The 144,179-nt window shown below is 43.7% G+C and overlaps 2 protein-coding genes, 1 long non-coding RNA gene and 2 other non-coding genes across 8 annotated transcripts; 3 read left to right on the top strand and 2 right to left on the bottom strand.

Moving 5' to 3' along the window:
* The first annotated feature begins 32,729 nt into the window (after window positions 1–32,729).
* Window positions 32,730–113,033, top strand: MARCHF6 (membrane associated ring-CH-type finger 6). Of its 4 annotated transcripts, none has more exons than NM_001205812.3 (26): window positions 32,730–32,759; window positions 59,097–59,193; window positions 59,982–60,055; window positions 61,837–61,980; window positions 66,509–66,581; window positions 70,468–70,636; window positions 72,108–72,297; window positions 73,775–73,836; window positions 74,469–74,501; window positions 78,305–78,356; window positions 80,083–80,141; window positions 81,380–81,460; window positions 81,909–81,977; window positions 82,062–82,136; window positions 83,102–83,236; window positions 85,060–85,179; window positions 86,141–86,241; window positions 88,720–88,857; window positions 89,769–89,973; window positions 91,848–91,917; window positions 95,032–95,213; window positions 98,328–98,462; window positions 103,570–103,659; window positions 105,500–105,632; window positions 106,561–106,696; window positions 109,366–113,033. In NM_001205812.3, exons 1-26 carry the CDS (start codon window positions 32,741–32,743, stop codon window positions 109,454–109,456), a joined length of 2,733 nt encoding a protein of 910 aa, NP_001192741.1. In that variant the 5' UTR covers window positions 32,730–32,740; the 3' UTR covers window positions 109,457–113,033. The 4 variants fall into 4 exon arrangements, with proteins under 4 accessions (NP_001192741.1, XP_059734753.1, XP_024837126.1 ...); XM_024981358.2 differs by lacking the exon at window positions 32,730–32,759 and adding an exon at window positions 33,093–33,330; XM_024981357.2 differs by lacking the exon at window positions 32,730–32,759 and adding an exon at window positions 33,093–33,390.
* MIR6530 (microRNA mir-6530) lies at window positions 32,739–32,814 on the top strand. Its single transcript, NR_107803.1, has one exon. It is a non-coding gene; the product is annotated as a microRNA mir-6530 (primary transcript).
* Window positions 49,873–49,944, bottom strand: TRNAC-ACA (transfer RNA cysteine (anticodon ACA)). Its single transcript has one exon. It is a non-coding gene; the product is annotated as a tRNA-Cys (tRNA).
* Window positions 111,443–118,023, bottom strand: LOC112443013 (uncharacterized). The gene is made up of 2 exons (XR_003031284.2): window positions 117,934–118,023; window positions 111,443–117,596 (listed from the first exon to the last, which is right to left on the bottom strand). It is a non-coding gene; the product is annotated as an uncharacterized lncRNA (long non-coding RNA).
* A 91-nt stretch (window positions 118,024–118,114) lies between these two features.
* On the top strand, window positions 118,115–137,294 carry ROPN1L (rhophilin associated tail protein 1 like). The gene is given in 6 exon segments (NM_001075717.2): window positions 118,115–118,465; window positions 118,778–118,951; window positions 125,169–125,292; window positions 126,471–126,632; window positions 134,554–134,729; window positions 137,114–137,294. Coding segments are annotated over 5 exon segments (657 nt in total). The 5' UTR covers window positions 118,115–118,465; window positions 118,778–118,820; the 3' UTR covers window positions 137,178–137,294.
* The last annotated feature ends 6,885 nt before the right edge of the window (window positions 137,295–144,179 follow it).

Below are 144,179 nucleotides of genomic sequence, written 5' to 3'. Positions count from 1 at the left end.
AGCCACCAGGGAAGCCCATAGTAAGTCATAGTAGTTATTTAGTAAACTATTATATATTTATTTAATAAAAGTGAATGCTAAAGAAATGTTTATTAACCCCCCAAATTACTAGAATAAACACTTCAAATAAAACTATCATAAACTACAGTTTCACATTTCTGCAGATAAAGTTGTTTTGAAATAAATAGCATTACAGTTAATGAATCTAAGTTAAGAAACATTTACAGCAGCTCAACTCATAATTGCCCCAAGCTGGTAACAACACAAATACCTTTCAACGAGTGAACAGATAAACAAACAATGGTACTTTTTTGCTTGGGAATACTACTCATTAAAAAAGAACATATTATTTACACATCTTGCAAAGGGTTCCTTCCCAGGCCCAGTGTGTGTGTTCATGTCTGTGTGTGGATGCCTCCCCAATTCAACGAGCAATTCTTGGGTGCCCGTAGAGTGTCCAAGAATTCAACTCAGTCTACCTGGAGATCAAAGCAGATTCCATAGGTAAAGGGCTGTCCCACCAGACCACTCTCCACCTCAGACTTCAGTGGAAACCTGTGCTTCTGATCAACGGGCTACAAACTGGAGGTTCCAACGACCTTTCTAATTCAGGATGCCAACTCCAAGTCCAGGTTGTACCCTGTACCTCTGAACAGCTGACTATAAATCACCCCTTCCTTGGGTTCCATTAATTTTCTAGAGCAGCTCACAGGACTCAGCGAAACCCAGTTACTCACAAGATTACTGGCATATTAGGAATCAACAGTCAGAAGAAGAGATACATAGGGCAAGGCATGGGGACAGGCAATGAACTTCCAAGCTCCAGGCTCTCTCCAACCCCCACATGTCCACCAACCCCAACCCTCTGAATCCTGTCCTTTCAGATTTATATAGACGCTTCATTCCATATGAATGGGTGAAAGAAGCTGGTCTCAAAAAGTTACACAGGACATGATCCCATGCTATGCATTCTGGAAAGGCAAGACCATAGGAAGAGAGAACAAGTCAGTAGCTGCCAGAGGCTGGGGCCTGGGAGAGGGTTTGACAACAGAACGGCACCCAAAGGGATTTTCTGGGGTGCTGGAAATGTTTTCTATCCTGATTGTGGTGGATACACAGGTCTATACATATGATACAATGCATGCAACTGTGTACCAAATGTGCATTTTACAGTATGTATATTTAAAATAATTTAAAATGTATAAGGAGACAAATATAAAAATATGGCAAATATAAAAAATATAGCAGTAATTCCTTACCTGGATATTTTTCTCTAAGTATTTGTTGCCCAGTATTCTGGTGAACAAGGGAATAAATCCTGTTAACAAAGTCCTTAATTTCAAGAGAATCCCATGAAAGGCGTATAATCATCATGTGTTTCTTTTTCAGTGAAAGACCAAAGAGGTCCTTCCTGAAATCCTTAAACTATAACTTGTTTAATAAGTAACCTGTACCTGTCCTTGCTGACATAGCTGTACCTGTCCTTGCTGACATAGCTCGCTTTTATTGTTCTTATAAACTGTGCTTCCCCTAAGCTCCATGTCGCTTAGACATTATATCACAGGATTGCTTTAACACTCCCTTTGGATGAGAACTCTGACCTATGGTGTCGCTATGGTAATGGGTGCTTAAGTTGTTTTTCAGGAATTGGACAGCTCTCCAAACTTGAATCAGTTAAGACTGGTTGGGACCACTAACTCTTCAATTGAGCCTTTGAGTCAAAAGCATGGACTTTTAAGGTCAGAGAGCCAAGAACTCCACCCTTAGGTCAGGCTAACACTGACGTTTCCTGAACATGCATCCCATAAAGAAGTACATTCTAACTCACACACACATGTACAGTTACACCTGCGTAGAACACCAATTGCGTCACCTTTGTCTTGCCTCCAGTCATCACTCCCCACACCTCAGGCCAGCCTCCTTTTTCCTATAAAATCTCCAGCCCTTCGCCTTTGTGGGGAGCAGATTCAAGACTTGTTCTCCCCGCTCCTTGCTTGATTGCCTCGTGAACAAACCCTTTCTCTGCTGCAAACCCCTGCATCTCAGCAGCCATGTTGTGCATCTATCTGGCCAATGAACCAGGTATTGGGAGATGCATTTTAATTTAAATTCCTGCAAGTGAGAAAGGTCACAGTGTCAGGTTGAAGGTGCGGTATCTACCAGCGTGGTGTCAGTGTGGAAAGAGGGCAGAAAGGGACAGCCCAGTTCTGCTCATTCAAAGTCAGGTGCCAGGAGGGCAGGTTCCAAATCCTTCGAGTTGGAAGCCAGCAAAACACTGACCAGGCCATCATGGAATCCATTTATCAATTTCCTTTTCTTTCTCCCTGACTATTCCCTGGTGGCTAAGATGGTAAGAGACTCTACCTGCAATGCAGAAGACCCAGATTTGATCCCTGGGTTGGGAAGAGCCCTTGAAGAAGGAAATGGCAAACTACTCCAATAGTCTTGCCTGGGAAATCCCATGGATGGAGGAGCCTGGCAGGCTACAGTCTGTAGGATCTCAAAGAGTCGGACATGACTGAGCAACTAACACTTTCACTTTCACTACACAATTGATAGCTATTGGTCTGAATAATAAATCTTAATTTTTAAAAATGGATAAATATCATTATATTTTGGCATTCAAACCAGAAGGCACAGACCTTCTTGAATGACTATGCTTGCTAGCTTTCTGTCTTTCTTTCAAAGGTGAAAACGTTCCTTTACCTTACAGGAAAGCAGGGAAATGTTTTTAGGATTGAGGTCTATTTTTCTAGAAAAGCACTGCATTCTGACACCATTTAGGGTCCTAGTTGTATTTGCTATCTCTTGGGTGTAACAAACATCCCTAAAATTTAATGGCTTAAAGCAACAAGGTATTGTTTGTCAAGTTTCTGCCTGCCTCCCTGGGGTCAGACTGCCGGTAGAGATGCTGAGGCTGGAGTCAAAGGTGGCCTCAGATCCCAGGACCTTGTTTGGGCTGCAGGATAGGCTTCTCCCTCCACATGGTCTCTGGCTGTACCACCACACTGAACACAAAATTTACAACACCTCTGAAGGCCTAGCTCCAACATTGCACAAAGTCACTTCTGCTGTATTCTACTGGCCAGAGTAAACCAGGACATCAGAGTCAGAGTCAGAGCCAAAGGGGTGGAGAAAGAGGTCTCCTCTCTTGATTTAGGGAAGAGCAGCAACATCATACCACAAAGGAGGGAGGCCTCAGGACCCCGTTTGTGGGCCCACAAGCATCACAGTGCACCACGCTGTTGCGAGTAACGTTTAAAGCTCATGTAAACATGAATTAAATTAGCTCTCAGCTCTGAAACTGTAACCTGGGTGAAATCAGACTAAAGATCTATTTTGGATCAGAAGCTTGCATTCAGTCCAGCTTTGATGCAGTTAATCCTTATTTAAAACTATCAGAAACCTCTCATAGAACAGCCAGAGAAATCTGACCCTGCAATTTTTATGGAGCGTTTAACCATCAACTGAGAGAAAAGTAATGCGAATCCACCAGCTATTTTTAAATGTACTATTATTATCTAATTGTATGTCAACTCCCTTAGGTTTCCTGATGTCTAAACATTTCACAATGTTGTAGAATAATGATGAGATCCCATTCCCAAGAGGATGCGCGCAAAGCTGAACATAAAAGTGAACTGGGACTGTGATGCTGCTAGGTCCCTGGAGCTGAAGGTACAGAGAAGGCTAGGATAATCTTTGTGTCCACCACTCAGATTTGGCACCTCATCACTGTGGGCTGCCAAATCTTGTCACACGCTGGCACTAAGGAGGAACGCTTGGGTGACGACCAGGGCTATACCGACATCTGACCACCTCTACAGTCTGGGCTTCCCAGGTGGCGCTAGTGGTAAAGAATCTGCTGGCGAATGCAGGAGACGTAAGAGATGCAGGTTCGATCCCTGGGTCGGGAAGATCCCCGGGAGAGGGGAATGTCAACCCACTCCAGTATTCTTGCCTGGAGAATCCCATGGATAGAGGAGACTGGCAGGCTACAGTCCATGGGGTTGCAAAGAATCAGACATGACTGAAGCGACCTAGCACGAATTAGTGCTTTGGAATTAGTTTGGGCTAATTCCAAAAATTCCCTGGGAAGAAAGTACCATGCAAAAACATCGAAGTTGGGAACTGTCCCCACACCTGCCCCGTTACTCACCCTCACCAAGTTCATCATGCTCCCCTCCTCCACTGCAAAGCCTTTGCACTAGCAGTCCTCTCTGACCTTGAAGTTGACCCCCAAGGGTAGGTAATGCAGCATACCTCGAACCTTAGCAAGAGCTTTGGCATCCTGGGAAGTGCTTTGCCTTGCTCCTCTGTTGCCTCCAGCCCAGATTTTCTGCCTTCATCCATCCTTAGGGAATGTTTTTTTTCTCTGATCCCTTGAGTCAGGGGTCCTTTCTGCAGCCCCCGACCTGTGCCTGAACCTTAGTGCTGGAGAAGAAATACAGCACCCTGGGAACAGGTGCTGCAGAGATACTGCGCAGCTGGACTTCTGAGTGCTTGCAGATGAACAGGGGAGCAGAGAGGAGAGGCGCAGAAACAGACGAACGCGGAAAGAAGGAAGAAAATGCGTGCTTCTGGAGACAAGTATTTTCTTTTCACATTTCTGCTGATCCAAAGATGACCCTTAAATAGTTGTCCTGTAGGAGCCTAGAAGGGTTTTGCAAATGTGGGGATGGGCATGGGTTGGGGTATTGTATGTGCCACAGAAGGGGGTGCCCCATGTTATAGGCACTCCCATCCCCTCAACACAGATGGATAGTGAAGACTTTGTCCCAAACCAGAAGAATCTGAGTTTTCATCCAAAGCTGTTTTCTTATTGTAGCTCAATTGGAAGACATAAACGTGTGCACGTGCGCTCAGTCGTGTCCGACTCCACGCACCCCGTGGACTGTAGCCCACCAGGCTCCTTTGAAGTGGAATTTTCTAGGCAAGAATACTGGAGTGGGTTGCCATCTCCTCCTCCAGGGATCCTCCCAAATCAAGGATTGAACCCGCATCTCTTGTGTCTCCTGCACTGGCAGACAGGTTCTTTGCCACTAGCACCACCTGGACTGTATGTGTCCTGGGCACTGCCAGTGTTCAGCCATTCTCTCTCCCTGGGAAATAAACGACTAAACCTTTATGACTTCAGGTGTCTCTCCGTCCCCCCAAGCTGTGTCGGTCCCCATCTGCCTCCTCATCCCTTTCCCCACCCTCCCTCTCAGGTCTTTGCCCCTGTGTTTTCCTGCCCTCTCTCCTGATGGCAACCCCCGCTGCCCTCTTCTCCTACCAAGGCTGGGGTCCAGGTCATGGGCTGACCACCCTGTCCAGCTCCAAGTCCTGGGGTGGCTCCCAGGACCTGAAGATTCAAGTTCAGACTCCCTAGTGTGGCATCCAAGTCAGGTCTCAGTCTGCCCTCTGGGACTGTCTCCCTGTCCCCACCCCCTGGCCCGTCTCCCCCACTCCAGTCCTCCTCTTCTCACAGCCAAGTGCATCAAGCGCTCTCCCACGGCTGGGCTTTCACCCATGCTGAGCCCCCATCCTGCTCCAAAGTCTCCTGGAGGTGGAGGCAAATATTATTTCAGCTTTCAGCTTGCTTTCCCCATGCCCTCACCAGAACCCCCCTCTCCAACCAGCTACTACCGAGCATTCCTGTGGATTTCTGCCCTCTGTGTGTAAAAGGGTGACAGCTGAAAGTTGGAGTGTCTGCCTCCCTCCAACACTGGGGCAAGGATGCCCACACTGGACAGGGTCCTCCCTGACCTGGGTCTTATTCCTCTCAGTATAGTGAGCTATTCCTCCTGTAGGTCCCTGTAGAGTAGGCTTTCTGTACAGGAGGCTCTCTGTCAACACCTGGGCGGTCATTTATTCTGTGCTGTTGCAGGTCTATTCATCTGCTTTTTGACCTTGCCCCACCTCCGTCTTCCCCAGATATCTAGAATTAGGTCTTTGATGGTTACTTGAAATGTCAGAGTTACCATGGAGCCCAGCAGTTCCACTCCCGGGAATATAGCCAGGAGAACTGAAAACACATGTCCATATGTAAATGTTTATAACAGCATCATTCACAATATCCGAAAAGTGGAAACTATCCAAATGTGTATCAACTAATGAATGGAGAAAAATAAAAGGTTCTGTATCCATACAGTGGAATATTCTGTGTGTGTTAGGCGTTCAGTCATGTCCGACTCTTTGCAGCCCCATGCACTGTAGCCCACCAGGCTTCTCTGTCCATGGGCTTCTCCAGGCAAGAATACTGGAGTGGGTTGCCATTCCCTTCTGAAGGGGATCTTCCCAACCAGGGATCGAACGCTGGTCTCCCGCATTGTAGGGACATTCTTTACCTTCTGAGTCACCAGGAAAGATTATTTGCTGATAGGAAGGAGGTGCTGTTCCATGCTACACCATCGATGGACCTTGATAGCATTGTGCTCAGGGACAAAAGGCAGCCACGAAAGATCACGTGTTTTATGATCTCCTTTAAGGAAAAGGTCAGGAGAAGGGGGTGACAGAGGGTGAGACGGTTGGATGGCATCAATGACTCAATGGACATGAGTTCGAGCAAACTCCGGGAGATGCTGAAGGACAGGGAAACCTGGCGTGCAGCAGTCCACGGGGTCGCAGAGAGTCAGACACGACTGAGAGACTGAACAACAAGTCAAATCTATAGACATAGAAAGTAGCCTAGAGGTTGCCAGGGGCTGCGGGGAAAGGAGGAATGGGAAGCCACTGCTAATGGGTATCGATTTCTTTTCATGGGAAGGAAAATCCTATAAAATTGATGGTGATGGTGAGGGCACAACTCTGTGAAGGTATAAACCACTGAAGCGGACACGGGCGGATGAATGGCATGGTTATGTGAGTTATGTCTCAGGAAAGAGGTTAAACATAATTGAGCACTGAAAATGGGTATTCTGGTCCTTGGAGGGATGTACATGGTCTAACAGTTCTAAGTGCAAGAAAATCGCCTCAGAAACAGCCTCCTGCTGTTGGTCACCTTTTCTGCAAGGCTCCCTTTTCCCTTTTCTCTCTTCCCCGACATGGGTTGGGGTGGGGTGGGGTTGGGGGAGGCAGAGGGTGGGTGAGGAACCTCTAGCCGCCTCCCCTGGGGGGCAGGATGCCCGGTACAGGGGAGCCCTCCCCCACGCCGAGCCCCAAGTGCTGCGGTCGCGGGCAAGGGGGACAGCGACACTAACGACGGCGTTTGACCCCAGGCGCAATCCCAGCCGTCCCGGGAGACCCCCGGAACCAGCCGTAACCGGACCCCAAGTCCAGAAGGAGCTTCTCGAGGGCGCAGGTGGCGGCGGCAACCCCTGGATCGGGTCCCTGCGGGGTGGCTGCCGATCTCCGGCTGCGGGAGAAAGGAGACCCGCGGGCGCCGTGGGGCCGAGGAGGGTGGTGTCCGCGGGTGGGTGCGATGCCCCCCACGAGGGCCGCCCGGGAGTGGGGTAGGGCCTCAGGGAAAGGGGCGCAGAGTCAGCGGAACCCTCCCGACTCTTCCAGCCGGACCGGGTCAAATCAAAGGGGCGGCTGGAGGGCGGGAGGTTCACGGAAAGACAATGTTTGTTTGAGGGAGAAAAGCAAACAGCAGCGTCCGGAGCACTACGGATTGGGGGTCGCGGAGAAAGCAGCAGCGAGGCGGACTGGAGCTAGAGTGGGGGGCTGCTGGGGACCCCGGGATCATGTGGGACCCCAGCCGGGCCGGGTGGGCCCAGGAGAGCCAGCCGAGGGGTTGCGTAGGGAGACAGCAGTGTAGACAACTGTAGACGCCTTGTGCACGGAGTGCACCGGTACAGGTTAAACTCCATCACTGTGCGCTGGCAGCCCAGTCACTCAGATAGAAACCCAGTCCCAGGCGCCCCACAGGGTCCTGAGTTTGCCTCTAAAATGCTCGCCAGCCATGAATCTGACACAGGAGAAGAGGGAGCCACTGGTGAGCTGGGGGTTGAAAGGAGAGCCTCTCCAGGTCTGAGGTCATTCAGCCTGGCGGTGACCCTGGGGCTTCGCCTCTGAGGCCGGCTCGGGCCCCTTGTCACAAGTTGTCACAAGTTGCCGTCTCTGCTGCCCTCCAAGTGCCTGGATGCTTTAGGAGATGGTGGCAGATTCATCAAGACTTGAGGGAGGAGCAAGCGGGCAGCTGTCTCTTTGGTCTTTCTTTCTTATAATTTTTTTATCACCACAACAATTTGTGCTAATTATTTATTAATAACAATACATAAAATACACGGAATAGAACAATAGGCCTCCAAAGATGCCCATCGACAACCTGTACATTTGCTAAAGGCCCCGCCAACCCTACCCCACCCCCAACCCCTTCGGCAAACCAAAAAATGAAGAGCCTTTGCAGATGTGATTGAGTTAAGGATCTTGAGATGGGTGGTTACCCTGTACCATCCAGGGGGAGACAGAACAATCGCTGTGGTGCTGAGCAGGGGGAGGCAGGAGAGTCAGAGTCAGAGGAAATGAGAGGACAGAGCAGACGCCAGAGTGATGGAGTGATGCTGTTGCCAGCTCAGAGGATGGGGGACAGAGATGGGGGACAGAGCCATTTGCAAATGGCTGCTGCTGCTGCTAAGACGCTTCAGTCGTGTCTGACTCTGTGTGACCCCATAGACAGAGCCCACCGGGCTCCTCTGTCCTTGGGATTCTCCAGGCAAGAATACTGGAGCGGGTTGCTATTTCCTTCTTCAAGGCATGCGTGCATGCTAAGTCGCTTTAGTTGTGTCCAACTCTGTGCTGCCCTATGGACAGCAGCCCACCAGGCTCCTCCGTCCACAGGATCCTCTAGGCAAGAATACTGGAGTGGGTTGCCGTTTCCTTCTCCAGAAAATGGCTTCTAGAAGGTGGAAAAGACAAGGAAAGATTCTCCCCTAGAGCTTACAAAGGAAACCTAGGCCTGTAGAAATCCTTGACTGCAGGCCAGGAAACCCATTCATATTTCTGATCTCCACGACTAGAAGATCACAAATGTGTGTCATTTTAAGCCACTAAGTTTGTGGCAATTTGTTACAGCAGCAACGGGACATAAATATAGGAATGTTTTGTTTTGTTTCGTCACTCACTAAGTTGTGTCCGACTCTTTGTGACCCCATGGACAGTTGGCTGACAGGTTCCTCTGTCCATGGGATTTTCCAAGCAAGAGTACTGGAGTGGGTTGCCATGTCCTTCTCCAGGGGATCTTCCCGACCCAGGAGTAGAACCCACGTCTCCTGCATTGGCAGGTGGATTCTTTTCCACTGAGCCACCTGGGAAGCCTGAAAACATGAATACATATACCTTAAAAATGAAGAAAATCAGGGACTTTCCTGGCAGTCCAGCGGTTAAGACCTCGCAATTCCAGTGCAGGGGGGCATGGGTTCAGTCCTGATCAGGGAAGTGAGATCCCACATGTCCTGTGGCCAAAGAGAAAAAGAGAATCAGTCATCTATAGTCCACCTCCTAGAACGAACTCATGATTTTTAATATCTGTAGCTCAGCAGTCAACTGAGGACCAGAACTGTGAGAAGTCATCTATAAAAGCTAAGTGTCATATAGCTAATGCTGGCATCTCCCATTGTACCCACTAAGAGGGACTCGATGCTTCAGTTCAATTCAGTTCAGTTGCTCAGTACCTAGTGCCCAAATCTGGTGGTTCCGAATACTGTGCTCCATTAAAAGGAATCAGAACTCCATAGCAAAATGGCGGGTTTCAAGGTTCAGGCAGAAAAGATACAAGACGTGCCCCCCAAGTATTATTCCTCCAGACAGTGAGGAAGTGCCAAAGAATCTGAGGAACTATTAGAAGGATAAATGCTTGGACAGCTCCCATTGGAAAATCTGAGAGAATGGTATTATTAAATTATAACTATTCTTCCTTGATTCTATTATAAGCATAACCCAAAGTAAGAATCCACAAGTGCATACGGATATAATTATGTAAATAAAAATAAATATATAGGGAAAAGGGAACGTGCTTCCTTATGGTAGAATGTTGACTAATGAAGGGATAATAGGATTAGACAATGCTATTTGGAGCTACCATAGTAACAATCCTGTCAGGAAGAATCATTAATGTATGCTACAGCGGGAGGTGAAAATTTAATGAGAAACAGGATTTGTAGATGGTCTCAAGTTCTTTCCCCACAGGATACTACAAAAGGGAAAACTATAACTTGCCAGTGGAGAAACCTGGCCACCATCTTAACCGAGTGATCAAAGTTAACGTGACCAGTGACGAGACAAACTGGCAACAGGTGGCTCTGATACGATTGCAACACAAGGACACAGCATGCCCGCGACACATAACCTGAGCTTCATCATGAGGAAACACCAAACAAATCACAGTGAGAGACATTTCACAAAGCAACTGGCCTGCACCCTCCAAAAGTGTCTACACCGTGAACAACAAAGAAAGACGACGTTGTTCCTTATTCAAGGGGACTAAAGAGGCCTGACAGCTGAATGCAAGATGAATTCTGGATTGAATCCCGGACCAGGAAAAAACAGTTTTTCCTCCCTTCTTTATAAAGGACATTAGTCATGCCACAGCATGGATGAACCTTGAGGATATTATGCTTAATGAAATAATCCAGCCAAAAAATGACAAATATTGTGTGATTCCACTTTTATGAAGTATTTACTTAGAAGAGTCAGATTCATAGAGGCAGCATAGACAGTGGTTACCAGGGGCGGCGGGAGGGTGTGTGTGTGGAGGTGGGGGCAGGATGGGGAGTCATGGTTCAGTCAGTAGAGAGTTTCAGTTCAGGATGATGAGCAAATACTAGAAATGGTTGGTGTTGTTCTTTCGTGTCTGATTCTTTGTGACCCCATGGACTACAGCACGCCAGGCTTCCCTGTCCATCAGTTCAGTTCAGTTCAGTTCAGTCACTCAGTCGTGTCCGACTCTTTGCAACCCCATGAATTGCAGCACGCCAAGCCTCCCTGTCCATCACCAACTCCCCCAAACTCAGGTCCATAAGAGACTTTTCCAATGAGTCAACTCTTTGCATAAGGTGGCCAAAGTACTGGAGTTTCAGCTTTAGCATCATTCCTTCCAAAGAAATCCCAGGGCTGATCTCCTTCAGAATGGACTGGTTGGATCTCCTTGCAGTCCAAGGGACTCTCAAGAGTCTTCTCCAACACCACAGTTCAAAAGCATCAATTCTTCGGTGCTCAGCTTTCTTCACAGTCCAACTCTCACATCCATACAAGACTACTGCAAAAACCGTAGCCTTGACTAGACGAACCTTTGTTGGCAAAGTCATGTCTCTGCTTTTCAATATGCTATCTAGGTTGGTCATAACTTTCCTTCCCAGGAATAAGCGTCTTTTAATTTCATGGCTGCAGTCACAATCTGCAGTGACTTTGGAGCCCCCCAAAATAAAGTCTGACACTGTTTCCACTGTTTCCCCATCTATTTCCCATGAAGTGATGGGACCAGATGCCATGATCTTGGTTTCCTGAATGTTGAGCTTTAAGCCAACTTTTTCACTCTCCACTTTCACCTTCATCAAGAGGCTTTTGAGTTCCTCTTCACTTTCTGCCATAAGGGTGGTGTCATCTGCATATCTGAGGTTATTGATATTTCTCCTGGCAATCTTGATTCTAGCTTGTGCTTCTTCCAGCCCAGCGTTTCTCATGATGTACTCTGCATAGAAGTACAGCCTTGATGTACTCCTTTTCCTATTTGGAACCAGTCTGTTGTTCCATGTCCAGGTCTAACTGTTGCTTCCTGACCTGCATATAGGTTTCTCAAGAGGCAGATCAGGTGGTCTGGTATTCCCATCTCTTTCAGAATTTCCCACAGTTTATTGTGATCCACACAGTCAAAGGCTTTGGCATAGTCAATAAAGCAGAAATAGATGTTTTTCTGGAACTCTCTTGCTTTTTCCATGATCCAGCAGATGTTGGCAATTTGATCTCTGGTTCCTCTGCCTTTTCTAAAACCAGCTTGAACATCTGGAAGCTCACGGTTCACGTATTGCTGAAGCCTGGCTTGGAGAATTTTAAGCATTACTTTACTAGTGTGTCAGATGAGTGCAATTGTGCGGTAGTTTGAACATTCTTTGGGATTCACATCCATCGAGTTGTTGATGCCAACCATCTCGCCCTCTGTCGCCCCCTTCTCCTCCTGCCTTCAATCTTTCCCAACATCAGAGTCTTTTCCAATGAGTCAGCTCTTCAGATCAAGTGGTCAAAGTACTGGACATCTGAGAAGTATCTAATACTGCAGTGTGTCACTACCGGACACGGTGAGAAGACGGCAGCCTGTGAAACAGAAAGCAGGTTCACCAGCTCCTTGGTCAGTGGCTTCCAGCTTCTGCATCTGTGAGGAACAGGTTTCTGTTTCTAGCCACCCAGCCGGCCTGTGGTATTTTTATTTTTATTGTAGCATTCCACATGGACTAAGACAGTGGTGATGGTTGCATAACATAAGAAATGTACTTAATGCCACAAATTGTACACTTAAAAATGGCTAAAATGGTAAAATATAATATATTTTACCATAATAAAAATAATTTTTTAAAATGGCAACTTAGTAAAAGGATATTCTTAATGGCAAAATGTGTATAAGGTCTGTAGATTATACAACAATGGTGTACCATTGTTAATTTTTTCTTTTTGATAAGTGTTCTGTGCTTATGTAGAAAGTGTCCTTTAAAAAAAAAGGAAACATATAGTGAAGTACTTAGGGGTAAAGAAGCAACATGTCTACAATCTACTTTCAAATGGTTTATATTATACATATTAAAAAAGTATATATTTAATGTATACACTTATATACAAATTATCCATGTCTGTATAGAAAGACTGGCAAAGCCAGCATTAACATTTGGGGAACGTGGGTGTAATGTATATGAGAATTTGTACAATTACCCAGACTTTTCTGTAATGTCTAAAATTATTTCAAAATAAGTTGTTTTTTTTAAATTAGAAGAGGGAAATAATTGGAAAGAAATGAAACACCGTCTGGGGAAAACACTTCTAATGTCTGTGGTTGAGATGCAGTGAACTGTCTGGGCCCCCCTGGCCCTGAGATGCCCTAACTCTCAGGCCCAGAAGTGATTGGTGGGGAAAAAATAAGGCAGATGGAGAAAGACAAATACTTATATGTGGAATCTTAAAAACAAACAAACAAGCAAAATAAAACCCAGCTCACAGATACAGAAATCAGATTAGCAGTAACCAGAGGGGAAGTGGGTTGGGAGTGAGCGAAATGGGTTCAACTGTACAGTGACTGATGGTAACTATTATAATGGTGATCACCTTGTAGTGTATAGGGCTTCCCTTGCGGCTCAGCTAGTAAAGAATCTGCGTGCAGTGCGGGAGACCTGGGTTCCATCCCTGGGTGGGAAAGATCCCCTGGAGAAGGGAAAGGCTATCCACTCCAGTGTTCTGACCTGGAGAATTCCATGGACTGTATAGTCCACGGGGACGCAAAGAGTCGGACTCGACTGAGCGATTTTCACTTCACTGTAGAGTATAAAAATTATAAAACGTCGAATTGCAATGCTGTACACCTGAAATATATAGTAATAATAATAGACAGGCAGAACAAATGGATGGTGATGGAAATCCCACCCATATGGGGGGCAGTGGGCATTGATTGGGAAGGCAGGAGTGAATTCTGGGCGGTCCTGGAAATGTTCTGTGTCTTGATCTGGGTGCCCAAGTTACAAGTTTCCAAGACGTTGTAATTAAGCTCTGCGCACTTTTTACCCTGTTGCGTGTATGCTCCATTTGAAAAGGTTTAGACCGCCCCCATCCCCACCTCGACCTGCGCGCTGAGATTGCGTCCACGTAAACAAGGCATTCGCTCAGACTCGATGGAGATTCGATTTACATTGTTTGTTATTTCGTTGCTAAGCAACACAGTCTAAACGGCACAACCAAGCGACGCCTACTTTGATAGCCAACCTAGGGGATGTTGCTAAGCCAAGGATCCTAGAGTGCTCAGCACGAACAATCCCCACCCCCAGCCCCTTTGTGCTCTGTGGTAGGGGGCTGGGAAGAGGTGAGGACCCCGGGGTGGACCAGCTCGGTCGCCCCGGCGGAAGTGGGCTGGCTGCAGCGAGCCGCCATCCCGCCTGCCTGCCGCATCTATCGCTATGGCAACTGCTCGCTGGGTTCTGGGGCTAAAATGAGGCTCCGTGGGTGTCAGTCCGTGATTGGTGGTCTCACCTGCCTGCGGAATCGTGTGGCCTCAGGAGGGAACTGATGAGTCACTGCAGGAAAATTAGACTGGATCACTCATGCAGAAACGGGACAGATTTGAGACTGGGGGGACCCAGGCCTCAGAGAATGTGGTGAAGGTTATCTGAAGGGCAGGGGTTGTCAGGGCATCAACAGAAGGAGGTGAGGCCCAGCTAAAACCGAAAAGAGGTGGACATAAGCAAAGATCACCCAAACGAGAAAAACAAACGCTGCTTATTCAGAGCTTGCTGATGGAGCAGTCAGCCACACTCCTGTGTTTGGCAGAGGCTCAAAGACTCGGGGAGGAGTGGCCGAGCGCTAAAAAAGAAAATGGGAAGCCTGCAGGTGTGCCCTGATCCGAGGCGGTTGTCATGGGGAAGCTGGAGGCTGCCTAAGGGGATGGGGGTGGGGGGTGTCATCCTGTGTGATTGGCCAGGATTGCGTATTTGGCGTTCTCTGATTGGTCCTGCACTGGAAACAGGGCCAAAAATTAGGGATGCTGACCGTTCTGGGTTGCTTGCTGCAGAGGTTGTGGTTTGGCTTCCCCGGGTTGTTTGCAGCAGCTTGTGGTCAGAGTTCTATTGTCATACGCGGCCTGGCTGTTGTCACTTTGAATATTCAGGGTTTCAATGAATACCTAGATGGGAGATAGTCAGGAGAGGAGTCCTTGCAGTCCTGTTAAGGAGGGAGTGAGGTACTGTGCAGTGTAGGGGTGGGGGGGCACCTCTGAGGCCCACCCCAGTAAACACCCATCTGAACTCAGAGATACAGGGTGTAGGGCACCTCTGATGGGGACTCACAGAGTCTCTTGTGAGTCAGGAACTCACAGGTTGTTACTGACACAGGGTTCTAAACGCCATGTGAGGCCACTTCACTGAGTAACTCACTGAACCTGAGTGTTCCCTTCAGACTGTGGAGAACTGAATGAGTTAATGTGGGTCAAGTTCACTGGACTGTGCCTGGCACTTGGCAAGTGATTGGTCAATGCTAAATTTTTTTAAAATATTATGTTAGAGTTTCTGAATAATTGGTGAAAAAATGAAATTAAGTGTACCATTAGGATTCATGTCAGTAGAAGGGTCTAACATCTAACCGCAGACTAGGGTGAAGAAAGGTGGTGATGAGTGGATTGAAGGGGCCAGCAACGGAAACACATCATTCGTGGGCACCAGGAGGATATATGTTTGGTTCAGCCTAGACTGCATGCCTTCCCCAGGGGCAGAGGAGAAAGTGGGGCATAGGCCAGTGGGGAGCCTGGCAAGTCCCCTAAAACTCTGAGTTTAGAGTGAAGAAGGAGCCATTCTCTGAAAGAGAGGCAGATCTTGTTGCTAGGAGAAGGGGGGATGAAGAGCTTTACACACACAGATAACACATCTGTGTGGTCATATGCTTAAAGTCTGTGCAAAAAGAAGACTTCAACCTAAGAAATCTAGAAATTTAGAACCTAAGAAATGTAGAAATTCTAGTTAGACCCCGGAGTTACATCTAAGCAGTCAGAATACTAATCATGACATGGGTTTTCAGAGTGAGGTTGTAAAAAGTTTTTTTTCCCAGTAATGCTAGATGTGTGTGTGTGTGTGTGTGTGCACACTAAGTCGCTCAACTGTGTCCTACTCTTTGCAACCCCACAGACTGTAGTCCACCAGGCTCCTCTGTCCATGGAATTTTCCAGGCAGGAGTCCTGGAGTGGGTTGCCATTCCCTTCTCCAGGGCGTCTTCCCGATTAAGGGATTGAACCCTGGTCTCCTGCTTTGCAGGCAGATTCTTTACTGTCTGAGCCACCAGGGATGCCCTTAAAACTAGGTAGTCATACTAATTCAGTGATAACCTTTGAGCACAGGAATCAGGTCTTAGACATACCAGACGGGCTTATCTTCTGGGTTTAAAAACATATTTCACAAAATAAATGATCAGTAAATGTTTAATGATAATGAACATTTGTAAGGGGAGGCCTTGCAAATAGCTGTGAAAAGAAGAGAAGCAAAAAGCAAAGGAGAAAAGGAAAGATATAAACATCTGAATGCAGAGTTCCAAAGAATAGCAAGAAGAGATAAGAAAGCCTTCTTCAGCAATCAATGCAAAGAAATAGAGGAAAACAACAGAATGGGAAAGACTAGAAATCTCTTCAAGAAAATTAGAGATACCAAGGGAATACTTCATGCAAAGATGGGCTCGATAAAGGACAGAAATGGTATGGACCTAACAGAAGCAGAAGATATTAAGAAGAGATGGCAAGAATACACAGAAGAACTGTACAAAAAAGATCTTCATGACCCAGATAATCACGATGGTGTGATCACTGACCTAGAGCCAGACATCCTGGAATGTGAAGTCAAGTGGGCCTTAGAAAGCATCACTACGAACAAAGCTAGTGGAGGTGATGGAATTCCAGTTGAGCTATTCCAAATCCTCAAAGATGATGCTGTGAAAGTGCTGCACTCAATACGCCAGCAAATTTGGAGAACTCAGCAGTGGCCACAGGACTGGAAAAGTCAGTTTTCATTCCAATCCCAAAGAAAGGCAATGCCAAAGAATGCTCAAACTACCACACAATTGCACTCATCTCACATGCTAGTAAAGTAATGCTCAAAATTCTCCAAGCCAGGCTTCAGCAATACGTGAACCGTGAACTTCCTGATGTTCAAGCTGGTTTTAGAAAAGGCAGAGGAACCAGAGATCAAATTGCCAACATCCGCTGGATCATGGAAAATGCAAGAGGGTTCCAGAAAAACATCTATTTCTGTTTTATTGGCTATGCCAAAGCCTTTGACTGTGTGGATCACAATAAACTATGGAAAATTCTGAAAGAGATGGGAATACCAGACCACCTGATCTGCCTCTTGAGAAACCTATATGCAGGTCAGGAAGCAACAGTTAGAACTGGACATGGAACAACAGACTGGTTCCAAATAGGAAAAGGAGTACGTCAAGGCTGTATATTGTCACCCTGCTTATATAACTTATATGCAGAGTACATCATGAGAAACGCTGGGCTGGAAGAAACACAAGCTGGAATCAAGATTGCCAGGAGAAATATCAATAACCTCAGATATGCAGATGACACCATCCTTATGGCAGAAAGTGAAGAGGAACTAAAAAGCCTCTTGATGAAAGTGAAAGTGGAGAGTGAAAAAGTTGGCTTAAAGCTCAACATTCAGAAAACCAAGATCATGGCATCTGGTCCCATCACTTCATGGGAAATAGATGGGGAAACAGTGTCAGACTTTATTTTTGGGGGCTCCAAAATCACTGCAGATGGTGACTGCAGCCATGAAATTAAAAGACGCTTACTCCTTGGAAGGAAAGTTATGACCAACCTAGATAGCATTTTCAAAAGCAGAGATATTACTTTGCCAACAAAAGTTCGTCTAGTGAAGGCTATGGTTCTTCCTGTGGTCACGTATGGATGTGAGAGTTGGACTGTGAAGAGGGCTGAGTGCCGAAGAATTGATGCTTTTGAACTGTGGTGTTGGAGAAGACTCTTGAGAGTCCCTTGGACTGCAAGGAGATCCAACCAGTCCATTCTGAAGATCAGCCCTGGGATTTCTTTGGAAGGAATGATGCTAAAGCTGAAACTCCAGTACTTTGGCCACCTCATGTGAAGAGTTGACTCATTGGAAAAGACCCTGATGCTGGGAGGGATTGGGGGCAGGAGGAGAAGGGGACGACAGAGGATGAGATGGCTGGATGGCATCACTGACTCAATGGACATGAGTCTGGGTGAACTCCGGGAGATGGTTATGGACAGGGAGGCCTGGCGTGCTGCGATTCATGGGGTCGCAAAGAGTCGGACACGACTGAGTGACTGAACTGAACTGAACTGAATGATAATGAAGGCATACAAGAGGACAACAGGAGATTCAGCTTAAGAGCATAATGGTGTCCATAAATACAGGAGTGAGGGGTGCCAGGTAACCCCTGAAGTTTCCTTTGGGCTCCACACTACCTAAGGTAAAAATTTCTGGGAAGAACTCGCTTTAGGGCAACTACACAATTTCAGATTAGAACCCAAAGTATCAGAGAAAAATGCATATTTCAACAGACTCATCGATTAAAGAGACCACCGTCCGTTGGGGCCGCGGGAGCTGCCTCTGGAGGCTGCATGTAACCACACGTGGCAGAGGGTTGACCCTGGAGGTTTGGTTGCAGCCCCTGGAGCCAGTGAGTCAACACTGAGGTTCAGATGGGTGATGAGGCATGCATGTTAGTTTCCTGTGACCGCTGTAGCAAATTGTGGCAAACTGGGTGTCTTAAGACAATGGAAATTCATCTCTCACAGGTCTGGGGTTGAGAAGTCTGAGATTAAGGTGTTGGGAGGGCAACGTTTCTTACAGAAGCCCTGAGGAGCGTTCATTCCTTGTTTCCTTCAACTTCTAGTGGTTGCTGGTGTTCTTTGACCTGTGGCTGCACCACGCCAATCTCTGCTTTCATCTTCACGTGGCCCTCTTCTCTGTGTGTCTCAGATCTCCCTCTGCCTCATTCTAATAAGGACACCTGCCAGTGGATTCATGGTCCACCCGGATAATCTAGCTCAGATGGCAAAGAATCTTCCTACATTGCAGGAGACCTGAGTTCGATCCCTGGATTAGGAAGATCCTCTGGAGAAAGTAATGGCTACCCACTCCAGTTTTCTTGTCTGGAGAATCCCATGGACAGAAGAGCCTGGTGGTCTGTAGTCCATGAGGTTGCAAAAAGTTGGACATGAGTGAGTGACTAACACTTTCACTAACACTTGGATAATCCAAGATGATCTCATCCCCAAATCCTTAATTACCTCTGCAAAGACTTTTTCTAAATAAGGTGACACTTACAGGTTCCAAGGATGTGTTTTCGAGGGCTACCCTTTAGCCCATGACACTCATCTTCCCAAGGCGAGAACATTAAGACGTTCAGAGTTCACTCCTGAAAATGCTTGTTGCATGCCATGGAGCTCCTGGAATGTTCTAGAGCTGAACCGATGAGCTCAAATGGAATAGCCCATCATCCATTCACCCTTGGAGATGGCATTCGTTGCCAGCCTGTGGTAATCTGACATAGCTGGGATATCCAACAGGGTTTCATGAAATTCCTGGGCTAAAGGATCCTCTGGATATGGAAGTTTTTATGGCCAACATAGATGATTTTCTACTCTCAAGGGTGGACTTCTTGGTCCATTTATCCTTGGGGGTCCTTGGGGCTTGTATGGCTCAGCATTTTGCAGACTGCATGCCCAGGCACTCCAGCTGTGTGAGATAGCCTCTGAGAAAAGAGTTCAGTGATCAAGAATGTGTGAACAACACTGGTGACTGTATCCCCGCTCTGTGGATCCTCAATACATTTAAATAGATTAAAGGCACTCAGAAATCCTATGGTGGAGAAGCCCAGTATTTGCCCCTCAGAAATCATACTTGGCTTTGGAAGGGAGACCTGTTGAAGAGGAAATGTACCCTCAGATGTTTGCACTGTGTCTTCTGTGTTGGCAGAATGAGGGAATGTCAGATTCCACCTCCTTCCTGGCTTTATTTGCAGTCTCGGAACTTGTGCCAACTGCTGACTGTAGTGGACTCTGGTCTCTGTTAGCCACCAGCTTGCCTGCTGACACTCTGCTTTATCCCAGGGTTCAGCCGTGTTTGCCCAGGACTTACTGACTTGTTTGAAGTTACAGCAGAGAGTACAGAATCCTTTGTTGTGCACATCCTCTGTGGTCCTCCTCACATTTTGCTCTTTTACAATCATCGAGGGGCATGTGGGTGAGCTTTTGTGGCCATGGTACCAAATAGAGCATCTCCTTTAGCTGCTTCATTGAGTAAGAAGGTCAGATGTGGTAACTCAATTTAAATTTGTGGGACTTACACTCAACTTCTCTTTTTCTACCATGGGTCTCTTCAGAAGGAACTTTCAAGGCCCAGTTACATCGCATGGACAGTCAGGATGCTGTCCCTTGGGAAGACCTGTAGGAGTCAACAGTGATTTGCCTTTCTTTTTCTGTCTCTCCTTCCTTCCTTTCCCTTTCTTTCTTTCTCTCTCTCTTCTTTTCCTTTTTTCACTCTTTCTTTGCAAGGATTAGGAGATGGACACAAACAGAACAAGGTTGTCTTTCATTGGGAAAATTACAGGAGAAGTTTTTAATAAAGAGCTTAAGAGATTTTGTAAAAATACACTTGTCATTGTGAATATCAAGAAAGTTTTTAATGGTAGCATGTGCTTTCAAATGAAAGAATAATTTAAAAATTTGGTTGTCCTAGTCGTGAAAAAAGATATAAGTGAAGGACTGTAGCTTTCATGTTTTACTCCACAGATTTTGTTTTTACTTAAAAAAATATGTTTTGGGGGCTTCCCTGGTGGATCAGTGGTAAAGAATTTGCCTGCCAAAATGCAGGAGACATGGGTTCGATCCCTGGTCCATTAAGATCCCACATGTCACAGAGTAACTAAGCCCGTGTGCCACAACTCTCGAGCCTGTGGTCTAGAGCCTCTGCTCTGCAACAAGAGAAGCCACTGCAAAGAGAAACCCATGCTGCTACTGCTGCTAAGTCACTTCAGTCATGTCCTAACCCCATAGACGGTAGCCCACCAGGCTCCACCATCCCTGGGATTCTCCAGGCAAGAATACTGGAGTGGGGAACCCATACATCAAGCTAAAGAGTACCCCTTGATAGCCACAAGTAGAGACAAGCTTGCACAGCAAGGAAGACCCAGTACAGCCTAAATAATAATAATAATAATATGTTTTTTGTTGTGCCACAGGCATGTGGGATCTTAGCTCCATGACTGGGGATCAAACCCAAGCCCCCTGTATTGGAAGCACAGAGTCCTAACCACTGCCAGGAGGGAAGTCCCTACTCTATTGATTATTAATGAATGGTGAGACTCAGTAACTATTACTTCAACCAACGGATCAACTCAGTAACAGTAATCATGGTCCAACCTGACATTCTGACTTCCTGATGTGCTGCTGCTACTGTGATGTGCTACCATATGAAAAACACATCATCTATGAAATATTCTTCTTGACGGTGAAAGTCGCTCAGTTGTGGCTGACTCTTTGCAACCCAATGGACAATACAGTCCATGGAATGCTCCAGACCAGAATACTAGGGTGGGTAGCCTTTCCCTTCTCCAGTGGATCTTCCCAACCCAGGGATCGAACTCAGGTCTCCCACATTGCAAGCAGATCCTTTACCAGCTGAGCCACAAGGGAAGCCCAAGAATACAGGAGTGGATAGCCTATCCCTTCTCCAGTGGATCTTCCTGACCCAGGAATTAAAACAGGGTCTCCTGCATTGCAGGCGGATTCTTAACTTGAGTTGCCTCAAGTCTCTAGGCTATCTTCCAGTTTATAGGAAATACAGAGGCTGACGGAACAGTTAAATTAAACCAGGACAAATCAATCAGACAAATCTAGAATGAAGAATATTGTATAAAACAAGTGTCCTGTGATTTTCCAACAGGCATTGTCATCGGAAAATGAAAAGTACAAGGACCATTTTAGATTAAGGGAGACTACATAGGCTTAAATCAGCAGCAATGCATGAAGGTCAGTTGGATACTTGTTCGAAAAAATCAAAACAAAACTAGAAAAGACACTCTTGGGACAATTATAGAGACTTTAGGTTCTAGATATGATGGCTTTAAAGGACATTAACTGTAGGAGATACTTGCTAAAGTGCTTAGGCAGAAAGCTGTTCACACACATTTTTTCAAATGACACAGAAAAACACAATGATTAGAATACATGGCTCCAACTTCCCTGGTGGTCCAGTGGTTAAGAATCCACCTGCCAATGCAGGGAACATGGGTTCAGTCCCTGGTCCAGGACGATTCCATGTGCCGTGGGGCAACTAAGCCCACTAGCCACAAGTACCAAGCCTGTGTAACCTAGAGCCTGTGCTCTGCAAGAAGAGAAACCACCGCAATAAGAAGCCCACGCATTGCAACTGGAGAGTAGCCCTGGCTCGCCGTAGCGAGAGAAAGCCCACAGGCAGTCATGAAGACCCAGGGCAGCCAAAAATAAACAAACAAATAAAAAATTATTTTAAAAAATCCATATGACTAAATGTTAATAATTGTTTAACATTTAACATTAAAATAATTGTTTAATTCAATGTAAATAATTGAATTTAGGCTGAGAGCATATAGGTGTTTGTTGCGTTATTCCTTCAACTTTTCTGTACGTTTGGTTGGTGGTTTAGTCACTAAGTTGTTTCTGACTCTTACGACCGCATGGACTGTAGCCTGCCAGGCTCCTCTGACCATGGGATTCTCCAGATAAGAATACTGGAGTGGGTTGCCATTTCCTTCTCCAAGGTCTGTACGTTTGAAAATGTTCATAATAAAATGTGCAGGAAAAAACCTGGTCTTGAGGGCCTTCATCTCAGTAACACTTTGGCCTAAATTGCAAGTAATTTTTATGTGACTGTTGTATCTGAATGCGTTAGGGATAAGAAACACTTGGTACTCTGTTTTGATGATTTGATTCAATGTACCTCCTTGTTGAGACTGTTTGAAGCACTGAAATTGAATTCATTATTACTGAGAACAGATATAAAAGTACAGACACACAAACCTAATACATTGTTGTTGCTCAGTTGATATTTCAGCTGCCATATAATTGAATCTCTTGCTAAGAAAGGCATTCATACACATGTTGCTATTTCGGCAACAAAAAAGTATCTCCTGGAAAATTATGCTTTGCTTATTAAGCTAATATTTATTGACTTACTGCTACATGCCACGCCTGTGTTGGCCTAAGGGAAACATCAATAAATGAAAGATGGGTGGTTGGGGGTTGGGGGTGGGTGAAGGCACTGCTGTTGAAGATCCAAGGCCACAGACTTCCAAATGCACAAGGACAGAGGTAGCCTCATTTATGCTAAGTTCAGAATTCTCTAAAGATTTTGCTTGTGCATACCTTAAAAAATTATTAACTTCATTTCTTGATAAATAAAGTTTCTCATTGTATGTTTAAATGGTAGCAAAGATATAATTCTGGAGTAAAATTCCTATTTTTAAATTGTTCCATCACTTTAAGAAACGATCCAAGTAAGTATGATTTCTTTATAGTCTTTTAAAAATTATTAATTGGAGGATATTTACTTTACAGTGTTGTATTGGTTTCTGCCGTATATCAAGATGAATCAGCCATAGGTATACATATGTCCCCTCCCACTTGAACCTCCCCCACACCCCCCAGGTTCTTTAAAATCTTTGTCTGGTAATCCTCATATCTGAAGTCCTTGTTGGATGGGTTCTGTTATTTGTTGTCTGGTCTTCTTCACACATATATTTGGTCATGTTTAATGTGCAGCTCAACTTCTATGTGAGTCCATTTGTGAAAATTCTTTGAAGGCTAGTGTTACGGACTGAGCTGGCTCCCTAAAATTAATTTGTTGAAGCCCTAGCCCTCAGTGTGATTGTATTTGTAGATGGAGACTTTAAGGAGGTAATTCAGGTTAAAGGAGGTCATAAGAGGAGGGCCCTCATCCAGTAGAACTGGTGTCCCTACAGGAAGAGAGACACCAGACACGCATGAGCACAGAGCAAAGGTCATGTGAAGACACACAGAGAAGGTCTCCATCTGCAAGTCCAGGAGCGAGGCCTCAGGAGAAGCTAACCTTTATGGCACCTTGGTCTTGGACTTCTAGCCTCCATAACTGTGAGAAACACATTTCTGTTGTTGAATCCCCCAGTGTGTAGTATTCTTTTAGGGCTGCCCTAGCAGACTATGGTACCCCACTGCAATACTCTTGCCTGGAAGATCCCATGGACGCAGGAGCCTGGTGGGCTGCAGTCCATGGGGTCGCTAAGAGTCGGACATGACTGAGCGACTTCACTTTCACTTTTCACTTTCATGCACTGGAGAAGGAAATGGCAACCCGCTCCAGTGTTCTTGCCTGGAGAATCCCAGGGATGGGGGAGCCTGGTGGGCTGCTGTCTATGGGACCGCACAGAGTCGGACACAACTGAAGCGACTTAGCAGCAGCAGCAGCAGCAGACTAAGGCAGCGAGAAATCAAGTGCTTTCCTCTGGAGAGAATTTGTGTTTGCTTTTGCCAGATCCTTAGGGGTCCCAGCAGCACAAGATCATTTTCAATGACGTTTACTGCTTGAGATTATTTGGTCACTGGGGTGTCATGAGTTTGAGATGCAATCCATTCCAGGGCTGGTTCATGGGTACAATTTTCATAAGGCTCAGCAAAACCAACTTTTCCTAGAACTTTCAGAAAGGGGGCTTGACTTTTGGTTCACTAATCCTCTTGAGATAGCAGCTCTGTGGGCCTTGGGGGAGGATCCCGGGAGAAGGTCTTTTAATAGTTGTTTCTCCTTGGGCAGGCTCTGGGCTTTGATGTTATTCTTGCCCTGGAATCTGTCAATACACAAGTTCAAAGTTTGCCTGTATCAGTAGAGCAAAAGCCACGGCTGTGTTCCGTTTACATCAGGTCCTTAGATTCTGGCCTGTTAGTTTTTATTTTTTGTCAATGCGTCAGTGGTTTTACAAATATATTTTTTATATTTTGTCAAGCATTTTCAACTGTTGGTCTAAATAACCTGGCCTGCTATATTCTTAGAAAGGGGAAGTGAACATCATAATTTTTCTCAATACTTTAAGTGAGAAGTGTTGTGTTTGTTTCCCCCTCCAAACATATTTATTTTAATGGAAGGAAAATCGCTTCACAATACTGTGTCGTCCTCTGCCATACATCCACATGAGTCAGCCACAGGTATACGTATGTCCCCTCCCTCTTTAAACTCCCTCCCAGCTCCCACCCCTTCCCATCCCTCTAGGTTGTTACAGAGCCCGGATTTGAGTTCTGAGTCATACGGCTAATTCCTGTTGGTTGTCTATTTTGCGTATGGGGTATACGCTTCTATGCTGCTCTCTCCATTCGTCCCATCCTCTTCTTCCCTCCCCCGCCATGTTCCCAAGTCTGTTCTCTGTCTGCATCTCCATTTTGCTCTGCAAATAGGTTAATCGGCACCATCTTTCTAGATTCCATACATATGCGTTAATATACATTGTTTTTCTCTTTGACTCACTTGACTCTGTATAACAGGCTCTAGGCTCATCCACCTCATTAGAACTGACTCAAATGCATTCCTTTTACAGCTGAGTAATATTCCATTGTATATATGTACCCCAGTTTCTTTATCCATTCGTCTGATGATAGACATCTAGGTTGCTTCCATGTTCTAGCTATTGTAAACAGTGCTGAGATGAACACTGGGGTACATGGGCCTTTTTCAATTTTGATTTCCTCAGGGTATATGCCAAGAAGTAGGACTGCTGGGTCATATGGCAGTTCTCCTCCCAGTTTCTTGAGCAGTCTTCATACTGTCTTCCAGAGTGGCTGTATCAAATTACATTCCCACCAATAGTGCAAAAGTGTTCCCTTTTCTCCACAGCCTGTCCAGCATTTATTGTCTATGGATTTTTTTGATTAAGACCATTCTGACTGGTGTGAGGTGGTATCTCGCTGTAGTTTTGATTTGCATTTTTCTCATAATGAGCAATGCTGAGCATCGTTTCATGTGTTTAGTAGCCATTTGTATGTCTTCTTTGGAGAAATGTCTCTTTAGGTCTTTTGCCCACTTTTTGATTGGGTTGTTTGCTTTTGTGGTATCAGTTTTATGAGCTGCTTGTATAGTTCAGAAATTAATTCCTTTGTTAGTTGCTTCATTTGCTATTATTTTCTTCCATTCTGAGGACTGTCTTTTCAGTTTCCTTTGCTGTGCAGAAGTTTATAAGTTTAATCAGGCCTCCCTTGTTTATTTTTGTTTTCATTTTCATTACTCTGACCGCTGGGTCATAGAAGATCTTTCTGTGATTTATGTCATAGTGTTCTGTTTATGTTTTTCTCTAAGAGTTTTATAATTTCTGGTCTTACATTTAGGACTTTAACTCATTTTGAGTTTATCTTTGTGTTTGGCATTAGGAAGTGTTTTAATTTCATTCTTTTGCACGTAACTGTCCAGTTTTCCCAGCACCACTTATGGAAGAGACTATCTTTGCCCCACTGTATATTCTTGCCTCCTTTGTCAAAGATAAGGTGCCCACAGGTGTGTGGGTTTATGAGAAACTCTTTTAACCTGAGGTTTCCGCATAGACTTGAAGGCATCCATGAACTCTCAGGAAGCTGTATGCAACATTTTGAGTTTATGCAATTTTTCTGGGAAAAAAGCCCGCAGATTTTGTCAGATTGTCAGAGGTGCTTATGACTGAGATTCCCCAAATTTGAGAACCACTACTTCACAGTTCTATCAGAACTTAGCAACTTTCATTTAAAAAATGATGTCAGAAGAATTTCATACTCACAGAAGAGTTGCAAGTACAGTCCAAACCCAGATTCACCAGCTTTTAACATTTCTCTCTCTTTCTCACACTTGCACACACAAACACACATTTAGTCTTTTTCTGAACCATTTGACTACAAGCTTCAGACCTGATTCTACATCACCCCTAAATATGTGCATTTCTCTAAATGAGGACCCCTCAAGAGATCGAGAAATCAGCACTGATACAACGCTATCATTCAAAGAACCTATTAGAATTTCAGTTTTGCTACTTGTCTTGAAAATGTCTTTTCTGGTCTTCAGGTCCAGGATTTTCATACATTGTGGTTAGTTGTCATGTGTCTTCTGCCTCCTCCAATCTGGAACTGCTCCTCAGTCATTCTATCATGTCCTTGAGAGTTTAAGAGAATACAGGCCTGTAGATTGGCACTCAACCCAATTCCATTGGATGTGTCCTTATTCTCAGACTCAGGCATGCATTCCTGATAAACTTTGATTTTCTCATTATGTCAGTCTTTCCCATAGCTGATGACTGCAACCTTGATCATCTAGTTATGTTTGGTATAGTCACTGTAAAGCTATTATTTTTCTTTTTAATGATTGGGAAATGTTGCAGTAATATGCTAAAATGCTCTTCCTCATTGAAACTTTACCCATTCTTAACCTTTATTGACAACTCCAGTCTGAACCACCGTCAGGTTGGTAAGTGGTTTTTCTGTTTGTATCATTCCTTTTTACACTTACTGGGTGGCGTTATACTGCAGAGGAAGAAGTTTTTTCTCTCCCTACTGGTTTATATCACAATGAGCTCATGGATTCTTGTTTTATTCAATAGGCTATAATCTGTTACTGTAGTACGTATTTTCATGTTCAAATTGTCCCCAGCATGGCAAGTGGGAGCCTCTTTGGGCCAGTTTCTATATCCTTTTAGCATAACCCTGCCAATTTTTGAGCACTTCCTTAGCTTGTTCACAATGTTCTAGGCTTGTCTTTGGTTTTCCTGCCCTAGCCCTAAAAATTGACATTTCCTCAGAATCTTGGTTCCTCTTTTTTCCCCATATAAATCTTTTTTTGTAAAATTTTGACCTTTATTTTTTTGGAGCAGTTTAAGGACCCAGGGTGCTCACGATGGTACCGACGGCTGAAACCTGACTCTTTGTCCCCTTCAGGAAAGCGCTCAAGCATCTAAGAGTGAGTTGTTATGTGGCTGACTTTGTCTACAGCAATTTATTTTCTGAGTAAAGCATTTCCAGAGTGGGTTTCCAGGAAATGGCAACCCACTCCAGTATTCTTGCCTGGAGAATCCTGTGGACGGAGAAGCCTGGGGGGCTGCTGTCCATGGGGTCGCACAGAGCTGGACACAACTGAAGCAGCAGCAAGGTTCACAGAGAAGGGAGAGGAAGGTACACAGATTTCCATGTACCCATGCTTGTTGTTGTCGTTCTGTCACTAAGTTACGTTCGACTCTTTGTGACCCCATGAACTTTAGCACACCAGGCTTCCCTGTATAGTTGCCACCCGCCCCCCCCCCCCCATCAACATTCTCCCTTTGATTTCTTTGCTACATTTGCTAGAATTGACACATCATAATCACCTCAAGTCCATGACTTGCGTTACACTTCACTCTGTGGGTTTGAGCAAATGGATAATGACATATGTCTATCATTATGGTATCATACAGTCTTGGTTCCTTTTAGTGGGACATGGTATTAGAGACCAAAGTCTGTATTTTCAGTGTGCTCATAGCTACTGGGACATCACTGCATGGAAATCCTCTCAGGGGACAGACCTAAGAAATATATATAACACATAGATAACATTACATAATATATATTTACCAGTATACGTACTTAATGTCTGATATGTATTACATGTTATATTTGTAGACATACATATGCAGTTGAGCTTTGAACAACATGGCTTTGAACTGCATGGGTTCGCTTGGACTTTTTCAATAAATATGTACTATAGTATACATGATCCGAGGTTGGTTGACTCCAAGGATGTGGGACCACAGATATGAAGGCTCACTGTAAAGTTATAGTCAGCTTTTGGACTGGGTGGAGGGGGTGTGTCCGTGCCTCTAACCCCCTACATTGTTCAGAGGTCAACTGTATATATTTTTATACCTGTTTATATGTTTAAAAATGAGTTCCTAATGATACCTATAGTTCCAGTCCAAGACTCAGGGTTCTTCCTAGCCTTCTCCTTTTCCACGTTAGTATTTTCTCTAACAATGGAGAATGTGATGGTCATTATTCAATGTAAAAAATTGTCCAACCCCACCAGTCTTCCCCTCTTTCTGCCACCTTGCCTCTCCCTTCAGCACCCATGTTCTTGCCCACATTACTGTTGTATCTCATCACAGGAAAGGAAGAGAAATGGAAGAGAAAAATGGAAGGGAAGATGAAATAAGAGGGAAAAGAGACCAGGAAGGAAGGTGAGTTTAATGTTAAGATAATGTCTTCAATAATTTGCGGATGTTAACAATGCTAAGCTTATAGCAAGGCATTTTGCTTAATTGCTGTATCAGAAGCAATTCTGTGTAACTGTTGCAAAGTCTTGGGTTCTCTATAAACATGGGCTCACAGTAAAAAGTTGAGAGTGTAATGGTAGTGTTAAGAGTATGGCTGTTAGTGGGAAACAGGTTGAGGTTTAAAAATCAGAGGTTTGGAGTCAGAAGGACCTGTGCTTTAATTTTGGTTCCTCTGCTACATATGGCCAAAAGCAAGTTACTTACCAATTGTGAGTCTCAGTTTCCTCATCTATAAAATGGGTATAATATTTTCTTCACAAATTGCTACTAATGTTCATTCATAATAGGGATTAGGGTTAATTATTGTTATTGTTAGGGTGTTAGAGTTAGTGCTCAAAAATTTATACTGTTGTCTTCCCCCACAAGCTCTGTTGCTCATTTTATTGCTGTATGGAAACCCAGAATTACTATAGTATTCTCATGGCAGAGTAACACAGACACACACATGCACACGCACATGCACACACACACACACACACACACACACACTCAGGCTAGAACCACATATATGCTATACCTTTAAGTGTCTCTTTTGACTAAAATAACTTTTCCCAGGGTAAAATTCTGTATGAATTCTAATTGGTTTCCTTGGATAAAAGTGTGGCAAATTAAAATATTTTTTTACAATCTTGGTGTACTTGTTTGAAAACAATGAGAATTCTAACTATAACACCTCTCTATAGTTTTGGGCTCCTTTTCTCCTGGGAAATGCTTTTTCTGCACTTCAGCAACCGAGTTCATTGGCAGCGTACATATTCTTACAGACCCTCATCATTGGGTTCAGGGATGTGTACCTCGCTGGACCAATTAACTGTCCTTCCCTGAGAATTACTGACTTGGGGCTGGAGAGCGTCACCCTCAGCCTGTCTGATGGAGAAGCTGAAGATACGGCCTTGAGAGCTATCAGTCCCCAGCCACGTGGAGGAAGCTGGTCTGACCACAAGAAGCTGATGTACAGAACGAAGCAGAGCTGAGGGGTGTGGGCAGAGGGAAGACTCTAGTTCCAGCAGTTCCAGAGGCCCACTGGACCACTACACTTGTCACAGTTTGTTCATGTCAACAGTACACTCCTCCCTTTTGTCTGCGGGCTTAGTTGGGTTCCTGTCAACGGTTAACTGCATCTGCTAGCTGAGTGACTTTATTTCCAAGGCCCTGTTGTAAGGACCACTGCCTGACACATAGTAAGGACTCAGCAGATGTTACTTGATTACTCTTATCTTTAAACTCCAAAGGCTGAATGAAAAAACATTGGGGCAGTGCTTAATTCTTGAAGTAACTTTCCTTAGAGCACCACAGAAAGACGTAAAGACAAAGGCAGGGAGCCCTCCACCCACACCACATACCTTCCTCCAATTCTAACCCTGTTCTACTGCCCGGAGGTTCACATACCTGCTCTGACAGACCGCTAGCACGTCCCTCAGTAAATCTCAAAGTCTACATCTCAGAATCCTACCCCCTTTTGCTTTATGACACCTGAGACTGGGTCTGAACTGGTGGTGGTGAACTGCGCCCCTAGTCTGAGCTGAGTGAGACGTGCCCTGCCACAGGCCTCAGTGTGGACGTGCCTGCTCCACATGTTGGGTGGGAGGAGTGGGGACTGAGGTATGAGCCTCCTTCAGATACAATTTCTTGGGAGACAATATAGTCCAAACATATTTAAGGAAAAGTTTAAATATGTTCAATTCTCAAGGTCAGCCCTTGAAATTAGTGGGCCTCCATTACTGCATCAAGAATTTGAATTCTTTCCCACCTTGGGCAACAAGAGTGACTGGAAAAATCAATGGCATTAGTCTTCAAAGGCTTCTGTTTTTCTGGAAGTCCTCCATTATCTTTAATCTACGTCTCATTCTGATTGATGAGGCTTACAGGAAGCGGGGATCTTCCCAATTCCTTCACTCTCACAGATAGAAAAAGTATTGCTAGCATTCTTATTTTTGCAATTCATTTATATAGTCTTTGAAATATATTTTCTTAGGATTACCTATATCTCTAGTTCTACTCAGGCAATTCAAAGATGGTGACATAACTTGTATTTTCTAAATAGGTTTTTTTTTTTTCTTTTAAATTGGAGTATGGTTGATTTAAAATGTTGTGTGACAGTTCTTCCTTTAGAGTAAAAAGCAGGAATTACAGTGAGGAAAGGTGTGTGCTGATCCAGGCAGGGCTGTCTTTCATCAGGCAGAAGCAATTCACCTCTGGCCAGGTAAACGTCCACAGCTCAATGTATCAAGCCCTGTGCACAACCTGTCAACTAAAAGGATGTAATCACAACCTGAAAATAGTTACCTGGTGGGAATGTTTAGGACTCGAGAAAACTGCTCCAAGGACGCAGGTGGGGAAGTCAGGCTATATACAAGTTTACAACCAAGGGAACTCGCGGTCTGAACATCAAAGATCAGGCTATCAAGTTAAGGAATTTAGCATTCCAGGTATAGGAAGATGCAACGCTCTGGGCTCACTGAATTCATTCCTTTCACATGCACCTCAGCTACGGGGGGCGGGGCGGGGAGTCAACTCCGTTTCCTTATTCACCTTGCATTTCCCCCAGCTCCTGAGCAATCAAAGGCGGGGTTGGGGTAGCAACATCCAGAGGATTGCAGTTTGGGATTCGTATTTGGAGGTCAGAAATTGCTGATGGCTGTGACAATAACAAAGTGAGTGAAGTCGCTCAGTCGTGTCCGACTCTTTGCGACCCCATAGACTGTAGCCCACCAGGCTCCTCTGTCCATGGAATTTTCCAGGCAAGAGTATTGGAATGGGTTGCCATTTCCTTCTGCAGGGGATATTCCGAACCCAGGGATCTAACCCATGTCTCCTGCATTGCAGGCAGACGCTATACTATCTGAGCCACCATGGAAGCCCCCTTAATAACCAATTTCCCTTAGAGGCGGATGTTACAGCCTCCAGCCTAAGCAGTTTATTGAAGCGGTCCTTCCAGTCAAATGAAGAAGTCTCCTGGGGGAGGGATGTCGGTAAAGTTAGGACTTGCCTTTCTCATACTAATGACATTTTAGCACTTCCTCAAAACGTGCATCAGAACTGCCCACAGGTGCGGAACAAAAGTGCCTATTCCTGGACCGACGGAGTATCGGGCAGGAAGAGGGGAGTGGAGCCGGGTGCAGAACTCGTCTTTTCACAGGCGCCCAGGTAGCTCTTCAGCCCCGAGGCCCGCCTGTGTGGTGCACCGCGGTGCGGCGGCGGGTGCAGGGCTCGCTCCCGCTGCCCTCCTCCCTTGGCTCCGTGCCTTCTCTGTCGCCGCCTCCCCGCCCCCACCTCGGTGTCATTAGAGTTCAGTTCCTTCTAAGGTTTCAGCCTCGCCGGCCGCGCAGCCCTCTGGACAAAGCCCAAGTGGCCCGCGGCCCACGACAGTGGCCACCCCGCGGCCTGTGGAGGGAGTCGGGGGGTGGGGAGGGAATGTCCCGCAACGCCCCCGCGGCCACCGCCCACTGAGCATGCGCACAGCGGCGCTGCCGGAAGTGACAACACACGTCGCGGAGTCGCCCCGCCCCTTCCGCCTGCACGCCCCGCCCAGGCCTCGCCCCTCCGCTCTCCCCGCCCCTCCCCCTCCCCTCTCTCGCCCGCTTTCTGTCAGCCTCTCTCCCTCTCCCTCTCCCCCCTCTCTCTCTTCCTCTCTCGCACCTGAGCACACGCACCTGCCCGGGCCCGGCTCCGCTTCCTCCTCCTTCCTCCCCTTCCCTCCCCCTTCCCCGCCCCGGCCGGAAGGCTCCGGCCGCGGCCGCTGGAGCCTCGCGGCTGCGTCACCGCCGCCCCCCCAGACAAGATGGACACCGCGGAGGAAGGTAAGACGGCAGCGCCCGCGCCCTGTGCTTGCGGCTCCCGCGGTCGGGTCGGGCCCGTGCCGGTTCCGTGCGGCGCTCGAGGAGGGCGGCGGGGCCCGGGCGGCGCGTGAGGTGGCGGAGTGGGCGGGGGGCGCCTCCGCTCGGGTCAGGGGCTCGCGATGACAGCGTCGCGAGCGGGCGGGACCGTGGCGGGGCCGGCACCCGGGCCGTTTGCTCCGCGGAGGAGCGGGGCGCGAGGGGCGGCGGGGAACCTGAGGGGGACCCGTCGGCGCCTCCAGCCGTTCCCCGCGCGCCCGCGCGGGTCGTGGGCCGGGGGCGTCGGGCTGCGGTGGCCGGCCTGGCTCCCCGACCCACCCCCCCACTCCGTCCCGTCGGCCCCGGGGGGCGACGGCGCCGTCGTCGCGGGTCGAAGTCTGAGGGGGTGTTTTCTACGTTCTTCTTCCCCCGACCCCGCCACACTCGGTTTTGTCTGTCTTTTAACGTTGCTTCGCCCGGCCGTTCCAGCGGCCCGACCCCTTCCCGACGAAACTTCTTTGTTGACTCTGAAACTTCGCGAAAAACACCTCGCCAGGTGACGGCCGAGTGACCCCTATCTGAAGCCCTCGCCTTCTTGCTTGCGTGCCCCCCACCGGTAATTTGTTTACAGACGAGGAAGGAGCGGGCCCAGCGAGGTTATTCGAAGCAGGAAGGCTCTGAAGAGACTCCTTTTGTTTGGGTGCAGTTTATTTTGTGCTCAGCCCCTGACACCGATAAGCGAGTTTGTGTGTGTGTGTGTGTGTGTGTGTGTGTATGTGTGTGTTTGCCTGGTGGGTGCGTGTGCTTTGACACCAGCTGACTCGTAAGCAGAATACAGAAGAGAAGACACAACTGAACATCTGTGGCTATTGACATGCATTTGCTTTATTCAGTGAAAGTAGTTAGGTTGTTTTTAAGCAATTTTATCTTCCTAGAGTCTATCGAATATTGAGTGAGTGTATAGATGAACTTACTAATTTGTTTCTTGTTTTGATTATCAGTGAAGATACATTTATGCTTGAGGTATCTTATGTGGGGATGTGATAAGCGTCTTTGAGCCTTTCAGGTTGTGACTCTTGGTGATTTTAGATCAAGATCGTTGAGGACTGTCGTGGTATGCAATAATTAGTGGTAGAAAATATGATATTGTCCATATATGTAATGAGTGGAGGGGATCAATGTATCATTTTTTAAAGAAGTCTTTTATTAAGAACCTCAGCTGTAATGATATTTTCATGTTATACTTGACAGTTTAGAAAGCATAGTTACATGCCTTCACATTTGATCTTACTAAAAGCCCTGTGGAGTAGGTAGGTATTATCTTTTATAGATGTGGAAGTTATTGGTAGTTATTTTAGTTAAAGTTTGTCCAGGTTTCACACCCTAATAAGAAAGATTTAAACCTAGGTATCCTAATTACAAATAATTTTCCTTTCATTGTGTTTTGGCTGTTTCTATTATGTACTGTGAGTGAAGGAAAGATCATTGCCACAGGAGACTCCTTTGGAAACAGTCAAGTGAAACTGCTGAGATTAAGAATGACTTTTTTTGGACAGGTGGTCCTAGTGTGTAAATTTCTGTCTACATCCATACATCCTTTTGGGTTCAAATTTTAGTGACTCAACCTAGTAATACATGTGTTTATTGATTTATCACTTGATATATACCGGCGTGTTTTATTAAGTTCTCATTCTTCGGGCTTATGCATTTAGTACCTGCATACACTTACCGTACAATAGTGGTGATTCAGGAATTGCAGAATCTCAGTCTATGTGGAATCGTGGAAGACATATTTTCAGTGTGCTTCTTAGTGCACTTTTTTTTTTTTTTCTTTTCTGTGTAAAATTATAATCAGGATGAGGTATAAATGATGTTTATGTACTAACTCGAATACTGTTCTCTATTGAAATAACTAACGTTTATTGAGGGCTTGATGTATGGGCATGTCCTTCACTAAACATTTTACACACAACTCACATTTTACATACAAACACTTATCGGTAGGTAGCATTCTCTTTTCACAGATGAGGAGACTGAGGGTTAATATGATTAAGTAACTTTGCCAGGGTCATAACAGGTGACCGATGTCAGAGGCAAGATTCAAACTCAGTCCTGTCGGACTTTGTGATTACGTTAGATATTTCAGACCTCATGTTTAAATTAGGTATTTATAAGTGGATACTCTGTGTCTTCTTGGTGGCTCAGATGGTAAAAAAATCTTCCTGCAGTGCAGGACACCTGGGTTTGGTGGTGCAGGACACCCTGGGTGGGCAAGATGCCTTGGAGAAGGAAATTGCTAACCACTCCAGTATTCTTACCTGGAGAATTCCATGGACAGAGGAGCCTGGTGGACTGTAGTCCATAGAGTCACAAAGAGTTGGACACAGCTGAGCAACTTTCACTTTCACCTTGTATCCAATGTTGAGATAACTGAATTTTTGTTACTCTGTTTATAAGATGAATCATTTATATGATTGGCAAAGTGTAACTTTGAATTTGTTTTATGACACTGTTAGCTATGAAATGAAAGTGACTTTTAATACTTCTCATGCCTAATTTTGCAAAATTCCAAATTAGAAGTCTTCTGAAATTTTCAAATTAATGTAAACTTAACTTGAAAAAAGGCTGGAAAGAGCAGGAGGATTACAGAAGATTTCATGATAAAATGATATAGTGACGATACCAAAAAGCTTGGAAGCAACATCTGTTTGCTAAATGAGTTACTACAGGTTATTTCTTTAAAAAAATGCAGTTGGATTTTTATGTGATTATAAAAGAAACTTTCTTTTTGTAGGAGACTTGGAAAATATGGCTAAACATAAAGAACATAAAAATTTTAAAAATCTTTAAATTTTATCACTCATTGTTAATAACACCGAAGACATTGTTTACTTACCTGTTTTTTTATTATGTTAATATGAATAGATTGTTACTGAAATACCAACCAGCAAATAGTGTTAACTCTTCCATCTCTTTTAAAAATGCATGTTGCTTTCCCTTAATGGTACCATATATGATGTTATATGCCCAGAATGTTTCATATTTGTAGTAAAAACCCTGAATTGTTAGAAAAGTGATTGTTTGCCAGATTTTGACCCTTTGTATTGTTTGTTCTGTATTAAAGTGTTCAGTCTATTCAATCTTATTTTTGCAAAACCAACAGGTATATCATCATTCTCATAATACAGGCATGCCTTGATTTTATTGTGTTTCACTTTATTGAGCTCTGTAGATAATGATTTTTTTTTTTCCCAACAAATTGAGGGTTTGTGGCAACCCTGCACCAAGTCTGTAGGTGCTGTTTTTCTAAAAACATTTGCTCACTTGCATGTCTCTGTGTCACATCTTAGTAATTCTTTCCGTATTTCAAATTTTCTCATTATTACTGTATTTGTTATAGTGATCTGTGATTTACTACTATTACAGTTGTTTTGGGGCACCATGAACTGTGCCCACAGAGAGAGCAAACTTAACTGATCAATGTGTGTTTTCTGACTGCCCCACTCACTGCTGTTGCCATTTCTTTTTTTTTCTCCTCAGGGCCTCGCTATTCCCTAAGACACTATAATATTGAAATTAGGCCGTTTAATAACCCCATAATGATCTCTTTTAAGTGTTCAAGTGAAAGAATAGTTGCCTGTCTCTCACTTTAAATCACAAGTTAGAAATGATTAAGCTTAGTGTGGAAAGTATGTTGAAATCCAAGATAGGCCAAAAACTAGGCCTCTTGCTTCAGCTAGCCAAGGTGTGAATACAAAGATAAAGTTGTTGAAGAAATAAGTGCTGCTGCAGTGAACATACAGATGATAAGAAAGAGAAGCAGCTGTATTGCTAATAGAGTCTTAGTGGACTGGAGAGATCAGGCCAGGCCCACACTCCCTGAAGCCAAAGCCTACCCAGAGCAAGGCTCTCACTCTTTTCAGTTCTGTGAAGGCTGAGAGAATGGAGGAAGCTGCAGAGGAAACATTTAAAGCTAGCAGAGCTTGGTTCATGAGTTTTAAGGAAAGAAGTTGTCTGTTTAACGGTGAAGTGCAAAGTGAAATAGCCAGATGTCTAGAAGATCTAGCTGAGATAATTCTTGAAGGTGGGTCACACTGAAGAGCAGATTTTCAGTATCCACGGAACAGCCTTATATTGGCAGAAAATGCCAACTAGGATTTTAATAGCTGGAGAGGAGAAGTCAGTGCTTGACTTAAAAGCTTCAAAGGACAGGCTGACTTGTGTTAGGGGCTAATGTCATTTTAAGTTGAAGCTGTTGCTCATTTACTATTCTGAAAATCCTAGGGCTCTTAAGAATTATGCTAATTCTACTCTGCCTGTGCTCTGTAAATGGAACAACAAGGCCTAGATGACAGCACATCTGTTTACGACATGGTTTTCAGAATATTTTAAACCCACTGCTGAGACCTACTGCTCAGAAAAAAAAAAAGATTCCTTTAAAAATGTTACTGCTCATTGACAGTGTACCTGATCACCAAAGAGTTCTGATGGAGATGTGCAGTGAGATGAATGTTGTTTTCATACCTGCTGACAAACAGAATCCATTCTGTAGCCAGTGGATCAAAAAGTACTAATAATTTTGACTTGGAAAATCAAAGTCTTATTATTTAAGAAGAAATTTCTTAAGCTTATAGCTGCCATTTGTTGTTCAGTTGTAAAGGCATGTCTTACTCTTTGCAACTCCGTGGACTGCAGCATGCCAGACTCCCCTGTCCTTCACTGTCTCCTGGAGTTTGCCCTCATTCATGTCCATTGAGTTGGTGATGTTATCTAATCATCTCATCCTCTGTGGCTTCAGCAAGCTGACATGGAGATAATGATTCCTTTGATGGATCTGGACAAAGTAAATTGACGACATTATGGAAAGGGTTTACCATTGTAGATGCCATTAAGAACATTTGTGATACTAGAACAACATTGTAAATCAATCATCATTCAATTAAAAGAATAAATAAAAAATTTTAAAAGAGAACATTTATGATTCACAGGAAGAGGTAAAAACATCAATGTCAACAGGAATTTAGAAGAGTTTGGTTCCAACCCTTGTTGATTTTGAGGGGTTCGAGACTTCAGTGGAGAAAGTAATTGCAGATGTGGTGTAAATAGCAAAAAGCCTAGATTTAGAAGAGGAGCCTGAAGATGAGACTGAATTTTGTAATTTCATGGTAAAATATTAACAAATGAGTTGCAAAGGGGTGAGCAAAGAAAGTAGTTTCTTGAGACAAAATACACTCCTAGTGAAGATGTTATAAAAGTTGTTGAAATGACAGTATAGCATTTAGAATATTATGTAAACCTAGTTGGTAAAGCAGGGGCAGGGTTTGAGAATTGATTCCACTTTTGAAAGACATTCTGTTAGGTAGGTAAACTGCTCTCTCATTAAATCTGTAAATGTCAGAGCTTGAGAAGATCTTATATCTTTCTCATTTTGTCAGGAGTCTGATTCTGCAACACACTGAGGTTATCAGTTTCAAAGAAAAAATGCTGTCCTTTGCCAAAGGGTATGTACTTTTAAAAAGTAAAAGCACTGCAATATTGGAATTGATGTTGCAAGCAAGTATTGATGTATGAAACTCTCATTAAGATATTAAACATTTTGGCATAGTAGAGTGCTCTTATTTCAGCCCAGTGATACATAGAGCTGACGTTTTTCTTTTTCATTTTCCTAAATTACTGCTCAAACTAGCAAAACATAATATAAAATCTTATCAGCAGTTTTTCACGGACTGCCAAAGCAATTGTTCTTAATGCTTTGTGAATTGTATTCATTGGGAAGGGATGAAGCTCAAGTGTGTCATATTGATCGTGTTCTGTAGTATGGCAAAACCTTGAGATGACTTAGATTTGGAAGCAATGAGTTCAAAGGATAGGAAGTTGTCAGAAGCAGACAGCTAGTTACTGTCTTTCTGGAACCACATGGTCTTTTATCTGTTTCCAGTAATGTCTGCTTCATTGTTTTTGCCACGAATCAGCTGTCACTGCTTTGGCATGCCCATGGCCAGGCATACATGCAGTTATTTGACAAGTGCTTACTGAGCAGCTGTTACGAGCCAGGCACTATTTTATGCACCTGGGGTAGGTGGGTAGCAAAATAGACAAAATCCCTTTTTTCATAGAGCCTGCGATCTTGTCTTCGGCTTGGTAAAGGAGGAAGGGAGAACAGAAAATAAACGTAATAAATTATACGACAAGACAAGATGGTTATATGTGCTGTGGAGAACAGTCAGTTCAGAGGGAATGAGATGGGTGAGAGAAGGATGAGAGATGAAGGAGGATTACAAAGGGGCCTGAGTTAATTCTGGTGGTGATGGATCTGTCATTATCTCGAATGTGGTGACAGTTTTACCAGTGTCAAGCATATCAAGTGGTATCCTCTAAGTGCATCTGATTGTATGTCAGTTATCCCTCAGTAAAGCTGTTTTAAAAAATCCATTGTCTTTTACTTACGCATGACTTTGTATCATCATGTATTGATCATTTGGTAGCTATTGGATCAGGTTATGCAAATCTTCCAAATGTTGACATGTTTCCTGTATAATATAAAAGTCACATTGATTAAGGACACCACTTATCTCAGAAGGGCTTTAGATATTTGGGAAACTGTCATGCTTATTGTGGTGGAAACAGGTTTTCTAAAATCCTAATCTTTGCTTGAAAGTTTTGTCATTGGCAGCAAATATTGTCAGTTGGTTTCTTTGGTTCTTAGACTCACTTCATTCTTTTGTGACAGTACTTGCCACATACCTGCCTGAGTAACTGTTGTCTGTCAGGCTTTTTTTTTCCTTCCATAGTAAAAATGGTGTTTCAGTGGCGTAAAAGCAGTTCCAACTGGTCATACCAAAGAATAATCCAAGTGCTTTTTCTTGAGACAATCATTGCTGTTGAGCCTGAGCCCAAGAATGAGCCTAGACTCCCTGTATTTTTCAGTTCTTAAACTTTTCACTTGGTTCTTTAAATCTTCTTTTTTCTTTTTATTTTGTATTCAGTGAGGAGACTGAAAACACAGTAACTTAATTAGAGGAAGTTGAAAGAATTATTAAGCTGTGGTAAGAGAATAATTATAAAGATGCCAGGACTGCTGTAAAGGGTGTGGCTGGGCCTGAGGCAAAGTGCAGGTAGGAAGACTTGGGAGGGGTGGGACTCTTCCTCACAGCTGTGGTTCAGACTGCATTGGAGAAGTACGGAGTTGTCCAAGCCAGAGCTAGCCCACAGTTTCTGGGTGAGCAGGTAACACCACCTCCCCCCACCCCACCTCGCCCCCCCCTGCCCCAGGGCGTATGCAGGAAACCCAAGGTTGGTGGATGGCTAGACATGCACAGAGAGTTAGGGTACCGCTGTGGGTGCAAGGCCTGAAGTGTGTTGAGGTCTTATCAGTGGGGCTGTGAGAAGCTGGCAAACCCACTGAGAGTGCAGCAGGAGCAGGCATGCTCCAGGCCTCCTGTGTTGTCCCTCCAGCACCCTCTACTGACAAATCCTTTTCTGAGAACTGTTTTTTTAAAAGAGTCCATCTCTTATTACTGAACAAGTAGTACTGAAGGGTACGTTTGGAGCTGAGAGGAATCAGACTGATACTTGGCACACTCCTGCTGACACTTGGGAGTTACTGCCTCTACTGCTGAACTTGAATTTGCCCACTGCTGGGCAAAGCCAGAAGTAGAAAATGGCGGTGCCCCTTCCCTCCGTCTCTGGTCCCACAGAAGAGCGTCTCACCGACAGAAGGTAACTCAAGTCTAGTAGTAGTTTTCAGGCTGGAAACTAGTTTTGGGGCTTCTAGGAGCAGTAGTGCAGGTGAATGTTAATTTTGTAATGACCTGTAATCTGAAAGGATAAGAAATAACTAAGCTTTGGGATATATGGATTGGAATTTTGAATCCAGTTTAAATTGGAATTTAAAATTTTCAAGGCCTAATTACCAAATCCACATTTAAAAAGTATGTATATGTATATATACTTCCGCAGTCAAAAAGGAAGTGTTTTCCACAAAATTTTAGTTCAACTTTTTTTCTTATAGTTGTAAAAGTAGCAATGAAACAGTAGAAACTAGGGAAGGAGAAGAAAATCACCCATATTCTCATCTAACCCACTTTAGTGGCTGTCATTTGTGTGTCTTTTCTCTTTTAGGCTGTTTAGGTTTCTTACCTAGTTGGAAGAACAGTGTGTATTCATTTTTTAAATCTCTGCTTTGCTTATTTAATATTATGCATTTTTTCTATATTGTCAAATAGTTGTTAAATTTGCTGTTTTTAAGGGACTATAGACATTCCAAGTACTGAATGTACCACAGTTTATGTAGCCACACTCCTGATCTTGGCTGTAATATTTTGAGTATTGTGGCCCTGCCAAGAGACATGTAGGATTTCCCCAACCAGGGATGGAACCCACACCCCCTGCATATTGGAAGCGTGGAATCTTAATCACTTGACTGCTAGGGAAGTCCTGAGTAATACTTTTCAATAATTGTTTACTGTAATCATAGCTGCTAATTATAAGATTTTTGTCGATAATCAGATACTGAAAATCCCTTGTTACTGCAACCAAGTGAATCAGCGTCAACTTTAGCAGTCATACAAATCATGTTGTTAATATGTATCCTCTATATTATGTGATGAAATGGCACTCTGCCTGTGAGATTTTCCTTCCCAAAATATAGCTCCACTCTAATCATGAGCAAAAACCGTAAACAAATTCTGATAGAAGGGCATCTTGTACTACTCCTTGAAATGATAAAAGTTGTCAAAGACAAGCAAAGTCTGAGAAACTGCCAGAGCTAAGAGGAGCCTAAGGAGACATGACAACTAAATGTAATGTGGATTCTGGAACAGAAAAATCACTTTAGGTAAAGATCAAGGAAATCTGAATAGATTGTTGACTTTAGTTGATGATAGTGTGTCAGTATGGGTTCACTAAGTGTCATAAAAGTAACACCTTAATGTAATAGAAGTGTAACATCCTAATGTAGGGTGTTAGTAATAGGGGTACTAAGGATGTTAGTAATAGGGGTACTGGGTATGTGAAAACATTGTACTGTCTTCCCACATTTTCTGTAAATGTAATCTGTTCTAAAAAATAAAGTATATTAAACCATTGCTTATTAAAATTATCACTCATTTATCACCAGAAGGAAAGTGGAAACTTTTTGAAGTCTTAAAGAGCTTTCGGGGTACAGTGGTTTAAGAGTTAGGATGTACCCAAAGCTATGAGTTGGTCTGTATTTTTCCTTAGAATAGATGCTTAGAATGTATGTGGTGAACTGGATTGTTGGCTAAAAAAGACAAGGGATGGGCTAGCCCTAAATGGGTGCTGACTTGGTAACCTCACACTATTGGGCTTTCCCTCTCCCTTTCATCTCCTAGGCTGTCTCCTTGCTCAGTCACTCAGGATTTGAAGGTTTCATTCAGAGTACCTTAATTGAGCTAGGTACTGGGCTAGAAACTTTCAAAAGGTATGCTTTGTGAAGATACTTGTTCAGTCGCTCAGTTGTGTCTGACTCTTTGCGACCTCATGGACTGCAGCACACCAGTCTTCCCTGTCCTTCACCGTCTCCCAGAGTTTGCTCAAACTCATGTCCATTGAGTTGATTATGCCATCCAACCATCTTGTCCTCTGTTGTCCCCTTCTCCTCCTGCCATAAATCTTTGCTAGCATCAGGGTCTTTTCCAGTGAGTCGACTCTTCGCATCAGGTGGGCAAAGTATTGGAGCTTCAGCATCAGTCCTCCTAATGAATATTCAGGGTTGATTTCATTTTGTGAAGATACTAAATATTCAAATAAGCAAACAAACTAAGCAACAAAAGTTGCTACAGGATTTAACAGAAGTTTGCCCTTGAAAACCACTAAGAGCTTTTTTTTTCCTAGGTAGGTTTGCAGAGCTTTGATTTCTAAGTAGGTTTGTGTTCATAACCAGCAAAGTGCATTGATTTTACTTTGGCCTGAACAAGATTTGTAATTTTACTGCATGTAAATTTGATGGAGCCTTACTCCACCACTTTTCATTTTTAGTGAAGGGCCTCAGGCTGCATCTTTTGTACACTTAGCTCTCCTTTTGTACCGTTGGCCTTGTTATTCTGTTGAAGTTTCAGGTGGTGGAATTGATCCTACTAAACAAAATAGATTATTCATTGACTCCCTCCCCGCCCCCCCTTTCCCCTTTGAGGCATTTTATTTGCACGTGTTAAACTCCTTTAGGAAAGAAATTCCAGGATTTCTCTCCTGTGTGTTTTTGTCTTGTTTCTTCATGGTCCTCATGCCACTTGAGGTGGTCAGGACAATGAAACCAAGCTAACAGAATGGAAGTAGGTTATTTTGCCATTTTCTAGGTTTTCAGATTGCACTTCCAAATCTAGGGCTGGTCACTCCACACTTGTTAACTTGCCTGTGAGATTCACTGTAATTTTCCCAGCCCTGTGATCATCAGTGATTGGAAATTCACCAGTGTAAGCATGCTTCATCATCACAGTCAGAAACCAGATGATGACTTGGGAGCATAGCCTGATAAGGACCTAGTTTTGGTCTTTCTTTTCAGCATTGTTAATGCTCTTGAGAGCATGGAAAGATGGTGGAAAGAGTTTTCTTTGAATTTCTCTGTTGGTGGTAGTTATGCTTGTTTTAGTTTTGTGAATCTGCTAAGATCCTTTATAAAAAAGGAAAGGTTAATTTATGTCTTAGTCACAAACTACCCCCAAACCTGAGCAGCTTAAACCAACAAAAGGTTGACGTTTCTCACTGACATCACATCTCAAAATGGTCCTAAGTTGGATCACCTGGAGATCTAGATGGGAGACCGTGTTTTTGATTCCACAGTCCATGAGGCAGGAGCATGGAGTGTGATGGAGTGTGTTCATCGGTGCCCAAAGCCTTCTGTCTAGAAGTGATGCCCATCACTAGACCTCATATTGCATTGCCCATAGCAGGTCACATGTCCATGTAGGGTTTCAGAGGTGACAGGGAAGTGCAGTCCCACCACAGACCCAGGAAGTAGAATGCCGGAAACATTTGATGACCAGCACTGATGATTCCCACAGTCCCTTGCAACATGGTTGGATGGAGTAAATGTGCTCACTGCCATACGTTTCACTCTACAACTTCATTAGACCACATTTTAGAGAGAGAACCAATTTTTTTCCATGTCATTACCTTTTCTCGTTTCCTGTTTCTCGTTTCTCATTACCTGTTCTTGACTCCTACATCTGTTTAGTCACTACCGTAGAAAATCTTTTGATCTTTTTTCCCCCCCAAGTATAATTAAAGTAAAATTTACCTTATTTAATGTCTGTGAGTTTTTGACAAATGCATGCAGTCATGTAGCCACCACAATCAAGAAGATATAGAATACTTCTTTCACTACTCAAAATATCTCCATGCTTTTTTATGGTCAACTCTACCTCCAGACCCTGGAACCACTCATCTGTTTCTGTCTATATATTAGGTTGGTGCAAATGTAATTGTGGTTTCAGACCTTGAATTTCAAATCATTATAATTAGGCTCAAACATATCTTTATTAATCAAAATAGGAACCATTATAATCAACATGTTTTTTGCCAGTGGGAGGTGCTTGTTTATTCTTGTAGCATAAAAGTCCATGCTTCGTGATTCAACAAACTCTTGGAAAGCATTTTCTTTCTCCTGCTGGTTGTGGAAGCATTTTTCCTACAAAAAGTTGTTGAGGTGCTTGAAGAAGTGGTAGTTGGTTGGCCAGAGGTCAGGTAAACATGGTGGATGAGGCAAAATTTTATAGCTCAATTCCTTCAACTTTTGAAGTGTTGGTTGTGCAACATGCGGTTGGGCATTGTCATGGAAAAGAATTGGGCCCTTTCTGTTGACTAATATTGGTTTCAGGCCTTGCCGTTTTTGGTGCTTCTCATTGCTTTGCTGAGCATATGTCTCAGATGTAAGGGTTATGCCGAGATTCAGAAAGCTGTAGGGTATCATATGGGCAGCAGACCACCAAACAGCGACTATGACTCTTTTTTGGTGCAAGTTTGGCTTTGGGAAGTGCTTTGGAGCTTCTTGGACCAGCCGCTGAGCTGGTCATCGCCAGTTGTCATATAAAATCCACCTTTCATCACATATCACAATCTGATCGAGGAATGATTCCTTGTTGTTGTGTAGGATAAGAGAAGATGACTCTTCAAAATGATAATTATTTTTTGATTTTCGCTCAGCTTATGAGGCAGCAACGTTTTTCACCTTTCCAGTTTGCTTCAAATGCCAAACGAGTGTAGAATGTTGACGTTGATTTCTTGGGCAATTTCTTGTGTAGTTGTAAGAGGATCGTTTTCAATGATGACTCTCGGTTGTTGTCACCCTCCGGTGGCTGGCCGCTAAACTCCTCATCTTTAAGGCTGTCATCTCTTTCGCAAAACTTCTTGAACCACCACTGCACTGTACATTCATTAGCAGTTCCTGAGCCAAATGCGTTGTTGATGTTGTGAGTTCTCTCCTCTGCCTTATGACCCATTTTGTACTCAAATAAGAAGATAGCTCGAATTTGCTTTTTGTCTAACATCATCTCTATAGTCTAAAATAAATATAAAATAAACAGCAAGTAATGTCATTAGCAAAAAAAAAAAAAACCCAAGAAATGTGCATTAGAATGATGTATAATGTAACCACATTTAAGAATGTGTTCCAGCATCAAACAGCAAATTTCAACAATGCAAAAACCGCAATTACTTGTGCACCACCCCAATAGTTTTGCCTTTTCCAGAAAGTTATAAATGGAATTAAACAGTATGTAGCTGTTTGAGTCTGATTTCTGTCCACTTAATGCATTTGAGATTTATTCACATTGTTGCATATATCAGTAGTCTTATCTTTTTTTTAAATTGCTGAGTGGTATTCTATTGTAGGAATGTGCTACAGTTTATCCATGCCCCAGTTGTGGAATTTTGGGGTTGCTTGTTTCAAGTTTGGCAGAATTACACATGAAATTTACATAGATTTCTGTGTGAACATAAGTTCTCACTTTACTAGGTCAAATACCTAGGAATAGGATTACTGAGTGTATGATAAGAGTATATATGTTTTTGGTTTTGTCATTTTAACAGGTATATAGTGGTATCTTGTTGTTTAGTCACTTAGTCATGTCTGACTCTTTTGCAACCCCTTGGACTATAGCCCCCGCCAGGCTCCTCTGTCCATGGGATTTCCTAAGCAAGAATACTGGAGTCGGTTGCCAATTCCTTCTCCAGGGGATCTTCCAGACCAGGGATCAAACCTGTGTGTCCTGCATTGGCAGACGGGTTCTTTACTGCTGAACCACCAGGGAAGTCCGTGGTACTTTACTGTGGTTTAAACATTTTTTAAATGTGGAAAAACATACATAACAAGAGTTACCATCCTAACCATTTTTAAGTGTGTAATTCAGTGACATTAAATATAGGCACATTGTTGTACAGTTACCAACAACTTAATGTGATTTTAATTTGAATTTCCTTAATGATGTTTGCATTGCTTTCATGATGCTAACTTCTCTAGGTTAGCATAAGAAGCAGCTGTTCAAATCTTTTGCTGAAACTTTTTGGATTATTTTCTATCCTTAAGACACCAATTAGTAAGCTGGACGAAGGACTTGAATAATTGACAGAGAAAAAGAACATGGCAGAATGTGGAAATAATCTAGCTTTACTAGTAATAAAACTACTTAATTAGCTATTGTACAAGTTATTTTTGTCCTTATATTTAGTAATGCAGTGTGTTTTTATTAGACGGAGCAATCTACCATTCAAATGCAAGAAAATAAAGTTGGAGGGGAGAAAGCAGAGATATGTAGGATATTAACATTAAATTATGAAAATTTTAATGTTAATAAAATTTGGCCACAGGACTGGAAAAGGTCAGTTTTCATTCCAATCCCAAAGAAAGGCAATGCCAAAGAATGTTCAAACTACCACACAATTGCACTCATCTCACATGCTAGTAAAGTAATGCTTAAAATTCTCCAAGCCAGGCTTCAGCAATATGTGAACCGTGAACTTCCTGATGTTCAAGCTGGCTTTAGAAAAGGCAGAGGAACCAGAGACCAAATTGCCAACATCCGCTGGATCATGGAAAAAGTAAGAGAGTTCCAGAAAAACATCTATTTCTGCTTTATTGACTATGCCAAAGCCTTTGACTGTGTGGATCACAATAAACTGTGGAAAATTCTTCAAGAGATGGGAATACCAGACCACCTGACCTGCCTCTTGAGAAATCTGTATGCAGGTCAGGAAGCAACAGTTAGAACTGGACATGGAACAACAGACTGGTTCCAAATAGGAAAAGGAGTTAGTCAAGATTGTATACTGTCACCCTGTTTATATAACTTATATGCAGAGTACATCATGAGAAACGCTGGACTGGAAGAAACACAAGCTGGAATCAAGATTGCCGGGAGAAATATCAGTAACCTCAGATATGCAGATGACACCACCCTTATGGCAGAAAGTGAAGAGGAACTCAAAAGCCTCTTGATGAAGGTGAAAGTGGAGAGTGAAAAAGTTGGCTTAAAGCTCAACATTCAGAAAACCAAGATCATGGCATCCGGTCCCATCACTTCATGGGAAATAGATGGGGAAACAGTGGAAACAGTGTCAGACTTTATTTTTCTGGGCTCCAAAATCACTGCAGATGGTGACTGCAGCCATGAAATTAAAAGACGCTTGGTCCTGGGAAGGAAAGTTATGACCAACCTAGATAGCATATTCAAAAGCAGAGACATGACTTTGCCAACAAAGGTTCGTCTAGTCAAGGCTATGGTTTTTCCTGTGGTCATGTGTGGATGTGAGAGTTGGACTGTGAAGAAGGCTGAGCGCCGAAGAATTGATGCTTTTGAACTGTGGTGTTGGAGAAGACTCTTGAGAGTCCCTTGGACTGCAAGGCGATCCAACCAGTCCATTCTGAAGGAGATCAGCCCTGGGATTTCTTTGGAGGGAATGATGCTAAAGCTGAAACTCCAGTACTCTGGCCACCTCATGCGAAGAGTTGACTCATTGGAAAAGACTCTGATGCTGGGAGGGATTGGGGGCAGGAGGAGAACGGGACGACAGAGGATGAGATGGCTGGATGGCATCACTGACTCGATGGACGTGAGTCTGGGTGGACTTCGGGAGTTGGTGATGGACAGGGAGGCCTGGTGTGCTGCGATTCATGGGATCACAAAGAGTCAGACACGTCTGAGCGACTGATTTGATCTGATGAAAAAATAAAACATTCTAGAAAACTTGATCATATAACTGAGGTATGCATGATAAAGTTGAAAAGTTCTCCTTTGGAATTTGGGGCTCTGTTTTAATCCTCATTTCTTCATAAACTTGCTTGATATCGTTGGGTTAGTTTAGAACTGGAGTTAGCTGATCTCCGTCTGCTCCCCACTTGTCCTTGGTGTCAGAGGCAGTGGTAGGGTTGAAATTTTTCTTGTACTGTTTGGCTGGATTACAGCAGCAGTTATTGTCTATAAAGTTTTCTGGCTTACTGAGTTGCCCCTTTACTGGTCCTTTGGCTAGAGGGAGCAGGTTTTCGTGGGGACTTTTTTTGGTCTGCTCTCGTTATTGTTTCTAGGTTGCCAGCTTGTCCACCTTAATCTCTAGTTCAGGCTCAGTTCATTTCAGTCACTCAGTTGTGTCTGACTCTTTGTGATCCATGGACTGCAGGACACCAGGTCTGGTCTCCCTGTCCATCACCAACTCCCAGAACTTAATTCAAGCTCATGTCCATCAAGTCAGTGATGCCATTCAACCATCTCATCCTCTGTCGTCCCCTTCTTTTCCCGCCCTCAATCTTTCTCAGCATCAGGGTCTTTTCTAATGAGATCCAACCAGTCCATCCTAAAGGAAATCAGTCCTGAATATTCATTGGAAGGACTGATGCTGAAGCTGAAACTCTAATACTTTGGCTTCCTGATGCGAAGAACTGACTACTCCAGGCTACTTAAGGCAAAACACAAACCCAGAGAACTCACTACTCACTGCTGTGTCTGTTGTTCCTTGGGGCCCCAGCTCCTTTTGCTGGTCTGCCTTTGCTTCACTCTTTAGTCTTCTTATGTGTGTTTCGTATATAATATCCTGTGTTTTTAGCTGTCCTTGGCAGGAGGAATAGGGAGAAGACTATTTTATCTTGATCTAGAACTTTCCATTCTTTTCTAGTCTTTACTGCTGTCTTTCTCTAGGAGGAAACTTTATCCTGATTTTCTAGTGATACGTGTTTTTCACATTTTTGTATTTTTTTACATTTGGAATTACAAAGAGTAAGTAACTTTTTGTGTCTGGGGTTCTTTATCACTCAACATCATTTTGTGTTGTTGCTGTTCAGTTGCTAAGTTGTGTCCAACTCTCTGTGACCCCATGGACTCCAGCACTCCAGGCTTCCCTGTCTTTCCCTGTCTTCTGGAGTTTGCTCGAATTCATGTCCATTATATATGGACACATACACAAATATATGCAGTTGATCCTGAAACAACAGTGGCTTGAACTACTTGGGTCCCCTTTTATGCAGATTTCTTCCAGTAATTATATGGTGTTGCCCCTCATCCCTGTTCGTGGGTTTCATGTCTATAAATTCAACCAACTGCAGATCAAAATTTTCACGCGCCTTTGCTTGAATCCGTGGATGCAGACAGAACTTGCAGATGTGGAGGGCTGACTTTGGGACTTGAGTGCCCTGGAGTTTTGCCGCATGTGGGGGCTCCTGGAAGCAATCCATCCACGGATACTGAGGTAGAGGTGTACTATAGGCAGCATACCCATGTAAATTAAGGAAAGAACTTCTTTCCCCAACTGTGATCCCTGCAAAGTAGCAACTGTTAATAGCTCTTATCTATTTTTCCAGAATAAATGTTTGGCCATGACCTTGCTTTGTTTCAGGTTTTTCTGCTGAAATATGGATTGGCAGGGAAGAAGCTTCCATGCCTTCTACTCCATGTGCACAGACTAGCGAAGGAAACTTAGTTGAGGATATAGACCAAGCGCAGCCTAGCTCTTAGGCAGCTTTTCTTGGCCTCCAGTTCGCTCAGTCAAATCTGACTCTGCGACCCCGTGGACTGTAGCCTGCAAGGCTCCTCTGTCCATGGGATTTTCTAGGCAATAGTACTGGAGTGGATTGCCATTTCCTTCTCCAGGGATCTTCCCAAACCAGGGATTGAACCTGGGTCTCCTGCATTGTAGACAGACACTTTACCGTCTGAGCCACCAGGGAAGTACTGATAAAGGGGATCAGATCAGATCAGTCGCTCAGTCGTGTCCGACTCTTTGCGACCCCATGAATCGCAGCACACCAGGCCTCCCTGTCCATCACCAATTCCCGGAGTTCACTCAGACTCACGTCCATCGAGTCAGTGATGCCATCTAGCCGTCTCATCTTCTGTAATCCCCTTCTTCTCTTGCCCCCAATCCCTCCCAGCATCAGAGTCTTTTCCAATGAGTCAACTCTTCGCATGAGGTGGCCAGAGTACTGGAGTTTCAGCTTTAGCATCATTCCTTCCAAAGAAATCCCAGGGCTGATCTTCAGAATGGACTGGTTGGATCTCCTTGCAGTCCAAGGGACTCTCGAGAGTCTTCTCCAACACCACAGTTCAAAAGCATCAATTCTTCGGTGCTCAGCCTTCTTCACAGTCCAACTCTCACATCCACACATGACCACAGGAAAAACCATAGCCTTGACTAGACGAACCTTTGTTGGCAAAGTCATGTCTCTGCTTTTGAATATGCTATCTAGGTTGGTCATAACTTTCCTTCCCAGGACCAAGCGTCTTTTAATTTCATGGCTGCAGTCACCATCTGCAGTGATTTTGGAGCCCAGAAAAATAAAGTCTGACACTGTTTCCACTGTTTCCCCATCTATTTCCCATGAAGTGATGGGACCGGATGCCATGATCTTGGTTTTCTGAATGTTGAGCTTTAAGCCAACTTTTTCACTCTCCACTTTCACCTTCATCAAGAGGCTTTTGAGTTCCTCTTCACTTTCTGCCATAAGGGTGGTGTCATCTGCATATCTGAGGTTATTGATATTTCTCCCGGCAATCTTGATTCCAGCTTGTGTTTCTTCCAGTCCAGCGTTTCTCATGATGTACTCTGCATATAAGTTAAATAAGCAGGGTGACAGTATACAGCCTTGACGTACTCCTTTTCCTATTTGGAACCAGTCTGTTGTTCCATGTCCAGTTCTAACTGTTGCTTCCTGACCTGCATACAGATTTCTCAAGAGGCAGGTCAGGTGGTCTGGTATTCCCATCTCTTGAAGAATTTTCCACAGTTTATTGTGATCCACACAGTCAAAGGCTTTGGCATAGTCAATAAAGCAGAAATAGATGTTTTTCTGGAACTCTCTTGCTTTTTCCATGATCCAGCGGATGTTGGCAATTTGGTCTCTGGTTCCTCTGCCTTTTCTAAAGCCAGCTTGAACATCAGGAAGTTCACGGTTCACATATTGCTGAAGCCTGGCTTGGAGAATTTTAAGCATTACTTTACTAGCATGTGAGATGAGTGCAAATTGTGTGGTAGTTTGAGCATTCTTTGACATTGCCTTTCTTTGGGATTGGAATGAAAACTGACCTTTTCCAGTCCTGGGGCCACTGCTGAGTTTTCCAAATTTGCTGGCATATTGAGTGCAGCACTTTCACAGCATCATCTTTGAGGATTTGGAATAGCTCAACTGGAATTCCATCACCTCCACTAGCTTTGTTCGTAGTGATGCTTTCTAAGGCCCACTTGACTTCACATTCCAGGATGTCTGGCTCTAGGTCAGTGATCACACCATCGTGATTATCTGGGTCATGAAGATCTTTTTTGTACAGTTCTTCTGTGTATTCTTGCCATTTCTTCTTAATATCTTCTGCTTCTGTTAAGTCCATACCATTTCTGTCCTTTATCAAGCCCATCTTTGCATGAAATGTTCCTTTGGTATCTCTGATTTTCTTGAAGAGATCTCTAGTCTTTCCCATTCTGTTGTTTTCCTCTATTTCTTTGCATTGATCGCTGAAGAAGGCTTTCTTATCTCTTCTTGCTATTCTTTGGAACTCTGCATTCAGATGTTTATATCTTTCCTTTTCTCCTTTGCTTTTCACTTCTCTTCTTTTCACAGCTATTTGTAAAGCCTCCCCAGACAGCCATTTTGCTTTTTTTGCATTTCTTTTTCATGGGGATGGTCTTGATCCCTGTCTCCTGTACAATGTCACGAACCTCATTCCATAGTTCATGAGGCACTCTATCTATCAGATCTAGGCCCTTAAATCTATTTCTCACTTCCACTGTATAATCATAAGGGATTTGATTTAGGTCATACCTGAATGGTCTAGTGGTTTTCCCTACTTTCTTCAATTTAAGTCTGAATTTGGCAATAAGGAGTTCATGGTCAGCCACAGTCAGCTCCTGGTCTTGTTTTTGTTTACTGTATAGAGCTTCTCCATCTTTGGCTGCAAAGAATATAATCAGTCTGATTTCGGTGTTGACCATCTGGTGATGTCCATGTATAGAGTCTTCTCTTGTGTTGTTGGAAGAGGGTGTTTGCTATGACCAGTGCATTTTCTTGGCAAAACTCTATTAGTCTTTGCCCTGCTTCATTCCGTATTCCAAGGCCAAATTTGCCTGTTACTCCAGGTGTTTCTTGACTTCCTACTTTTGCATTCCAGTCCCCTATAATGAAAAGGACATCTTTTTTGGGTGTTAGTTCTAAAAGGTCTTGTAGGTCTTCATAGAACCATTCAACTTCAGCTTCTTCAGCGTTACTGGTTGGGGCATAGACTTGGATTACTGTGATATTGAATGGTTTGCCTTGGAAACGAACAGAGATCATTCTGTTGTTTTTGAGATTGCATCCAAGTACTGCATTTCGGACTCTTCTGTTGACCATGATGGCTATTCCATTTCTTCTGAGGGATTCCTGCCTGCAGTAGTAGATATAATGGTCATCTGAGTTAAATTCACCCATTCCAGTCCATTTGAGTTCGCTGATTCCTAGAATGTCGACATTCACTCTTGCCATCTCTTGTTTGACCACTTCCAATTTGCCTTGATTCATGGACCTGACATTCCAGGTTCCTATGCAATATTGCTCTTTACAGCATCAGACCCTGCTTCTATCACTAGTCACATCCACAGCTAGGTATTCTTTTTGCTTTGGCTCCATCCCTTCATTCTTCCTGGAGTTATTTCTCCACTGATCTCCAGTAGCATATTGGGCCCCTACTGACCTGGGGAGTTCCTCTTTCAGTATCCTATCATTTTGCCTTTTCATTACTGTTCATGGGGTTCTCAAGGCAAGAATACTGAAGTGGTTTGCCATACCCTTCTCCAGTGGACCACATTCTGTCTGATAAAGGGGATAAGCCACAGCTAATCAGGTGTGTGGCTCGGGGCCTACTGAACAGTCAGTGTTTGCCATAAAGTGTTGTATAGCTGAGGCTTATCACCATTCTGGTTGATTTAGAGGAACAATCTTTGCTTTTCCATTTAGGGAAATATTCATACAGAAAGTATGCTTGAACAAAACTCATGTAGTCACAACTTTATCATGTGGGAAAAGACAAAGTGTCAGTACTACAGAAGAGATTTGTGATATTATTTCTTGGATCAAATTCTTTTTAGAGTCATTTAGATTACATGGTTTTAAATTAGAATTGGATTGTTGGTCTCATAGAAATAGACCTTTAGGAATGTTGAGACAGATTATTTAGATCTTATTCTGCTTTCTTTCCCTGATGAGGATATAGACAGTGAAGTTTGAACACATTTGTTTTTGGCCTTGCTGTGTGGCATATGAAATTCTAGTTTCCTGACCAGGGATTGAATCCATGTCCCCTGCATTAGGAGCTCCAAATCATAACCACTGAACTACCAGGGAAATCCCCTGACACATTTTTAAAAACATGATCACTAAAATAGGAAAATTGCTAACAAAAGTTTTTATATTTGTGTGTGTATATTAAATAAACCACATGGTAAGTCCCTCTACTAAAGAACTTCGTGATAAAATTGGACTTGGTAGTGTTTAGTAAAATAGAAGTTCAGCTATGGTATTTTCACGGAGAAGGCAATGGCAACCCACTCTAGTACTCTTGCCTGGAAAATCCCATGGATGGAGGAGCCTAGTAGGCTGCAGTCCATGGGGTCGCAAAGAGTCGGACATGGCTGAGCGACTTCACTTTCACTTTTCACTTTCATGCATTGGAGAAGGAAATGGCAACCCACTCCGTTGTTCTTGCCTGGAGACTCCCAGGGACAGAGGAGCCTGTTGGGCTGCTGTCTACGGGGTCGCACAGAGTCGGACACGGCTGATGCGACTTAGCAGCAGCATGATATTTCCAAATTGCATGTTTAACCTTTGATTTATATAGTTTAAACGTTTAATTACATAAATTTAAAATTCTCACAAATAGATCAATGTAGTAAGCCATCATATTGCCAGCATCTAGATTCAACAGATACAAGCACGGCTGACAGTTCTTTTATCTTAACTCTTTCCCTCTTGCTTCCCCACATTTCTTTTGGATTGTTTTAAAGGAAATCCCAAATATGATATCTTTTCATCAGTAAATGCTTATGTATTCTAAGAGATAATAACTTATTAAAAAAACTAACCATAATACCGCTATCATACTGCTTACTGTCTTTATCCTCCCAAGTTTTAAAAGGCCTGTCAAGGGGCTTCCCTGGCAACCCAGTGGTTAAGACTCCACACTTCCTCTGCAGGGGGCACAGGTTCTATCCCTGGTTGGGGGACTAAGACCCCACATGCTGTTTGGTGCAGCCAAAAAAATAAATAATTAAAAAAATAAAAATGCCTGTCAGTATTATTGCTATTAACATGATGATTACTGAATTCTCTTTAGGTTATCTCTATAGTCCCTTTTGTCTTTGGATATAGCCTACTAGGGATGTATGATCATGTTATCAAGTCTCTAAAATAATTATTATCTGTGATTAAGCTTGATATACACAGGTTCATTTGTTTTTGGCTTATTTTCTACTTTGTTTGATTTTCACTTTTATTATTATGTAAAAGAGTTACATGATTCTAAAACAAGATGATTTAGAAGCCTAAATATTCCCTTTTCTTTCCTTTTATATAATCAGTGGAGCTTGTGAAGTCTCTGATAAAATAATAATATTGTGTACGTGTGTATTTTGAGAGAGTCATAGTTTACTGTCAATTTTACTGTGGGGAAAAAAATTATATAGGGCAGTGGTCCTCAAACTTTTTTGGTCTCAGGATTCCCATAAACTCTTCTGAAAGACTCAGAAGAACTTTTTATTTGCCATATAAGAGAATAAAAACATTTAGAAATTTTTATTCACTTAACACACTCATTATGTGTTAATATACATTTTTCTTCATGAAAATAACCATATATTCTAAAGCCAGAATATTGGTGAGAAGAGTGGATTTGTTTTATATTTGCATATCTTTTAAATGTTTGGTTTAGTGGGAAGCAGCTACATTCAAACAGTTGTGTTCTGTAGTCTTTGGAAACCTGCCACTGTACACAGGCAAGACAGTGAGAGAAGACTCTCCGTGTTAGAGCGGAGATAGTTTTGACCTTGCAGGGCCCCAGTGAGTCCCAGTTCTGTACTGTAGACTCTGTTGAGCAGAGCTCTGGGGCTGATTTAGATTTGTTATGTTTGCTTAGTTTTGTGTTCCTTGGTTTGTCCTTTAGAAGGATGGAATCTTCTGAAAATCAGTGTCTGGATCTAATGGAGATCCAGTCTTCCCAATCGTGCTCAACGCCAGCCCTGCCTGCCCCTTGCGGCCCTCCTGTGGAGTGTGGGGGACTGTGGTGCCCTGGTGGTGGATGGGCGCACCCCGCAGTCTCCGTGGTATTCCCGCCCGCAGCGCCCGCGAGCCATAGGGGCCTCCGCGTGCGTATCTAGGAGGAGTCAGGCTGACCGACAGACGTTTGCCCGATCCTTGGTGGTGGTCCGCACGTTACCTCCCTGCGTTCCGCTGGCCAAGTGTGCCAACAGAGGCTCTCCCTGGCCCAACCGCAGTCCTTCGCCGCATAACTGCTGGCTGCCAGGGCGACGGGAGGCCAGCGGTGTTGCCACTGCTTCCCTCTGCCCTGTGTCCTGCCTGCCACACTGTCTCTGCTGCACCCTACTTCCTGCCCCCGGGGCCGCTTGAGTGCTGGGGGAGAGACAGCAAGAGGTGGAACTACTTGCCCTGTGACTGTACCTGCCCGCCCACACTTGTACTCAGACTCCCCGTAAGTGGGGGATCTTGTGGTGGCATATGCCGGTCTCTAAAGTTAATCCACAGAGGTCTAGGCATTTCTGCTGGTACCAACCCTGACATAGCGAAGGACTTTGAGTGCAGGTTTGGCTTCTACCTGCAGAACCGTGGCCATTCTAGAACTCACCCACGCCCGTGGGCATCTGCAGCTCAGCTCTGATGATTCTAGGTCACCAGGAGGGCATGTCCTGTGGCCCTGTTAAGTTGTGCCGACCAGGGCAACTGGGAATTGGGTGATGAGGAACCCAGATTTGGTTCCATAGAGGAAGCCTGGTAATGGACTATCCCAACCAAGGGGTAGCAGACTTGTTACTCGAAACCCAAGGGTGGAGAGGCAGTGATGAAAAACAGAACTGGTCTCTGAAGGTCTGGTAATTGGAATGAGTCCACTTAAAATTCTTTAAGGTGGATCCATTGCATGGCAAGTCTAGTACCTGCAGCCGAGGTGGTGGTGGTTTAGTTACTAACTCGTATCCAACTCTTGTGACTCCATGGACTGTACCAGGCTCCTCTGTCTCTGGAATTCTCCAGGCAAGAATACTGGAGTGGATTGCCATTTCCTTCTCTAGGGGATCTTCCCTGAGAAGGAAATGCATTGCAGGCAGATTGTTTACTGACTGAGCTATGAGGGAAGCAGCCAAGGTAATCTCCAGCTTCAATGGTAGGGTGTTGAGTTCGGCGCAGTTAAAATACCGTGTGATCTGCCGCCTGGGTTTACAGATGGGGAGCCTCCGCCCCTATCCCCACGCCCTGCTTCTCGACCTCCTGGCTCCTAGCCCGGTTTCCCTGGGCTGACGTGTGGGAGCTGCCTGAACACTGCCGCTGGAAATCATGGCATGGGACCGTGGTTCTGTTTTGTGTTGGAACTTTGCAGAGGCCGATTAGACGCAATGGCTGGGACGTTCCTACTGCACCGCTAGAGCTCAAAGTCTTAGATTGATGCAAAACGGACCAGAGTGAAAGCTGTTGCCATGGATGTTTTTATTAATTAAGGATGAAGGTGTAAAAAGGAGGTTCAAAGAGATTCTGATCCCATATTGTCTCTCCATAAACGATGCCGACTGCCAGCGTTATTTCCGGTAATGTGCGGGTAGCTTACCGGAAAGCAAAGTCCTTCCCATGATGGTAGCTGCAGTGTCTGGTTCTAGAACTGAAATTTAAAGGCACAGTGGTGCAATCTGTGCTTAATTTGATACAATTCAGATAACTCTCGACTCCATGGGAACCAGGATTGACACTTTTGATAGCTTTTTCCTGGGTGGTGGTGAGTGGCTTTTCTGTCTTCCTGGAGTGATTTGTCTGGTTTGTAGATAACAGGGAGACTAGTGTGCTAACCATAGGTTACCCCAAGCGCTTGATAGCCTTAACTTCAACAAATATTGTTTAGTTGCCCAAGATTGAGCAGTCACAAGTCTGTGATGCCCTTAAGTGGCCAGAACCGCACCACACTGCTCAGCATGTGTGCTTCCAGTCGGACGGGTGCTGGAGATTTCATTATTAAATCCGTTAGAGGTAGGCTCTGGGTTGCAGTTGTTAACTCATTAATGAGGAATTCCCTGTAAGAGAGTAGATCAGAAGTTTACATCAAGTCCCTGCCCCTTGTTCACACTGCCCATTGCCCTTCACATTCCCACCTTGGGGTTGGTATTTGGCCTTGGTGGTTCGCTGAGAAGCCGTTCTAAATGAAAGTCACTACCAGGTTTTGGTAGGTGGTCCTGCGGAAGGACCACATTAATGAACGAGAGAGCTTGATGGCGCGCTTTCAGTCCTCTGCATGTCACCCACCACCCCAGGCAGACTGACGGCGGTGCAGTTAGAACCACTTGGGGCAGGAGTGTGAGGAGGAGCTGCTGCCCTCTGGCGGCAGACCCATATCCCTGCACTCCCATGATGAAGATGAAAGTCACTCAGTTGTGTCTGACTCTTTGCGATCCCTTGGACTGTACAGTCGGAGAAGGTAATGGCACCCCACTCCAGTACTCTTGCCTTGAAAATCCTATGGACGGAGGAGCCTGGTGGGCTGCAGTCCATGGGGTCGCTGAGGGTCGGACACGACTGAGCGACTTCACTTTGACTTTTCACTTTCATGCATTGGAGAAGGAGATGGCAACCCACTCCAGTGTTCTTGCCTGAAGAATCCCAGGGACGGGGGAGCCTGGTGGGCTCCCGTCTATGGGGTTGCACAGAGTTCGACACGACTGAAGTGACTTAGCAGGACTGTACAGTCCGTGGAATTCTCCAGGCCAAAATACCGGAGTGGGTAGCCTTTCCCTTCTCCAGGAGATCTTCCCAACCCAGGGATCGAACCCATGTCTCCCACATTGCAGGCGGATTCTTTACCAGCTGAGCCACAATAGTTTCTGCTTAAGGCGGCCTCTGGCTGTTTCTCTCTGGCCTTCGTGGTCTTGGGGTGCCCCCTCCACACCCTGATTGTGTGTGTGTCTGTTACAGTGCCTCCCTCTAGTGGAGGGTTGTCCCCAGGGCCACTCACTGCTGTTTCTATAAGTCCTGAGGTAACGTTTTTGTGAAGTTTAAACTTAGGACTGGACTTAGGACTTTAAAGTGTTAGGAGAAGAATGTGATTGATTTTTGCTTATTTCTATCTATAGTCTGTTAATTATGAGGGTGTGCAGTTTTAGAGCTTCCCTGGTGGCTCAGACGGTAAAGAATCCGCCTGCAATGCCAGGAGACCTGGGTTCGATCCTGGAGTCAGTAAGGTCCCCTGGAGAAGGGCGTGGCAACACACTCCAGTCTTCTTGCCTGGAGAATTCCATGGACAGAGGAGCCTGGATAGTTATAGTCTGTTGGGTTGCAAAGAGGTGTCACGACTGACCGACTAAGCACCATGCAGTTTTAAAGAAAACCACTGTTTCTGTCATTTTCAATTTTTATTTATTTACAGAACTCTGATACAAAGAAACAATTGACCTTTCTATATAATAGGGATTTTAAGTTTCAGATATATTTGATTATCATCTTGATCACCCTTTTCAGTTCTCCATGATGTTAATGATGTTTTATGTAGTGACAGAGTCTTACTTTGACAAGCAATATTTTAGTCTTTGGTGGTCTATTTTTCATAAATTATAACCAAAATAATTCAGTTCTTCTTTTTTCATTAATAGACATATGTAGAGTGTGTCGGTCAGAAGGAACACCTGAGAAACCTCTTTATCATCCTTGTGTGTGTACTGGCAGTATTAAGTTTATCCATCAAGAATGGTGAGTCATCCTTTTGGAAAATTTTTGCCTGAGCTTCACTTTTGTCATCTGTATAATAAAGGGAACTGTTTCAATGACTTTTTCTGTAACTAGATATTTAAAAAAATTTTTTACTATGTTTGGAGATTATCCCTATTGCTTGTTACCAAGCCATGTCATTTTGGTATATTGTCTTTTGCCCATTTGTTTGTTTCTACTGTGGGGAGCTTATATGTTCATGGGGAATATTACGGTTTTGTGGTTTTGCTTAGGATGGTTATAGCTTACATTGAGGAAATGCTTTGTGTCAGGGAATACTCAGTGCTTCTGTACATTTTAGCTCATTTAATCCTTACAACAGAACTGCGAGGTTGGAGTATTACTGTCATTCGCATGAGGAAACTGAAGCATAGAAAGGTTAACTTCTCGGTGGCCCAGCCAGCCAATTAGTGATAGGCCTGGCCACCAGGCAACAGTGTTATTAAACCAGTGTTAGAACTGATGCTGATGCTTGGAGATTCTTTTTATATTCAGTGTTTTTGAGGAGATTACAGTTTACATTAATTAATTGTTCAGTTTAATCTCAGTTGCTTTTTAGTAGTAGAAACTCGTGTTTTTTAATCTTTATTTGTTATAATTCTGTACTCTTCGAGGGCATCAGTGATAAAAAAAAATTAAAGATACTCGAATTTAAAATCGTAAAAGCTCTGTGATATGTAAAACTTTAGTAAAGCAATATTAGTTTTCAGTGAAACCTCAAAATTTCCTTGTCATAAATATTATACTTATGAATATGTTTGTAATTGCAGCTTAGTTCAGTGGCTGAAACACAGTCGAAAAGAATACTGTGAATTATGCAAGCACAGGTTTGCTTTCACACCAAGTAAGTTCTTCAGAAGTTTTCACTGCACTTCTAGATTATAACTGGCTACCTAAAGGTGTTTAAACAGTTTTAAAGCAACTATGTTTGATTTAATTTGTTTTTGATAGTAATAGAAAGTATTGCTATAGCATTTTGGAAAGCATTTTTTAAAATTACATGTTAGCTTTTAACACACACATGTGTGATTTAATTTGTGAGATATTTCTTTCTTTCCCTTTTGTATTTTAGATGAGTTCAAACATATATGAAGGTATAATGAACCTAAGTGTATCCATCACTCAGTTGCATCCATTTTCAACCCATAGCCCTTATGTGTAGTCCCCTGTGCTCTTTAACAGCAAGCATTTATTGTCTCATAGATTCTGTGGATCCAGAATCTGGACCCACCTTTGTTGGCTGTCTCTGGCTCAGCATCTCTCATATGCTTGCAGTCAGTCTTGTCAGCTAGAGCCCCAGTGTCATTTGAAGGCTTGGCTTGGGAGCTGTGGGGTGAGGTCTTGTTCTGATCTCGCTCAGGTGTTTGTTAGGATTCAGTCCCTTGCAGGCCGTTTACTGGGGGCCTGTCTCAATTGCATGTGGGCTTCTCTGGTGGTTCCCTATGCTCTTGTTCCCACATCTCCATTCTTATTACAGAAATTCTATTTATGATTTCATATGTACATATTTTAGCATGTACCTCCAAGACAAGGGTTCTTTAAAAAAAAAGAAACAAAACAGCTATAATACCATTATTTACCCAGAAAAGTGAGTAATTAATGATGCCTTAAATTTGTCAAATGTCCCATCCCTGTTAAAATTTGGGATATCTTTTGAGTTAAAATTGTGTTGGTTGTAATAATAACAATAATAATGACAAATATTTAATTCACTTTTTAAAAACAAGACTTTTTAAGCTCAATGTTTTGTAAGCCTATGGTAAATATTTTGCAGATCTTTAGAATTCCAATTATAATTTATAAGTCTTTTGCCTATTGATTTATACTTAATATTATATACTTTATAAATAAGTAGATGTTCATACTGGCAAGGTATCAAGAATTTGAAGCATATTTTCACTCTGGGATCCTAGTACATTGCTCTTCTTTCTCTTCTGCCCCCTCCCCCAAAGCTTTTTATGCTTTAGTGTTTGTTTTAAGCATCTTGAACTGCTGGGTGTAAATTCTGTAAACTAGTGTTAATTTTACTTTGTTTTTATGTAAAGAGTATATATGATTAAAATCATAACAGTTTACCCTTTGAATGTTGATTGTGCTAAAATGGGAGCGGGGAGTGGCTAATGGACCCCACTGGGCTGTTTGCTCCTGTAGGAAGTAGCTCTGCTGCAGATTCTTGTGCACTGTGAGTGCTGCTGCTGAGGCTAGTATTGGGGGAGGGTTCTTTTTTGAGGACCTCTGTCAGCTTCATCTTTTGCTCCTACCGCTTTAGGTGATCTTTGATAACTCTGGAAACTAGTTGGTTATATTGTTTGAATGCTGAAATGTGTGTGAGTTAGCCTTGCATAAAGTTCCTGGCTCTTGAGTGAGGGGATGTGTACATCTCTTGAATCTTTTTTCCTGCTCAGAGGCCTATTTTGTTGGCTTTTATATTTATGTGATTTGCTCTCATAAATGACTTCTGGGTAAATGTAGTATTATGTTGTAACTATTTGAATTATTTTTCATATGGGACAAAATACTTAAGTGCAATGCAAAGGTCAAAAGTTAGATAGTTCTATATGCCTACAAAGTAACCTATTTTTGAATCTTCATGAATTTGAACTTTTTCCTTTTCCCCCCTTACAGTTTATTCCCCAGATATGCCTTCACGGCTTCCAATCCAGGACATATTTGCTGGACTGGTTACAAGTATTGGCACTGCAATACGATATTGGTTTCATTATACACTTGTGGCCTTTGCATGGTTGGGAGTTGTTCCTCTTACAGCATGTGAGTATTCATTTCCCTACTGCTGGAGTTGTTTAAATATTACACAACTGTTTAATATTATAAAATATTTTTTTCAGTGATATTTATTAGATATTATAATGTTGTGTATTAGGAAAGCCTCATTTAGAACATGTTATTTACCTGAATGAAAAACCATTTTTTAACAAGTGAGCTTCTTAAATGAATGTGGGAAACACAGCATACAGAGGCTAATAATGAAAGTTCGTGAGAGAATTAAAAAACCAAAATCAAAGCATAATTGAAAGGAAATTGACTTTTACTCTTTGAAGTTTATCAGAGCTTTCAAAAATGGCAAAAGATGTGTTTTTTTGAGATTTTTTTTTTTTTTGTAATCCCCCTCTAAAAAACACATCCCCAATGGTCCTGGAGAATTGGGAAGTGTATTTTTCAAATATAGGAGTACTTCTGGGAAATTGGTATACTAACTCTTAGTTGATTCTCTCTAGGTTCTTTGTGTTCTTAAAGACATGGAGAGGAGTCAGTAGTATATGTGCCAGAGTATGTAGATAGGATTCTTTAGAGTTAAATGCAAACAAGATTTTTACATAAGTGTGATTAATATCCTCATATCTTCTTAAATAAGCTTGATGAATTATGAAAATCTTATGAGAATAGCAGAATAGGTACTATTCACTTGAAGAATGAATTAGTAAGCTAGAAGACTGAGCAAGTTCTCTGGGATATGACTCAGACAAGAAGTTGTAAGTATGAAGGAAAAAATTGAGAGATGGAGGCCACATCCTGTTGTTTCAGTATCTGACTAGTAACTAGTTCCAGAAGGTAAAAGAGAAAGCTGAGTCTGATAAAGGAAAGAGGCAAAGCTAGGCCCATTCTAAAGTTTTCCAGTGCTGAATAGGGTAGTGTATAGATATTATGCTTTCAGATTATCCTACAAAGTAATGACAGTCAGGCTGGCTGAATGTTAGAAGACAGCTGAAGCTTCAAAATTTGACAAAATTTTTGAACCTAAAATCTTCTAAAATTATTCAGATAGAAGGACAAATATAGACATTTCAATAGAGGCAAGGAGTTGGAAAGTTTACTACTTCAAATTATTTATGAAATAGTGTTTGAAGACATATTTTACTAAGGAGAGCAAGGAATCAAAGAGAAAGGTGTAATTTACAAAGAAAAACAAGTACTTCTTACAGCTAAATTACAATTGTTGTTAATCTACAATAATTGGAGTAGGAAATGGCTGCCCATTCCAGTATTCCTGCCTAGAAAATTCCATGGACAGAGGAGCCTGGTGGCTACAGTCCATGGCGTTGCAAAGAGTTGGACACGACTGAGCATGCATGCACTACAGTTTTTTAGGTGTCGATCTGAAACTAAAATTCTAGGTGATCTTCACATGAAAGAATCTTGTGAGGGGAGGATAGAAATGAGAGCGTTTTAGATTGTTTGTTTTACTTGTGGGGAAATTATAGATGCTTTAGACAAAACAAGAAAATATAGGCCTAGCCAAGTAAGAGTCCTGAACTAGCAAAGGTGATTAAGAGCAGAGGTGCCACCACTGTTCAGGGGAGGAAAGATGGTCATTTCAATAAATATATAGCATCAACTGGTGGGGCATATGGAGAAAAACGAACCATACCATCATCTCCCACCTGACCCAAGTTAATTTTAGATAGATCATAGTCTGATTGTGAACATTAAAATTTTAAAAATTTCTAAAAGATAATATGTTAGAATAACTGTAGAAGAAAACATTGAGAAATTTGACTTAATTAAAGTTAAGGTTTTTAATTCATGCTTAGATACGCTTAAGAGAGAAAGGCAAGCTACAGAGTAAGAAGGGGTATCTGCAGTTCATATATCTAACAAGGACTTGTATCCAGGATATTTGCAAGGAGTATATAATAAAAGAACTATTAAATCTAAGAGAAAGGCAGACAAGCCAATTAAAACGTGGACAGCAGATGTGAACAGGTGTTTCTGGAAAGAAGATTAAATAGCCAGTAAGCACGTGACAAGATGCTTAGTATCATTAGTCATCAGGGGAAGGTACAAGAAAGGTACTCTGCAGAATCAGCAGAATGGCTGAAGTTAAGGAAAAAAACAGTGCCAAATGCTTTTTATTGGGATGTGGATCATCTGAAACATGTATTCATCAGTGGTAATGAATATAAATATGGTATAACCATCTTGGAAAGCTGTTTGGCATTATCTTTCGGTGGTTAATATTTTCAATACATTATGACCCAGCAGTTCTATTTCTGGGAATATTGATTACAGAAATATTCACAGGACACAGCCTTGTGTCCACTGAAAGACTTGTATATAATAGTGTGATCACTGCAGCTCTGCAGATAGTAGTTTAAAACTGGAACCAACCAAGTAACAGTAGAATGGATTCTGTGCACTTATCCCTATAAGGATATTCTACGTAGTGATGACAAAAGGGCTGGCTGTCGTGACATAGGATAACATGGATGAACTTCACTTCTTTGAGAAAAAGAAGCCAGGCACAAAGAGTATGAATTGTATGATTGCATTTACCTGACTTTTTAAAATAGGCCAAACTGATCTGCAGTGATAGAGATCAGAATAGTGGTCACCTTGTGCTGGAGATACTGACTGGGAAGTGGCTTGAAGGAGCCTTCTGGAGAGCTAGAAATGTGGAGAATCTTATCTGGGTGGCAGTTACTTGGATATACAGTGATGTAAAAATTCACGCAGATACACTTAAGATTTATGTGAATTTTACCTTAATAAAAAAGTAACGAAACTTAGAGGTAATCACTTGGAGAATAGAAGTAAGATGGTGAGTTTTTATCCTAGGGAGTAGGAATAGGAGACAGTGAATAAAATTTGAAGTCCAACAAAGGACAGGAAAGACAAGAAGAGAGGACAGAGAAAGCTGAGTAAAAGTGATCACAGTAGCTGTGATCACTGTGTACATATGAAATTGTTCCACAACGAGAAAGAAGTACAAAACAGCCGGGGCTGATGTTGGAGAGATTTGTTAGCTAACAAAACACAGGAACAGTATTCACCAGCCAGATACTCTTCAAGATGAAACACTTTAAATGAGGAGAAGCATTTTATTTCATATTAATAAAAGAAAACTTAAGAATTTTTATGCATCAGCAAACAGGACTTAGAATGTAAAACATTCAAAGTCATAATGGAAAACTAACACACTTCTCTGAAATCAATAGATCAAATAATCAAAAATTAAGTAAGGACTTTGAGGATTTAAGTAACAGGTAACAAGCTTGATTTCTGTTCTGACTTGTTTACACATACACTCACACACAATTAAAATCTATGTCATACGTTAGCCAGAGAAGGCATTGGCACCCCACTCCAGTACTCTTGCCTGGAAAATCCCATGGACAGAGGAGCCTAGTAGGCTGCGGTCCATAGGGTCACTAAGAGTCGGACACGACTGAGCGACTTCATTTTCACTTTTCACTTTCATGCATTGGAGAAGGAAATGGCAGCCCACTCCAGTGTTCTTGCCTGGAGAATCCCAGGGACGGGGGAGCCTGGTGGGCTGCCATCTATGGGGTCGCACAGAGTTGGACACGACTGAAACGACTTAGCAGCAGCAGCAGCTTTAAGTTAGCAATGTGCCCATGACTGTCTTCATGTAGGAAGGTGTTGAACTGCCCTGTTTTTAAGCACACTAGTAAGGAGGCCTTTAATTTATGAATCCATTTTATCTGCAGACAATTGGCCTTCTGTCAGTTTTATTTTGCTATAAACATACTTGCTTTGAATATTTTATACACAGATAAAGCAATTTGTATTACAGAAAATCTGTTCCTATCTTTCTATTTTGACTTGACATTTGAAAACAGCCATTGAAGTTACTGTAAATTTTTGGTACAAGGCTATAGAGGATGCTTAAACTAACACACAAGTACTGGTTTGAAAGAAAACCTCAACTTTTGGGCCCCATTTCCAAATCTATTCCTGCATGTTCTGGTAAGAGGATAGGGAATGGCTGTATATTGACCTTTACTTCATATTTTCCCTTCATGGCCAGATTGAAGATTTTGTCCTTTAGTTAGAAGACCCTTGAATTTGTGTTTTTAAAAAATTGGTTGTTAGTTTGCTCTTCATAGCATTGAAGCATGTACTCTACTGAAAAGTCCTTTTAATTTCAAAAAGCGTGTACCCCCAAAACTTCATTTTCATGAGCAGATTCAATGAATTTTGAAATTCTAGGTTAAAAAAAAAATTCTCTGTATTATAATTTTGGAGATCTTTTCTGGATTCCTCCCCCTCTTTTTTCCAAACATCTAAGCTCATTCAGTAAACACAAGTAAGTAAATCTAGAGAGAATCTAAACTTTAAACATTATTGTGTAATACTTACTCTTTACTATCTCTATTTTTAATGCTTGATCTTTTTTTTTTTTTTTTAGTTTAGTATTTTGAGATTCAAACTTGCAAAGACTGTTTATTTCAGTGGCATTCACACTTTTCCTCTGTTTAACTGAATGACTGAGTTGTGATGAGAGCTGTGACTGTGCTGTTGTGCCCTTTCTTGGCAGGCCGCATCTACAAGTGCTTGTTTACTGGCTCTGTGAGCTCCCTCCTGACGCTGCCGCTGGACATGCTGTCCACGTGAGTATTGAACCTCATGGCGGTGGAAGGCCGCGCAGTGGGAACGGTGCTCATCTTTTCTTCCACATGCTTGGATTTGTTGTGATTTGAAAAGTCCTTCTATTCCTCTTACCTATTCTAACAGCTACAGGGGAAGCAATTGATATATGAGAATGATGTTTTAAAACATACCGTCTTAAAGGAGTATTTGCTAATAGTGGGAAAGCTAGTTAAGTAAGCTGTCACATAGTGCGAGAAAATCTGTTGTTACACGTAGATGCTGAGAGTTCCTTTAAACGTGTTTTTAACACAGATGTTTGAAGCCAGATATCTTTTTAAAATGTTTTTTTGATTGTTAGGTTATGGACTCTAAAAACTTGTTGACTGTAGCTTTATTGTATTTTAATTTGACGTGAAGCATTATAATTGCAGTTTCTTGGGAAAGACATGTGACTTATATTTTTATTATTGATGTTAGAATTAGAAATGCTGTGAATGATTAACTGTATCAAGATCATTAGAATATTAAGCTTGCAAAAGATTGGACCTCTGCTAAATCTTCTTTTGTACCCAACTGACCTTAGGTTTCTGATCCCTAAGTAAAGGCAAAGAACAATATAAGACTGTTTTTTAGAATAGAGGCATTCAGATTATATTATGAAAACAAGCCAAATGACAATAGAAGAGTGCAGGAGAGCATGTTTCATTTCTGATAAACAAGAAATCAAGTCTCTGCATCGTTATTTTGAATTATGGTTGAAAATACGTAGAAACATTAGATGTGTCAGCAGCTTGGTTTTCCTACTGGTGGTTTTACCTGCTGGTTTTACCTTTTTGGATAAAACAGTTAAGTTATTTATTTCTGTGTCTTTGACAGTATAGGAAACAGAAAAAAGGTTTTGGATTTTATTCACATTAGAACAGCTTCTGAAGTAATGTTCATAAGTAGATAGGAATCTTGGAAATAGGGCACTAATGGCTGTGGCCATGATAAAAAGGAGAAGCAGTGATTTGACACACTTGAGAATTTAGAAATAGTGTAATAATATTACCCTTTGTATGAAAATACTAACCTGTGAAGTGATTCAGTGGAAATAAATACGACAGCATTCCTATATCTGGACATCAGGTTTTTATCTCAGCCATCTAGAACACAATTGTAGTATGGAGGCAAGGAAAATCAGTCTTAAATGGCTGAAGTGTCATTCATTATGTCTCTGTGTTTATGACATAACTCACCTCTGGCTTTCCTTTAGAAATTGTATACTGAAAAAAAGCTCATGTTAAAAATATCAAGGGAGGTCAGAAAAAAGTTAAAAGTGATGAAAGTTACATTTTAACATCTATGAAATAATAAAATAACTGTTTCAAACAGGGTGGTCCTGTTCCATTTAGTTTGAGCCTGAGTTGTATTTATCATTGTATCTTTTGAGAGAACAGTGTAGCAGCCAGTCAGTATCCTGATTATTTAGAAAAGATGACTTGAGGTCCCTTGTGTGCTGTTCCAGTAAAGTGGGCTGTATTCCTTCTTTTATGGTTTCTGTTTTGAGTGGCAAAATATGTTAATATTTGCCAAAGCTTAAATTGGGAGGCTTTGGCTTTGTGAAAAACCAGGTGCCTATGGAAACCACCATGTCAGAAGTTTTAGTGTTTTGGTCTCAGGGCAGTATTCTACTTGCCTACCGCCTTTACTGTTTGTTGGTGGGACCCTTAAACATCTGATTGTTTGGCTGGTGTGGTCATTTAGGTTGTGCACTGAGGTTGTAACGGAAGGAACCCTGGCACCGGAATAAAGTTGCAACTTTTTGGTGACCTTGGGCAAATCATTGGACGGTCTGAACCCTTGTTTTTTCATCAGACAAAATTCATACTAAGTTTTTATGTGTATTTGTGAATTTAATCTTTGAACAGCCCACTCTTCAAAGTGGGCTGAACCCCACTCCCTGAGGCACGTTTAGAGATTAAATTCACAAATATATGTGAAAACCATGTGTGAATTTTGAGCACTGTTACTCAGTAGCACAGTTACCAGCAAAACGCAGAGCTGCTGCTTGCTTTACGTTGGCAGGCTCCCCTTTTCACGCCAGCCTGGTGGGTTAGGGCCACGCCTGAATTGCCTTCATGAGCTTCCTCACTGCCACCGGAAGAATACTGGAGGCTTGGTGGGGATCGTTGAAAGAAATTGTAAGCGTGGGTAGATTTTATAATCTCATGCTGCCTTTTAGAATGTGAAGAATTGAACCAGTTTTTCTGAAAGCACTTATAGTTAAATCACTTATTTTTTCTGAGTAATGTTTCATTTTCTCTATATTTTCTGAAAGTTTACTTAAAATTTCTTAGTACCTTAGCAGGCGCTACATATTCCATAGCCCAGGTCTTCAACATCTCAAGGCACAGTCTGTCAGTTAACTATTACTACAAAACGTGCTGTCTCCAAAACTTGGTGCCTTAAAACAACAAGCGTTTTAATTCACTCGTAATTCCAGGGGTTAACAGTTTGGATTGGGCTCAGCTGATCAGTTTACCTGTTGGACTTGCCTCAGTTATGCCTGTGTGTCACTGAGGTGGGATGGTCTAAGATGAGGTACTTTGGTTCTTGCATATGACCTCTCTTCCAGAAGGCTAGTGGGGCTTCTTTACATGGTGATCTCAGGGCAGCCTTCTAAAAGGGTGAGGATGGAATCTTGAAAGCTCTCTTCTAGGCTTTGGAACTCAGGAATTCTCATTTATGGTCCAGATGGTTCCCAAACCAGCCCAGAGTTAAGGTGTGAGGAAAAAGCAGAGGATTCTACCAGGAGTCTGTCACTGTTTCAAGTCTGCGGTGAACGGTTGCTGTTCTTACTACTGGTGACAAGACAGGAGTCAAGAGGGGTCCCCACCTATCAAAATTTTAATGGTCTGGAGGGTTCCTTACCAGAGGGGTGATTATCATTCCTCTTTCTATTAAGATATATTCCAGATAGTATCTGAGGACCACATTATTCAGTTTGCAGCTTAAAGGCTGAGGTCTCCCAAATTGACCCTTCCTTAAGTCTCTATGAAGGGAAAAATGTCATTTTATTATGGTAGTGAATTTTCCAAAGGCTCCCAAAATTGTTGAGTTACCTTTGAATTATTTTAAAATCAGACATAGACCAGGGAAGGATATGCTCCTTCAGAGAGGAAAAGAACAAAGAAGTGTTCAGCAGTGTAATACTCTGTGTATTGTCCTGTGGATTGCCCATGATCTGTCAGAATTTGTTGAGGAGCTAACATACTTTAGTGTATTTGTAGTTAGCGTCAAAATTCAGTCTGCCTTCTGAATGAGGCGTTCATAAAGCTTCCCACAGGCTTCTTGCCTCACGTGTTGTGACCTGTGCGTCTCTCAACCTTCCTGTAGTGTCTTTGGACCTTACTAGAGGCTCTTCTTTTTGATTTGCTGATTCTGTTCATTCTCATGGGTTTAAGTATGAGCCAACCAAGTTGGTTAAACTTGTGTGTAAAATAAGGATAAGAAAATTCTTAGTAAGTGTTGGGCAGAGTCATTTATCTTTAGTAAATTCATGCATTTAATACTTGACCTTTGTCCAGTATTTGGCTACTCTTATTTTTTGCTTGCTGCCTTCATTTTTCTCAGTCATCCTCAAAGAGGCTGGATAGCTGGTTTATGTAGTTCTGATGTTATTCTTTGCCTTCTGTAATATAAACACATACAATACAAATACATAAATACAAATATTTGACCCTCTTATAGATAAAGTGCCACCATCCTCAGAAATAACTCTTTTTGAGAGACTGATTTTCACCAAAAAGTTACCACTTTTCTGGCTGTTCTTTCTAGATTTTTGTATAAAGTGAATGTTACCTTGGTTTCTTAACTTGAAGTGTTCTTTGGAGTAATTCTATATACCTCTTTTTTTTTAAACAGGGACAACTTGTTGGCGGATTGTTTGCAGGGTTGTTTTGTGGTGACGTGCACACTGTGCGCGTTCATCAGCCTGGTGTGGCTGCGAGAGCAGATCGTCCACGGGGGAGCCCCAATCTGGCTGGAGCATGCCGCTCCGCCCTTCAATGCTGCTGGGCATCACCAAAATGAGGTAAACCCTTCCGTCCCCGAATTCCTTTGATCTGGGTGGGACTACGAATTATTGTCCCCCTCCAGGATCCAAACGCTTGACTCCCGTGTCCCTCATTGCGAAGCAGGACAATGACAAGGTTTGGGAGAAGTTTAAGGGAGAAGTGAAAAATCAGAAGCACGTGGCTGTGACTTTGCCTGTTAGCTTCCTGGTGAGATGGGGGCAGTATTAGGTTGTGTACCGAGTGCGCCTTCATTCCCTTCACCTGGGCTAACAGCTGCCTGGAACTTAATATCCAAATCTCCTTCATGTCCTTTTGACGTGCTCCTTAACATTAAGGAGGCCCCTTGCCCTCTTTGTTCATTAGTGTCTTCATGTGTAAAACAACTCAGCCTTTGTCTTGGTAGAAACATTACCAAAAGTAGAAAAAAAGGAATACTGTTGATAACAGTCTTGTACAGTTTTTCTTTTTCTTAATGAGAGATGGCATGCAAGATGAAGAGCGTTTGCTTGAGGCATTACGAAGAGGACGGTATGATAAATGATTTTTAGTATCTTGTTTACTGAGAAACTACAGGGCTAAAGATATAGAAAAAAAAGAACTGACACATAAAAAAACAATTTGCACCTTGTAAAATTTTTATTATGAAAAAATTGACTATAAAATTAACTCTATAAATAGTTAACGACAGTTTTTCATTTAAGTACCTTCGCTTTTTCTAGTGTTAGGATTGATTTCATCAAATTCCGCCATACCCTTTTCTCTACAGATTTAAGGGTACAGCTTCTTTGAAAACTACACATGTGAAAAAATGGGACTATAAAGCAAGTATGCTTTTCTTAATCTAGTGTTAGTACTTCATCATTGTATCTCATATTCTCTTATTAGAGTCTTTGTTACCTTTATAGGAGTTCAGTGTTTTAATTAACTGCAACTGGGTCTTTGCATTTGGTGGGTTGCAGAATTCAGGAAGAGGCAGAGAAATGAGTGTGTGGGAACTGATGACGTTCCTGTGGACAGGCTTAACCTGCAGTGCAGACATGAGAAATCTTTCCTCAGGTGTTAACTGATGACTGAGAATTAAGTTATATATCAGTATGTGTGTAAACAAGTAGAGTGCATAAATACATTTTCATCCCTGAAGTGATCAGTAAAAACAAGAGATTGCCTTATAAAGAAGGATTATGAAATGATGTATTCAAAATAGCCAGATTTGTTCATGTATTTTCTATAATGCTTTGTGAAATGTTAATCTCTAAATTATACTGAATGAACGTGTATACTGTTAAGTGAGTTGTGTTCTTATATTACCAAGTTGGTACAAATTCAGATACATTTAGAAGAGATGCCCTTGAGAGCTGATTTTTTGGAATTTTAGTAGAGTTTTTGTCTGTTTGCTAGTTTTGTTTTTTTAGAAAGGAGAATACAATTTGGAAATACAGCAAAACTGAGACAAGTTAGCCAAATTTCTGGTCTGTTCTGTCATTTTAGGCTCCAGCTGGAGGAAATGGTGCTGAAAATGTTGCCCCCGAGCAGCCTGCTAACCCCCCAGCAGAGAACGCGGTGGTGGGGGAAAACCCTGATGCCCAGGATGAGCAGGCGGAGGAGGAGGAGGAGGAGAACGAGGAGGAAGACGACGCGGGCGGGGAGGATGCCGCTGACGCCAACAACGGGGTGCAGGGTAATGGCTGCGGCTTGTCCCCACCCTTCCTCCACGACCATGAGTCCGTTCCCAGCTCCCCGGGGAGGGCTGCAGTCTTCAAAACTTCATGGGTTTGAAGTTCTGTTTGTAACCTGATTTTACTTTATTTTAGCAGACTTGTATTTATGGGCATTCATAAGCATGACATTCGTTTTAGCTATGAAGCAGGGCATGTTTTGTGTTTTAAAATTCCTCACACAGGACTTTTTATAGGATGGATAGGAAGTTGGAGTAGATACTATATTTTTTAAAAAGAAATTTTTAAAAAATACTATATTTTTTAAAAAGGAATTTACTACCATTTTATCTTATTCCTTTGCCATCTTTATTGAGTCAGTGCAACTTCTCTTATTAAAGAATTCTTGAAGTGTATTCCGCAGGCCAGACATCACCCAGAGACACTCATTTTCTGGCAGTATGTAAAAACTCTAGAATGTAAAAGAATGTCTGAGACCAGCCCACCAGTCAGCTGCCAGTAGGTCACCATGTTCTTTTCTTTCTCTGGCCCCAGAGGTTTCCTGTCAAGTGCTGCACTGTCTCTGGGTCCACTTACCATTGCTGAGTGTTTCCTCTGCACAGGCATGCAGACACTACGTCCTTGCCTTCCTGGAATTTCTGGTCTAGTTATGAAGCAGAAATACCCAAGTGAGCGAGTCTGTTATTACACAGTGTGATAAGTGTGCAGCTTACTCTGGGGGTGCTCCTGAGGAGAGACCTGTTTGAAATAATTCCCTGGGTAGCTCAGAGTAAGTGATAACCTGAGCTGTGGCTTGAAGGATGAGAGGAAGCCAGGTGTATAGTGGGAGCAAGGGGCCTTTGAAGGGAGAGGTGGGTGTATGTTCAGAGGCTCTGAGAGTACAGCTGCAGTGCCCCAGTGACAACCCTGGTTTCCGTCTGTTTCATGCAGTGGGTCCTGCCTGGACCTTCTTCCCTTCCTGTTCCACACAGTGTTTATACTGATCTCTTGCCCTTAAAATCTGTCAGTGATTTCCCCATTACACTAAAGAACAAAATAAAATCCAGGCTTCACTTTCCTTTTGTATCAGTATGATACGATCCCTGTCTGTCTTTCGTAAACATCCTCTACCACCCTCTTCCTCACCCAGAGAGTTCTAGTTGCCTGGGTTCTTCACTTTTCTCAAATCCACCAGGTTCATTCTTGATGCAGAGCTGCTGAATTCCTCTATTTCACATAATCCTATTTATGTCCTTTTTAGCACTTATGTCACAGTCTGGAATCATCTAATTTATTTTGTGCATTGTGTTTGTTTATGTTTTTAAAAAATTGCCTAACTAGCAAATACTCAGTATGGAAAAATTTTAACTTTGGTTTAGCCTATTTTAACTGTTGTGTTTAACAACAGTTATAAAACACTGTTAAACACAACTTAAAAGAAAATGTCTTATTATTTATTAAACTCACATTCCAGAAGTAATATTTAAATTATATTTCCAGATGACATGAACTGGAATGCTTTAGAATGGGACCGAGCTGCAGAAGAGCTTACGTGGGAACGAGTAAGAGTTCTATCTATTAAGTGTCCTAGTGTTTTAATTCTAATGTATGTCTTAACGTTGGCTGTATTTAGATGGATACACTGATTTTGCAGTTATATTTGATGAAAATAATTACCAGAACTTCAGTTTCTAGAGGAAATTAAGTGATACATTGTGATGAAAATACTACAAATACTATGATAAAGATCTGTTAATGCCTTTTCTATCTTTTGGTACAAACCTTGTTTCACTTATGAAATTTATAACTTGAAATTGTGTACTTTTTAAAATGAAGTAACAATTTAAATATAAGTATTATTCTGATATTTCAGTTAACAAAACAGTATAGTGTATCTTGAAATCTTGACTGGCTCCATATCTAATGTAAGAATAAAAATCCAAGATGGAATTTTTTTTAACTTTATATAATTTGGATTAAAAGGATATACAAAATATAAAACTCCTACGATATGTTTTTCAGTCTCTGAAAATGATAGGCTCTTTTGGAAAGTAGTGGGTAAATATTATGTTTAAAGATATTGAAAGGAAAATGAGCTTTTTTCATAAATAAAATTTATTTTTAATAAAATTTATTTTCATAAATAGATAAAAATCCTGTTGAATCTTGATTTAATGCTTATTATTTATTTTAGATGCTAGGACTCGATGGATCACTAGTTTTTCTAGTAAGTAAAGCTAATCTTTTTTAATAATAGAATTGTAACTTTATTTGTCCTAGTGATTCAGTGATCTCAAATTTACAGTATTACAGTATATGGTTGCTTTTTATACTAAGGTCAAAATGCCATTTGATTTTTGATTACTTGGTGTATTGAAGAAAGTCTTTTTTGTGTATTGAAAATATTGGCAAAGCATAAACATAATGCTATTTTAAAAGGAAATTATTAAAAATATTTGAATTTTAGAAAAGAAAATGAAATACAAAGTTGATGGTAATTCAGAAAACTTGGCCTTCTTTTAAAGTCCCAGCTTGCTGTGTTTTAATGCCTGAATTGGTGAAAACAGCAGCTTTGAGATGTTCACAGAGAAAGCCCTGTTTGCAGAGCCTCACCTGTGTTTACCTTAACGATAAAGAGTATTAGTCTAAGGTCAAGAGCAGTTCTTCGAAGAACTTGTTCTTTAAGGTGAAATGATGTTTTTTCCAGGTTCTGTGATATAAAGTCACAGAACTCGCCCTTTGGGATTTTTGAATAGCTTTGGTTATCAAGATGATTTTGGCTGCAGGTAGCCAAACTCCAACTGACTGAAACTGTTAACATGAGAGGAAGTCCAGAGGAAGGATGGGCTTCAGGTGTGCTTGATCCAGGGGCCCAGCAATGTCATGGACCCAAATAATTTCCCTCTGCCGTTCACAGTATTGGCCCTCCTCAAACTGCCTCTGGATGGAGCCAGAATAGGAATTGAGCTCATAGCTTGAGGATTTGAGGAACTCTATCTGATAATAATTCTCAGATTAGTAAGAAGGTTATATTCGTGAGCTCCTATTCAAGGTTAGATCACAGTCAGTATCAGTTCAGTTCAGTCGCTCAGTCGTGTCAGTCTCTTTGCGACCTCATGAACTGCAGCACACCAGGACTCCCTGTCCATCACCAGCTCCAGGAACCTACTCAAACTAATGTCCATTGAGTCGGTGATGCCATCCAACCATCTCATCCTCTGTCATCCCCTTCTCCTCCTGCCCTCAATCTTTCCCAGCATCAGGGTCTTTTCCAATGAGTCAGCTCTTTGCATCAGGTGGCCAAAGTATTGGAGTTTCAGCTTCAACATCAGTCCTTCCAGTGAACACCCAGGACTGATCTCCTTTAGGATGGACTGGTTGGATCTCTTTGCAGTCCAAGGGACTCTCAAGAGTCTTCTCCAACACCACAGTTCAAAAGCATCAATTCTTAGGCGCTCAGCTTTCTTTATAGTCCAACTCTCACGTCCATACATGACTATTGGAAAAACCATAGCCTTGACTAGACGGACCTTTGTTGGCAAAGTAATGTCTCTGCTTTTTAATATGCTGTCTAGGTTGATCATAACTTTCCTTCCAAGGAGTAAGCGTCTTTTAATTTCATGGCTGCAGTCACCATCTGCAGTGATTTTGGAGCCCCCCAAAATAAAGTCAGCCACTGTTTCCATTGTTTCCCCATCTGTTTGCTGTGAAGTGATGGGACCAGATGCCATGATCTTAGTTTTTTGAATGTTGAGCTTTAAGCCAACTTTTTCACTCTCCACTTTCACTTTCATCAACAGGCTCTTTTAGTTCTTCTTTACTTACTGCCATAAGGGTGGTGTCATCTGCATATCTGAGGTTATTGATATTTGTCGTGGCAATCTTGATTCCAGCTTGTTCTTCATCCAGCCCAGCGTTTCTCATGACATACTCTGCATATAAGTTAAATAAGTAGGGTGACAATATACAGCGTTGACGTACTCCTTTTCCTATTTGGAACCAGTCTCTTGTTCCATATCCGGTTCTGTTGCTTCCTGACCTGTATACAGGTTTCTCAAGAGGCAGGTCAGGTGGTCTTGTATTCCCATCTCTTGAAGAATTTTCCAGTTTATTGTGATCCACACAGTCAAAGGCTTTGGCATAGTCAATAAAGCAGAAATAGATGTTTTTTGGAACTCTCTTGCTTTTTTGATGATCCAGCGGATGTTGGCAATTTGATCTCTGGTTCCTCTGCCTTTTCTAAAACCAGCTTGAACATCCGGAAGTTCATGGTTCATGTATTGCTGAAGCCTGGCTTGGAGAATTTTGAGCATTACTTTACTAGCGTGTGAAATGAGTGCAATTGTGCAGTAGTTTGAGCATTCTTTGGCATTGCCTTTCTTTGGGACTGGAATGAAAACTGACCTTTTCCAGTCCTGTAGCCACTGCTGAGTTTTCCAAATTTGCTGACACGTTGAGTGCAGCACTTTCACAGCATCATCTTTTAGGATTTGAAATAGCTCAACTGTGATTCCATCACCTCCACTAGCTTTGTTTGTAGTGATGCTTCCTAAAGCCCACTTGACTTCACATTCCAGGATGTCTGGTTTAGGTGAGTGATCATACCATCATGATTAACTGGGTCGTGAAGGTCTTTTTTGTACAGTTCTTCTGTGTATTCTTGCTACCTTTTCTTAATATCTTCTGCTTCTGTCAGAGCTATACCACTTCTGTCCTTTATTGAGCCCATCTTTGCATGAAATATTCCCTTGGTATCTCTGATTTTCTTGAAGAGATCCCTAGTCTTTCCCATTATATTGTTTTCCTCTGTTTCTTTGCAGTGATCACTGAGGAAGGCTTTCTTATCTCTCCTTGCTATTCTTTGCAACTCTGCATTCAGATGTTTATATCTTTCCTTTTCTTCTTTGCTTTTTGCTTCTCGTCTTTTCACAGCTATTTGTAAGGCCTCCCCAGACAGCCATTTTGCTTTTTTGCATTTCTTTTCCATGGGGATGGTCTTGATCCCTGTCTCCTGTACAGTGTCATGAACATCTGTCCATAGTTCACCAGGCACTCTATCTATCAGATCTAGGCCCTTAAATCTATTTCTCACTTCCACTGTATAATCATAAGGGATTATGATTCTATACAGTCAGTATAGAAGCTTGCTATTGTTTAGTCGCTCAGTCGTGTTTGACTCTTTTGTGACCCAATGTGCTGTAGCCCGCCAGGCTCCTCTGTCCATGGGATTTTCCAGGCAAGAATGCTAGAGTGGGTTGCCATTTCCTTTTCCAGGGAATCTTCCTGACTCACGAATCGAACCCATGTCTCCTGCATTGGCAGGCGGAGTCTTTTTCACTGAGCCACCTTTTGTCCTTTATTGCGTTTAGTTTCTCATAGATGAGAGACCTTAAAGAAGGCATAAAAACACACTGAACACTGAAAGAAGTGCTGTGCAGTTTACATTAATATGTTCAGAAATAACGTGGTTTTCAAATTTTTCTTTATTTGGATATTTTAGTGTTGTGATACAAGTGAAATCTGGTGTTTATGAGAATCTATACAGTTCATGGTATATTATTAATTTCTGAAGAGGAAGTGTTTATGGATTAATTTGATTTTTTTAATATGTGACATTAAGAACTTCGAGTTCTTTAGGTTTAGTTTTAGGAGCTACCTGGGGATTTCCAGGTGGTGCTAGGGGTAAAGAACCCACCTGATAATGCATGATATGTAAGAGTTGCATGTTCGAGCCCCATGTCGGGAAGATCCCCTGGAGGAGTGCATGGCAAGCCACTCCAGTTTTCTTGCCTGGAAAATCCATGGACAGAGGAGCCTGGCGGGCTATAGTCCATAGGGTCGCAAAGAGTTGGGCAGAACTGAGCAACTTAGCACACACACATGAGCTATCTAATGAAAAATGAAAAGTTGCATATAATTTCTGAATGAAATCTCAAGATTATAGTAAAAATTTCAATCTTCTTAAGTAAGTGAATTAAATGTAAATCCAATAGGAGATGAATATGTTTTATTAATCTTTTTTTTCTTTAGGAACATGTCTTTTGGGTGGTGTCTTTAAACACATTGTTCATTCTCGTTTTTGGTAAGTGGTGTTTTGCTTTTATTTATGATATTATGATAGAAGTTTAGTTTTCTTGGACCTTGTTACAGGTTTTGTTTTGTTTTAACCTTATATGAAATATAAGAATGGAATATTTGAATGGAATTTATATGGAGTATATGAAAGGAGTTTTAGATAGTCATCTGGCATAAGAAGGCCCTAGGTATACAGATATTTTCTTTCCTGAGCAGCACTGACTGCTGTTACTGCCAGCTCTACTTCTGTTGGGCATTTCTGTGTCTCTTCTTGTAGCAGCTGGTTTCAGACTGACTTGAGAATACACAGTGTCCCACTTTTGAAATTAATTTTGTGCTGGTTATCTCTGTGTTCTTTCCTGTGGCAGAAGGTCTTGTTTTTAATCTGATAAAAAGTCCTGACCAAGACCTTACCAGAGACCTTGGCTTGGGAGCTGTCACAGAGCGAGATATGGGTTTGAGGAAAGACAGTGAACTTAGCCCGAGTGTCACTCCCCTCAGAACCAGATTCCAGTAATGCCATGACTTCCAAACACTTCACAGCTGTACCTGTGAGGTTTGTGTGACAGCACTGAGAGTTCCTCCAGTTGGGAGTCATGAGAGAAAGAAAGGCAGAATTCAGAGGTAGCTCACAGGTTTTTCTGCTTTGGGGGAAGATAGTGAAACTGAGTCAAGTAACTAAGGTTCCTCCAGCAGTTCTTCAAGGTGGAGTCTGATAGACTTGGGTCATTGGTTAGACCGTGTTTCGGGTCTCCCAGAGAGAGACTGCAGGCTGCAGACTGACCTTAGAATCCTCTTAGTGCCTCACCATCTGCCCCTTTCTAATTGCTTCTTGATGACGTCTGCTACCTTGCTCCTTTGTCTCTGTATTTCCTCTAAACTGGAAGTTAGATCTAAGACCCGATTTCATTCAGGGTCAATACTTGTAGGACAAAACCTTCACTAGTCATACGTTGCCTGATAATACATGTCAGGAGGTACCTGATGTTCGGTTCTCCACCTTTGTCTTTGGTTCAGGTCATGGTATCTTGAAGCCATTATTATTAGGTTTCATGTTTCCCTTTAACCACCAGAGAGTAATCTGTGGTAGGTGGTATTTTAGTATCATGCAAATATCTAGTGTTCCATCAACTTTTTACCTAGTAATTTTATTAGCCATTGATATTTGCCTGGATTAATTGATTTTTATTAGGCATTGCAAAATGGTAATTTTCAAATTTTAAACATTCATTGGCTGGTTTTCCTATGAAGAAAAGCTTGTTCTTACCAGTTGGAACCATTTAGTTAATCTGAAGCACCAGGTCGGATGTGCAGTTCTTTCCCTTTAATTATTAGCACAAACTGCTTTCCTTGCTGATAAAAATGTTTTGTGTTATGTTGCTTTTTTTCCTCTTGTGGTTTTTGGCACTCCCTTTTTTGAATATTATGAACTCATGCATTTGTATATATTCTGTATTTTCTTTAGTTTTAGGGTTCTTTTTGACGCTCATAGCTTCTTCTCTTTGGCCTGTGAGACCCTTTTCACAATGGATCTTGTGTCCTTTCAACATGAGCTTATTAGAGCTTGATAACTTTTTTGTTCTCTGGTTCTAGAGAATACCACAGGCAGTACATTTTTGGTTCTGGGATCTTTCATTTCTCTAAGAAGCCTTTGTTCCTTTTAGTGGGGTTGGTACTAGGAGTGTTCATTGTTTTGATTTTGAAGTTTTCATTGAGTTTTTCCCCCCTTTTAGCATTTTGCCCTTACCACATCGGTCACTTTTCCCTTGTTGGTTTGGGATTTGAAGAACACGTGAGTATGATACTTTTACAAACTTAATTTCAGTAATTAAACCCCAAATTTAATGTCTGTTGAGTAAGTAATAATATTGTAAAGAGTTACTTCATTCCTGTCTGCCTTACATGAAGGAGTAGTTATCCAGCACCACCTTGTTCACATCTTGAGCCAAAAGCGGCTCAAGACATAGAAATGCTGGGAGGTGTGGAAGGTGTTCTCTGAACCTCGTGAGGCATAGTCTTCCTCCCTGTGGGGCAGGTGGGAGACACACCGTGGGGAAGCTTTCTTACAGACTGACCTTTCACCTGACCACTGGCTTGTGAGCTCTGCTCTCTCCCTTTTCCTGAGTTGCCTCATAGTGAATTTAGAAAGGTAACGAGATATTAATCAGTTTTTTAAAATGTTGATATGTGTCAGAATGACGAACTGTATTATCTTCTAAATAGTTTGCTCTAATTTTGACATTTGTGGTTATTTTCCAGAGGTAGATAAATATTGGGATGCACAACTACTATTTTCGGCAGGGGGGTCCCCAGAAAGAGTTAGTTCTTTAAGGACAGCTAGCATAGTTGGAACATTCTGGTCCATTTGTGTGTGTGAATCCTGAGAGATCACATTCTGAAGTTTCCGAAATGGCAAAGAGACATGTTTTGGTATTTAAATACACCTCTCCAGATTCTCACTAGATGAATGCGAGAACTTGAAAAGTCAGATAAATACTTTGATATATTTTAATAGCACTTGCTGTGTGAAACTCAGGAACCAAAAGGTGAGCAGTGTTTGTCAGGATCCAAGCTCTTGCTCTTTGTAAGCTGAGAATGAAACAGATTTAGAGAGCAAAGAAACCTGGAACCGTGGCGGTAGGAGAGAAAGTGGCTTGGTTGCACATGGCCGGTGAATAGCCCAGGCCGTGTGCTGCTGCTTTCAGCACTCAGCCTTTAGCAGGTCCACTTCAGCGTGGACTAGAGTGCAGACTGTTACAGCTTCTTCTTATTTTTGTAAAATTTAATTCACTGTACTCTGATTTTGTCTGCTTGAGCAAAGTGTTACTCTTTAATTTCTCCTCATCTTTTTGTAGTAAATCTCAGTCAGTGGAAGAATCCGGTTTGCTGAGTTGTCATCCAGAGGGGATTTTATGGACGTTTGCTAGTTATAGGGAATTATATAGTGAACTTGGATTGTTTAATAAACATTTTTTAACGGATATAGGCCATGTAGTAAAATTAATATTTTATTTATTTTCTTTTGTCTAGGTCCAAGCATCTCATTTTGAAGGCCTAATCACAACCATAGTTGGGTATATACTTTTAGCAATAACATTGATAATTTGTCATGTATCCTTTAATGAACCAGGTTGGTGTTCAGTGATGTTATTATTATTAATCCAAGAGTTGTTCTTATTAATGAAAACTATTTTTCTCCACTAGTCCTTTTTAGTAGAAATTGTGGGTATTTGTAGTGAGGATGAGAGCAGAAAAAATATGAGATAAATTAATTCTGTCTGTCAGATAGTGCTGAGTGTTGCCTAGTTACCTGTTTCATTGTGTCTTTATCATTTTTAAATAAAAATTTTTTTTTTTGGTTGGAGTATAGTTGATTTACATGTGTTTTACAGCAAAGTGATTCAGTTATACGTATATATGCATTATTTTTGAAAATAATTCTTTTCCATTATGATTTATCATAGGATATTAAATGTTTCTCTGTGCTCTACAGTAGGACCTTGCTGTTTATCTGTATCTTTTCTTAAATGTTCAGTTTTTCCTTGACGACATGCTGTAGGGGTTGGCAACTCTTGTTAAATTTCATAGGTCTCGTCGCTTGCTGGGAGTCTGCTATATTGTTGTGAAGGTAATTAATTCCTTTTTATAAATTGAGACTGGAAATGCTTTCTCCCCATTTAGGTGATATTGATGACCTTTATTTTTACTTAAGGTCTCTTTGTTAGTGGTGGTAGAAATTGGAGTTTTCCCTCTCATTTGTGGCTGGTGGCTGGATATCTGTTCCTTGGTGAGTTTATTTTTCATTATCTAATACAATCGAATAATTTAAAAGCTTTTTAAAAAGTCTTTAGAATGGGTTCCTTTTACTGGAAAGCCAATATTTGATGATAATTTATTTTTTTTTGAGAATGTATCATCGTAGATTCTCAATGTTGCTAATTTTTCCTGAGTACCTGATTTTTGTGAGGTTTTGTACACATTTTTGATGTTCGAGTGTTTTGACTGGAACCTTTCTAATAATTAGTGAAGAACTTTCTTAACTCTTCTCACTTTTATAAAGATGCCAAGATGTTATAAACGTAAAAAGAGTAAATCAAAGGAGTTCCCTGGTGGTCTGCTGGTTAGGACTCAGCACTTTTACTGCTTATGGTCCAGGTTCAGCCCCTGGTTGGGAAACTCCTCAGAGAAAGAAAAAAGGGGAAAAAAAAAAAAAAAGCAGTCTTATAAGAAGACTACCTTTATAGTAGTAAATTCAACCCTAACCATTTGTTTTAACTAAGATGCTCAGTCTTGATTAAAATCTTTAATGGCTGTCAGTGATAATCAGTTTCTTCTCAAAAAATATTTAAATATAGAAAAGCTGCCTTTTCTGAGGTGACATTTTCTCTCATACCATAGTATTAAAACCCACCATTAATTTAGATCTGTAACCAAGAAAAGAAGGTATTATGGTAACATAAATGTTTCTTTCACAATGGCAGTATTGGTAAAGTTCTTATTCACAAATTGGTCTGTCAATATTGCCTCTTTTAAAATTTTCAAAATGTCATGTATGTCTTTGAAATAGCATCCAACCCTAATATTGTTTGTATTTCTGTGATACTATGAAATAAATGCCTTTAAGGGAACAGTAATCCTAGAAACATCAGAACTTACATGTATGGTGATTCATTCACTTCCTAGAATGTGAAGATGTTAATTCAACAGAGGTAAGTGGTACAGATCTCTCTCACCTGTTCTGTCTTGATTTAGGAAATGTTTGACGCTACTCTGAAAGATCGGGAGCTGAGCTTTCAGTCGGCCCCAGGCACTACCATGTTCCTGCACTGGCTGGTGGGAATGGTGTATGTGTTCTACTTTGCCTCCTTCATTCTGTTACTGAGAGAGGTAAGCTCCACGGGAAGTGCCAACATTGCACATTCATGGAAAGGACTTCTGCTTTAACCACATGGCATGCCTTAAAGGCTATGATGATTTCCTAGCTAAGTCTTTTTCTCTTTTTCTTTGTTCTGAGAGGGAATAGCTATAGACTAGTTTGGCTCAATTGCTTTAAACCATTTTTTAGTAATTGGTCTCAAAAACTGGCAAGTTTTATTATTTCCATCAGTTTGAAATATGAGTAGAGTGAGGGGAAAAGTTAAATAAAAGCACATGTTTTACTTGGTATGTATTTTAACCATCCTCAAATATGTGTTCTTGGACTTTTTATGTGATATGAGCCTGTTTTGGATTTCATTCAAGGACATGCTAGAAATTCCCAAAGGGTATGGTTTCACAGGATCAGATATATACAATGATCTTGAAGCCGTTAATACTTCTTAAGTATAGTGTTATAGAGGGCCTCCTTTATGATTCTGGTTCAGTCGCCAGATGGGAACTTTTACTAATCCTGTTTTCAGAATACGGTCCTTACTGATGTGAAGACAGTAAAACAGTGTGAGTATTTGACTAGGATGCATCTCATGCTTAGTCATCTGGTGCAAAAGGAAGTGTGAGACTTGAGTAGTTGTAATAAATGTACTTTTTGCTCTGAATTCTTTCCCCAAATAGTACTGTACACTTACTCTGTGCCACCCTCTGTGCTGTATGCTGGGGTAATCGTGAGAAACAAGGACAGTGTCTACTCAGTGTTACATTCTGGGAAGGAATACAGCCATGGAACAAATCCGCTTACTCTATGAGAGCAGTGTGGAGAAGTGGGGCTGAAGGAGCAGGCTGGCGACTAGTCCAGTGTGAATGGAATACTAACACACAAAGGTTTAAAGCTGTTCATGATTACTCTGCTCTTCTGAGAGATTTGAGGAGCTAGGGATGAGGTGGGGTCCAAAATATTCTCCTGAAACATAAGAGTATAAGTTCAGTAAATTCTGTTTGCAAATAAAGCCTGTATTCTTGTTTTGAAACTAGTGATTAAAACTAAGTGTATTTTTCAAATTGTAATTTTATGTGACCTCTAAATTACATTGTTCATTGATAAAATATTTTATACTGAATTTTTTCATTTTATCAATGTGGTAGTTTTTTGTTGATACAGAATCCTAGTATTTTGGAGTTAGATGGAAACTTAAAGGTCATGTGTAATAACTGCTTTGTTTGGAAGATGGAAAAATAGAATTTGGGCAGATGAGAGACTTTACACAGGGCAGCTCAGTGAGTTTGGGCCACCCAGAACTAACCCTCAGGCTCATCCATTGCCCCATCACCTACAACCTCTAGAGTTGATGCTTTCTCTTGAGCCAGCGAAAAAGATGTAATAGGTAGTCACTTAAGATACTGAGAAGCGAAGGGGTTTCTTAATTAAGGTAAGTCTTCTTGGAAAGTGTAAGACTGAAATCACATCTTTTGTTTAGGATAATTATAAATTATAACCAAATTCTTCCCAGATTATAGAATATAGTTATAATTTTTCTAAAAATACTAATTTTTATAAAAATACTTATTGTTCATCTTGGAGGTCTAGATTTCTTGACAAATTATACTTAGTAAATTTTTTCCATTGAATGGTTAAAAGCATCAGAGAACATCAGGCACAGGATAGTTTTAATTCTGATATAGGAACTTCTTTTCCAAGTAGAGTAACATGAATTTTCTAGGGCCAATTTTTTAAGATGCTAAAATAATTTTAAAAGCTTCTCTGTTAATGTTTTAGCTCATATGCAGAAGCGGAAGACATTGATGGATATTTATAGCATTTGAAATAAAATTTTCAGGTACTTCGACCTGGTGTTTTATGGTTTCTAAGGAATTTGAATGATCCAGATTTTAATCCAGTACAAGAAATGATTCACTTGCCTATTTATAGGCATCTTCGAAGATTTATTTTGTCAGTGGTAAGTGTATTTTTTTTTTTTATTGATTTTGAAGTAAAATGGGCTACCCTTGAGTTTTTTTGTTTTTTGGTCAGAAGGACTGGTAGAGTGGATTGAATAATTTAGGTTTATCTACGCCTGTGGAAGTTGGTTATCAAATACTTATTTTGTTGGTTACTTTGATAAAATAAAATGTTAGTAAACAAAAATGCCTTTTAGTTCTTTAGAAGTATAATTAATTGCCAAATTATGGGTTTCAGAATTATATTTAATTTGCATTTAAGCAATAGAGACTTGTTAATAGCTTCTAAATTAAACTCTTGGGACTTCCCAAGTGGTGCTGTGGTAAGGTATCCACCTGCCGATGCAGGAGATGCCAGAGATGTGGGTTCAATCCCTGGGTCAGGAAGATCTGGAGGAGGGCATGACAATTCACTGCAGTATTCTTGACTGGAAAATTCCATAGACAGAGGAGCCTGGCTGGCTGTGTAGTCCATGGGTTTGCAGAGAGTCAGACACAGCTAAGTGACTGAGCACAGCACATTAAACTCTTAATAGAACCATCTCAAAATTTCTTCCCTGGGTGGAAAAAGAAATTGCCTAGTTAAATCTTAAGTTTTTCCAAGATAAAATTCTAAAAGCAATATTGTGTGCCCTTTGGAAACTTGTGCCATTAGTATGGGTTCTCTCTTATTGTCACTGGTGATTTATTATGAGACAGTTCTGATCCTTCATTGTGAGTTTCTAGCTCTCTTTTCATATACCATGCCATGGTTATCCTTTGTGGCTCCTGTCTGAGCCCTTGTGTCCTAGAGAGAGAGGAGCAGCTGTCCTAGGAACGCGTCTTCACACAGAGTGACCCAGGTGTAGTGTGTTGAGTGAGAACACTCAGTGCCCTGGGCATACGTCTACCTAAACAGGAGTCTGCCATCTCTCACGGATGGTGACGGTGGTGCCCGGCCTGCCCTTTCTCCTGTTGCAGATTGTCTTCGGCTCCATCGTACTCCTAATGCTGTGGCTGCCTATACGGATAATCAAGAGTCTGCTGCCTCATTTTCTTCCATACAACGTCATGCTCTATAGGTAAGTTTTTGACATTTGGAAGCTTTACTAATTAAAAGTCTGTTAGGGATTTGATACTCAGAGTACATACATTTAATAAAACATTTCATTTCTCACAGATGTTAACAGTCATCTGATAACTAAATTTTTCCATATGAACATTAGCAGTTATATTTTCCAAAGAAAGACTTTTTTCTGCAAATACAGTGTGCCTTTGTTTAGCATCAAAATGTTAGCATTCCTAATGAGAGATACTTAGTAATGTCATCTTTATATGAAAAGTATTACATCATAGATAAGGTAGCCATAGTTAAACATGTAATTACAGATGAAGATAGGATCTAGGGCTTATAAATGGAAAAATATTATTTTGATTTAAAGACTAAAGTAACCTGGAAACCTAGTCTCCTACATTTCCTTCTTCAGTGATTTGTATCTTCTCTTCAATCATCTAAATATGCCAGGCAAATTGAATTTCTTCCTCAGATTTACTTGTAATTGTCTTTAAATCTTGTCAGTTCTAATTCTTTATGATCTCTTATATAAATCAATATGATATACCACTTAGTATTTTAGGCCTTTTTCTTTTTCTCCATTTATAATCCATCTGTAACAAATCTGCCTCTTCCTCCATAATATGCATAGTAATATCTGGGTAGTTTAGAATGACATACAAGGCTTGGCATAATCTCACACTGCCTTTTGAGCATCTTGTCCAGTATCGTCTGACTGGAATTCTACTCCACAGCCCCACGCAGCCTCCATTGAGTCTGCCCATAAAGGCCTAGCTGTTCCTGGTCTTTCCCTCTCTGTTTGTAGTGACCTTCTGCAAGCTTTTGCTGTTTCTCCTCAGAATCCAAATTGAGGTTTTAGTCTCTTGAGTTTTCTGCTATCTAGAGTAAGTTACCTCCCCGTCCTTGTATGTTTCAGTGGTTGTAGGGAGAACCAGGAAGCACAGTTGGTTTTATGTATTGTTGAAATAGTCCCATTTTGGTACTCGATTATACCTTGAAGTTTAATGGAGATTTTGTAGCAGTGTTTAGTGCATTCTTACATTCAGCAAGATTGAAGGCCCATCATATACTAGGTGCTTCTCTGTGTACAAGGGATGTAACAGTGAACAAGTCAGAATCAAGAAAAATCTGTGTCCTTCTGGACTTGTTTTTCAGTGGGGGAGACAGCCAATAAAATAGGTAAAATATGTGATATGTCAGAGAATCATAAGTGCTGTGGGAAAAAATGAACAAAGAAGTGACTAGTGAGGCCCTGAGGTGACAGTTGAGGAGGCCCTGAGGAGGTGACAAGGGAGTGAGCCACATGAATCTCTGAAGGCAAAGGGCCCTTTGCAGCTGGGCAGGCATGTGCTGCGTCATTGAGTTTGGGTTGAGGAGCAGCCGGAGGCCAGTTTGGCTGCAGTGAAAGAAGGAGAAAAGTAGTTGGCTGTGGGTCAGAGAGGTCGTGGGAAGCTGGGTCCTACAGAGCCTTGTAAGCCACGGTAAGCACTTCGGCTTCGAGTGATTTGAGGGGTGGGGGTTTTGGAGAGGTTGAGCAGAGAGAGGAGTGATCTGACATAGGTTTCCCGGGGATCAGTCTGGGTACTGTGATGAGAAGAGCCAGGGTTGGGATGGCCACGGCAGAAGCAGGAAGCCAGCCAGGAGGGTAGTGGCACATCCTGGTGAGAGGTGAGGGTAGCTGAGATGGAGGAAGTGGCTGTGGAGTCAGGAGAGGTGGTTCGATTTAGGGTACGATTAGGGTACAGTCTGTAGGATTCTCTGGGTGTTTGAATGAAGGGTGAAGAACTTAGGCAGCGAAGGATCTAAATTTCTGTCCTGAGCACCTGAAGGGTGGAGTTGCCATTTACTAAGAAGAGGGAGATTGTGGAGGAGCAGGGTTTAAGGAGGAGTGGGAATTTGATACTGAACACGATCAATTTAAGGTGTCTTGGGTGTTCTGTGAAACATTGGGTTGGCTCTTTGGGTATGTAAGTTAAGGATTAGGGCAGATGTCTGATAGTACATAGAAGTTTACAGAAACTTGCTGTCTTAAGCCACAGGAGGTTGCGTGCATCCAAAGAGCACATGCAGATGAGAATAGAGAGATCAGGGGAGCCTTTCATTGTGTCCAAGTCAGGGAAATGAGGAGGAACCAACACGCCTTGGCGAGGTGTCCATGGAGAAAATGTTCTGAGGAGCGCAGAGTGGCCAGTGGTGTAATACACTACTAATATTGCACGTGAGTTGAGGACCAGGACCTGCTCGTCATTCTAACAACACGACGGTCATGGCAGTCTTTATCAGGAACAGTTTTGGTGATGTTTGAGGGAGATGCCTTGTTGTCTTCAACTGAGAGTGGATGTGAGGTGATAAAGGCAGTAAGTTCATGTGACTCTTCAAGGAGTTTTACCATCATTCCATTAAATGTTTAATATGGTACAGGGTGGGGGTGACAATGGAAAATTGAATCCACATTGTGAATTATGGCTTTTTGTAATTGTCTTAGTGATGCTCCAGTGAGTGAACTGTCCCTTGAGCTGCTTCTGCTTCAGGTTGTCTTACCAGCGTTACTCGAACAGGGACACACGCGGCAGTGGCTGAAGGGACTGGTGCGAGCCTGGACTGTCACTGCTGGATACTTGCTGTAAGTACGGCAGGTACCTCGTAGGCATATCATTTGTTATCGTTTAATAACCGTTTTGAAAAAGCATGCCCCACTCAGGAAGAGTTAGTTTTAATAAGAGACATTTTGATGATATCTGCAAGTGTATATAATACTTATTAAAACTTTTCTCATCATTGCTATCCTTTTAAGGAGAATGTATACATGTTTTGGGAGGCTTCCAAGGTGGGTCAGTGTTAAAAATCACCTGCCATGCACACTTACTGGATTATAGTCAAGTGTAAACAGAAGTTTTATATACACTCAGAAACCACAAGTCTTGACCCCTTTACTGCAGTGTTGGCTCTGTTGTGGTGTCCCGAGCTAGACCCACAGTACCTCCAGGGGATGCCCGTGTGCATTGGGTTCCACTTGAACATGTGTCCTTCTCTGACGGCTCAGTGCCTGCCATGCCTCCTCCCTCCCCATCTCATTTGTGGCTTGGAGGTTTTAGTTGAGCTGCATGTCATAGCAGACACGGTAGTTATCTATAGTGAAAAGAGAAATTGATACTTTTTTCCCTAAAATTCTTCACATAGGGTATCTTGTATATTGTACACTTTGAGTATCTTGTATATTGTACACTTTTTTTTTTCCAGTTACTGATTTTTCTCAGATGTTGGCTGAAGAAAACATAAAATAGATCGAATTTATGGGGTATTCTGTATGTTAATTAACTTTACATTTGGAAGGGTTTCATTTAAAGCAGGCAGCAACATTTAGAGCAGATTAAGGTAATGGTAATGCTCTGCATAGATTCTACTTAGACCTTTTCTTCCCTAAGTAATAATTATTAAGGGTCACCAATAATTATAATAATTGTTATTAAAGACAGTGTCATATCTGCTGTTTTATTCTGAGTGAGAATTTTCACTGATGCAATTTTTACACAGGGATCTTCATTCCTACTTGTTGGGAGACCAGGAAGAAAATGAGAACAGTGCAAACCAACAGGTTAACAATAACCAGCATGCTCGAAATAACAACGCTATTCCCGTGGTAGGGGAAGGCCTGCACGCAGCCCACCAAGCCATACTCCAGCAGGGCGGGCCTGTTGGCTTTCAGCCTTACCGCCGGCCTTTAAATTTTCCACTCAGGGTAGGTACTGTACAGACTTAACAGAAGATCTTTCAGATTTCTGTTGAGAGCTTTTGCTGCTGTTATTGGTGCTGTTAGTATAGAGTCCTTGGTATAAACACATCTTACAGTCTTCTGAGGAGAACCTACCTTTCACTCCTCTCATTCTACAACACGTTATGTATGTAAATGTCAGGTAAGTTTATCAAATTAGACGTGGGCCATGGAGTTGGGCTTCCATGTGCCATTGGCCCCTGCCATTTGTAAGGAACAAGAAGACCCTAGATCAAATAAGAAATTAACATTCTTGATTCATATCCGTCAGGAACTGGAATCTGCATTTTAGAGTTTTTCTCTCTTTAATCCTTGCAGTATTAATCCCAGTGCTCCAAGGAATGAGTAGTAATCTTTTATTTATATCTGATAAAACTGAAGACCAGATTGGTTAAGGAAGTGCCTGCCAAGGTCACCAAGACCTTCCTCCAGATGCTACCAAAACTAATCCTTCAGGGGTCTCCAGGGACCTTCAGGGTGTTAAATTCAATGGTCAGGTCTTAGTCCTCACCTCACTTGCTATATTAGTAGCATGTTACATGATTGCCCACTTCTTGTTCCACAAAACACTTTTTTGGAAGTTGTTCAAGAAGCTTCATGGAGGAGTCGATACTTTTAAATCTTTAAAGTTAGGAGATCAAGCAGATTTAAAAAAGCAGGTGGGAAAAGGCATTCCAGGCCCGTTGTCAGGATAGGAGGCACGTTAAGATGTATGGACCTGCAGGGAAGTGAACGGATGGAGTTGAGGCAGGAGGTGTAGGCGAACTGCCAGAGATGGAGGAGCTGTGAGAAACGAGGCTCTTCAGTTGACAAAAGATCCTTTCCTAACCAGATGGTACTTTGTGGTCCAGATTAGAGAGAGGACTACCACGGGGTCTGTCAGGCAGGCAGTGGAAGCTGACCGAGTCTCCATGCCTGGTCGTGCAGTGTTATCGCCGGTGCTTGCCGTCTCCCTGCCGGAGCCTTGCCCTCAGGGCCTGGTTGGGTCCCGGCAGGATGCACTCTTTATCTTTCTGTCCAGGATGGCCACTTCCTTCTTGCCTCAGCGTGTTTCCTTTCTGTCTACACTTTTCCATATAGGAGCCACCAGCTATAGCTAGGATGATTGTTTACTTTTAAACTTAATTAAAAATAAATACCACTTGTAGACATGTGGTAAATTATCTTGAATGGTGGGTATTCCTTCACAGCATATATGTGTGTGAGATCACATTGAACACTTTAAATATATTATTAATATAGTTTAATTTGTCATTTATATCAATTAAGCTGAAAAAGTAAAAAATAAAATTCTTGTAGACATACTCTAAGTACCTAGAATTTTAAATTCCGGCATTCATTCGCACTGATCCCCGGTGAAGTGCTGGGTGGCCTCATGTACCCGTAGCTCCTGTGTCCAGCAGTGCAGGTGTAGACATCTCCATCATCAGAGTGTTCTGATTGGATGGCATTGTTAGACAGTAAGCTTTCTTTTCATGAAAAGTTGTTTTTGAGAATTTGATAAAAATAAGTGACTATTTTTAGTTTTAATTAATAGTGAGGGAAAATGTAAGTTGATCGTGTTTTATCTTTGTGCTCTCTGATTTAAAATATGTTTGCTTGTTATTTGCTGATGTATCTGATTATATGAAAGTGGAAGCAATTTCCTTTTAGCCAGAGTTATAGTTAATATTATCTAAAATGAAAATTTCCTTTTTATGTAAAATGGAAGGAGTCCTGGAAATACCAGTATAGACAGTTTGTTTTTACTGAGAGAATTGTGTTGATTCTTTGAGTGGTGTCCTAAAATACATTGAGCACATGTGACTACTGTTTATGCACTGCTGTGTTTTGCCTTGCAGATATTTTTGTTGATTGTCTTCATGTGTATAACCTTACTGATTGCCAGCCTCATCTGCCTTACTCTACCAGGTATGAGCTTATCCTAGCTCTCTGCTAATGACATCATGAAAAGATGCTACGTTTTAACAGGGTATATTTTGCTGAGATGTGATCTTTTCATCAAATATAAACTTGAAGCACTTTTCCCTTCATTTTTATTGAATGTGGGGTACATGGGGACAGAGTTGAAAGTCACAAAGTATCAGAAGCAGCTCATTGCCCCCCAGCCTCCTTGTTAGTGCTTCATAGCAGCAAGAAAATCCTAAATCATACTGATGTTTAGTCACTTAAATCATCACTAAGTGGAAGATAAGACTTTTCAGGTCTTAATCAAGTATGCAAATGTATAGTGAGCTAGTGTCTTGATTATAGCACTCAATATAACTTTATAAATCAGATTCACCTTAAATACTTGATTTTTTTTCCCATGTGGGCTAAGGCTGAGGAGGAGCAACTAGTTAATTTCAAGTGAGGTTTCTTAAAAAAATTATTTTCTGATTTGTGTAAGAGTTGTGATTTACCTTAAACTGGTAAAAATAAAGTTGTTTAAAATTTTGTTTTATTTTTAACTGTTTCTTCACTGATTTTTGACTGTTAAAACTTTGCTCCTGAGTTCACTACTCAGATCTCAGCTGTTAAAATGACAAAGCCTAGTTAACCATTGCTAAGTCACTTGAGTGTGTCTGACTCTTTGCAACCCTATGAACTGTAGCCTGCCAGGCTCCTCTGTCCAAGGGATTTTTCCAGGCAAGAATACTGGAGTGGGTTGCCATGCCCTCCTCCAGGGGATCTTCCTGACCCAGGGATCAAACCCACGTCTCTTATGTCTTCTACGTTGGCAGGTGGGTTCTTTACCACTAGTGCCACCTGGGAAGGTGCAGTGAAATAAACATATTTTTGAGAAAACTTAAGTTTTTGAACTTTGGACAGCTTTGTGGGTTTTATGTTCCGTTTTCGTTTTTATCAGAAATATTAAAAAGTTAACAAAGGAAAGAAATCCAGTTTTATTACTTGAATTTGGCAATACAAGTACTTTAATCTCGTTAAAGATTGTTAAATAAATACTTCCCTGTTAATCCAGTCCCAGCATCTGGGGGAAGGAATGCAGCTGTGTTTAATTATAGAAATACTTGTCATAGTACACATTTAAGGTGGTAAGGATGCTGTTTTCCCATAGGTTACCTTCCTATAGCTACATTTTAACTAATGTTAAGTTACTACAAACTAGAAACTAATCTGACCTCTCAAAAACACTTTAGAAGTATGTGAAGTACAGAATTAAAAGAGGGCTTTAAATTTTTTAAAACCAGCCAACCAAAACAGAACTAAAACTTTGGAGTAAAAATCAGTTCAGTTCAGTCACTCAGTCATGTCCAACTCCTTGCGACCCCATCAACTGCAGCACGCCAGGCTTCTCTGTCCATCACCAACTCCCAGAACTTGCTCAAACTGATGTCTGCCAAATCGGTGATGCCATCCAACCATCTCATCCTCTGTCTTTCCCTGCTCCTGCCTTCAATCTTTCCCAGCATCAGGGTCTTTTCCAGTGAGTCAGTTTTTCACATCAGGTAGCCAAAGTATTGGACCTTTGGCATCAGTCCTTCCAGTGAACATTCAGGACTGATTTCCTCTAGGATTGACTGGTTTAATCTCCTTGCTGGAGTAGAAATACATATACATATAGAATGCTTGACATTTTTACAGAATTATCAGTGATACTTTTAAAGCTTTAACAAGCATATATGTTTATTTCATGTGACATTTGCATGTGTTTGTCTTTAAAAATTACTTATCTTCATACCCAAGCTGTTTTGTGATATTGCAAAGAAGTCTGTAATATTATTAGCATTATGGCCTATAAACTTGACTGTTGAGGTGGTTTGATTGGGATTGGAGACAATGTGGATCAGTGATCAAGAGCATGATCTTGGTCATGTAAACGTGAGTTCACCTTCAGCCACCACCCTTGTGTGCCCTTGGTTGGGGCCTCGGTTTCTCAGTTTTCAGAATGGAGGGTCGTTACTACTTGGCAGGGTTGTTGGCTAGATTATTGAGAAAATGTATGGAAAAGTTCAACCCTTTTAGACATTCAAAAATAACACATAAGTTTAAACAAAACAAAACAGATAACTACTGTGTCAAGGAGAAGGGGACACTGGAAATGGGGTCTTGGTCTTCTCTCCAGCCTTATTAAGGAGTAACCATGTGAAGAAATTATATAAATGATCTTGCCTGATAGATTTTTGTGGGTACATTGTGGAATTTATTTGTAATAGCTCTTTGTTTGAGGCCATCCCTTAGACAACTTTCACGTATTTCCTAAGTTTCATTTTATTTTTTTCCTGAGAAAATTAGTGAGATTCTTTTTTTTATTGTGCCCACTTATTAAAATAAGCTTAGTTTTCTATCTTAATGAATGAGCTAAATGAAAGTAAGTTACTCTAAATTCTTTGTAATGTTGCTGCTAAGTTGCTGCTAAGTCGCTTCAGTCGTGTCTGACTCTGTGCGACCCCATAGATGGCAGCCCACCAGGCTCCCCCATCCCTGGGATTCTCCAGGCAAGAACACTGGAGTGGGTTGCCATTTCCTTCTCCAGTGCATGAAAGTGAAAAGTGCAAGTGAAGTCGCTCAGTTGTGCCCGACTCTTAGTGACCCCATGGACTGGGATTTTCCAGGCAAGAGTACTGGAGTGGGGTGCCATTGCCTTCTCCTTTGTAATGTTACTAAATATTAAAAATATTGACAACACAAATAATAGAAAGTATATTCTCCATTTGTGTCCTGTTACGTGCACAATCATTTCATTTGATGATCAGACAGCAAGAACGCCCCACTCCGCAAGTCCGTTCGGTCCCCATAGAATAAGCAGTTGGCCTCGCAGGTCACCATGCAGGTCACAGGCAAGCTTGTACCCAGTGACTTGCTGTGGCTTGGTTGTATCTTAAGTTATGACATTCTTTAGAGTTTGGGGGATTTTGTTTTTATTTTGTTTGCTCTTAATGAAGACACTGATACATCAAAACATGTTGTCTTTTTAATAATCACTTAAAATGATCGAAAATACTAGTAGTACAACATTGACATCAAGATTAGAGTTGTTTTTGCACGATCGCATGTCTCATTTATCAGCCTTTGTATTTTCAGTATTTGCTGGCCGTTGGTTAATGTCATTTTGGACCGGGACTGCCAAAATCCATGAGCTCTACACAGCTGCCTGTGGTCTCTATGTTTGCTGGCTCACCATCCGGGCGGTGACGGTACTGGTGGCGTGGATGCCACAGGGACGCAGAGTGATCTTCCAGAAGGTTAAGGAGTGGTCCCTCATGGTAGGCCTTTCTAGTCAAAACTGGTCCTGTCTGATAGCAGTGGTAAATGTTTTTCCAGAGGTTTCTTTAAATCTTTTCACTTTGTTTCTTCACTGTGTTGATTGTGTCAAGAGAGTTGAGTTTTTGAATTAAAAGGAGTATTCCTTTAAGGCAGTAGTTTTCAGGTTTTACTCTGAAAAATACAGTCCAGATATATCTGAGGGTTAGAAGAAAGTCATGCTATTAAATGATCCAGTAATGCCCTTGAGACATAAGATAGTCTGTAGAATTTAAAATCAATTTGTTTAAGTAGAAATTTCCTTGAAAGTTATTTTTTTCTAAAATTTGATTAAATTCTTTTAAACGTGACTTCAGGTTTCAGTCAGTGTTTTCTATATAAATAAGATTCTTTTAATTATAGTCTGTTGTTATTCAAGAATGTCCTGGCTAGTGTGAAAGTATAGTAGGTAATGGGAAGTATTACTCTCAGAAAAGAACTTAGTTGTCACAGGAGTGGGGGAAAATGTCACTGTAAGATGATTGTCTAAGGGTGGCAACTTATTGATTGATCATAATGTTGATTATGATTGATAAATATGTTTAGGTCACTGCTTTATGCTTTTTCATTTGTATAATCAACTGTAGTCTTGTATCTGAATTTTTATTTTGATTTTACTAGAAGTTTAATAGCTATTTAATGTTCATGTTTAAAGAAAACCACAAGAGATTAATTGTATATTAAGAATGGACGGATTTGATTGCTATGTCATCTGTAGATAATGAGACACTTAACTCTATTTAAATAGAGAAACTAGCCAGTTCCAGTTTCCATTCGATACTCTTCCACATCATATTGCTATGTAAAGAAATAATTACTGTGTCTTAATGCACACCGTTTTAGTCTGTCGCTGTTGAAACAACTGTCCTCACTGAGGCTCCCTTAAGAAAAAGGGACATCAAGGCCACTTTAAAACTGATTTCTTTGTCAGGATTTCATAGTGGCTCTTACGTGTTATCTCTTCCTTCTTTTTGTGCCTATTTTTATTTTGCCACTTTGTCCAAATTCTGTAGCTGTGCTAATAGAGTAGCCATGTGACTAACGACTGCCATCTTGCACAACACAGATAGAGGTCATTTCTGTCATCTCAGTAAGTTCTGTGGGACTGTACTGTTCTCAGGGGAGCTAATTTGATCAGCTTGGTTAATTACCTTAACTGGGTTTATACAGAATGCTTCAGCTGTATTAGTCCATCTCAGAGGTCACAGGTCAGCCTATGGGTGGGACAACCAGGGAGATGGCAAACACTGGCAGTAACACTCCAAGACGGGGTGTGGAGACTTGGTCAGTTTCTTGGACGAACAGAAGCCTATTCCTGAGGCTTAGATTGAGAAAAGTAGCACAGCCACTTGGTTAATATATGTAATAAGATAAAGCTAATGGAGGTGATGGAATTCCAGTTGAGCTATTTCAAATCCTAAAAGATGATGCTGTGCAAGTGCTGCACTCAATATGCCAGCAAATTTGGAAAACTCAGCTGTGGCCACAGGACTGGAAAAGGTCAGTTTTCATTCCAATCCCAAAGAAAGGCAGTGCCAAAGAATGCTCAAACTACCACACAATTGCACTCATCTCACACGCTAGTAAAGTAATGCTCAAAATTCTCCAAGCCAGGCTTCAGCAATACGTGAACCATGAACTTCCAGATGTTCAAGCTGGTTTTAGAAAAGGCAGAGGAACCAGAGATCAAATTGCCAACATCCGCTGGATCATCAAAAAAGCAAGAGAGTTCCAGAAAAACATCTATTTCTGCTTTATTGGCTATGCCAAAGATTTTGACTGTGTGGGTCACAATAAACTGTGGAAAATTCTTCAAGAGATGGGAATACCAGACCACCTGACCTGCCTCTTGAGAAACCTATATGCACGTCAGGAAGCAACAGTTAGAACTGGACATGGAACAAGAGACTGGTTCCAAATAGGAAAAGGAGTACATCAAGGCTGTATATTGTCACCTTGCTTATTTAACTTCTATGCAGAGTATGTCATGAGAAACGCTGGGCTGGAAGAAGCACAAGCTGGAATCAAGATTGCCGGGAGAAATATCAGTAACCTCAGATATGCAGATGACACCACCCTTATGGCAGAAAGTGAAGAGGAACTAAAGAGCCTCTTGATGAAAGTGAAAGTGGAGAGTGAAAAAGTTGGCTTAAAGCTCAACATTCAGAAAACGAAGATCATGGCATCTGGTCCCATTGCTTCATGGGAAATAGATGGGGAAACAGTGGAAATAGTGTCAGACTTTATTTTTCTGGGCTCCAAAATCACTGCAGATGGTGACTGCAGCCATGAAATTAAAAGACGCTAACTCCTTGGAAGGTAAGTTATGACCAACCTAGATAGCATATTCAAAAGCAGAGACATTACTTTGTCAACAAAGGTCCGTTTAGTCAGGGCTATGGTTTTTGCAGTAGTCTTGTATGGATGTGAGAGTTGGATTGTGAAGAAAGCTGAGTGCCAAAGAATTGATGCTTTTGAACTGTGGAGTTGGAGAAGACTCTTGAGAGTCCCTTGGACTGCAAGGAGGTCCAACCAGTCCATTCTGAAGGAGATCAGCCCTGGGATTTCTCTGGAAGGAATGATGCTAAAGCTGAAACTCCAGTACTTTGGCCACCTCGTGCGAAGAGTTGACTCATTGGAAAAGATTGATGCTGGGAGGGATTGGGGGCTGGAGGAGAAGGGGACGACAGAGGATGAGATGGCTGGATTGTATCACTGACTCGATGGACTTGAGTCTGAGTGAACTCCAGGAGTTGGTGATGGACAGGGAGGCCTGGCGTGCTGCGATTCATGGGGTCGCAAAGAGTCGGACACGACTGAGCGACTAAACTGAACTGAATTTTGTAGCAATATAGTAATATGTTTAGTAGAAATTTCATGCTTTTGTTAAGTAGCTTGAATTTTTGTAGTTATACATTCAAATTTCATTTAAACATGTAGCAAAAGGTGAGTTGTTTAAGGTATGTATTTGTTCTTTTAGGCGTCAGGTCAAAGAAAAATAAACTTCACGTGAGATAAGGTGTTTGGCTAGAAGTTAGGGAGACTCTCTAACTCAATAGCCTTTGATCTCCCACTAGATAATGAAGACTGTGATCGTGGCAGTGCTGCTGGCTGGGGTGGTCCCGCTTCTTCTGGGGCTTCTGTTTGAGCTGGTTATTGTTGCTCCCCTGAGGGTTCCTTTGGATCAGACTCCTCTTTTTTACCCATGGCAGGTAAGTGCATGTCTTTTGCTCATTTTTCCTTTTGTATTTGGAATCAGAAAAATTCTCAGGTGTTTAAAGTGATTTTAAGCAGCTTGTTTAGAAAGACTCCTTAATTTTTTCTATTGTAGGAGCTCTTGTAAAATTGATCAGATGATGCATTGTACCTTTTGAAATACGCAGGTCATATAAAGTAAATACCTTACTTTATCGGTTAAAATGTCACTATAGGCTTCACTAAAAATGCAAGCTAACGTGTTGGTCTTTTCACTTTTAGTTAGGTTGATGAGTTGCTCCTTTTAGTTTTGAGCCTTGAAGCGATAACCTACATTTTTGAATAATTACACATTTTCCCCCACAAGAGTCACAGGCTTATTAAAAAGAACATTCTGAGGGTAACTGTGCAGGTCATAGCAAAGGCCTCAAAATACACTTGGAAGAAGAGATTTAACTTTTCTGTCATACTTAGAGCCTGAAGTTAACATCATAGACCTCAAATTTTTAAGAGAGATTAGGGAAAGAGTAGATCTTGACTTCAGTCATTCAAAGCCTTTTCAGCTTTGAATAAACTTTCCAGAGATGAAAATTTTGTCTACTTTCCTGATGAAGAACCTCCGTAAACTTCAACAGCAGATACTTACTCGAGTGCTTTAGTGTGTGCCCAGACCCTGTGCAGTGTGCCTCAGACGGGAGTGAGGCTAACTCGAGGACTCCTGGGACCTTGCAGGCTGGTGGGAGAGACAGGTAGACAGTGCTGTGGTGGGGCACGCGTGAGGAGCACAGCATTAGGGGGCGAGGTCCTCACCCATCTGGGGGGGTTTTACATACAGTTTTCTGTAGAGACGACGTCCAGGACAACATAGTAGAGTGCAGAGGAGTGGGTGAGAAAAGAAGTATATTCCAGGAAGGAACGAGTGGGCAGGCCTTGAAGTGAGACTGCACATATAGGGGACACTCTCATCTGGTGTGCTCGTAGGTTACAACCTGAGTGAAAGTGAGCAAAAAAGGGAAATTGTTACGTGTATGTGATGCCTTCCTGTAGGAGCTGAATTGCAGTGTAGTGTAATAGCATCAGGGATTGAAGGAAAGCTGTTTTTCACAGAATAATAGCAGCTGTGAAAAAGAGGAATTAAGGGAATTAAGAAAATCATTATTTTGCAATAATTAAAATAATTGATTCCTCTAATTGTCAGTGGATACTGAACCCATCAAGTGAAAGTTGATGGGTCGGTCTTTGGTTACTGTGGTGCAGTAACAAGTTACCTGACAGCCCCGGCTTACTGGCTTAAAACAATCATTTAGTTTGTCCACAGAGTCTGTGGGTCAGAAGTTAAGCCAGGGTGTAATCTGCTCATATCTGATTCACGTTCTCTGGGGTCTCATGTGGGAGACTCAGGGCTGAGTGTGATTTGACAGCTTTAGCTGACATCATTTGAAGATGTCATCACTCATGTGCGGGCTGGCGCTGGTCGTTGCCCCTCATTTGGGCTCTTGGCTGGAGCCGCTAGATGTATTTGAGCTTTTTTATAGCTTGGTGGCTCGAGGTACTGGGGCTTATTCCATTGCACTTCAGGGAAATGAGTGTCCCAGCCAACAAGGCAGAGGCTACATCAGCTTTCATGGCCTCCTCTCACAAGTCCTGCACATCGCTTTTCACTGCCTCCTACTGGGTACGAGCAAGTCACAGGTTGGCTCAGACCTATGGGAAGTGGACATAGACCCCTACCACTCCATGGGAGAAGAATTTGCAGTCATGTTTTAAGGCCACTACAATGCAGAAGTGGTCGTTTGCATGGTGACAAAGTGTCACCTTTCAGATTACTTGATACCCGAAAGGGAAACAGCTTCGTAGAGGAGGGGTCAGCAGACACTACCTTGATCCATGTGATCATTGCAGATGTGGCCAACAGATGCTCTGTGCCTCCTGAGGTTGTGTGGTATGCTGCACTAAAAACATCAGAACAGCCCGAGTCCAGGAGCTGTGCCTCCTGTTGGATATGAACAGTTGACGGAACATCAGCATTATACTGCCACTCTGTGACCATGATGGATCACAACAAAATTAAGGCCGTAATTAAGGCCGTAAAACAAAATAATCACGTCTGAATGCAGGCAAAGCGTGAGCATTGTCCAGACCACACAAATGATCAAATGTGCCCATGCCTGGCTGCTCCTTTGTTTCCAGCGGCAGTTTTATTAGCCTCAGTCTGTCCTGTCTTCTGGGTAAGATTTACTAAAATATCAAATTATAGATTACCAGGACTTTTCTAATGGGCTTCCCTAGTGGCTCAGACAGTAAATCATCTGTCTGCAATGCAGGAGATCTGGGTTTGATCCCTGGGTTGGGAAGATCCCCTGGAGGAGGGCACAGCAACCCACTCCAGTATTCTTGCTTGTAGAACCCCATGGACAGAGGAGCGTGGTGGGCTACTTTTCTAAATAGCATCTGGAATAGAGCAAAGCCCTGCTTCCTTAAATTCTCCTCAGATCACTTCACACAGGCCAGAGAACTATCATAAGCCTTTGCTAACACTCGTACTCAGGGCTCTGAGTCCTCCCACTGTCTGTTCTGCCTCACCGCGTTGAGTAGTGATGCAGCTTGTTCGCCTGTACATGTGTTCTTGGTGGTCTTGATGGTGTCCGACATCCTGACCTTGGCAGAGTAGTTGAAATTACTGTTTCAAGAATGCTTGTATGTTGTGACCCATCAGTTTCACTTTTCAGAAACCCTGCAAAGAAATATTTACATGTGTGCAGGAGACGTGAACAGGGTTGTCCTGCTGTCATGTGGTTTTTATGATGTCAGAAAACTTAGAAGCAAGCCAGATGTCCATCAGTAGAAAATGACTAAATCCGATACATCTTTGCTTTTGAATTCAGCGCAGCAGTTAAAAAGAAGTCACACTGTGTGTTTCATTTTTTGCTTTTGTTTTGCTGTGTGTTTTAATACAGCTTGCTCTCAGATACATTTTCGAGTATAGGATAGATATAAGTTGCCAACAGCATGATATCCTTAATATTCTGGATAAAATCCCAAGTTTGAAGGAACAACTTGTGTTTTGTTCATCCCTGACTCTAAGCTGTTCTGTGGGAGTTTGGGCTCTTCTGGAATTCTAGCACAGTAGGTAGTGTGGTGTGTTTTGTTTTGTGGGAAAGAACTGCAAAGCAGAGGATTTGAAAGAGCTGGAACCTCAATGTTCTGTGTTCCTCCCCAGGTGAACATTAACTTCACTTGGGTGCCTTCTAGACTCCCAAAGGCCACGAGAGAGCTGAGCTGGTGGGTTGAAGCTTCTCTGCCTGGAGCCTGGAAGGATAGAGAAAAAGCAGAGAGGCTTTCTCCATGTTCTCATTGGCAGGCTGTTGGCTTGCTACCTTAGAGGTCTAATGAGCTAAAAGATCCTTTTGCAGCCTTGTAGGCTATTCTCAGTCTGAGCCTCTGAGCCACATTGAGCCTGCAGAGAAAAGTAACAACTGTTGTATGTAAGGAGGGGCCCAGCAGCCATAGAAAGAAAAGGTCCAGTGACAGGGAATTGCTTGCAGAGCTGTGAGCATCCAAACAGAAGATAAAAACACAGGCGATTAGGATATGTGTGAATGCACACACAGCAGCACCCGTAAAACACAGTGAAATTGTCGTGGTGTTTTATAGCATGGATTTGAAACAAATTCAATAAATGAATTTAAAATGTGACCAGTCACCATTAAGGCTCAGACTGGAGATCTGGAAGACCAATGCCCAGTGCACAACTGAAGAGCAGATGATTGAGGGAGAAGAGGTGGAGGATACAGCCAGGAGACTCAATGACACTCATAAAAAGGGTTCTACAGTGCGAAAGGCCACATTGAAACAGAAATAGACGTTCTTAAATGAATGGAAGAAAAGAACTAATCTGTAGGTTGAAGGAGCTTATCAAGTTTGGTGAAATGGAAATTGATAAGGAAAACACATATTTGGGTACATCTTGGTAAAATTTCTGAATTAAATCACAAGCTCCAAAAAGAACCGTACTGGCAATGGACTTTGTACCACTGAAACCATAGAAGGTAGAAAGGTGTTTAGAGACCACTAAGATAAAAGGGACAAAAACTATGCTTCCTGTACCCACACAAAATGTCATTCAGTCATTCATCTGTCACGATAGAGTGGTGTTCGAGGTTATGCAAGAATTCAGTGCATGCCTCAGCCTCCCACCCCATTTTGAAGATGTTTTGGAAAACCAGCCAACCAAACTGGAAAATCAGAACAGAACAGTATGAGCAAAATCCATGTAAAACAGGTACTACATATTTCCTGTGGGACATTACACGTATAGAAAATGGTTGGTGCCTAGGGAAACCAATGTAGAAGATACTTAGCAGATGTTAGCTGTGGTTACTGCTGCGGGGTGGTCACAGAGGACTCCAGCCGTCCCTGGAAAGGTTTCAGTTTTATGTAAGAGTAGATTTAAATATTATGTGATACTTTAATAAAATACACAGATATTTTAAGATAAACAGAGAACAGATTATGAAGGACTTTGTGTGCCATGTTTAGGGTTGTAAGCAGGGAAGGCTCTTCAGATGATCTGATTTGCACTTTTAAGAGATCCCTTGGGTGGTGGGAGTGGCAGTCGCTTTGGCTGCCTGGTGGAGAGTGGGGTTGGGCAGGAGGCCCCCGTGAGGAACTCCGTGTGGCAGTGGGGGTCCTAGTAACAGTTCAGCAGAAGTGTCAGTGCACCAGCTCAAAATGCTTTGAGCCCTCGGGATGGCTTCTTTAGGTCAGACAGGGCTTCCCTGTCCAAACCAATAGAATAGCCTGAGAGTGGTGTGATGAAATAAAAGCAGGGCACTGGTTTATTTATTTGCTTGTTGAGATCTCCACTAAAGTAAATATGTTTCTTAGTTCTCTTGGGAAAATAATGCAGATTTTTTTTGGGGGGGCGTAGATAATAAGAATGAGTTTTGGTAGAAGCGTTGAACTTTCCTGGGTTTTTTTCCAGTGTATTTATTACTCTTATATAAAATTGTTACTGGTCCAACAGAACTTGTGTTTTGAAGTAAATAATGTAAGAAAATTGTATAGCCTTTGTGTTGGGTTTATTGCTAAAAACAAAACCTGTTAAGTGATTTTTATTTCCAGGACTGGGCACTTGGAGTCCTGCATGCCAAAATCATTGCAGCTATAACATTGATGGGTCCTCAGTGGTGGCTGAAAACTGTAATTGAGCAGGTAAGCAAGTTTGACTCATGGGACCTTTATTTTCCATGTTCCCACTTCTCTTCAAGTTTTCTACATTTTCCTTAATGAGGATATAATTTTTTTTTTTTTAGGAGAAAGGCACTTTTTACTCTTACCATCAACTACTCTTAAAACTTCCCTTACCTGAAGTTAACTGGTAGCTTAAAGTACCTAGAAGCCTGAGCAAAAGTAAAGGCAGAATTTAGCACGTGTGCTTTTCTTTGTTTTTTAGAGCAGGGATTCAGGTTTGTAAATCTGTAATAGAGAAAAGAGGTCATTGTGTAAGGCAATAAAGAAAAAGGCAGGAAAAGAATAGATTTTTAAAATAGAGCTATTCTAGCTACGTAGCACCTAAGACAGTTTTATATTATGGAACTGTCAGATAATTTGGTCATTGTGGTGATAACCTTGAAAGAGATAGGTTGTGCTTCTGTACTTCGATAATAAGGCTAGGAAGTAGGATAATTCATTTTAGGGAGATTTCTTCTAAAATAACCAATGTAGTAAATTTTGGTACTTCTTTTAAGTTTGGTTTCCTAGAGGATGGACTTACAAACAACCTACTTGTCCTTAGGGCAGCACCAAATTAATCAGGTGTTACAGTTGCGTAGCACTAAAGGTACACCTCCTTTTGATGTATAGGAAATAGTTCTCAGTCCACTGTGCACAAAAAACTAGTCCAAAAATTCCTGTACCTGGAGATGTGTGGGAGCGGGAAGAGCTATTATATGTGTTTGCATGTGTCTCTCAAGAGAGGGCTGATTCTGAAGTGAGATGGATTGTGGGGTACATGGCAGCATATCCATTCACTGTAGGGGTATAGACCAGTTCACTTCAGAGGTTCTAGGTGAGACCCTGACCCTCTTGGAGAATAAACATTGTTGATCTTTATGACATTTTTCTCTCTGATGCATTCTTTCTCATACATGTGTCTAAGTCTTTAAAATGATTGAGAAACAATGAGCTGCTTTGCTGCATTAATTTAAATGCATTTGGGTTAAAAGGACTTTGAGGGGGTCAGAGGAGCTTGTGTGTCATTCACACTCTGATGCTCTGGCTCGTGTCCGAGGGATCCAGGGCCTGGAGTGAGCTGCACCGCACTGTGTGATCGAGCGCCAGGAGAGGCTGAAGCATTGGGGAACACAGTGCTCTTCAGTTTGGTTCCCTTCTGCACACCATGTTTGTTTTCCATTATTCCCAGGATCTCCCCACTGCCATCCTTTCTTTCCTCTGCAGTACTACTCAGTAGAACTTTCTGGATAAAATGATGGAAATAGTTTAGAAATTCTTGAATTAAAAAAAAATTTCACTGTAGCATTCTTTCATACTGAATTGTTATATAAATTACTTTTTGATTTGTTCAAATATGATTTATAACTAGATTTTTAGAAACATGCTTCCTATTTGTAATGTTTTCTTATATTCAGATAAAATGAATGTAATCTTGAGTAGTAACACAGCTTACTCTCACACAATTTATATATAAAGTTAGTTCAAGTTATGTGGTCCTCAACTAATGTTACGGATGCCACCTGGTGGTGTATAGCACAAAGCTAGTATAGCTGTTATTCTCGATTAGATCTTACTACTTCATCTCTTAGCAGAGTTAACTGCAAAGTTTTAGGAAGTAAATGCATGTCTTTTAAAAATTTGTGGACACCACACCTATGTTGTGTTCCAGAATTTGCCTTGACTTCTGAAAAAAAACAGCCACGTTGAATCTGTTTGAGCTAGTAGATCCCGCCCCGTGGCTTGACTGCGGTAGAGATCGCTCTTTAGCCTGGAGGAATTTGTCTTGTATATTGGCTCTCACCCTCCCCCTGTGTTTCAGGTTTACGCAAATGGCATCCGGAACATTGACCTTCAGTACATCGTTCGGAAACTGGCAGCGCCAGTGATCTCTGTGCTCTTGCTTTCCCTGTGTGTACCTTACGTCATCGCGTCCGGCATCGTTCCTTTACTCGGTGGGTTTATCCACATCAGTACATTCTTGTCCCTTCCAATATGAGGTTACCTGGCTCCAAACGCTTTATTGTAAATATAAATCCAGCTAAAACAATGATTTTCAAAGACTATTTTTTTTAGATTTCACTAGTCAGGGCAAGATAAGGATAATAAAACTCTCTGTCACAGTTTTTTTCTCTAGGCAGGTAAGAAAGTGTTGACACGTAAAAAAATCTTCTTTAGCATAAAAGAAAAACCAAAGAGGAGATGCTCATTTGTGACACTTAAACATGTAGACAGCTGAACAAGCCTCACACGACCTTAAAGCACATGTTCAGTAATATAGACAGTTTTCCCCTCCAGGTATTTTTCTTCTACTGAGTTCCCTGTCTCAGTTACCTCCATGATCATCCAACAAATAGCATGAATCAGAGACCTTGAAGGTCTTACATGTCACCTGAGGCTCCGCTCTTCTGACTCAGCTGGCTTCTGAGTGCTGCTGATCTGACCCCAGGAACCCGTTCTCTCATCTGTTAGCCCTTGCCTGCCTCCTGTTGAGACAGAGATTGGCTCTCACCGCAACCTCAGCTGTCTTGTCTCTGGGTTTCTCTGCTCAGAACCTGATACCACTAACTCATTCTCCACACTGCAGCCACAATGACCTTTCAGAATAACAAGTCTTACTGTTCAAGACTTCCTGGTGAACATGCTTTCTTTGGTTGCTCTGTGGCCTTCAGAGCACAGTCTAGCTCCTGGGGTAGTTCACGGGGCTCCTCCTCTGGCTAGGGCTGGCCCCAGGCACTCCTGGCTTCACTCTGGGTCGTACAGGATGAGTTTCAGTTAAGCTCCCCTTCCCTCTTCTTAGGGAAGGGATGTATTTTCATTTCACTGTCTTTCTGTATACACTGTATATATACTTAAGAATTCTCCTTTCTTGTTGTTTTACAGGTGTTACTGCGGAAATGCAAAATTTGGTCCATCGGCGGATTTATCCATTTTTGCTGATGGTTGTGGTGTTGATGGGAATCTTGTCCTTCCAGGTCCGCCAGTTTAAGCGCCTTTATGAACATATTAAAAATGACAAGTAAGTCCAGACTTCATTGGTTTATCTGCCCTTGTTAAAATGTCGTGTATCTTAACTATTGTGTCTGATGTGATAAATCACATGAGGGAAAAGTGCTCAGATTCTGGATGTATTTTGAGGTAGAATGAACAGGATTTGCTAACAGGTTGGGTGTAGAAAGTAAAAAAGAGAGTTATTAAGTACTTGGCTTGGATCAAACAACCAAAAATACAGAATTATTGATGGAGATGAAAAAGACTGAAACTCATTTGGGGGGGTAGATTTTTTTTAATGTCCATTTGAAGTACTTTTCAGTCTGTTTTCAGATGTCTTGGTCTGGCAGTATATTAAGTAGTTTTAGATAAAAAATAAGAAACCTAAAGAGAAAAAAAAAGAAACCTACACTAGGAGCTAGCAGCTGTGCCCAAGCCCTTCCTGTAGCCACGGGCCAGTGGGTTACTCTGCCTGTGGCTGAGAGAAGAGGTTGAGGTTACGTTAAAGTGTTGTGCTGCACTCTCTTTTGAGGAAACGCTGCTACCTGCCCTCTACGAAAACCCCTTCTGGGGTAACAGCCCTTTGACCCTCTGTCTCCTACTGGAAGGCGGAATCCTCTTCTGCTTTAACGGTGTCTCACAGAGGAAGTGCGTCTGTCATTCTCCGTCCTCGTCTGCCCGGGAGAGTCCCAGTTTACACGTGCCGCCTTCGTGTCTTTGTTAGCAGCCACCGGCCCCCACCCCCCCCCACCCCGAACCGGCTCCTGTTTAGTCATGAGAGCCAGCTTTGGACAACAGATTATTTGGTCACCTTGTTACTCTGAGGACTCTTACTTAAGAGTAACTTTTTAAAGAGTGAAATCTAGAGGGTTCAGGGCTTCTCCAAATGACTTACTGATGATGTAAACACTAGACCTCTTAGGGAGTCAGAGTGTAAGTTCTGTCAACCATGAAAGAATGGGGAGGGGTTTGGCACGATTTCAGCACGATTCAGTGCTGAAAGTCAGTTTGTCTCACCTCCCCTGTCTTGGCAGTGCAGTAATACTGCAGTAACACATAGGAGACACGCCCTCAAGGAGCTGCCCGCAGCCCAGTGCACTCTGTTGTCTTTCCCCTCCATCTCTCTGTGCAGGCGCCACGGAGGCCACATCCTGTTTGCAGTGTATATCTCTCAGGGCTTGATCCCTGGGAGGCGCCAAGGTTGCCTGTGTGTGTGGGGGACAAGGGTACCAGGACTGCCTGTGGGCTCAGAGGCGTCTTTTTCTGCCCCTACTTTTTGGGTCCTGGGCACGTTTACTTTGCTTTTCTCTGTGTGCTTGATATCTTGATATGGTTTGAACTTCAGGTGTGTGTCAGGTAGTGCCCTATGGATTATGTCAGGTACTACTAGGTTGGCATTGTCTAAAACATTTACAAAATCCTCACAGTTTGAAAAAAACACTGTTTAGTTGGGGAACAGTGGGATAAGGAATGGTTACCTTCAGAAAATAATCAGGAGGACAAAAAGAAAGGGCTTAAACAGTGAGCTCATGACAAAGAAGCTGTAGGATTAGTGGAATGTTTTTAATAAGCTCCTTGGCATAAACTGCCAGAGCACCTTGTGCGGCATATGTGTTGGCAGAAGAGTGATAAGATGAAAGTCAGGGTGGGGAAAATCATGGTGAAGAAGAAAAGCTGCTGAGTCCTGAGTCCTCAGCACATGCCAGGCCTCTGTCCCTCGGGCTTTTGTGTGCTTGCTGTTGGCTGCAGCAGTGCCCAGTGCCCTGTCACGGGCTAGCTTCCCTCTCCCACACTCACACCATCGGGTCAAATCCTGCTGGGCACTTCTGGATCTCTGTTGCTGACTCCAAGTGGGTGCACTTGTTCCCAACCCCTGGCCCAGCTTGTTGCCATCAGCTTTGCACCCACTTTTCTCCTGGGGTCAGCCTCCAGGAGAGGCACATTCCTGCTCCTCCTCCCCAGCTCCTGCGGTTGTTACGGGAACGCTGTCCCTGGTAGGGGACTCCAGCCTCGTCACTCCAACTGCAGGAACTTCCATCTCCATCTCTGCAGCCCTGCTCCATCTGTCGTCACCTCCCTGCCACCACATCGCACAGGTTACGGACAGTTAGTCTTCTTTCTTGGACCATAAACTCCTACCTTCTGTCAGTCCCTTGCACACACACTTCTCCGTTGGACCTCCTTGAAGACTTTGCCTTTTGATTTCTCCTTTTCTTCAGAGCTGGAGCTTTTCAGAGTTTGACTCTCCTCCCTACCCAGCTTCCCGGTGATATTTCCAGTCCATTTCTTCAGATCTGTCCACTTACCTGTGTTGTAAAATATGATCTGTATGATCTGTAAGACATAAATCCCCTGAATAAGTGTACTTGACCTTACCTACCTCTGGCCTCCAGGGCTCAGTTTCTGAGGGCCCCTGGCCTGTGGACCAGAGCGTATTCTCCATCACACAGCATCCGAGGCCACTGACCTATGAGTCTCTGTCTCCCATAAGCCGCATGGCTTGCTATGAAATGCCTGCTTTTGTGCTCATGGTCATTCTAGACCGCCCATTCTACCTCCCTAAGTATTGAAGGGTTCTAATAGGGAGTGAAGTGATGTGATTTACATTTTTAAAAATGTATCACTGGCTACCCCGAGGAACGATGTTTAGTAAGGAAGATGACAGAAGAGAGTAACCAACCTGTTTTTACAACCCAGGTACCTTGTGGGCCAGCGCCTCGTGAACTATGAACGGAAATCCGGCAAACAAGGCACATCACCACCACCTCCACAGTCGTCCCAAGAATAAAGTGGTTGTCTCCACTACCTTGGCCTTCCCCTTGCCTTCACGTGTCCTTTTTTGTGGACTTCTCTCTCTGGAGATTTCCCCAGTGATCTCTCAGCGTTGTTTTTAAGTTAGGTGTCTTTGACTTGTGTGCTCAGCACTCAGCGAGCAGCAGCGAGACCCTGCCACCCTTGCATCTTCTGACATCACTGCTGTCCGAGGTCTGTACATGTGTAAATAGAAGTTCCTGGATACCCTAGAGCCCTGGATTAAACAGAATGTGCATTGTACATCTTTAAACAAAATGTATATTAATTTATTAAATCTAGTTGTCACTTTATTTTGGACCTGCTGTGATCTTGACAGGAAATGTGCCACAGAGCTGTAGTGCAGAGGCAGACTTGTTAATGACGTCTTTTGGAGCACACTGTCCTGGTGTTCCTGCAGTTCTTTTTAAGTGAACTGTGTGTTCTGTGTGTCCTGGCTGTTCAGACCTTACCAAGAACGTAAAAGGAAACAAGTAGAAGTCAACAGTGAGTGTCTGTGGTAAGGAAACATGAACTTGTGCTTCACTGTCAGTCGTTTTTGGAAGTTATTTTGTATAACACCAAAGCTGTTGTACATTTTCTACTGCCTGATTTTTTTTCATATGTCTGTGTTTGTAATATTGTATAGTATCTTGTGCTAGGTGAGGAAATTATTTTTAATTTTGATAATTTAATATTCCTAGTGATCAGCATCGGGAGTTGGGGTTTTGTGCTTGTTAGGGGCATGTCTACACTTAGGAGGAAAAACAAAAATCCAAAAGTTTTTTCCTTAGGTCCCCCAATTCCGCTTTCCCACACACAGCTGTCCTTTTGGCAGCAGTGGCCAGGAGTCACTAAAGATCATAAATCTTAAGAAAATAACATCACCAGTGATCCTACATCTTCCTGGAATAAGGACATACTGAATGTCTGTCCAGTGTAGCCAGGGTTTGTGGTCTTAGGTTGATAGCATTAGATTGTGGGCTTAGATTAGAGGAGACTGGCTGGAGCCCCAGGTCCCACTGGCGAGCACGTCCCTGGGTGAGGATTAGGGCCAGTGCTGTTCTCCAAAGTTTCTGAAGCTTTTTGTTTACAGAATAAAACTGTCAGTAAAACCAGCTTGATTTTATTTGACCAGGAGGAAGCTGGCCATGCTGGCCTTTTAACATAGGAGTGTAGAGTGTATTTTATTGGAAGCGTGCTGTAAAATCTCAGAAGGCAGAGCACTTAGAGACTTGGTTTTCCCGTATAACCAAAGCTTCAAGTGAGAAGTGGAGAGAGAGAGTGGTCGGGCCCGTGATCCCAGTGTTTGATGGTGATGGTATATTGTAAGGGGAGTGTTTGTTTTATGAATGATAACTTAGAAGTTCTCAGAGAAAATGATCAGCAAAGGTCTTAAGAAACCATAAAAGAGTTCCCATATAGTATTAAAACCTATATGCTTAAATCCAAGGATTTTTAAAGTATGAGAGTCAGCCAAACATAAGCTACCAAAATCAAAAGCACCAGGTTCTGATTGTTTCATATTTCAGCAATTTTTCCTGAAGTTGTAAGTGAAAACTTTAAAACATCAGTATCAAAAAAAGAAAAAGCTTGACATAGGACTCAGTGTTACAGTTTCCACACTTTGTAGTGGCCCTTTCTCATGTTTGAAATAAGGTCTTTGATAGCCCTACCTTCACTTAGAAATCTAGTCCTACTGTAAAAATTAGGAGCATTTTTTTAAACATAATGCCACTTGTTATGGTATATGTCTATATAAATTGTTCTCTTTGGGGAAAAACATATGATCAAATTGGGCATATAACTTTGATTATGTTAATTTTGTTTCTTTTTAAATTTTTCAGAGAATTTGTAGATCTTGATACAAAGTTATTGGAACACACTTATCTGTTTTGCCAGAAAGAAATCTAGACAGATACCACAATAGATAAAAATTGTTACTCTACAAAATTTTAAATGAATCTTATCAGATATTTTGTAAAAAAAAAAAAAAAAAGAAAAGAAAAAAAGAATGGCCAGAAAGTAGCCCTCCATCTCACTGGCAGATCCCTTTGTCTTCTCTTACTTAAGGTCTCCCCTGGGTTTCATTTATGCTTTGTCCTGTTGTTTTCAGTGAGGTGAATACTTTCATGAAGAAAGCATTTGCTGGCATACTATTTACTTGGGTAGCATCAAGATTTTATTATTAACTAATAGTATTATAAATGTTTAAACTTCTAGTTCAGAAAGTGCTAGTATTGCTACCCTTCTTCATGTAGAATTTTTTTAAAAAAAAGTCTAGTTCTGCATCATTTTACATTGGGCTAAAACTGTCTTCAAGGAAGTTCATTAGGAAAGACCTTTTTGTTTTACTTTTCCTGTTTATAAATTGAAGACAAATCAACATTTGGGGTTAGTTTTACGTGACCAGTTATCAAATGGTCACAGTAGGAAGTGTGCAGTTGTTCATTATTAGCAAATTATGTTTGATTTTTAAACTACTATTAAGTACTAATAGTTGAGATGAAAGCTGAAGAAAAAAATGCCAATGTGAAGTTTGTGTATAGCTAGCCTTAAAAAAGCTCCATGTTTTTAGGTGATTTTTTTTTTCCTGTTAGTTCTCTGGAAAAACAATGGAGATTGGACATCTCAATTCCAGATGTAAATGAAAAGTAATTTTTATTTCAACATTTAATATAACTGTTATTACTGTGGATTCTTGTCTTATGTTTTTTCTTTCCCTTATTCAAGTACTAGAGAATAACTTTTTCTCAGATGATTTGCTCCTAGATGGTATGTCCTTTCTGTATTGGCAAAATGCTACTATTAAACTGTAATTCTTGAATTTAGGATGAATTAATGACTTTTTAAAACACACACACCCTTACTCACTCATTTACTTACTCTGAAGAATGTTGCACCAGTGTAAGAACATTGGCATTTTTAAAATGTTCAAGTGAGCTACTTATTCTCATTTTCAGGACTGAATATTTTAAGCTCTCTTACTGTGATAAATGTTTTATATTGTAAAATTAAATGATTATGTTTAAAATACTCCTTAAGAATGTTACCTGTTCAGTCACCTTCAAGAAGAAAACAAATGTCTTAGCACAAGCACTAGGAGAAGCCTGACTTGGGAAGACTCTCTGACTTCCTTGTGTCTCCTCATGAGCTTGCCCTGCAGTCGGATGCTTTCCTTTCAGTCCGTTACTGCCCTCTGTCATTTTTAAAACAGCCATCATGAGTAAACAAGGGCTTCTTTCAGATGCTCCCCAACAAAATCTTGGGCATTTAATGCAACCTGAAGATAGGATACATCTGTTTTCATTTCCATCTGTTTTGTATGAGTGCCTCATTTTGTAGTCATGAAATTAGTACCTTAAATGAAAATGTAATGACCATAGGGCCTAGAAATTACTGTTGTAGAAGCTCAATAAATAGAACATTTATGTAGTTGGGATGTCAGTTTTCTACTAAACACAGATACACAGACCAACTTCATGTGTACATAAAGTGCTCCCTTTTTTATGTGGTCCTTTGTTGCCTTCTGAGTTGAGAGAACAAAATTGAATAAAAATGTTAGTTGTAGTCTAGCTTTTTGGTTCGTTTATTTGTGCTTTGTGGCATGGTTGCTTCAGAATTACAGAAATGTGCATTATTATTTGGCAGAGGCAGATAATCCAGACCGTTAAAAATATAATAATTATGAAAGAGAAAACTCAAATAACATGTGATTATAGCCCCTCCAGTCTGTTTTAAGGGTGAATTTAAAAGTATAGTTGCAGAAGGGACACCCTCCCTCCCTCCTTGCCTCTCTCTCCACTGTGATTACAGACCATCCTCACCAGGAATAGTGAAGCCCAGCTCCGAGCCTTCATTGCAGGGTCCCAGCATGAAGCTTCCCCAGGTGGGCTCTTAGTGGAGATCTGGATGGAATGAAGCCAGTCAAGTCCACCACACATACTGATCATGTGTATCGGAGAAAAAGGAAAGGACCGCAGTGAGGGTTACTAAAGTGCCCTTTGTGACAAAATTCCTTTTTTCCTAGGTTCAGTTTTGTTTTGTTTTTTTCTATGATTTTTTTTTAAAAAAATCAAGTGTATGTGTATTTTATATGCAATAGTGGTAGGTGAAATGCTGTGTGACCCACAGGGTATGTATAAGCTGTGAAGTTGAAATTTCACAGCAGAGGATGTTGTGCGCTGAATCTCAGTAAGTGGTCATCAGTTCCCTCCCCCTCACTGTGCGACTTGCAGCCACTCTTGTTGAAACGGAACCCACATCACAAGTGCCATAAGGGTCTGCGGAGGTAACACTCACCTCACCGCCACCCTCATTTACTGTGGTACTGTCTTGTTTCCAGCACTGTCCTTAGTACCATAGCGGAATGAAGTATGGGATCTACCTTCAAGGAGCCCAGTTAGAATGTAAAAGAACAGGAAAAAATGAGCAAAAGGTTCTATTACAGGTATGAGTAAAACGCCAGGAGGAACACAGAGCAAGGACGCACCTGGCGAAGTCTGTGATGAGTTGACTGCATCCTTCATTACTGTCACGTGAACACAGCACCCCAGCTCCCACACACCCACAACTCCTCTACACCCTTGTGCGGTCGACTTCTGCGCAGACCCACGTGGCACCACAACTGTCCATATGTCAGTACTTAGTAACCCATTGTACATTGTTTAAGCATCATCTTTTTGAAATTTCTTCCTTTACATATATATGTAACAGGGCCCCAGCCTTTCTGCTCCTCCATGTTTGTTCTGTAACTCTAGGACAAGATGCTTCATACCTGGGAGCCCCATTCATTCACTCATTGGTTCTTTGCTTAAAATGATCAGTCCCTTCTTCTAGCTGCACAAATCCAATGTGTGATGGAACATAAGAGCCCAGAAACAGACCTACACACGTGGTCTGGTTTTTGACAAAGGTGCAAAAGTGAACAGATGGTGCTAGAGTAATTGGAGATCCAGATACAAGATTAAAAATTGATCCATGTCTCAACATTTGCAAAAAGTAACTTACAGTGATTACAGTCCTAAATGTAAAACCCTAAACTGTGTAACTTATAGAAGACAAAGGGGAAACTTCAGCCTTTGGTTACAACCCCAAAAGCACAATCAATCCCTGGAAGAAAAATTTGATGAATTGGGCTTTATCCGCTCTTTGAAATACACTGTTTAGAGGACAAGAAGACAAGTCATGGAGTGGCAGAAAATATTTGCAAAACATTTCTGATGAAGTGCATTTGGAGTAAAGAAGTCTCTCAACTCAGCAGTAAAATCTATTTGCCTATTTTAAAAATGGGCAAAATTAATACTTAACTAGAAAGTCTATATCAGTACTCTTGCCTGGAAAATCCCATGGATGGAGGAGCCTGGTAGGCTGCAGTCCATGGGGTCACTAAGAGTCGGACATGACTGAACAACTTCACTTTCACGCATTGGAGAAGGAAATGGCAACTCACTCCAGTGTTCTTGCCTGAAGAATCCCAGGGACGGGGGAGCCTGGTGGGCTTCCATCTATGGGGTCACACAGAGTCAGACACGACTGAAGCAACTTAGCAGCAGCAGAGAGGCTACATAGATGACAAGTCAGCACATGAGAAGATGTTCAACAGAATTAGCCATAAGTAAAATGCGTGGTTAGATAGTATCACGGACTCAATGGACATGAGCAAACTCTGGGAGATAGTGGAGGACAGGGAAGCCTGGCATGCTGCAATCTGTGGGGTCTGCAAAAAGTCAGACGTAACTGAGCAACTGAACAACAGTGCAAATTAAAGCCACAGTGAGACACCACTACATACCTAACCTATTACTAAAAAACACCATCCCACATCCTGATGAGGTGGAGGAAGTGGAACTCATACTGTGCTGGAGGGAATGTAAAATGGTACAACCACGTTGGAAAATAGCTGCACAGTTCTTAAAACATAAACTTAACACTCCTAGTTATTTGCCAAAAGATAAAGTCTGTATGAAGAGTTCTATATGAATGTTCATAGTAGCTTTATTTGTAATAACCCAAAGCTGGCAACAACTCACATGCCCATCAATAGGTAAGTGGATAAATGATTATTCATATAATGAAATATTGCTCAGCAACAAAAAGCAATTCACTATCTGATACACAACACTGATACACCTCAAAATGCTTATGTTGAGTGAAAGACAAAAAATGTATGCTTTCATTTATATAGAATTCTAGAAAATGTAACCTACAGAGATCTGTAAGTAGCAGATCAGTGGGAGTGGGGTTTGGCAAGGAGGGATTTGAGGGGTTTCAAAGGTGCATGAAAAAATGGGGCAGGGAGGGTGTGTGGGTGTGATGGATGTTTGCTGTCTTGATGGAGTTCTGGTTTGACATGTCAGAATTTAACGAGTTGTGCAGTTTGCTGCATGTTAAATTACAGTTCTACTTTAAAAAGTAGTATGTTCATACATTCTCGCCAGTGGACCATTTCATACATTCTCTTTCTTTAAAGCACCTCCTCCTCCTCCTTCCAGACTTTTGGCTGATGTTTTTCCTATTTCAGCTAGAAGATAGACGCAATCAGAAGAGAACTTCTCACAGGCTCACACCATCACCCCCGCCCGTTGTGTTTACCAGTCCCCAGGCAGCCTCCCCTTCTCCAGAACAGGTCAGACCTCAGGACGTTTGCACTTGCTGTTGGCCATACATTAATATCCAAGCTTTCCCCAACCTCATTTCTACACTAAAATGTCTGTTTTAGGGAGTCTCATCTAAAATTGTAGCTACTGGAGCACTCCTGTCTCCAGCTTTTTTCTCTTTCATATTTAGTAATATTGTACAGTTTACTTATCTCATTTGTACTTGCATGTTTTTCCTCACTTGAATATAAGCCCCAGAGATTTAAAAAAAACCCAAAACTATTTGGGGATTACTACACAGCTTCCCTGGTGGCTCAGATGGTAGAGAATCTGCCTATAATGCAGGAGATTAATCCCAGATTAATCAATCCCTGGGTCGGGAAGATCCCCTGGAGAAGGGAATGGCTACCCACTCCAGTATTCTTGCCTGAAGAATCCCGTGGACAGAGGAGCCTGGTGGGATACAGTCCAAGGGGACACGACTGAGCAACTTTCATTTTACTTTTTCTTTTTTTAACTGTATTTCAGGACTGGGCCATATTGGGCATCGAGTAAATATTGTTAAGTAAATGAATGGATCAGAATCAAAATAATGTATATATGGTTAAAATAAAACCTGAAAACCATCCTCCAGAGGCAAGCACTTGTCAGTAGTTTGGTGTTTGTTCCAGACTCTGTGTAAGCATGTGTCCACAGGTACTTTTATCAACACCTGTGTCAGGTGGCATGAGCCCCGGGCAGCTCTGTGGCGTGCTTCTTTCCCTTCATATTACTGAACATCTTTTTATCTCAGTACATAAGTAGCTGTCCCATTGAAAAATTTATAGCTGTATTGTATTCCATTGTGTGAATAAGATTATGATTTAAGTTTTCTGAAAGTTAACTCATTTTATTACATGCTACAGTAAACATTTTTGTCCATATTACTTAGTATTTCTGTAGGATAAATTCCTAGAAGACTGCTAATCATCAAACATATTTAAAGTGCCACGTTGCCCCATTAACACTTCTCTCTCTCAGTGTATGAAATTCCTTGTTTTCCCATAACGTTAAATAGTGCCTATTTTCAGTTTTGCAAGTGCTCTGAATTTCGAATCGTGTGTCTTCACTTGCCAGGTAGGCTTCATTTTAAGTTGCCCAGTCGAGGAGTTGTGTTTGGGGCCTCATGCCTCTAGGGAAGGAAGGAGGGCTTGTCGGTGGCCCCTCCTGGATATAGTTCGGTCTATTGATGTAGCAGGTGTTCATCTTCGTGCCCAGAGAAAGCAATGCACCCCACCCCGGTACTCTTGCCTGGAAAATCCCATGGACGGAGGAGCCTGGTAGGCTCCATGGGGTTGCGAAGAGTTGGACACGACTGAGCGACTTCACTTTCACTTTTCAGTTTCCTGCATTGGAGAAGGAAATGGCAACCCACTCCAGTGTTTTTGCCTGAAGAATCCCAGGAACGGGGAGCCTGGTGGGCTTCCGTCTATGGGGTCGCACAGAGTCGGACACGACTGAAGCGACTTAGCAGCAGCAGCAGCAACAGCGGCTTCGTGCCTGGAGGCGGGAAAGGAGAGGTCGGTCTCAGGCCTGTTTTTCCCAGTGTGGGTGTTAAGGCCACCTTGCAGCAGCCAGCCAGGAGACCCGGAAACTAGGCTTCACACCTTGTATGCTACCCTAGTCAGCATCCACCAGAATGGAACAGTTTCTCCTACCCTCTGACCCCAAAGCTATCGTATCGGGGAAAAAAAAAAAAAAGTAACATTTTCTCCCAGGCCCAATTAGATCGGCTCAACCCCACCATCTTATTTAGGAAAACAAGTTAAAATCTTTCGGCTGGAAACTGCCACTCTCTAAAGTGACTTTTAAACCGTTATCTGAAGAATGAGTTTACCGAGGGTGCCGACTGGGTCCGGGCCACTGGGAACAGCGCGTGCGAAGGCGTGGAGGTCAGACACGTGCTGGACAAACGGCCAGGGGCTAGGTTCCCGCAGGGAGTCTCGGGCCGCGGGCACATGTCAGCTCCCAGGACCTCAACGGCTTCCTTCCACGGAGGCCAAGAGGCATCTCGTTCCAAAGCTTCACCGAGCCAGTGCAAAGGAAAGGAGGGCATTTTTCGAATTCGCCGCTCACAGTTGGTAGTGAGAAATCGATCCAAACGTCCTCTTATTTTAATTGAAATGTTCCGCTAGTGCATCTGTAAACTACCCGTTTACGCAAAGCGGGCGCCGAAGCCAGACTGAGCAAGCACATCGCTCCCGGGACACCAGACCAGCACAAGCGGCCAATCCCGGCTCGAGGCGTGTGCGCCTGCGCGACGCCAGAGGGGCGGAGCCCACGCGCGCGTCTCGGTTGCCTGGTTACCGCTGCGCGACAATTAGGAAGGGCAGTTGGCCCTCATTTTCAGAGGAGCCTGCGGAGGAGCGGTAAGATCCCTTCGCCGCCGCCCGCGCCTCGGAAATTCGGACCCTTGGCCCGCCTCCAAACCCGAGACCCCCCGCCCCAGTCCGCGCCCCACTCCAAACCCAGGGAGACACGGACGGCCTGGCCTGGCCCAATTTAACTCCGGGACCCCGACCTGGTTCCGAATCCGGGACCCACACCCCCAGACCACCGGCCCCGGCCAGGCTCTAAACTCGGGACCTGGGACCCCGGCCCCGGAGCCCCTTGGCAGGCACGTCTCCCGCGCTCCCCAGGCTGACCGATTCGCCCTTCTTCTCCCCCTTCCCCCCCCTCAGCACACCTTGGTTCTTCCAGCTTGGTTCTGGTCTGCGGAGAGCGATGCCGCTTCCCGACACGATGTTCTGCGCGCAGCAGATCCACATCCCCCCCGAGCTGCCGGACATCCTAAAGCAGTTCACCAAGGCTGCGATCCGCACCCAGCCCGCCGACGTGCTCCAGTGGTCCGCGGGGTAAGCCCTCCTTGGGCCAGCCCTCCTTGGGCCAGCACCTGCAAGAGCCGGCCCGTCGGCATGTCCAATCGTGCCTAGTGAACCCTCCTACCTGGACCAGTGGTCCAACCCTCAGGACACAGACCGAGTACCGATAGAACTTAACATCGGTGGCATCTACACCTAAGTATCTGTCTAGGAAACATCATGCATTATTGACCATGAGACCAGAAATTACTGCACAATGTCCATTTATCTACGTAGTGACACCTCCATTCTTAGAGAGTGGTGTTTATGCAGGTAGACTGAATAACACGGGATAAAAAGGTTTTGCATTGTGTTATAAAAGTCAAACTGTCACAGTCCCTTTATTTTACTTGTGAAATGATTTTACAAAGAGAAATCTTACGCTTATGTTCCTTGTCATCAGAGAATCCCCCAGGATTAGGTACTTGTTGAGTTTGTTGGAACCAGAGGGACTGGCTCCAGTTAGAGTAAACATCCCAAGAATGCAGTAAGGTTAAACTGTCCATCATAGTTCACAGCACAAGAGACTTGACAGTTTCTTGCAGCAAACATTCTAACCATTTCCAGGAACAGATTATCAATACTTTTAAAGTCACAAGTCAACAGACCTTTTGTGTGTGTGTGTGTGTGTGTGTGTGTGTGTGTGTGTGTGCGAGCGCGCGCGCACTCAGCCTTGCTCAGTTGTGTCCGACTCTTTGTGACTCTCTGGACTGTAGCCCACCAGGTTCCTCTGTCCGTGGAATTTTCCAGGAAGAATACTGGGGTGGGTTGCCATTTCTTCTCCAGGCAGAGATCTCTACCCAGAGATTGAACCCGAGTCTCTTGCGTCCCCTACATTGGTAGGAGGATTCTTTGCCCCAGCAGACTTTAGAATCATTAAAATAAATCGTGATGCTTTTACAGGAAAGCTCTTTGTCCTTTTGCAGTAAACAGACTCAGATTCAGAAACTCAAATCTGTGGTCACAAGAATCAGTAGAAATTTAACTTTTTTTTTTTTTTTTTAGTAATGAGAGTGTCAAATTTTGCTGAACTTCTCTATGAATTGTATGACCAAAGTGAATTATTATTAGGATGGCTGTAACAGATAACCACCAAATGTGATGGCTTAAAACAACAAACATCTCTGTTCTCACAGTTCTGGAAGCCGAAAGTCCAAAATCAGTTTCACCAGGCTACACTCAGGATATTGCCGGGGCTTTGCTCTCAGCTGGTAAAGAATCTGCCTGCACTGTGGGAGACCTGGGTTCGATCCCTGGGTTGTTGGAAAGATCTCCTGGAGAAGGGAAAGGTTACCCACTCCAGTATTCTGTCCTGGAGAATTCCATGGACTGTATAGTCCATGGGGTCACAGAGTCGGACACGACTGAGCGCCTTTGACTTTCACTTGCTGTCTCTGGAGACTCTAGGGAGAATTCGACCCCTCCCCTTGCCTTTTCCAGCTTCTGGAGCTGCATTCCTTGTGTTGTTGGGCTCCTGGGTCCTTCCTCCATTGCCAGCACTGTGGCGTTCTCACATATACCTCTGCCTCCCTCCTCTAGGAACACTTGTGATTGCATTTAGGAACCATCCAGATAGTCCTGGATGGTGTTCCCAGCTCAAAATCCTCTCTCAAATACATGAGAAACTTTGAGCAAGTATTTGCTCAAAATACATGCAAACTCCCTGTTGCCATGTAAAATAAGATCCGCAGCTTCTGGGATCAGGGCCAGGGTATCTTTGGGGCCCTCACTGCTCCTACCAGACGAGGCTGCTGGTTACCCAGTACTTTACCTCTGACAAATGCTTCTGAAAGACTCTTTAAAGGTTCTTGCCCCAAATCGTGGTCTCTGGGTTTTTTTTTTAATAATTCATTTTATTTATCTGTTTTTTTCTTTTTAGTTATGCTGAGTCTTTGTTGCTGTACACTGGCTTTCCCTGGATGTGGAGAGCGGAGGTTACTCTCTAGTTGCTGTGCTCAGGCTTCTCACTGGGGTGGCCTCTCGCTGCAGAGCACAGACGCTAGGGCGCACAGGCTTCAGTAGCTGCAGCATTTGGGCTCAGTAGTTGCGGCTCCTGGGCTGTAGAGTATGGGCTCCGTAGTTGTGGTGCATGGGCTTAGTTGCTCTGTGGCATGTGGGATCTTCCCAGACCCGAGACTGAACCCGTGTCTCCTGCATCGGCAGGCAGATTCCCATCCCTTGGGCCACCAGGGAAGTCTGTGGACTCTGGTTTTAACCATTATTCAAGCCTAAATAAAAGATACAGCTGTTTCAAAAGAGTTTATTCATATTTTACCAAACCTTCCAAGATTTTTTTTTTTTCTTCTTGGAATGTTATATTTGGTAACACTTTAGAGGCAGCGCTTTTAAGCTTCACTTTAATTGAAAAGGCTTAATCAAGAACCTTCTGAATGTTCCATGCCACTAATTTCATTTTTAAGAACAATTTTGGAGTTGAGGAGAAAAAGCAGGCATTGTTCACGTGTCTCTGCTCACTCAGAACAGAGTCTGTTAGGCAGAGATGTTGTTCAGGAGAACGTAAAGTGGTCTTTGAAAGATTTTGTAACAATTGGGGTTAAGACAAGGCAGGAGAAGAAATAGCCTATGACACAAGGACCACGATAGGAAGGAAAAACAACGAGAAACCAAGCAGGGAGCCAGGATGCGTGTGGAAGTGACTGCTGCGGAAGGCTCTAGCAGGCACTCACGGGAGGGTTCTTGTCAGACGAGGTTGTCAGGAGGCAAAGGTGGGCCAGCCTGGCTCCCAGACTCTGCTGTGACTCCGCAGCCCATTGGCTGCACCTGATTATGTCATTGAGCCCTAAAGGCTTTTGCTCACGTGCGCCTTCTGTGCATGTGACATAAGTTGGCCTGGCCGCTCAAGCAGGGCTCCTCCACCCTGGCTCTGATGGTGCTTTGACTATCCAGACCTTTGTCAGCAAAATGATGCTTTTTAATACACTGTCTAGGTTGGTCATAGCTTTTCTTCCAAGAAGCAAGCGTCTTTTAATTTCTTGGCTGCAGTCACCAAAAGCTCCCTGGAGGAGTGTGAGGCTGTCCTGTGTAGGCCCTTAGCAGCCTGCTGACCTGCACCCACCAGGTGCCAGTAATACCAGTCAGCCCCAGCTGTGAAAACCAACGGGGCCTCCAGGCACTGCCCGTGCCTTCTTGGGGAGGGGGCACTGCTCTAGAGGCTGCCCCGAGCCTGGGGCCTGCTCTGATGACTGATGAGGAATAATCTGGGTGGTGGTTGTTCAGTCGCTCAGTTGTGTCTGAATCTTTGCGACCCCATGGACTGCAGGACGCTAGGCCTCCGTATCCATCACCAACTCCCAGAGCTTGCTCAAACTCATGTCTATCAAGTCAGTGATGCCATCCAACCATCTCATCCTCTGTCGCCCACTTCTCCTCCTGCCTTCAATCTTTCCCAGCATCAGGGTATTTTCCAATGAGTCAGCTCTTTGCATCAGGTGGCCAAAGTATTGGCGTTTTCAGCTTCAGCATCAGTCCTTCCAATGAACACCCAGGACTGATCCCCTTTAGGATGGACTGGTTGGATCTCCTTACAGTCCAAGGGACTCTCAAGAGTCTTCTCCAGAACCACAATTCAAAAGCATCAATTCTTTGGCACTCAGCCTTCTTTATGGTCCAACCCTCTCATCCGTACATGACCATTGGAAAACCCATAGCTTTGACTCTACAGACCTTTGTCAGCAAACTGATGATTCTTAATATGCTGTCTAGGTTGGTCATAGCTTTTCTTCCAAGGAGCAAGCGTCTTTTAATTTCTTGGCTGCAGTCACCATCCACAGTGATTTTGGAGCCCCCCAAAATGAAGTCTGTCACTGTTTCCATTGTTTCCCCATCTATTTGCCATGAAGTGACAGGACCAGATGCCATGATCTTAGTTTTTTGAATGTTGAGCTTTAAGCCAACTTTTTCACTCTTTTTCGCTTTCATCAAGAGGCTCTTTAGTTCTTCTTTGTTTTCTGCCATAAGGGTGGTGTCATCTGTATATCTGAGGCTATTGATATTTCTCCCTAGTCTTGATTCCAGCTTGTGCTTCATCCAGCCCAGCATTTTTCATGATGTACTCTGCATACAAGTTAAATAAGCAGGGTGACAATAGATGAAAACCCCAATTAGGATTAACATGGTCACATGAAGCACCCTTCCCCCAGCCTGGCCCTTTAGGTCTTCGGATCTACATTTGTCTAACTCACAGCTGCCTGCCTCTTAACTTTCCCTCAAACTATCAAGTTAACGAAATATGACTGTATTTGTCCTAAAAGCATGAAAACAAAATTGAATTTGAGGGGTGGAGAGAGAAAAAGGGTGTGAGATATAAAATTCCTTTTAGTCTGTTGAATGTCTATTTACCTACACTTTGTTACATGTTCTGAGATGTTTCTAATTATTCACATATCTAAAAATTTTTATTGGAATAGAGTTTATTTACAGTGCTTTTTTAGTTTCGAGTGTATAGAAAAGTGATTCAGTTATATATATATCCATTTTTTTTAAGATTCTTTACCCATATGTAGGTATGTGTTTGTATTAGTCGCTCTGCTGCTGCTGCTGCTAAGTCACTTCAGTCGTGTCTGACTCTGTGCGACCCCATAGACGGCAGCCCACCAGGCTCCGCCGTCCCTGGGATTCTCCAGGCAAGAACACTGGAGTGGGTTGCCATTTCCTTCTCCAATGCATGAAAGTGAAAAGTGAAAGTGAAGTCGCTCAGTCTCGACCCCATGGACTGCAGCCCACCAGGCTCCTCCATCCATGGGATTTTCCAGGCAGGAGTACTGGAGTGGGGTGCCATTGCCTTCTCCGATTAGTCGCTCAGTTGTGTCCAATTCTTTGCGACCCATGGACTATATAGCCTGCTAGGTTTCTCTGTCCAAGGAATTTTCCAGGCAAGAATGCTGTTGTGGGTAGCCATTCCCTTCTCCAGAGGATCTTCCCAACCCAGGGATCGAATCCAGGTCTTCTGCATTGCAGGCAGATTCTTTATCATCTGAGCTACCTGGGAAGCACCCTTTACCCCTATAGGTTCTTAGAGAATCCTGAGTAGAGTCCCTTTGCTATACAGTAGGTCCTTGTTATATATATTTTTATGTAGTAGTGGGTGTATGTCAGTCTCCCAGTTTATCCCTTCTCTCCACATTTCCCCTTGGGTAACCACAGTTTTTCGTATCTTTTATATTATTCCCGTGACCCTGGATGGTTTGGTGTTTTATTTTCCTGGGCATATCATTTCTTTGATGGTGGGAGAGTGATGTGGGCAGCAAATGGCATTGTTTCAGGAGCCGGTCTGCACTGACACACGCCCCGGGGGAGAGTTTTGCAGAGACCCCACGTGGCACCCCTCCCCCTCCCACAAGAAACTCGATGTGCACCCCTTCCTGAGTTGTTGCCCCAAACTCTCTCCACGCCCTGCTTGTTCCCAGGATTAGCAGCCATATCCACGTCCCAGAAAGGAATAATTAAGGGGATAAAAAAGTACCAAGCAGGAAAAGTGAAGGGTAGGGAATGTCAGCACCTGACTCAGCCAATCAGGTGACTTCCCTGCTCCAGGGGGTTTCTCAGACCTGAATAGGCAGAGATGCTTGAAATCCTGCCCCTCAAAAAGCGGCAGGGCCAAGTCTGCAACTGTCCAAGTGGCATGACCTTGCACGCGACCTTGCACTTGAGTTCATATGGGGCCCTGACCTCCACCTCCTCTGGCAGCGTCTCTGGCCCCGGATGGGTGTTTGGTTGGTAAAAGCACATGTTATTGGAGACCCCCAGGCATGCCAGCCGGGGGGTCCCTGAGTCTGGAGCTGCCGTTGTCCCTATTGTGCAGACAGGGAAACTGAGGCACAGGAGAAGGTGCAGTCCAAGAGCTGAGTGGAGAAGCCAAGAGGGGAGCCCAGGCCAGGGGCCCCAGCCCGGTCCTCCCTCGTCACGGCCTCCCTCTGGGGTCGGTGATGAAAGTGCCTGAATTTGAGGGCTGCTTGTGTGTCGATGAATCCGCCTGTCAGTGCAGGAGATGTGGGTTCAATCCCTGGGTTGGGAAGATCCGCTGGAGAAAGAAGTGGCAATCCACCCCAGTATTCTTGCCTGGAGAATCCCACGGACAGAGGAGCCTGGAGGGCTACAGTTCATGTGGTTGCAAAGAGTTGGACACGACTGAGCGATTGAACAACAACAGCATGTGTCGATGAAGCTTCAGAGATGTCTGTTGTTGTTTCAGGTATTTTTCAGCTTTGTCAAGAGGAGATCCACTGCCTGTGAAGGACAGAATCGAAATGCCCATGGCCACTCAGAAAACAGACACAGGCCTGACTCAAGGACTCCTTAAAGTTTTGCATAAGCAGGTATCAGAGTCTGTGATCAGTCAGCTGAGCTTGAGATAAAGCTTCAAGACCTCCATGGTCATCTATCCACAGCCCTGTGTCCCCTGCAGGGAACCTTTGAAATTTATTCTCAAGGAGGGAATCTTGAATTCAGTGACCTTCCTCTGGTTTAAAGAACCCAAGATCACTGTTCACAATTATATAGACATACATTTTCTTTTTTTTAAGTACTTGCATTAAGATGCAAGAGGCTGTTGGACCAAAAAGAAAGGTTTGAAAATATGGAATTTCAGACATGGGGTTTGCAAGATACTTTTTGAAATATGAGTTTAAAAACTATGCTAAACATGATAAGCTGCCACCTTCTTCATCTGAAGGGGTATTTGGTTTCCAGCCCTCCTGAAAGCCCTCGAGACCCACCAGCTCACTTGCAGAGTTCGTAGAAAGTGTGTTTTATCGGAATGATCCGGCCGTATTGCCAAAACTGAGATCAGTGGTAGAGCCCTGAGTTTTAAAGTAGCTTGTCCCCATTATGTGTTCCTGACCAGGGTGCTGACTTCTACACATGGGATTCTCCCATGGCTTTCTTGCTTAAGGGAAAGCGAATAACCACAGAAAGGGAGAGGTAATCTGGGGAAAGACACGAGAAAATTGCTCAAAGCTCTTCCACGCAGAATACTGCTAGCAGATCACAGAAGTCACCTATTTTTCATCAACTTGTCTTAAAATAGTAGAAGGAATACATTTATTTTCTGGGTTAAAATTTCTCCCGTTTAACTGTCAGCATGATGCAGAGTTGGATTTCATTTGGTCTGTTGAAGTTTATTTGTGTTGTGAAGTGTTACAGACAGACAGACAGACAATCAGGCTCCTCACGTCCGTGTGCTCATTTCATTAAGTCGTAACATGATGCCGTGTTCACTTCACAGTCCTTTTTTCTCTCAAGAGGTAACTTGTTGCCAGTCTCTAGTTCCCAGTACCACCCTGCCCTCCGCTTCCCTGCTCATGCACCCCAGCTCCCACGGCACACACACAACCCAACCCCCCTCCCCTCCCCTAGTGGTGGGCTAACGGTGTAGTGAATTCAGAGTTCATCTTTGAACAGGGATAGGTACTCTATTTAAGTCTTTGCAAGCATTATGTGAGTTCTTGGGTCCTCAACTTAACATCGGTTATGTCATGCTGTGTTTTCCAAATAGTGTAGCCACAAGGAATATGTGGACTTAGCAGATCTTGAGCAGAAATGGAAAAATTTGTGCCTGCCTGTAGAAAAATTCAGAGCTCTCCTGCAGCTGGATCCTTGCGAAGACAAAATCGAGTGGATAAAATTTTTAGCACTTGGATGCAGCATGCTTGGTGGGGTACGTACCTACAAATAGCCTATTAATAATTCTGAGTGATCATGGGCCTACCATCCAAATAATTTAGGTGTTTCAGCAACTGTAAGAACACTCTCACTTTAGTAACTCTCATGACTTTAGTCATTTTGTCTTAGGCAATTTTTTTCAGATGCTTATTATATTTTAGGCTTGTAGTTACTTTAACTTACAGAAGTTAAATACTTATGAGTGCCTCAATGTAAAAGATGTTAACAGTAGATAAAATATGTAGATACTGTGAAAATGTGTTTAGTGTTTAGAAGAGAATGCATCAATGACTTTTATTAAACTATACATCATTTGACAAATTGATAGGTTTCCCTCCTGTACAAAAAGGAATAAAATTATCTTCTATTTTAGTTAAAATCTATTATTAGTAACTTAAAGCAGTTAAAATCGATTATTAGTAACTTAAAGCAGATATCTTGCTGATGTTAAGAAGTATAACCCATACGGGTTTAGGACCGAAGACACAGACATCCCTCCAGTCTGTGAACTGAGAAGGGCAGTGGGTTTGGTGGGGAAGGGCTGGAAATCTAGAGCCTGTCTTCAGCTCTAGAATTTGAGTCGCCACGTGAAACACAGGGGTCAAGTCCACTTTCAGTGTGTGAAGAAAAGCGCTGAGAAGAGAGCCAGCTCCCTTTACCGCGGAGACCAGGCGTGCAACCCCGTCCCTTGAGTCTTTGGACCCCAGAGCACATACCTGGCTACTCCTTAGTCCTTGCTTCACGGGGCACCCTCATCTTGGGTCCCCGCACAAGCCTCTTTGATTCCATTTTAACTCTTTAGAAGTACTTCGTCTGACACTACTTCACAGGACCACTGACAGCTAAGCGCCTGCAGCTAACCTTCCATCCTATCCCTGCACTGCCCTCCGCGTCAAGCCTCGGCTGCCCTGAGCTCCTGCTTCCCGTTGAGCGCATATGGACCCCCAAGAGATACTTGATTTAATTTTAGCTGGTTTTAGCTTTATGTTGTTACTAATCTTCTGGAACTTTTCTTTGATTCCAAATTCGATTTCTCTTTTTTCCTCTGCCTGGCTGTAGACGCTATGGTTCATTTGCCCCACCCCTCTGCTATGTAGTGCCTGCTCTGCGAATATCGTGCCCTTTACCACCTCTGTTCATGGCCCCAGTGAGAAACTCGGAAACCCCAGAAAAGTCAGGAGTCAGGCTGGCTGCTCCCTTTTGTGGTGTCCATGCCCACAGGTGGTGTTTCCCGTCAGCCCTGGGCTGGACAACCCAGACCCAGTTGCCACCTGTCTCTGGGCTCCGAGGCCACTGAGGAGAATCACAGCGGGGTGTCACTGAGAAGGACAAAGATGCATTTAGTTACTGGAGGAAATTTTATGTGGCTTTGTTCATCCGGAGCTCCTGGAAAGGGAGATTTTAATAACATAAAATGAATACCTAATATTTGATTTGATGGTTTATTCCTCTAAACTTGGTTTATGAGGCTTAGATTTTTATAAAGATGGGAAATCAGAATATTTCATCTTTGGGGGAATCCATCTTTGTAAGTGCTCCCTCCCAACTCAGGAGAATCAGGCGCTAGATTTCAAACCAGACCAGCTCGTGTTTTGCAAGAGGAGGCCTCTTAGCCGTGTGTGAGGCGTGACGCTAGATGGAGACATTTGTTAAGGATGGAGCTTCCCTTCCGGACTGAAGTCTGGGCAAGTGACAGGGAAGGAGCACACTCGCTTCTCTCTTCTTCCCTTAACGTGTCGCTCAGCCCGTCAGCCCGTCAGCCCGTGGGGGTCCGGCACTGGCCCCTGACTAAGCCGCCTGGGCCCTGAGTCTTTGCTGTGGGCCGTTGACTCTCTCCTATTTCTCTGCAGGGAGCCGACCCTGGGGAGGGGGTTCAGGTGCGAAAGTCCCCTGCTCCTCTGCCAGGCAGAGTTCAGAGCCTGGGGTGCCCTCTCCGTCCTGGCCTGCCCCCCCAAAAAAACCCAGGGCAGGGCTAGCTGTGTGCCACGGGGGCCGTGATGGGCCAGCCCCAAGGGGACGTGTGCTCTGTTGACCCACCGATGCCCGTGTTGGTGGGACAGCTTGGAGACGTCCCAAAAGCCTGGCGCTGTGATTTCCGGGAGATGGCTCTTCAGGCAGATTGGCACCTTAGCACTTGTCTTTATGCTTAGAAGAAGGAAACGTTCAGAAAGGAGCCAGTGAAGAACTGAAGCAGGATGAGGAGGAGGAATTCCTCGTGGATCACTGCAGTCCACTTCTTCGCACGCAGGACTGCCGTGAAGCTGGAATCTGGTCACTCTGCCTCACTGTGACGCAGCAACTCTGGCTGCCCCACCTGTGGTGTCTCTTGGCTTGTGGCTTTTCAGGATCTCTTTGGAGTCTCTCTAGTTGGATGGGTTGAGTCCTCTGCAAAGACTGGAACCTTCTCTGAGATTTCCAAGCCATATGTCTCATTCCTTCCATGGATGTCTGTCGATTGCAGCTTGGTGTGGGCTTTGCTCTGAGTGCCAGGGGATCTTGACACCCCACGGGCGACATCTGGTATATCCTCTGAGCCCCAAGTGCTGCTCTGGTTCTCGAGTGCAAGCTTCAGATGTGACTGGGGGCAGGGCATGGGAGCAAGAGCATCAGGGGGCTCTGCCCCAGGAGCCTCGGCCATGGGCAGAGGGCCTGTCTCCCAAGGTGCATGGTCGCTGGGTGAGATGACCACAAGTCTGTGTTGTGACCTTCAGCTTACATTTCTGCTGTCCCATCAATGTCCTAAGAGGTGGGTCAACATTTTTCATCTGTTTTTTTCTAAGTATGGAGATCTTTTTTATAATATGAAAAAGTTGAAAGTGGACCATAAGGAAGACTGAGCACTGAAGAATTGATGCTTTCAAACTTGTGGTGTTGGAGAAGACTCTTAAGAGTCCCTTGGACAGCAAGGAGACCAAAGCAGTCCATCCTAAAGGAAATCAGTCCTGAATATTCGTTGGAAGGACTGATGCTGAAGCTGAAACTCCAATACTTGGCCATCTGATGTAAAGAACTGACTCACTGGAAAAGACTCTGATGCTGGGAAGGATTGAAGACAGGAGGAGAAGGGGGCGACAGAGAATGAGATGGTTGGATGGCATCACCGATCTGATAGACATGAGTTTGAGTAGGCTCTGGGAGATGATGGACAGGGAGGCCTGGTGTCCTGCAGTCCATGGGGTCGCAAAGAGTCGGACACGACTGAGCGACTGAACAACAAGAGCAAAACCGTTGTGGACCAAACCCACCTTCCCAGCTGCCCCGCACAGGACTGAGAAAAGTGCAGTGACGAACTACTCCCCCAACTCTGGTTCATCTTTGAACTTCCTCATTCATGGGAGTGTCCCTCCGTGTGTACAGCTGAAAATACACGTGTGTCATCTGGACGTACTGCTTATGGATGGCCGTCGTCTCCAGTGTTCTCACCAGGTGTGGGAATGTTTGGAGCCCTTGTCTGTTTTCTCTTTAATCCTCCAAGCAGCCCTCTGAGGAAAGCCCTGATCTCGGAACCCGTGGGCTGGAGGGCTGAGCGGAGCGGAGGGCAGGGGGAGGCGGCGGGGTGGGATTCGAACTCAAACCACAGGCTCCGGAGCCGCCGCTCCTGGTGGACACGGTGGGTGGAGGGACCCCTGTGATGACTCTGTAGCCCAGGCAGTGTGCCGCCCACCGGTTGGGACATGCCCCAGAGAGTGACAACTCCTTGGCCTTCCCTTCCGTACCATTTTATACCCTTAAAGTGAAAAGAAGAAAGAAAGTGAAGTTGCTCAGTCATGTCTGACTCTTTGCAACCCCATGGACTGTAGCCCACCAGGCTCCTCCATCCATGGAATTCTCCCGGTGAGACTTCTGGAGTGCTTCTCCAGGGGATCTTCCCAACCCAGGGATTGAACCCGGGCCTCCCGCGTTGCAGGCAGATGCTTTACTGTCTGAGCCACCAGGAAAGCCCTGTCCTAAGGTGATCTGCTCCCTAAAACACTGTGTGCCAGCCTGCCAACAGCATTCACCCTGGAGGCCTCAGGCCCCCGTCCCGCCCAGCTGCGGGCCGCCCATGGGCTCTGGTGTCTCTGAGCACCCGTCTGGTCCCCTCCAGGCCATGCTCTCCCCTGGTTCAGGTTCCCAGGGGGGCCTCCGGAGCCCGTCTGGAGATGCTCACCTGTGAGCCTCAGGCCACAGGCTCATGTACCAACTGCCTCCCAGCTAGGAGACAGCTGCCCCTGCCCACTGCACCCCGGCTGAGCGTCCACTCTGTGGGGCCGGGGGTGGTGGGGTCAGCAGTTGCTGGGCGTGCTGGCCCCTCTGTCCCTCCAGCCTGAGGCACCGGCTTCACTCACATCCGAGAACGTGGCACTGGCCACGAGCCCCAGGCCCGCACTGTAAATGAGGAAGCTTGTGAGGAAAGGAAGTGAAACGGGGTGGGGGGCGCTTCTTTAAAAATGAGACCTGGGGGTCAGTGCCACTGCCCGACATTGAGTTGGGTGTCCCCCCGGAGCTCTGGCCGCAGGGCGGGAGCGAGTGCCCCCACCGTGTCCTGACTGTGTTCAAAAGGTCAGGCAGAGTGTGGTCCATGTTGTTCATTCCCTGCAGCTAAAAGGGACCCAGTCGGGGTGATAAGGTGGATCGAGGTGTCGTCGGGACAGCAGCTGCAACTCGGAGACTGCAGGGACCCACGGGCCCAGCACTGCACGTGCTCGGGAGGCCAGGTCTCTTCTGTGTCTCCACTCGCATCTGAGATGAGGCTTCGGCATGCACGGGCTTCCCTGGTGGCTCAGACGGTAAAGAATCCACCTGCCAATGCAGAAGATGTTAGAGACGCAGGTTTGATCCCTGGGTCGGGAAGATCCTCTGGAGGAGGGAACTGGCAGCTCACTCCAATATCCTTGCCTGGAGAATCTCATGGACAGAGGAGCCTGGAGGGCTATGGTCCCCGGGGTCACAAAGAGTCGGACACGACTGAGCAACTGACACTTTCAGGCGTGCATGCTGGGCTGGCAACATTGCAGCCGCCACCTCTTGGACCAACCACCAGCCAGAGAATAACGAGCAGCGGGTTAGTGGGGCCACTGCTCAGGAGATGGGTCCTTGTAGCTGGCAAGCAAGTAGCCTTAGGACCCACGACCCTTAGGGTGAGAGAGCTGTTGTAGGGAACAGAGTTCCCAAGCCAGGCATGTTGCCTAATGAGTCCTTGTGGACATAGAAACTGCTGCGAGTCTGCGTCGGAAATGTTAGCACTGGTAATGTCATCGCATCTTTGCGGGGGAAGTGAGGCCAGCGTGTTTGGATGCATTTTTCTTTTCCCCCTAAAATACCTCTTCCTCGGAAGCGCTGGAGCAGCATTCATGAAGAAGAGCGTCTGCTCTGGCTCCATGCCAGCTTCCTCCACCCCTCAGCTCTGCTGTAGGCCCCCAGCCCCGCCTCGATGACTGTCATCCGGTGTGTGGGCTCAAACAGCAGGATCTAACAGAGTGACTAGTCTCTGAGACATTTCAAGCAGGGAACCTGTAAAATACACAACTCTCTGTTCACCCAGTCCTCCCTGGGGACGGTCTTTCGGGGAGACGGTGCGTGCGGTGGTCCCTGCAGAAATGAATAAATGAACGCCACCATTGTTTCTAACTAGAGCATCCCCTCACCCCCAGAGCTGGGCGAACGTCAGGACTGTGGGGTTGTCCGCTCACAGTCATCCCGTCTCAGCGGGGGCCATCGGTCGGGGTCAGGGTGGACGGTGGTGGTTTGCAGACACCCCGAGTCCCAGCAGCTGGCGGGGGCGGGGGGCAGTGTGCACCCATGGTCCAGGCTCACCCCTGGCCGGTGTGTGTCACCCCCTGCCACCTGCTCCCCGAGCCAGCCCAGAGGTGGGATGTGCTGGTCAGGGCTGGGCTCAGGATGCCGACTGCTGGATTCCCGTCCCAGCTGGCTCACCTGGGCGAGTGACCTGGCCTCTCAGCTTCCTTGACCCCATCTTGCACGGTCACCATGAGGAGTGAGTGAGATGCCCAGTCCATCTCTCAGGGTTCCTGCTGTGTGGTGATGCCAGGCCGTTAGCACTTTCTGGGCACATTTCGGTGCCCCTGCCTTGCTCCTCCCACTGTGGAAAGCACCACTGGTTTCTCTCTGATGCTCACTGTGAGACCCTGGTCCAGCCCCTCGTGGTTGACGAAGCTGGTGTGTAGTAAGAGGACCTCAGGGAGGCCCTGTATCAGGGCCTGTTTCAGCAGCCCGTCAGAGCTCAGGGGGGCTCTGGCCAGCAGCTGGCCAGAAGCCGGTCCCCCTCGTGGTCTTATAGCCTCAGGAAGTGAGTTCTGCCCACCCCCTCGGGAAGCTGGCAGTGGGTCCTCCAATAGTTGAGCCTCTGGGTGAGAACCAGACCTCTGCCGCCACCCGACTGGTGCCTCAGAGGAGCCGTGTGGCTGGGTGGTGGCCGGATAATGACTGTGTTTAAGGCCTGGCCCCGGCCCTCTGTGTGTCCCTGAGCTGCGGGACTCGCTTCCACATGGCTGTTGCTCTGATCCATTCGGTCTACCTGTAACCTCCCCTCCACCTGCTGCCTCGCCCCCACCTTGGGGGACTGTCCTCAGCAGCTGGCCACCTGGGTTTTCCTGGCTCTCTCTTCCTCGTGAGCATAGCCCACGTTTCATTCCCTCAGGAGCTGCCCTGGAGGGCTCTGGTCTGTCCCAGAGGCTCGCGTCTGCGCTCTGTAGGCCCCACCGTCGCCGTGGCAGCCCTCCGTGTCAGCTCCCTGAGGGCAGGACAAGGGCCTCGAACACAGCAAAGACATGCCCACCAAGGCTGATTTCCTACCATCTTGCAAAACTGCTGGGGATTTAAGCCTTCAGTTCAGTCGCTCAGTCGTGTCTGACTCTTTGCGACCCCACGGACTGCAGCACGCCAGGCCTCCCTGTCCATCATCAATCCTGGAGCTTGCTCAAACTAATATCCATCGAGTCAGTGATGCCATCTAACCATCTCATACTCTGTCATCCCCTGCTCCTCCCACCTTCAATCTTTCCCAGCATGAGGGTCTTTTCCAAATGAGTCAGTTCTTCACATCAGGTGGCCACAGTATTGGAGTTTCAGCTTCAGCATCAGTCCTTCCAATGAATATTCAGGACTGATCTCCTTTAGGATGGACTGGTTGGATTTCCTGGCAGTCCAAGGGACTTTCAAGAGTCTTCTTCCAGCACCACAGTTCAAAAGCATCAATTCTTCGGCATTCAGCTTTGTTTATAGTCCAACTCTCACATTCATACATGACTACTGGAAAAACCATAGCCATGACTAGACAGACGTGTTTGACGTGGGCGTGTTTGACATGGGCCAGGGCTCCCCTGACCCTCACCCTCATGCCCTGGTGACTAGAAGGGGTCGAATGGGGGAGGGTCAGCATGCTCTGGAATGTTCTGGAAGCTCGTGCCACGTTTTGCAGGGAGGAGTTCTGGCTGAAAGTCAAGGATGCCGGTGGATGGTGGTGTTGAGGGGGTTACTGACCCAGGTTCGACACTGCCCCCAGCCTGCTCAGGGCCCTGCCAGTCCCACCCCCTCACCACGGGTGGCCCAGTTGGGGAGAGTTTGCTCTGTCTCGAGGTATGTTGTGGGGCCAGAGGGACTGGTGTGCAAGTTGCCTTGTCCCTCGTCAATAAGATCGAGGCTTCCTCTTGTCTAAGAGTCATTCCCGTTTAACATGAGAGAGAATCTGGAAATCAAACTCTTTTTCAGGCCAATTACATCCTGATCAACCCTTTTCTTTTTCTTTCTTGTGGCGATTGTAAATTCCCGGTAGTTCTTAATTTAGACCGCCGAGAACATACTTGGGGGAGAACTTCTGTAGCTATACCCAGGTGTCTGTGGGCGGCTGTCTTTGCTGTCCGTCTTAGCGCATCGCAGCGGTAACCGTTTCCCCGCCTGCTCTCTGCCGTCTCCAGTCACTGAACACTGCGATGAAGCACCTCTGCGAGATCCTGACCACGGATCCTGAGGGCGGGCCCGCGCGCATCCCTTTCGGGACCTTCTCCTACGTCTACCGCTATCTGTCGGGGCTCGACTCGGACATCCCTGAGTCGGACACCGAGGCCTACCTCTCCTCGCTGAAGGAGAACGCGTAAGTGCGCGCGCCGGGGTTCTCGGCTCTCAGACGACCGATCGGGCCTTTGACGGGAGGGAAGGAGCACACGCCGAGCCCCCAGCCCCGAGGTGTCAGGTGTGGCTTGGTGGTGTGAGGAGGCCGGGCGGGGGCGCCGCTCAGCGCGCAGACTTCACATCCCGCCGGGGCCTTCTTAAGCACGGGATGTCTGATGGTTTAACACCAGGGCGCGTTCAAAAAGGAGAGTTCGTTTCTCGACAATGCAACACGGAAATGGGTCCCCGCAAGTGGAGGGAGTCCAGACTCCCCGCGTGGGTGAGGAGCAGTGGGGAGCGACCCCGTGCACCCCGCCCCCCACCTTCCCCCAGTGCTGCCTGCAGGGGCTTCTGCCCCGCGAGGGAGGAGCCCCACCCAGGTGTCGGCTCCGCACCCAGGTGTCGGCTCCGCCCCAAGTATTGGCTCCGCCCCCAGGTATCGGCTCCGCCCCTCTGCGGGTCGGAAAGGTGGTGCTCGAGGGCCTTCAGACGGCGGGGCCGCTCCCCAGGCCCCCAGGCGCCGCTGCCCACAGCCCCCCGAGCCCCCACACCCGCCACCTGGAGCCACAGGAGAGGTTTGCGGAGAGCCACGCGTGCCGTGCCGGGACGTAGTGGCGGTGCGCGCGCGCGTGTGTGGTGGTGATAGATCACAAGACGGCAGGGCGACGGAGCCGCTGATGGTGACACTGACCGTGTCAGTCGCGCTGCCCGGCCCCCGGGAGCCCGCACCAGGCAGGCCCGTCCCCACCTCCCAGGCTCTCGTCCCCTCCCCCTGCCCCCCCAACCCCCCTGGGGTGCTCCGGCGCTGGCCCCTCCCCTCGGCCCCTAAGGGGACCCTGGCCCCGCCACAGCCCTCACCTGGAGCTCTTGAAACCCCTTCCTGGTCCTCCGTCCTTCAGATTCGCATTCCCTACCCCCCACCACCCCGTTCCCCCGCCCCTCCGGCCACGGGAAGGGGCGAACGGGGTCGCTCCTCACTCACGCAGGGAGTCAGGACTCCCCCACCTGCAGGGACCCATTTCTGTGTTTCATTGTTGAGAAACGAACTCTTCCTTTTGAACGCACCCTGGTTTTTAAACCATTTGACACCCTGTGCTTAAAAAGGCCGGTGGCGGGATAGCTCGCCTCCCTCTGAAGTCCCCCTCCCCGCGCCAGCCACCAGCTGAGCCCCAGACCCTGTGGTCCCCGTTTTCTTCCCGCTTTGTCCACCAACTTGAAAACCTCTCCCTCCTCCTGGAAGCTGCCAGCCCTCCGTCCCTCTCTCCTCCGGGGACACTGTTCCTGTCACCTCACCCATTCTCATTTTCCATTTCACTCCCATCGGGGATTTCCCTTCCAACCAGGCCCCGGGGGCTTCCCCTCGCCCGCTCCCATACTACCTGGACTCCTTCTGTGCCTCCCTCCCTGGGACGGGCCCTCCATCCCGGGTGTCTGGGCTCCTCCAGGCTCAAGTTGCCCGTGGGTTCTATCTGACGTTGGCCCCCAGCTCCAAACTCCGATGTCAAGTGCCTACTGGACCTCCCCTGGGGGATGTCTGGTGCACCCGTCAGGCTTAAAATGGTCCCACCAGAAATGCATGTTTGCCCAGCCTGAAAGTATAGGTAAAGGGCATTTAACTGCAGGCTGCAAGGTGAGAGTTTATAACCCGGTGTTTACAATTACAAAGACAGTAACCGAATCCTGCCTAAGCAGAGTTTGGGCTCCTGAGGTGGGAGGTCCCTGCACACAGGAGGGCAGGTGGTCAGGGAGAGGTCCTCTCTCTATTGCCAGGTGGCTCCAAATGGGAGGCTCTTCCTGAGGTGTCATTCCCCTGGGCCCGTAAGAAGTGGTTCCTTTTTATGGAAAAGTATATTTCGGAACCACTAACTTGTGTTCCTATTACTTTTAAATATGAGCCCTCAAGGCAGTTCTTACGTTCCTACTGACATGGAAATGAACATTGTTCCAGTTCAGTATTTTTACATCTAAGATGCTTGTAGAAATTTACTAACGTTCACATCTTTTAAGAAATAAAACTATCTGTAGATAAGGAGAAAAGTCAAAAGATGTCAGTGCCAAAGTTTCATAGACTTAAGACACTCCTTTGAGCTCTACTGGATCAACTTTTAAAATACTAGAAAGAGCCTCTTATTATACTAGTGACTAAATTTGAGTTGTCAATAAAGAAAAAATTTTAAACCTAGTACTAATTTTTTTCACCTAGAAATATATATGCATATTTCAATGTAAGAAAACAGACTCCTTTATTTTTAGAGGTAATAATTACTGATTTGAGACCACAGTCAATTTTTAAGGTAAAGCTAAATTATGCTATATTGCATAGAAACAGTAAGAGATTACTAATGGGTGCCTTTGTTTCCCATTTAGAGCTGCTAGAAAGAATGGTATGATAGGTCTTTCAGATTTCTTCGTTCTAAAGAGGAAAATTTAGAAAGCCTTGAAGAGAAAACTCAGAAGACAGGCCATTAATACAGAGAAGAACACATTTTAATGTCAAAATAGTGCCTTTCAAAACCTTGACACCAAATACAACACGTCATTAACCACATACGTATGTAGTGTGAGTTTTTCTTGTAATGGAATGTGACCAATGCATCATGGGGCCCTATTTAGTGATTAAAAGATGCTTCCTCCTTAGAAGGAAAGCTATGACTGACCTACACAGCATATTCAAAAGTAGAGACATCACTTTGCTGACAAAGATCCATATAGTCAAAGCTATGGTTTTTCTAGTAGTCATGTACAGATGTGCGAGTCGGACCACAAAGAAGACTGAGCACCAAAGAATTGATGCTTTTGAACTGTGGTGTTGGAGAAGACTCTTCAGAGTCCCTTGGATTGCATGGAGACCCAACTGGTCAATCCTAAAGGAAATTGACTCTGAATATTCACTGGAAGGACTGATGCTGATGCTGAAGCTCCAATACTTTGGCCACCTGATATGAAGAGACAACTCACTGGAGAAGACCCTGATGCTGGGAAGGGCTTCCCGAATAGCTTAGTTGGTAAAGAATCTGCCTGCAATGTGAGAGACCCCTGGTTCAATCCCTGGATTGGGAAGATCCCCTGGAGAAGGGAAAGGCTACCCACTCCAGTATTCTGGCCTGGAGAATTCCATGGACTGTAAAGTCCATGGGGTCGCAAAGAGTCAGACAGGACTGAGCAACTTTCACTTCACTGATGCTGGGAAAGATTGATGGCAGGGGAAGAACGGGGTGACAGAGGGTGAGAGGATGAGATGGCATCACTGACTCCATGGACATGTGTTTGAGCAAGCTCCAGGAGATAGTGAAGGACAGGGAAGCCTGGAGTGCTGCAGTCCATGGGGTGGCAGAGTCAGACACAACTTAGTGGCTGAACAACAACAACATTTAGTGATCGTTCTGCTCCGAGTTCTCCTAAGAACCTCAACTGCAACTCATTCATAGCAGAGAAATGACCCGAGGAAAGCAATCTGTTTGGAGGCTGCAGAGTAGGCAGGGGGAGGGGCAGGGTAAGATCAGCTGTACCTCTTCTTTCAAAACTCCTGAGCACAGGAAGGCAGAGGCCCTCTGCTCGCTGGCCATCACCTAGCCTCCCTGGGAGGAGTGTCTCGTGCTGAAGCTGGATCTTCTCTGTGACAGGAGGGCCCAGGGGACTCGCTGGCTGGGAGAGCATCCACGGATGGGAGGCAAACGGGGCCATCAGCTTGGACCAGCACTTGGTCCACTGCACAGAGACAAGCAGCTGAGAGAGTGTCTCTTTGCTTTCTTCATATAAAATCTTCAAAATGACAGAGCCAACGAATACGTCTCAGATTGTTCTTCTGAGAACTGGGGAATGGTTTGGCTTGTTGGTTCTCTGAAAATGTTACCATGTTAGTAGTCAGTTTTACCGGTATTCAAAGATTCGTGAAAACCCAGTTTTAGGGAGACCCATTTGTTAGGTCAAAAAGCGTGTCATTTTTTGCAAAGGGGTAAGGTATATTTTTCATCTGGACACGAAACTACTGTATTTGAGATCATCTTTTGCCTGGACTTCCAGTCACCCTCCCAGTGAACAAGAGTTTGTTCATAAAATTACAAGAAACTTACTAAAGTTGGAGTTTTAAAAGGTTTCACAATTTTTGGAGCTGCTTTACATCTTAAATTTTGCTCCAAAGAATTCAAATATTTTTTCCCTTCTAACTGTAAACTCTCCATGCATGGAGATAAGCAGAAAGACACCTGAGGCTGCCACTCAGTGCAGTGGCAAATCACGCGGAGGGATCAAACGTGTGCAGGGGACGCACTGCAGTGGGAAGGGACGTGTGGCCCATGGACTGTAGCCCGCCGGGCTCCTCTGCCCATGGAATTTTCCAGGCAAGAATGAGTACTGGAGCGGGTTGCCATTTCCTCCTCCAGGGGATCTAAGGAACGCTCTGTCCCCTGGGTGACAATGATGTGTCAGTGTAGGTGGCTGGGCTGTAAGAAATGAACCTTCTGCTGGGAATGTTGATGGTGGGGGAGGCTGTCCGTACATGTGTGAGGGGAGGGGGGACGTGGAATGAAGTGTTAATTCCTGTGGCAATATGGGTTCCAATAGATCATCCCGCTGGCAAACGGACTCTGGGGTTTGTCCCTGGTCTTAAAGAGCAGCTATTCCTTAAGAATAACTTTGTCATGGAATTGGAAATGGCATTCCTTCAAACACATTCAGTCCTCAAAATTGTTTTGGTCTGATTTAGGGCTCTGTCAGGGCCCTAAAATTCAAACAGAAAGAACTTGACCCAGAAACATTAACTTGCCTTTGTCTAAGTGAAACGGCAACCCACTCCAGTATTCTCGCCTGGAGAATCCCTTGGACAGAGGAGCCTGGTGGGTTATAGTCCGTATTGTTGCAAAGAGTCAGACACAACTGAGTGACTTTGCACGCACAAAGGGAGGGCGCTTTTCTGTCCCACTTTTGCCGGAGCACCTCAGTGTCGTGCCGCTGTGTGTCCCCCCTGGATCGTCCGCTCTTCAGCGGCCAGCTCCCAAGCCTCCAGACAGCGGCCTTAGCTCACCCCTGTCCTCGTGGGGACATGGGCCCTTCCTACGACACAGCTGAGTCACCCTTGTTCTCCTGCATGCCCTGCATTTTTTTTTTTTTTTTTCTGTTTTAAAACTTGTTGTAGGAAGCTTGGCTTCCAGTCAGATTGTTCATGGTCTTTGGAGGGCTCACTCAGATGGTTTAATTAATAACTACAAGCTTTGTTGCAAGTACCATTAACTAATCAACGTGCTGGATAAAATAAACCGTTCAAGCAACTGAAATTTTTGAACAGAGGAGCTCTAGACAGAGACCAATTCCTCTTTTCTGCGGGAGCCTGGGGTGGGTCCAGTAGAGCCTGGACTGTGAGGGGCTGAGGGTGAGGGCGCAGGTGACCCCATCTGTGTTTACCTCCTCGAGAGAGAGAGAGACGTTTCTGAGTAAAGTCACTTAGAGAAGAGACTTTGACGATGATGGAGACTCAGCATTCAAAGAGCTTCCCAGGTAGGTCAAGAGGTAAAGAATCCGTCTGCCAATGCATGAGGCATAGGAGACCCGGGTTCGATCCCTGGGTGGGGAAGATCTCCTGGAGGAGGGCATGGCAACCCACTCCAGTGTTCTTGCCTGGAGAGTCCCTGGACAGAGGAGCCTGTCGGACTACAGTCCATGAGGTCACAGAGAGTCAGACACGACTGAGCACACACACACAGCATTAAAAACAACAATCCCTGGCATTTGTGAGCTGTGGGTTTGGAAAGTACCTGCTCTCCCTTGATGGCACAGGGGTGGGTTGGGGGAAAACAGGATTGGAAAAGCCACAAACGCAAATTAGCCAAAGGTGACTTTGGTCTTAGGAACTGGCTGTCCCATTGAAAGCACCACGTCCCTGCAATGCAACCGGCAGATGAGAGGATTTTCAATCTATTGTCAGCTTCTGTGTTTTTCCACTTTAAAGAAACTGAGGTTTGTTTTTTTTTGGTTGGTATTCATGATGTGTAAGAAAGAGAAAAAGGCAGAAGTAGCAATGATTCTGGAAACAGACAATCCCCTGGCAGGATGGAGTTCACTGGGGAAGACCAGTGATTTTGTTCTTAAAATGCTTGGGTTTCAGGAGTTCCCTGGTAGCCTAGTGGTTGGGATTCTGGGGTTTCACTGCTGTGGCCCGGGTCCAGTCCAATCCCTGGTCTCAGAACTGAGATTCTACAAGCCATGTGGCCACACACACAAAAGATTTCGCTGTAAGTCACTCATTTAACTTGCGATTAGCCGTTATTTCCTGGCAGGCACTGGCATACTTGTGAATTCTTGTGACATGAGAAAAATCTATCTGTACAAACAGTTTTCAAATGCAGTGAGATTTTGATGTCTACTCAATTTAACAATTAATGAAGAGTGAATATATAAATTAATCATTTGTGGAATTTGATTTTGCTATTGCTATTTCCATAATCTGCAGACTATCATTTTTTTTCCAAGACTTAAACATTTTCAAAGATCCTTGAAGCTCTCGTTAGGCCCGAGGCTCTGTGCCTTAGCGTCCGAAATGAAAGCGGTGCAGTCGCTCCCTAAGGAAAACCCCAGCTCCATTACGTCCCTTTGTGGACTTTGTCCTCCTTGGTTATTAACATGGATTCTCTCCGGAAGCCCATGAGGTGGGCTGCAAAAATATAATTAACCCCCTTTCTGGGGCCTGAGCCCTAGAACTAAGAGGGCAGGGGCATCTCAGCTGGTCTTCCTGCCCCGGGCTCAGGCCCACCCTCCTGGCCTCACACTTCTGTCCCTCTCGACTTCTCCCACATCAACCAGCATTTCTTTTCTTTCTTAAAGTATTTATTTATATATTTGGCTGCCCTGGGTCTTAGTTGCAGCATGTGGGATCTAGCTCCCTGACCAGGGATGGAACCCGGGCCCCCTGCATTGGGAGTGTGGAGTCTTAGCCACTGGGCCACAGGGGACGTCCTTCAACCAGCATGTCTAATACCCACCCCTCCATTTCCTTGGTGCTGGCTTTCCATGAGGTTGGAAGACCCAAAGGTAAAGTAAACTGAAAGGCGTTGCCATGTCCACATGCAGCTTTCCCCAGGACGGCTGCATCCTTCCAGACATCTCATGGACAGCTGGCACCTGATCCACTAAGGTGAGGCAGGAGTCCCGTACTTTTCAGTGCTGAGATGGAGCCACTGACGTGGGATGGAGAATGGCTCCCTTCTGGACACACGTTCCATCAGTCACCACCCCAAACCCAACCCGTGTTCAAATCTGCCTTGACCAGGATGGCCAGACAGGACGTGAAGATCCCTGGCAGAGGCTGCCCGGTGGGGCCTCAGGGACACTGGGGTTGGGATAACATCTGGCTTAGATGAGAAAGCATTTAACCAGCACTCACTAAGGGCTGGGCCCTCTACTAAGGGGCGTGTTCACAGCACAGTGAGTTTTCACACCACCTGCAGGGGGTGGTTACTACCACTGCCGTCGCAGGTCAGAACAGTGTCTTTGCCCAGGTGACTCAGGTCAAAAGTGGCAGGGCTGTGACTAAACCCTAGCACTCTGACTTCAGAGTCTGGGGAGCCCCGACTCTAAAGAAGATGTGAAGGGAAATGGGGAGGGGACAGTAATTGGGGCAGAATTCATTTCTTGATTTTCTATTGAAAAAGTGTGTACAGTGGGCCCTCTAATAGGGATAGGCTCACCTTGTTGGAGAGGAGGTGTCCCAGAAGACTTTATCAAAGTGCGGGGAGGGTTAAGGGGAACCCACGGGGGAGGGTGCAGGGCCCTGGGCCAGCCAGTGTGGGGGCTTTATGCAGTAGAGGGGCGGCTGCCTCTGGGGTTTGGAGAGATGGCAGGAGCTATGAATTTAGTAGAGGGGTAGCCATGCCTTGGGTCTTCCCAGGTGGTAAAGAACCCATCTCTATCAATGCAGGAGATGTAAGAAACTCGAGTTCGATCCCTGGGTTGCCATTTCTACTGGAGTGGGTTGCCATTTCCTCCAGATGGGGGAGGAAATGGCAACCCACTCCAGTATTCTTGCCTGGAGAATCCCATGGACAGAGGAGCCTGGCGGGTTATAGTTCATGGAGTCGCAAAGAGTGGGACATGACTGAAGTGACTTAGCATGCAAGCTATGCCTTGGGACCCACATGGTGGCAGCTGGGGGAATAAATACTCCCCTCCCACTTGCCTCCGGGCTTCTAATCTTCCGCCAGGGCCTTAAGTGGGTCAACCACAACTAGAAGCAGGGGCAAGGAAGTCCCAGGCCACAGAGATCAGTGCATCTGGCTTTGGGAAAGGGCAGAGCGAGGAGAGGAACACTCAAAAAAGTGGGAAACATCCACACACAATCATCTGTGTGAAAAAAAGGTGCAGGAAATTTGTATCTACATCTCTATGCATTGATGTGCATGCTTACAGATGCACAAATTATTTCTGGAATGTTAACACACACAAAAGGCACTGGTAGAAACTTCTGAGAAGCAGTGGCCTACTTGCCACGGTGCAACTTTACCTACTGTTTGATTTTTATCATGTGCATGTATTATACATTCAATCCATCCATCCACCAATCATTAACAAGAATTGATGCTCTGGGTGCTCTTTGGGCTTGGGATGCAGCCAATAGGGGCATGCCTGTGATCTATGCTAGACCAATCACAACACTCCCCTCCCCTCCTGGCCACAGTGATTTGTCAGCAGGCTGGCACATGACCCACACTCAGCCAATCAGAGCCTCCCTTGAGCTTTTCTTCCTGGAGCTGGGAGGGAAAAGTCCTTTCGCTTTCCTGTGGTTGAGGCATCATTAGGAGGTGGGCCTAGAGCTGTAGGTGGTAACCTTAGCTAACAATTACATGATACGGGGGCTTCCCTGGTGGCTCAGACAGGTAAGAATCTGCCTGCCATGGGGGAGATGTGGGCTTGATTCCTAGGGTTTGGCAGATCGCCTGGAGAAGGGAATGGCAATTCCACTTCAGTATTCTTGCCTGGAGAATCCCACAGACGAGAGCCCCGTGGGCTAGAGTTCATAGGGTCGCAAAGAGTCGGATATACCTGCAAGACTAAGACTTGGACTGTGTTCTGCTGAAACATGTAAGTTACAGATTGACTCCATTTTTCATCCCTAAAGGTCAGTTTCATCTCATTTAATCTAATACATGCCAGGCCATCAAGGAGAGGGGACTGTGTAGGGCAGGTTCACCAGCGTGGTGGGAGTTTCAGAGCCAATTAGAATTCTACCTACTTTACATACATGGCCTTATTTAACCTTCATAACGACACTCCATAAAGAGAGTGTCACTGTGATTAACTTCATACTATAGGTGTGACAACTGAGGAAGAGAGATTGAGCGTCTTGTGTAGGGTTTCAGAGGTCTCTGTGCTCCCTTACCTCCCCATCTGCGGGGCCCCCCTGGGGCCCTGGTCTGGAGGAGTCTCTCTCCAGGGCAGAGCAGCA

This window comes from Bos taurus, chromosome 20, assembly GCF_002263795.3.
Source record: "Bos taurus isolate L1 Dominette 01449 registration number 42190680 breed Hereford chromosome 20, ARS-UCD2.0, whole genome shotgun sequence".
Taxonomy (NCBI): Eukaryota; Metazoa; Chordata; class Mammalia; order Artiodactyla; family Bovidae; genus Bos; species Bos taurus.
This window is presented reverse-complemented; position numbering and strand designations above follow the sequence as displayed.

Coding starts and splice junctions, on each gene's coding strand:
- MARCHF6 (NM_001205812.3), top strand. Junction 72,298..73,774: donor CGCCAACAACGGGGTGCAGG/GTAATGGCTGCG, acceptor TTATATTTCCAG/ATGACATGAACTGGAATGCT. Junction 83,237..85,059: donor TCATTCTGTTACTGAGAGAG/GTAAGCTCCACG, acceptor TAAAATTTTCAG/GTACTTCGACCTGGTGTTTT.